Source organism: Caloenas nicobarica, chromosome 22 (assembly GCF_036013445.1).
Source record: "Caloenas nicobarica isolate bCalNic1 chromosome 22, bCalNic1.hap1, whole genome shotgun sequence".
NCBI lineage: Eukaryota > Metazoa > Chordata > Aves > Columbiformes > Columbidae > Caloenas > Caloenas nicobarica.
Window position 1 is genome coordinate 1,145,175 of NC_088266.1, and position 121,896 is coordinate 1,267,070.

General features: G+C 54.6%; 5 protein-coding genes across 9 annotated transcripts; 1 reads left to right on the plus strand and 4 right to left on the minus strand.

Annotated features, from left to right (window-relative positions):
* Positions 1–9,857: 9,857 nt before the first annotated feature.
* On the minus strand, positions 9,858–13,634 carry LOC135997581 (uncharacterized). The gene is made up of 8 exons (XM_065650284.1): positions 13,568–13,634; positions 13,338–13,455; positions 13,114–13,204; positions 12,686–13,000; positions 12,282–12,500; positions 11,566–12,045; positions 10,198–10,880; positions 9,858–9,984 (listed from the first exon to the last, which is right to left on the minus strand). The coding sequence occupies exons 1-7, from the start codon at positions 13,632–13,634 to the stop codon at positions 10,602–10,604; spliced, it is 1,569 nt and encodes a 522-aa protein (XP_065506356.1). The 3' UTR covers positions 9,858–9,984; positions 10,198–10,601.
* Positions 13,635–48,502: 34,868 nt separating this feature from the next.
* CCDC30 (coiled-coil domain containing 30) lies at positions 48,503–87,637 on the minus strand. Of its 5 annotated transcripts, none has more exons than XM_065649938.1 (26): positions 87,599–87,637; positions 87,349–87,516; positions 86,457–86,577; positions 81,502–81,594; positions 80,232–80,422; positions 75,624–75,713; positions 74,223–74,376; positions 72,062–72,133; positions 71,147–71,262; positions 70,565–70,672; positions 70,052–70,158; positions 69,048–69,240; positions 63,645–63,743; positions 62,601–62,741; positions 59,774–59,931; positions 58,576–58,816; positions 56,709–56,882; positions 56,214–56,423; positions 55,423–55,565; positions 54,713–54,860; positions 53,771–53,892; positions 52,657–52,798; positions 51,256–51,392; positions 51,068–51,173; positions 49,728–49,795; positions 48,503–49,185 (listed from the first exon to the last, which is right to left on the minus strand). In XM_065649938.1, exons 1-26 carry the CDS (start codon positions 87,620–87,622, stop codon positions 48,972–48,974), a joined length of 3,540 nt encoding a protein of 1,179 aa, XP_065506010.1. In that variant the 5' UTR covers positions 87,623–87,637; the 3' UTR covers positions 48,503–48,971. The 5 variants fall into 5 exon arrangements, with proteins under 5 accessions (XP_065506010.1, XP_065506009.1, XP_065506011.1 ...); XM_065649937.1 differs by having other exon boundaries at positions 55,423–55,580; XM_065649939.1 differs by lacking the exon at positions 81,502–81,594 and having other exon boundaries at positions 55,423–55,580.
* A 1,838-nt stretch (positions 87,638–89,475) lies between these two features.
* On the minus strand, positions 89,476–92,680 carry PPCS (phosphopantothenoylcysteine synthetase). The gene is made up of 3 exons (XM_065650229.1): positions 92,523–92,680; positions 91,683–91,786; positions 89,476–90,631 (listed from the first exon to the last, which is right to left on the minus strand). Exons 2-3 carry the CDS (start codon positions 91,773–91,775, stop codon positions 90,308–90,310), a joined length of 417 nt encoding a protein of 138 aa, XP_065506301.1. The 5' UTR covers positions 91,776–91,786; positions 92,523–92,680; the 3' UTR covers positions 89,476–90,307.
* On the plus strand, positions 91,774–107,039 carry ZMYND12 (zinc finger MYND-type containing 12). The gene is made up of 9 exons (XM_065650285.1): positions 91,774–91,788; positions 92,600–93,261; positions 94,890–95,031; positions 99,551–99,722; positions 100,520–100,689; positions 102,935–103,057; positions 103,817–103,937; positions 105,318–105,463; positions 106,781–107,039. The coding sequence occupies exons 1-9, from the start codon at positions 91,774–91,776 to the stop codon at positions 106,898–106,900; spliced, it is 1,671 nt and encodes a 556-aa protein (XP_065506357.1). The 3' UTR covers positions 106,901–107,039.
* Positions 107,040–109,005: 1,966 nt separating this feature from the next.
* On the minus strand, positions 109,006–121,396 carry SLC2A1 (solute carrier family 2 member 1). The gene is made up of 10 exons (XM_065649915.1): positions 121,302–121,396; positions 116,927–117,019; positions 112,862–113,022; positions 112,472–112,712; positions 112,012–112,174; positions 111,739–111,926; positions 111,538–111,642; positions 111,337–111,438; positions 110,887–111,090; positions 109,006–110,688 (listed from the first exon to the last, which is right to left on the minus strand). The coding sequence occupies exons 1-10, from the start codon at positions 121,317–121,319 to the stop codon at positions 110,491–110,493; spliced, it is 1,473 nt and encodes a 490-aa protein (XP_065505987.1). The 5' UTR covers positions 121,320–121,396; the 3' UTR covers positions 109,006–110,490.
* Positions 121,397–121,896: the final 500 nt, after the last annotated feature.

The window sequence follows — 121,896 nt, forward strand, 5'->3', positions numbered from 1 at the left end:
TCCTCCCCAGCTACCTCCTGCTCTTCTGCCGAATGCAGATGAAGTCCGGGATCCCGCTTCCGGTGCAACACTGTCCGAGGTCGACAGTTTGGAAGAAGAATTGTTGGAGTGGTAGAAAGCGGTCATTAAAGCTCGCGAAGGTTCCTTTTCCGTGCCCGTCTGCTGTGCTTTCCCATGGCTGTCCCCTCCTGGGCCCCCCCAGCGCTGGGCTGAGCCGGGGGCAGCTCAACCCCAACACCTACTTTTCAATTAATCTCCCCGCCTTCTCAGTGTCCCTGAGAAGCTGTAACCATGACTTGAGCTCCATTCCTCAAAGCCTGCTTGCCTCCAGCTTCAATTCCAAGATATTTTTTTTCCCATTCTGTCACACTCTTTTGTATCCATGCTAAAATCCAGCATTAAAAATATTTGCTTGGAATTTGTCCTGTTGCTCTCCACTTGTCACACCCATCTCAAAACAATTTTGAGTGATCTTTTACCAAATGATGTCGTCTTCTGCACCCAGATCTTCTCTGCTTGGGCTACTTGGGGGCAAGGACTCCTGAAACTGTGGGGTTTTTTATTTTCAACTTTATTTTTTTCATCCTGAAAGTCTCCTAATGTTTCTCTGCCAAGAAAGGCAACGTGTTTGTGTCCGTGCAGGTGAAGTTCAGCGGTTGTCTGCCACATTTTGGGTCTCCCTGTGGAGAGGGCAGTGGGTGGATGGGGACACCTCCCCAGAACGTCCCCTGTGACACAGGCCATGGTCACCTGCAGCCCCTCTGTGACACGGGCTGCGGTGACGGTGGGACACCCCCTCTTCACCGGGACACCCCAACCCACACGTTCCTTGAGCCGGGGACGAGCCCAAGTGTGGGGCAGCTCTGGCCACCGCCCTGCTCTGCATCAGGAGAAGGTGGTGGCAGTGACAGCAGATCTGGGGCTGTGTGGGGAAGGAGGAGGAGGAGGTCAGCCAGGAGCAGCTGCAGCCATGGAGTGGTTCTCCTCTGCCATCCTCCACGCGCTCTCTCCACGCCTGGCAGAATTCACCAGGAACGGTAAGTGCTGCCAGAAGGTCTGTGCTCAAGGCAGGTCACCTCCTTCTGAAGAACTTTCTAATGACTTGTCATGAGTTTGGCTTCTGTCTGGAAGCACAGCCACTGAGGGGAGGACAGGCTGTGGGCCCGGGGACACCTTCCCACCAGGGATGGGAGGACGTCCTTGAGCAAAACCTTCTCACGTCTTTGAGGACAGACCTTTGTCCCCAGCATGAGAGGTCTTCTCATAGCAGGGCCTGTTGCAATAGGACAAAAGGTGATGGTTTTAAACTAAAGGAGGCAAGATTAAGGCTGGATGTGAGGAAGAAATTGTCGGCCCTGAGGGTGGTGAGAGCCTGGCCCAGGTTGGCCAGAGAGGTGGTGGCTGAACCATCCCTGGAGACATCCCAGGCCAGGCTGGACGGGGCTCTGAGCAACCTGAGCTGGTGCAGATGTCCCTGCTCATGGCAGGGGGGGCACTGGGGAGCTGGGAAGGGCCTTCAATACAAATTATCCTGTGATTCTATGGGGACACAGTTAAAACTCAGCTCTGCAGGGCAGGTCCTGCACAGCTGACTTCAGGGGGAGGATGGTGTGAGGTGACACTGCATCTGCTGGCCTGGCGAGGTGGTGGCTTATTGACTTCAAGCATGGCCGTTGTCCTCTTCTTCCGCAGACGTGGCAAAGATTTGGGACTGTGTGTCAGAGAGCTATCGCCAAGAGCTGCTGCTGAACAAGGTCGGGCTGCCTTCCTCTTCCTCCCTCAGCCCCTGATGTGTCCTGACCCTCCTTGCCCATTGTTCCTCCCCCACCTTTGAAAGCAGAAGAAATGCCCCAGAAGGACCCTGCAGTCGACAGCTTTGCCAGGGAGCAACCTTTGGGTGCATAGAGAGAAAAAGCAAAGCCCTGCGGTAGATGGAGGAGAACCTGGGCCTTCTTTGGAGGCTTCCCCAGCCCTGCTGGAGGGGGAATGGCCAGAGCCTGAGCAGCGTCCAGGGCTCTTCCCAGGCGTTGTCCCTCCTCGGACCTTCTCAGGCTCCAGAAGTGTGTTCTCAGGCTCCGGTGCGTCCTGCTTGTCCTTCGCCTTGCACACCCTGGGAAGAGGAGGGTGGAGAGAAAAGGGAAAGGAACAGTCTCCTCAGAACAGTCTCCTTCTCTGAGACATTCAAACCCGCCTGGACCGACCTGTGTGATCTGCTCTGGTGACCCTGCGTGAGCAGCGCTGGGCTGGGGGATCTGCAGAGTCCTGCAGCCCAACCAGGCTGGGATTCTGTAATCTGGAGGACAAGGCTCTTCTCCAAAGCTTCCCAATGTGCCCCACATGGCCCCTGAGGACCGCAGGGGTGGACAGGCCAGCAGTTCAGATTTAGCGTGTCCAAAGTCTTCATGCCGTTCTCCCATTGGAACAATTTCAACTTATGTTTCTTTCCCACTCCTGTTTGCAGACTGTCAGGCTAACAGGCTTGGGCACCATCTGCCTCAGGGAAGAGGACTTTCGTGATGAGAACAAGGTCTGTTTCAAGGTCCAGAGACCCATGTTCCACCTGGACGAGCCAGTTTGGGTGTGGAACAAGCACCGCTACGGGACCAGCTCATGGCCTGGTAAGAAGAGACCTCCAGACCTGTGCTTCCCCCTTTATCACCACTGAGGTCCCTGCCACCCCTGAAGCCCTGCCAGGGCTCTCTGGGTGTCATGGGTGATGATGGCTCATGGAGAGCAATTTCTTGGAGATGTTCCTGCAAATCCCCCTGCGGTGATGGAGCTGGTGCTCCCCATTAATGACATCCCGTGCCTGGGGCAGGTGAGCACCAGCATTACTGCTGCTCCTGCAGCTGCTGTTGGTTCAGAGGAGCTGGAGCTGGGCTGGCGGCAGAGACGAGGTGGTCAAGGTGCCCCAAGGCCAGGCATGGCTCTGCTGGGCCACCACTGGAGGCCACGGGCAGCAGGGGCTGGGAGCGTGTCTGGAATGGTTCTGCCCCTCACATGTCCCTCTCCTCGGTGACAAAGACAGCCATCTGCTGGGGGACAGGGCACTTGCTGCTGGTGGGGAGTCAGTGGGGTGGGAGGAGGGTTGGTGGGCTCTCAAAGGGCCGTTGTGCTGAAAGGTGATGTGGGTCTGCTTGAAGGGCTGATCAAGTGACTCTGTTGCCGGGCGGTTTCTTGGTAGAGGAGTTAAAAGTTTCGGAGCTGATCTACGCCAAGGCCGCCCTTCGCCTCTGCATGCCCAAGAAAAAGGTCTCGAAGTGCCTCGAGGCCACCATGATAGTCATTGCGTGGGCCTTGACCGAAGGGAAGGACTTCGATGTTGTCTTCAAGAACTTGGGCATCCTGGTGTGCCGAGGAAAGACAGTGATCATGAGGTTCTTTGAAGACCTGCTCCGAGATGTGGACAAGACCGGGGTCCTGGTGAACAATTTTCTCCAGGTGAGTTTCTCCTGTTCTCAGTGCTCCCTCTAGCCGGGTCAAAGCCACGGCCTTGGGCACAGTCCACACTCTGTCTCTGTCCTTGCAGAAGTCGGAGCTGAGACCTCTGATCGTCGCCAGCACGGAAACGTCAGTTTTCCAGATGCCTCCTAAGGGGATCTTTGTGTTCCCACAGTGAGTATCTTTGCTTTTCTCACCATGGACCAATCAAGTGAGCAGATTCTTGGCCCCTCTTTTGTCCAGGTGCCCAGAGGTACCAAGGACCAAGTTACTGGGGCTGGTCTCCTGAAGCTGATGGGAAGTAGCTGTGCCCAAGGAGAGCTTCTCCGTGAAGTCCATGGTTACTCCTCCTTCTTTGGGCAGTTGTCAGGTGCAGTCCCAGGAGAGGACCTGCTTTCCCTTCCCACCCATGTGCGACATGGAAAGGCACTGAGGGACCTTTTTCCATAAAGCTTTGTCTGGTCCTTCCCTTTCCTTCGGGTGAGAATGAAACAGAAAAAAACCCCAAACAAATCAAGCCTAAAGTTTTCACACGGAGTTTGGCGACACGTGTTTCCTAACACTTATTGCCACCTTGTCATGTGTTCTGCTTTTCAGGACTGGAGGATTGACAGCGGCTCAGCTCTTGAGCAGCTCTAGGAGCAGCTTCTCCGTGGGGGCTGCAGGGGACTGTGTTGCCCCTTATTGAAACCACTGGCACCTTCTTTTTTTTTTCAGGTTTGTGTACAAAGATGAGATGTCTGAAAAAGAACTGGCTGCAAAGGCTGCCCAGCGAGGTACCGTAACAACACACCAATGTCACGTAGAGACACAAGTGTGTTCCCCTCATATGACTCCACCTCCCCAACGCCAGATGTTCTCCTAAGTGACCACGTGCCAGCTCAACCCCTTTTCCAGAGGGGGACTCAAGCAAGGAAGCAATGGGGCAGGAGCTGCTCAGGGTGCAGTGTGTCCCTGCAGAAAGGGAGGGCCGGAGAACAATGGTGGCTGAGAAGGGCTGAGACTGTCTGAGGAAGCCAGTCCAAGGGTTGAGGTCCAGGCCAGGAACCAGCAGCACACATGTGCACAGGTGGCACATCTGTCTTGTGGGACATGTCCCCAAGGTGCAGCTGTGACAACCTTCCTGCTCTTGTGCTTCCAGCAGCTCGTCCTGGTGAGCAGCTCCTTCCTCGAGAGCATCTGTCTCCCGGCCGGACAAGTGGCCTTGGTGTCCCTGGAGAAAAAAGGAGAAAAGCAGGGAGGGCAGCAGAGACCATGAGGTGAGACTCTCCAGCCACGCCTGACCAGGGCAGCTCGTGGCCATCTCATCCTGGTTGTAACGTGAGGGTGTTTCCTGGCCCAGACATCCCTCTGGTGCAGAACCATCTTGTGCTGCTGCACGGGGGTTGTCCGTGGGCTGGAGAACAGGCTGGGGTGGTTCTCACACCAGCTCCTGTGCCATGTGTTTGCAGCGACCAGGGGAGCCGAGCAGTGAAACGCAAGGATGTCACAGCAACAGAGTGTCCTGAAGTCAGGCTCCCTCCTCTGGACCCTCAGATGGGACCAGCAGTGGTATGTGGGACATGGGACATAAGAATTGTGTCACGTGTAGGAAAACATGGCTCTGTGGAGAAGGTGTCCTCAAAGACATTGCAGACGTGTTCATCCCATCGCTCCTCCCAGCTCTTTTGGACTAGATGATCTCCAGAGGTCCTTTCCAACCCTAACCATTCTGTGATTCTTCCTTTCCATCCGGTCAATGGCTCCATCTGCTCGCACCACACTTGGCTTCCACGTGGACCATCCTGGCTCCTCAGATTCTGCCCAGGGTCCCTCCGGGGACTCGTCTCCTCCCTGTGGGTTTCCCGGTGCTCTGGGGACCGCAGAGGGTGTGTGGGCCCTGGCTGCTCTGGGGCCACCTTGTCCAGGCACAGCAGAGAGGGGAGACCTGGGCTCAGATGTTCCTCTTCTTCGCACGCAGGCGAGGCGGCCGTCTGAGATACCCGCAGTGCGTTGGCCGGACTTGTCCCTGCGCTTCCCCTGCCCCAGAGGCACCGGGCAGGACAGGGCCAAAGCCCAGCCAGGACGGGAGAGGGGCAAGAGGGACAGGGAGGACATGTCGTGCTACCATCCCTGGGCAGAGCAGCGGAGGACACCGACCCCTTGGCTGGAGACGCCATGGCCAGAGTAAGCGCGCAGCAGGTCCTGGCACAGCCAGAGAGAGTCAAGGGACAGAGACCCTGATCTGCAGGGACAAGGACCTGATTTCCCCGACACGGGCTGATAATGTCCCTGGGCAGCCCCAGCCCGGGCACAGGGGCTGAGTGAGAGAGAAAATTTGTCCCTGATGTTGCAGCCCCCGACCACCACAAGCAAGGCAGGTCCTGCCACACCTGGGTCCGTGCAGATCCTGTCAGGAGTGGAGGATGACTCTGGAGCTCAACAAGCTGTGGACGCCGCTCCCAAAGCAGCTCCTCTGGTGAATATCTCTGAGCACGGGGGTCATTTGCACACAGCAGCTTCTCTCCCTGGCCCAGGCAGCATCTGTGCTGACGGTGGGTGCAGGAGAGCAGCAGGCTCTGGATGAGCCAGACCTGCCCTCCAGCCCCAGGGAGATGTCTTCAGGCAGAACAGGGCAGATGGGGACACCAGTGGGTTCCTCTGGGGTTTAGCTCTGCCTTTCCACCACACAGAGATTGTCCCTTCTCTGCCGGGGCATCCGCATGCAGACACCTTGCCTGGAGGGACGTATCTGTCCCCTCCCAGGTCTCAGCCCCAAGCTGAAGGGCCTGGCCCTGTGGAGCAGAGGGTGTCCCAGAGAGCACAGGAAGCCTCCAGGACCAGACCTGGTGGGCAGAAGGTCTCTGCCCTCCTCTCTGGACCTTCAGCTGAACAGCTTTTGGTTCCCTCCTAGCGAAGCGAAGAAGATGGAGCTCCACGACCCCAGAGGAAAGCACGCAGCCCGTCCAGCAGCACGTGGGCTGTGTGCGCAGCACGGCCGGGTCACACCGCGCAGGCCAGCACCACGGCGCTGAGCAGCGAAGCCTGAAGGGCCCAGCGAAGCCCCATGAGTGGACCTGTCAGGGCCGAGTGAAGGGGAGTTGGTGCTGGAGCTCCCAATCTCGCTCCGGTCCTGCCTCCTCTTCCTCTGCAGCAGAGCACTCGGCAGAGCGCGGTCTTTCCAATACTGCATGTGTTTAGTGCTGGGCTTGGCAGTGTTAGGTTAACAGTCAGACTCATTGATCTTAAAGGTCTTTTCCAACCAAAATGATTCCATGACTCCTCCTGGACATGCCCAATAAAGGCACCGGGGGTCTGTTCCCCGCTGGAGTCCCCAGCCTGCGCCTGGCAGGACGTCCACAGCTGGTGGCCACCCCCTGCGCTGGCCCATCCTCGCGCAAGAGCAGCCAGCGAGCACGGGGGACCTGTCCCCCGCACCCTGGGGGTGACAGACACACGCAGCTCAGCCCCGTCCGGCACAAAGCAGCTCGGGGGGAAGGAGGGGAGCTGCGGGGTGCGGGGAGGAGACAACAGGGGACAGCAGTGGCCAGCATGGTGCAGAGCTGGCCGCGGAGCACATTGGATGAGACTTGAGGAGGAGAACGGAGACAAATACAGATGGCAGCTGGTCACGAGTGGTGTTCGCCAGGGCTCAGTATTATGGCCAGTTCTGTTTAAGCTCTTCATCAATGGGCTGGACGAAGGGATCGAGTGCACCGTCAGTAATTTCACAGCTGACACCCAGCTGGGTGGGAGTGTTGATCTGCTGTAGGCAGGAGGCTCCGCAGAGGGATCTGGCCCGGCTGGGTCGATGGGCTGAGGCCAATTGTCTGAGGTTCAACAAGGCCAAGTGTCGGGTCCTGCACTTGGGTCACAACAACCCCACCAATGCTCCAGGCTCGGGGAAGAGCGGCTGGAAAAGGCCCTGGGGGTGTTGGTGCCAGCGGCTGAACATGAGCCAGCGTGCGCCCAGGTGGCCAAGAGGCCACCAGCATCCTGGCTGGGACCAGCACTGGTGTGGCCAGCAGGCCCAGGGCAGCGACCGTCCTGTGCTGGGCACAGTGAGGCCAAACCGCAAATCCTGGGGGCAGTTTTGGGACCCTCACACCAAGAAAGGCCTTGAGGTGCTGGAGCGAGTTGAGAGGAGGGAACGGAGCTGGTGAGGGGCTGGAGCACAAGGGTGATGGGAGCGGCTGAGGGAGCTGGGGGTTCAGCTGGAGAACAGGAGCTGAGGGGAGACCTTCTGATCTCTGACCTGCCTGAAAGGAGCTTGGAGCCAGGGGGGGTCGGGCTCTGCTCCCCAGGAACAAGCGCCAGGACCAGAGGAAACGGCCTCGAGTTGCGCCAGGGGAGGTTGAGGTTGGATCTGGGGAACAATTTCTTCCCCAAAGGGCTGTGGGGCATTGGAACAGGCTGCCCAGGGCAGTGCTGGAGTCACCATCCCTGGAGGGGTTGGACAGACGGACATGAGGTTCTCAGGACATGGGGCAGTGCCAGGGGTGGGGAACGGTTGGACTCGTTGGTCCAACCCAATGATTTTTCCAACCCAAATGATTCTTCTCTGACGTCAGTGTGCCGGGAGGGACAGAAGTGACCCTGAGCCCCCCGGCAGGGGAGGGGAGGGCACCCGGAGGGGGCTGAAGGGGACGTGCCATGAGCTGCGGGGACAGAAGAGGCTCAGAGCCTCGTCCAGGCTCACAGAGGAGTCATGACGGACACGGTGGGGAATGGGGGGGCTGCGAGTGCTCCCGGAGGGGATCAGAGCTCCTGGCCGTGCCCTCGGGGGGAACCGCGGCCTCCGAGGCCTGAGGGGAAGGCCAAGGGTCTGGGCACTGCTGGCATGCACACGGATTGCACTGGGGGGTCGGAGACACACAACTTGGGGCCGGGGGTGTCCCCAAAGCCACACCCTGGGCTCTGGGGATCACAAAGAGCGCTCTGCTCCGCTCTGGTGAGAACCCCTGCAGGGCTGGTCCGGCTCTGGGTCCTCAGCACAGGACACACATGGACCTGCTGGAGAGGGGCCAGAGGAGCCCCAGAAATGACCCGAGGCTGGACCAGCTCTGCTGGGAGGACAGGCTGGGAGAGTTGGGGGTTCAGCTGGAGAAGAGAAGCTCCGGGGAGACCTTAGTGCGGCCTTTCTGGACTCAAAAGTGGCTGAGAGGAAAGATGGGGACAGACTTTTAAGCAGGGCCTGCTGCAATAGGACAAAAGGTGATGGTTTTATACTACAGGATGGGAAATTCAGGCTGGACGTGAGGTAGAAATTGTCGGCCCTGAGGGTGGTGAGAGCCTGGCCCAGGTTGGGCAGAGAGGTGGTGGCTGAACCATCCCTGGAGACATCCCAGGCCAGGCTGGACGGGGCTCTGAGCAACCTGAGCTGGTGCAGATGTCCCTGCCCATGGCAGGGGGGGCACTGGGGAGCTGGGGAGGGCCCTCCAAACAAACCGTTTGGTGATTCTCTGATTCTGTGCCTGACACGAGGCTGTGGGCAGAGGGAACAGCCCTGCCCGGGCCCTGCAGTCGCTGAGGAACAGCGATGGGAGAACAAGGCAGGATCTGGAGAGACAGAAATCGTCACAAATCTGCAGCAGTGTTTCCTGCCAGTTTAAGAACTGTTCTTGAAAGCATCGCGCTGTGGAGTGAGCAGGGACTACAGCTCCCAGCTTGGTCACTGATCTTCTGGAGGAGCCGCCTCCTTTCCTGGAGTAACTTCTCGTTCTCGGCCGTCACCTGTGCAACCAGCACCTTCCCCTGCGGAGTTTTGCAGAGGGAAATAACACCCAGCGGTTACGCTTCACTCGTCTCTGTCCTCTGTAAACCTCGGAGCGCTTTACCAAAGGGGTGACCCCCAGGCGTGTTCACTCCTAGAACTGATACACTGTGGGATGTAACTTACCCCAAAGAAAAGAGGCTTTTGAGCCACTTCCCAGCACAAAGAGTTCAGAGGGAAAAGAAGCTGCAGCTCAGGGAGTTTCTGAACAGGATCTGAGGGCCGTGCTGGGCACAGCGAGGCCAAACCGCGAATCCTGGGGGCAGTTTTGGGCCCCTGACCTCAGGGCTCCAAATGGCGGCACCAGAGTCACCTCAGGGCTCCAAATGGCAGCCAGAAGGGTTAATAAGCGGAACAAAAATCTTTGAGAACCCCCTGGGCATAATGTAAGAAGACTAGGCCTAATGTTGCCAGACTAGGCCTGCGCAGGGGCCCTGGGCAGCCCCCCCAGAGCCGGGCCGGCCCCTGCGGCCCCACAGCCCCCGGGGGGAGCAGGGCAGCGGGGGCTCCAGGGCCTTTGCTGTCCCCAGCCGCTGCCCCCGGCTCAGCCCAGCGCTGGGGGGGCCCAGGAGGGGACAGCCATGGGAAAGCACAGCAGACGGGCACGGAAAAGGAACCTTCGCGAGCTTTAATGACCGCTTTCTACCACTCCAACAATTCTTCTTCCAAACTGTCGACCTCGGACAGTGTTGCACCGGAAGCGGGATCCCGGACTTCATCTGCATTCGGCAGAAGAGCAGGAGGTAGCTGGGGAGGATCCCCAGCAGATCCAGTTCCACGTTCAGCGGTGACTGGAGAGAAGAAGCAAGAGCCCATGTCAGTTGGGTGCCCACCTAACAGGACGTGCTCTGTGCTCTGCAGGACAAGCCAGGAACGTCTTTCTCCTGGCTCCAGCTGCCCAGGAATTGCACAGACAAGACTTGCACTCTCTGGCACCCCAGCAAAACCCAACCGCAGCCCCTGCCCCGCCTGAGCGCTGCAGAACCACGTCTGGAGCTGCTCACCTGAGCGCGACGGGCTCCCGCTCCGTCCCCGGCTCTGGCCCAGAGTCTTTGCCTCGCGACGGCAGAGTCGCCGATCGCTCAGGTCCTGCAGGCTCCGTGCTCTCTGCGCGTTGGCATCCAGGTCTCTCCTGCTCTGCTCCAGCTGCTCCTCCCTTGGCTGCTCACGGCGGGTCCCACGAAGCGCTGTTGGGGTCTGACCCCCCCCAGCAGTGGCCAAGCCGTGTGGCAGAAGAGCCACCAGCTCTTGCAGCTCCTGGATTGTGGCTTTGAGCTGCAGAGATATTTGGGACTGCAACTCCAGCTGCGCGGAGAGTTCACACACCTGGATGTGGGGAAAACAACATCTGTCTTAGGCAGAGGGGTCTAAAATCTCCGTGAAACCCAATCTGATGTTTGGATGGAGATCACAGCCGTGAAAACCGCTGGAAAACAATTGTAATGATGGTGAAGCTCAGAATGTCCTCACACAAATCTCTGCTGTGCTTGTTCTCAGCAGATTTTCTTCTCTTCCGGTCACTGAAGGAGAAGAACAGCTCCAATCTAGGAACACGTTCACAGACTCTGTGTACCTTGGCCTTGACCTTGTCCAAGTCCTCTTGCAAGTGGGGGTTCCCTTGCTTCAGGCAATCGTCTTGCTGTGGCCCAGCTGCCAGTGACGCTTCTGCCGGCCGTCCCACTTCTCTCTAGGGAAACAAAGTCACCGGGTACAAAGAAAAAGGTGAGAAGGCAAAATGGGCGTTTTTACTTTCAGTTACAGCTTAATCTACCAAAATCTGTTTTCTAAGGTCATTGCAAAGTGGAGAAATCTCATCTGCTATGGCATCTGCTCAGCTGATGATCCCCAGCCATCCTTGGCCAGGGAAGACAACCAAGGAAATGTCGTCTCTTCATGAAGATCTGTTTCCCAGCACGTTCTTCTCAGCAGATGCCGAGACTCTGCCTTCTGGGCTGTTGCTCATTTCTCAACATAGTGCCAAAATCGAACGGGATGTCAAGGCAGGTGCTGTGGTCGGGCTGCAGCCCTTTCTCCAGTGATGGGAGGTGACGGTCCCTACAGCCAACTCTGTGTCTCAACCTTTACGCTGCTCTTCTGCTACACAAACGAAAACCGAGGCATGCCCAAGCCTTTCTGCACACATATGTGTCTATAAGCGTGTCTCAAGGCTTGCCAGAACCTTCCGCAATTCCAGCAAAACCAGGACAAAGAACCAAGCCCGGTGATGGAGTCCCAGGCGCGTGGGTTCTACCCGCTGGTTGTTGGAAGCGCCCGAGAGCCTCGGGAGCTGCTCTCCTCTGGGTCATTCTCGGCCAGCGCTCACCTCACTCCTGTTCTACTATGTCGGCCGGGCACGTGAAGGCGTCACTCACCAGTGGTTCTTGGGCCGCCTTGTTCTGCGCGTCCCCCAGCTGCTGACGGAGCTGAAGGTTTTCACCTTGCAGCTGGGCCACTTGTTCCTGCAGCCCTTCTGCCCTCTGGACGGCATCTTTCCTCTCCTGATCCCGCTGACAGTACAGAGCCTGCCACTCCTGGGACTGCTGCCGGGCCTGGCGTAATTCTTCCGTTGTGCTTCTTAAAGCCACCGTCTTTTTCCCCAGGGCTTTTTTCAGTAGGTTCACTTCTATTTCCAGACGTGTAGCGTTTGTTTTGGCTTGGTTCAGCTCCTCGTCCAAGCGCCCGTTGGCTTCCAGCACCTCAGACACGCGCATGTCCACGTGGAGCCGTTGCTCACAGTCTCTCTGGAACCACCACACGTCGACACTTTCTGATGTGTGACACCTTCCATGGATCCGGCAGAAAGAGGATGGACCCGACCCCGCTGTCGATTCTGGGGCCCTGGCATCTTCTGCCTGTTCAAAGCCAAAGAACACAAAGGGACAGAACTCAGGAGACCAGCTCAAAAGAGGAGAGAGTGGCAGCATTTCGTACTCGCAGCAGAGGAACTGGGACCAACTTGACGTCAGATTATAAAGAGTTTTCAACAACTCTGCGTTAGGCTTTGCTCATGGAAAAGTCAGATTTGGCATCAGCGTGCAATATAGCCCTAGAAGGAAGACTCTGCACCAAAATCCCTGATGTTACTCACCTCCGGCCCAGCGCTGTTGCTCTCGTTGGCGCCTTCTCCCAGCCACAGCTCGTCCCGAACCTGCGGCTGGGGCTCGTTGCCATCGCTGCTCCCGGGGATCAGAGGCGTCACCCGCGCCGTCCTGCGCCGCAGGAACCGCAAGAGCCTTTCCATGGCGCTGCGATGTGCTCTGCTGCGCTGGCCGCTGCCGGGAGCGCTGCCTGCGGGGCCTGGCGGGCGCTGCCAACGGAGGAGCCGACCCGAGGAGCGGCAGGGACGGGCAGCTGCCTGCGGGCTGAGCCACCACCGGCAGCACCGGATCCACCAGCAGCAAACGCCACCAGCACCGGATCCACCTGCACCAACTACAGCAGCACCAGCTCCAACGCCACCAGCTCAGCAGAACCACCAGCAACCACTGGTACAGGGTCCACCAGCAGCACCAGCACCAGCTTCACCTGTACGACCAGCACCAGCTCTACCAGCTCCACTGGGAGCACCTGCACCACCAGCACAACCAGCACCAGCAGCACCAGCTCCACCAGCAACACCAGTACAACCAGCACCAGCTCCACTGGGAGCACCTGCACCACCAGTACAACCAGCACCAGCAGCACCAGCTCCACCAGCTTCACCAGAAGCACCAGCAGCAACAGCTCCACCAGCAGCACCAGTAGCACCAGCTCCACCAGTAGCACCAGCTCCACCAGCAGCACCAGCTCCACCAGCAGCACCAGCTTCTACCAGTATCACCAGCTCCACCAGTATCACCAGCTCCACCAGTAGCACCAGCTCCACCAGCTCCACCAGCGCTGTGTGTGCGGGGCCCGGCCAGCGCCCCAGCTCTAGTGACCGCATTTGCTGACGTCATGGGCGGCTCAGTGACGTCACAGGGCGCTGGGGGGCAGAGGCCGGCGGGGAGGGTCCCCGTGCTCAGCACCTCCCTGCGCACACGGGCCAGACAGGGGGATGTGGGCTCCAGGGTGTCGCTCACAGCCGCTGCTCACGGCTCTTGATGAACCGACAGCAAATGCTGCAGCTCAGGGTGCTGTGAGCTGCACAAACCCCACAGCTCACCTCACACACACGAGGCACAAGTTATTTTCCTTGCGGCCACGGTGCATTTTCAAAGGGGAATTTTCTTTTCCAAGCTCAGACCCTTTGGCCTCCACAGCCTTCAGCCGTACGCCCAGGCCTTTGATGGGGAAAGGAGCTAATGACGCCCCACAGCAATTAGAGGCACAGCACTAGCGAGCGGGGCACAGTTCCCCTGGATTTCTGCAGAGAAACAGGCACAAACCCCCCACGCCTGGGCAGAGGCGGCTCCAGAGCTGTGGACACCAGCAGCGCCCACCTGCTCTGCGGGGCGGCCATCGCAGGCCGGCTGCTCCAAGGGGTCTCCTCTTGGCCATCTTCTGGCTTTTGAGCCACTTCCCAGCACAAAGAGGTCAGAGGGAAAAGAAGCTGCAGCTCAGGGAGTTTCTGAACGGGATCTGAGGGCCGTGCTGGGCACAGCGAGGCCAAACCGCGAATCCTGGGGGCAGTTTTGGGCCCCTGACCTCAGGGCTCCAAATGGCGGCACCAGAGTCACCTCAGGGCTCCAAATGGCGGCACCAGAATCACCTCAGGGCTCCAAATGGCGGCCAGAGGGGTGGCGGGATCACCTCACACCAAGAAAGCCCTTGAGGTGCTGGTAAGAGCAAAAAAATCTTTGAGAAACCCCTGGGCATAATGTAGCAAGACTGGGCATAATGTAACAGAAACCTAACAGAGAAACAACAGCTCCATAGAGACCGGACATGAGGCAAAGCGGGATGTCCTTGGCTTGCAAGCTGGGAAAGAGGATTGTTCCACTAAATGAAGAAAGAGCTGGGTGACTTTTGCCGAGCAGCAGCACAAAGTGACAACGCGCTTGTTCACGAAATCAGGCCAAGGAGCCGACACCGGGGGGGCGCCAGCCGCGAAGAGCACAGGGGATAACTAGAGACCCCTGATGGAGACCCTCGAATACCAAAGAGGGACTGCCAGCAAAGGCTGGGGTTATGTAAATCAGTTATGTTTAGGGCATTAACTAACTGGTAGAGACAAATGAATGTGCACTAGGTGTACGGAATAAATCCCCAGAGGTGCAAATCACGCACACGCTCCGTTAGAGGATCGATCCTCCGAGTGCGCTGTAATAAAAGTGCTGCTTTGGAACACTTTCCAAACTGCGTTAAAGAGTCTTTTTGCCGACTTTTCGGTATCGCAGGGCTGGGGTAACGGTTGGACTCGTTGGTCTTGAGGGGCTTTTCCAACCCAAATGATTCTTCTCTGACCTCAGTGTGCCGGGAGGGACAGAAGGGACCCTGAGCCCCCCGGCAGGGGAGGGGAGGGCACCCGGAGGGGGCTGAAGGGGACGTGCCATGAGCTGCGGGGACAGAAGAGGCTCAGAGCCTCGTCCAGGCTCACAGAGGAGTCGTGACGGACACGGTGGGGAATGGGGGGGCTGCGAGTGCTCCCGGAGGGGATCAGAGCTCCTGGCCGTGCCCTCGGGGGGAACCGCGGCCTCCGAGGCCTGAGGGGAAGGCCAAGGGTCTGGGCACTGCTGGCATGCACACGGATTGCACTGGGGGGTCGGAGACACACAACTTGGGGCCGGGGGTGTCCCCAAAGCCACACCCTGGGCTCTGGGGATCACAAAGAGCGCTCTGCTCCGCTCTGGTGAGAACCCCTGCAGGGCTGGTCCGGCTCTGGGTCCTCAGCACAGGACACACATGGACCTGCTGGAGAGGGGCCAGAGGAGCCCCAGAAATGACCCGAGGCTGGACCAGCTCTGCTGGGAGGACAGGCTGGGAGAGTTGGGGGTTCAGCTGGAGAAGAGAAGCTCCGGGGAGACCTTAGTGCGGCCTTTCTGGACTCAAAAGTGGCTGAGAGGAAAGATGGGGACAGACTTTTAAGCAGGGCCTGCTGCAATAGGACAAAAGGTGATGGTTTTATACTACAGGATGGGAAATTCAGGCTGGACGTGAGGTAGAAATTGTCGGCCCTGAGGGTGGTGAGAGCCTGGCCCAGGTTGGGCAGAGAGGTGGTGGCTGAACCATCCCTGGAGACATCCCAGGCCAGGCTGGACGGGGCTCTGAGCAACCTGAGCTGGTGCAGATGTCCCTGCTCATGGCAGGGGGGGCACTGGGGAGCTGGGGAGGTCCCTCCAAACAAACCGTTTGGTGATTCTCTGATTCTGTGCCTGACACGAGGCTGTGGGCAGAGGGAACAGCCCTGCCCGGGCCCTGCAGTCGCTGAGGAACAGCGATGGGAGAACAAGGCAGGATCTGGAGAGACAGAAATCGTCACAAATCTGCAGCAGTGTTTCCTGCCAGTTTAAGAACTGTTCTTGAAAGCATCGCGCTGTGGAGTGAGCAGGGACTACGGCTCCCAGCTTGGTCACTGATCTTCTGGAGGAGCCGCCTCCTTTCCTGGAGTAACTTCTCGTTCTCGGCCGTCACCTGTGCAACCAGCACCTTCCCCTGCGGAGTTTTGCAGAGGGAAATAACACCCAGCGGTTACGCTTCACTCGTCTCTGTCCTCTGTAAACCTCGGAGCGCTTTACCAAAGGGGTGACCCCCAAGCGTGTTCACTCCTAGAACTGATACACTGTGGGATGTAACTTACCCCAAAGAAAAGAGGCTTTTGAGCCGCTTCCCAGCACAAAGAGTTCAGAGGGAAAAGAAGCTGCAGCTCAGGGAGTTTCTGAACGGGATCTGAGGGCCGTGCTGGGCACAGCGAGGCCAAACCGCGAATCCTGGGGGCAGTTTTGGGCCCCTGACCTCAGGGCTCCAAATGGCGGCACCAGAGTCACCTCAGGGCTCCAAATGGCAGCCAGAAGGGTTAATAAGCGGAACAAAAATCTTTGAGAACCCCCTGGGCATAATGTAAGAAGACTAGGCCTAATGTTGCCAGACTAGGCCTGCGCAGGGGCCCTGGGCAGCCCCCCCAGAGCCGGGCCGGCCCCTGCGGCCCCACAGCCCCCGGGGGGAGCAGGGCAGCGGGGGCTCCAGGGCCTTTGCTGTCCCCAGCCGCTGCCCCCGGCTCAGCCCAGCGCTGGGGGGGCCCAGGAGGGGACAGCCATGGGAAAGCACAGCAGACGGGCACGGAAAAGGAACCTTCGCGAGCTTTAATGACCGCTTTCTACCACTCCAACAATTCTTCTTCCAAACTGTCGACCTCGGACAGTGTTGCACCGGAAGCGGGATCCCGGACTTCATCTGCATTCGGCAGAAGAGCAGGAGGTAGCTGGGGAGGATCCCCAGCAGATCCAGTTCCACGTTCAGCGGTGACTGGAGAGAAGAAGCAAGAGCCCATGTCAGTTGGGTGCCCACCTAACAGGACGTGCTCTGTGCTCTGCAGGACAAGCCAGGAACGTCTTTCTCCTGGCTCCAGCTGCCCAGGAATTGCACAGACAAGACTTGCACTCTCTGGCACCCCAGCAAAACCCAACCGCAGGCCCTGCCCCGCCTGAGCGCTGCAGAACCACGTCTGGAGCTGCTCACCTGAGCGCGACGGGCTCCCGCTCCGTCCCCGGCTCTGGCCCAGAGTCTTTGCCTCGCGACGGCAGAGTCGCCGATCGCTCAGGTCCTGCAGGCTCCGTGCTCTCTGCGCGTTGGCATCCAGGTCTCTCCTGCTCTGCTCCAGCTGCTCCTCCCTTGGCTGCTCACGGCGGGTCCCACGAAGCGCTGTTGGGGTCTGACCCCCCCCAGCAGTGGCCAAGCCGTGTGGCAGAAGAGCCACCAGCTCTTGCAGCTCCTGGATTGTGGCTTTGAGCTGCAGAGATATTTGGGACTGCAACTCCAGCTGCGCGGAGAGTTCACACACCTGGATGTGGGGAAAACAACATCTGTCTTAGGCAGAGGGGTCTAAAATCTCCGTGAAACCCAGTCTGATGTTTGGATGGAGATCACAGCCGTGAAAACCGCTGGAAAACAATTGTAATGATGTTGAAGCTCAGAATGTCCTCACACAAATCTCTGCTGTGCTTGTTCTCAGCAGATTTTCTTCTCTTCCGGTCACTGAAGGAGAAGAACAGCTCCAATCTAGGAACACGTTCACAGACTCTGTGTACCTTGGCCTTGACCTTGTCCAAGTCCTCTTGCAAGTGGGGGTTCCCTTGCTTCAGGCAACTGTCTTGCTGTGGCCCAGCTGCCAGTGACGCTTCTGCCGGCCGTCCCACTTCTCTCTAGGGAAACAAAGTCACCGGGTACAAAGAAAAAGGTGAGAAGGCAAAATGGGCGTTTTTACTTTCAGTTACAGGTTAATCTACCAAAATCTGTTTTCTAAGGTCATTGCAAAGTGGAGAAATCTCATCTGCTACGGCGTCTGCTCAGCTGATGATCCCCAGCCATCCTTGGCCAGGGAAGACAACCAAGGAAATGTCATCTCTTCATGAAGATCTGTTTCCCAGCACGTTCTTCTCAGCAGATGCCGAGACTCTGCCTTCTGGGCTGTTGCTCATTTCTTAACATAATGCTAAAATCGAACGGGATGTCAAGGCAGGTGCTGTGGTTGGGCTGCAGCCCTTTCTCCAGCGATGGGAGGTGACGGTCCCTACAGCCAACTCTGTGTCTCAACCTTTACGCTGCTCTTCTGCTACACAAACGAAAACCGAGGCATGCCCAAGCCTTTCTGCACACGTATGTGTCTATAAGCGTGTCTCAAGGCTTGCCAGAACCTTCCGCAATTCCAGCAAAACCAGGACAAAGAACCAAGCCCGGTGATGGAGTCCCAGGCGCGTGGGTTCTACCCGCTGGTTGTTGGAAGCGCCCGAGAGCCTCGGGAGCTGCTCTCCTCTGGGTCATTCTCGGCCAGCGCTCACCTCACTCCTGTTCTACTATGTCGGCCGGGCACGTGAAGGCGTCACTCACCAGTGGTTCTTGGGCCGCCTTGTTCTGCGCGTCCCCCAGCTGCTGACGGAGCTGAAGGTTTTCACCTTGCAGCTGGGCCACTTGTTCCTGCAGCCCTTCTGCCCTCTGGACGGCATCTTTCCTCTCCTGATCCCGCTGACAGTACAGAGCCTGCCACTCCTGGGACTGCTGCCGGGCCTGGCGTAATTCTTCCGTTGTGCTTCTTAAAGCCACCGTCTTTTTCCCCAGGGCTTTTTTCAGTAGGTTCACTTCTATTTCCAGACGTGTAGCGTTTGTTTTGGCTTGGTTCAGCTCCTCGTCCAAGCGCCCGTTGGCTTCCAGCACCTCAGACACGCGCATGTCCACGTGGAGCCGTTGCTCACAGTCTCTCTGGAACCACCACACGTCGACACTTTCTGATGTGTGACACCTTCCATGGATCCGGCAGAAAGAGGATGGACCCGACCCCGCTGTCGATTCTGGGGCCCTGGCATCTTCTGCCTGTTCAAAGCCAAAGAACACAAAGGGACAGAACTCAGGAGACCAGCTCAAAAGAGGAGAGAGTGGCAGCATTTCGTACTCGCAGCAGAGGAACTGGGACCAACTTGACGTCAGATTATAAAGAGTTTTCAACAACTCTGCGTTAGGCTTTGCTCATGGAAAAGTCAGATTTGGCATCAGCGTGCAATATAGCCCTAGAAGGAAGACTCTGCACCAAAATCCCTGATGTTACTCACCTCCGGCCCAGCGCTGTTGCTCTCGTTGGCGCCTTCTCCCAGCCACAGCTCGTCCCGAACCTGCGGCTGGGGCTCGTTGCCATCGCTGCTCCCGGGGATCAGAGGCGTCACCCGCGCCGTCCTGCGCCGCAGGAACCGCAAGAGCCTTTCCATGGCGCTGCGATGTGCTCTGCTGCGCTGGCCGCTGCCGGGAGCGCTGCCTGCGGGGCCTGGCAGGCGCTGCCAACGGAGGAGCCGACCCGAGGAGCGGCAGGGACGGGCAGCTGCCTGCGGGCTGAGCCACCACCGGCAGCACCGGATCCACCAGCAGCAAACGCCACCAGCACCGGATCCACCTGCACCAACTACAGCAGCACCAGCTCCAACGCCACCAGCTCAGCAGAACCACCAGCAACCACTGGTACAGGGTCCACCAGCAGCACCAGCACCAGCAGCACCAGCACCAGCAGATCCACCAGCAACCACTGGTACAGGGTCCACCAGCAGCACCAGCACCAGCTTCACCTGTACAACCAGCACCAGCTCTACCAGCTCCACTGGGAGCACCTGCACCACCAGCACAACCAGCACCAGCAGCACCAGCTCCACCAGCAACACCAGTACAACCAGCACCAGCAGCACCAGCTCCACCAGCTTCACCAGAAGCACCAGCAGCAACAGCTCCACCAGCAGCACCAGTAGCACCAGCTCCACCAGTAGCACCAGCTCCACCAGCAGCACCAGCTCCACCAGCAGCACCAGCTTCTACCAGTATCACCAGCTCCACCAGTATCACCAGCTCCACCAGTAGCACCAGCTCCACCAGCTCCACCAGCGCTGTGTGTGCGGGGCCCGGCCAGCGCCCCAGCTCTAGTGACCGCATTTGCTGACGTCATGGGCGGCTCAGTGACGTCACAGGGCGCTGGGGGGCAGAGGCCGGCGGGGAGGGTCCCCGTGCTCAGCACCTCCCTGCGCACACGGGCCAGACAGGGGGATGTGGGCTCCAGGGTGTCGCTCACAGCCGCTGCTCACGGCTCTTGATGAACCGACAGCAAATGCTGCAGCTCAGGGTGCTGTGAGCTGCACAAACCCCACAGCTCACCTCACACACACGAGGCACAAGTTATTTTCCTTGCGGCCACGGTGCATTTTCAAAGGGGAATTTTCTTTTCCAAGCTCAGACCCTTTGGCCTCCACAGCCTTCAGCCGTACGCCCAGGCCTTTGATGGGGAAAGGAGCTAATGACGCCCCACAGCAATTAGAGGCACAGCACTAGCGAGCGGGGCACAGTTCCCCTGGATTTCTGCAGAGAAACAGGCACAAACCCCCCACGCCTGGGCAGAGGCGGCTCCAGAGCTGTGGACACCAGCAGCGCCCACCTGCTCTGCGGGGCGGCCATCGCAGGCCGGCTGCTCCAAGGGGTCTCCTCTTGGCCATCTTCTGGCTTTTGAGCCACTTCCCAGCACAAAGAGGTCAGAGGGAAAAGAAGCTGCAGCTCAGGGAGTTTCTGAACGGGATCTGAGGGCCGTGCTGGGCACAGCGAGGCCAAACCGCGAATCCTGGGGGCAGTTTTGGGCCCCTGACCTCAGGGCTCCAAATGGCGGCACCAGAATCACCTCAGGGCTCCAAATGGCGGCACCAGAGTCACCTCAGGGCTCCAAATGGCGGCCAGAGGGGTGGCGGGATCACCTCACACCAAGAAAGCCCTTGAGGTGCTGGTAAGAGCAAAAAAATCTTTGAGAAACCCCTGGGCATAATGTAGCAAGACTGGGCATAATGTAACAGAAACCTAACAGAGAAACAACAGCTCCATAGAGACCGGACATGAGGCAAAGCGGGATGTCCTTGGCTTGCAAGCTGGGAAAGAGGATTGTTCCACTAAATGAAGAAAGAGCTGGGTGACTTTTGCCGAGCAGCAGCACAAAGTGACAACGCGCTTGTTCACGAAATCAGGCCAAGGAGCCGACACCGGGGGGGCGCCAGCCGCGAAGAGCACAGGGGATAACTAGAGACCCCTGATGGAGACCCTCGAATACCAAAGAGGGACTGCCAGCAAAGGCTGGGGTTATGTAAATCAGTTATGTTTAGGGCATTAACTAACTGGTAGAGACAAATGAATGTGCACTAGGTGTACGGAATAAATCCCCAGAGGTGCAAATCACGCACACGCTCCGTTAGAGGATCGATCCTCCGAGTGCGCTGTAATAAAAGTGCTGCTTTGGAACACTTTCCAAACTGCGTTAAAGAGTCTTTTTGCCGACTTTTCGGTATCGCAGGGCTGGGGTAACGGTTGGACTCGTTGGTCTTGAGGGGGTTTTCCAACCCAAATGATTCTTCTCTGACGTCAGTGTGCCGGGAGGGACAGAAGGGACCCTGAGCCCCCCGGCAGGGGAGGGGAGGGCACCCGGAGGGGGCTGAAGGGGACGTGCCATGAGCTGCGGGGACAGAAGAGGCTCAGAGCCTCGTCCAGGCTCACAGAGGAGTCGTGACGGACACGGTGGGGAATGGGGGGGCTGCGAGTGCTCCCGGAGGGGATCAGAGCTCCTGGCCGTGCCCTCGGGGGGAACCGCGGCCTCCGAGGCCTGAGGGGAAGGCCAAGGGTCTGGGCACTGCTGGGATGCACACGGATTGCACTGGGGGGTCGGAGACACACAACTTGGGGCCGGGGGTGTCCCCAAAGCCACACCCTGGGCTCTGGGGATCACAAAGAGCGCTCTGCTCCGCTCTGGTGAGAACCCCTGCAGGGCTGGTCCGGCTCTGGGTCCTCAGCACAGGACACACATGGACCTGCTGGAGAGGGGCCAGAGGAGCCCCAGAAATGACCCGAGGCTGGACCAGCTCTGCTGGGAGGACAGGCTGGGAGAGTTGGGGGTTCAGCTGGAGAAGAGAAGCTCCGGGGAGACCTTAGTGCGGCCTTTCTGGACTCAAAAGTGGCTGAGAGGAAAGATGGGGACAGACTTTTAAGCAGGGCCTGCTGCAATAGGACAAAAGGTGATGGTTTTATACTACAGGATGGGAAATTCAGGCTGGACGTGAGGTAGAAATTGTCGGCCCTGAGGGTGGTGAGAGCCTGGCCCAGGTTGGGCAGAGAGGTGGTGGCTGAACCATCCCTGGAGACATCCCAGGCCAGGCTGGACGGGGCTCTGAGCAACCTGAGCTGGTGCAGATGTCCCTGCTCATGGCAGGGGGGGCACTGGGGAGCTGGGGAGGTCCCTCCAAACAAACCGTTTGGTGATTCTCTGATTCTGTGCCTGACACGAGGCTGTGGGCAGAGGGAACAGCCCTGCCCGGGCCCTGCAGTCGCTGAGGAACAGCGATGGGAGAACAAGGCAGGATCTGGAGAGACAGAAATCGTCACAAATCTGCAGCAGTGTTTCCTGCCAGTTTAAGAACTGTTCTTGAAAGCATCGCGCTGTGGAGTGAGCAGGGACTACAGCTCCCAGCTTGGTCACTGATCTTCTGGAGGAGCCGCCTCCTTTCCTGGAGTAACTTCTCGTTCTCGGCCGTCACCTGTGCAACCAGCACCTTCCCCTGCGGAGTTTTGCAGAGGGAAATAACACCCAGCGGTTACGCTTCACTCGTCTCTGTCCTCTGTAAACCTCGGAGCGCTTTACCAAAGGGGTGACCCCCAAGCGTGTTCACTCCTAGAACTGATACACTGTGGGATGTAACTTACCCCAAAGAAAAGAGGCTTTTGAGCCACTTCCCAGCACAAAGAGGTCAGAGGGAAAAGAAGCTGCAGCTCAGGGAGTTTCTGAACGGGATCTGAGGGCCGTGCTGGGCACAGCGAGGCCAAACCGCGAATCCTGGGGGCAGTTTTGGGCCCCTGACCTCAGGGCTCCAAATGGCGGCACCAGAGTCACCTCAGGGCTCCAAATGGCGGCACCAGAGTCACCTCAGGGCTCCAAATGGCGGCACCAGAATCACCTCAGGGCTCTAAATGGCAGCCAGAAGGGTTAATAAGCGGAACAAAAATCTTTGAGAACCCCCTGGGCATAATGTAAGAAGACTAGGCCTAATGTTGCCAGACTAGGCCTGCGCAGGGGCCCTGGGCAGCCCCCCCAGAGCCGGGCCGGCCCCTGCGGCCCCACAGCCCCCGGGGGGAGCAGGGCAGCGGGGGCTCCAGGGCCTTTGCTGTCCCCAGCCGCTGCCCCCGGCTCAGCCCAGCGCTGGGGGGGCCCAGGAGGGGACAGCCATGGGAAAGCACAGCAGACGGGCACGGAAAAGGAACCTTCGCGAGCTTTAATGACCGCTTTCTACCACTCCAACAATTCTTCTTCCAAACTGTCGACCTCGGACAGTGTTGCACCGGAAGCGGGATCCCGGACTTCATCTGCATTCGGCAGAAGAGCAGGAGGTAGCTGGGGAGGATCCCCAGCAGATCCAGTTCCACGTTCAGCGGTGACTGGAGAGAAGAAGCAAGAGCCCATGTCAGTTGGGTGCCCACCTAACAGGACGTGCTCTGTGCTCTGCAGGACAAGCCAGGAACGTCTTTCTCCTGGCTCCAGCTGCCCAGGAATTGCACAGACAAGACTTGCACTCTCTGGCACCCCAGCAAAACCCAACCGCAGCCCCTGCCCCGCCTGAGCGCTGCAGAACCACGTCTGGAGCTGCTCACCTGAGCGCGACGGGCTCCCGCTCCGTCCCCAGCTCTGGCCCAGAGTCTTTGCCTCGCGACGGCAGAGTCGCCGATCGCTCAGGTCCTGCAGGCTCCGTGCTCTCTGCGCGTTGGCATCCAGGTCTCTCCTGCTCTGCTCCAGCTGCTCCTCCCTTGGCTGCTCACGGCGGGTCCCACGAAGCGCTGTTGGGGTCTGACCCCCCCCAGCAGTGGCCAAGCCGTGTGGCAGAAGAGCCACCAGCTCTTGCAGCTCCTGGATTGTGGCTTTGAGCTGCAGAGATATTTGGGACTGCAACTCCAGCTGCGCGGAGAGTTCACACACCTGGATGTGGGGAAAACAACATCTGTCTTAGGCAGAGGGGTCTAAAATCTCCGTGAAACCCAATCTGATGTTTGGATGGAGATCACAGCCGTGAAAACCGCTGGAAAACAATTGTAATGATGGTGAAGCTCAGAATGTCCTCACACAAATCTCTGCTGTGCTTGTTCTCAGCAGATTTTCTTCTCTTCCGGTCACTGAAGGAGAAGAACAGCTCCAATCTAGGAACACGTTCACAGACTCTGTGTACCTTGGCCTTGACCTTGTCCAAGTCCTCTTGCAAGTGGGGGTTCCCTTGCTTCAGGCAACTGTCTTGCTGTGGCCCAGCTGCCAGTGACGCTTCTGCCGGCCGTCCCACTTCTCTCTAGGGAAACAAAGTCACCGGGTACAAAGAAAAAGGTGAGAAGGCAAAATGGGCGTTTTTACTTTCAGTTACAGGTTAATCTACCAAAATCTGTTTTCTAAGGTCATTGCAAAGTGGAGAAATCTCATCTGCTACGGCGTCTGCTCAGCTGATGATCCCCAGCCATCCTTGGCCAGGGAAGACAACCAAGGAAATGTCATCTCTTCATGAAGATCTGTTTCCCAGCACGTTCTTCTCAGCAGATGCCGAGACTCTGCCTTCTGGGCTGTTGCTCATTTCTTAACATAATGCTAAAATCGAACGGGATGTCAAGGCAGGTGCTGTGGTTGGGCTGCAGCCCTTTCTCCAGCGATGGGAGGTGACGGTCCCTACAGCCAACTCTGTGTCTCAACCTTTACGCTGCTCTTCTGCTACACAAACGAAAACCGAGGCATGCCCAAGCCTTTCTGCACACGTATGTGTCTATAAGCGTGTCTCAAGGCTTGCCAGAACCTTCCGCAATTCCAGCAAAACCAGGACAAAGAACCAAGCCCGGTGATGGAGTCCCAGGCGCGTGGGTTCTACCCGCTGGTTGTTGGAAGCGCCCGAGAGCCTCGGGAGCTGCTCTCCTCTGGGTCATTCTCGGCCAGCGCTCACCTCACTCCTGTTCTACTATGTCGGCCGGGCACGTGAAGGCGTCACTCACCAGTGGTTCTTGGGCCGCCTTGTTCTGCGCGTCCCCCAGCTGCTGACGGAGCTGAAGGTTTTCACCTTGCAGCTGGGCCACTTGTTCCTGCAGCCCTTCTGCCCTCTGGACGGCATCTTTCCTCTCCTGATCCCGCTGACAGTACAGAGCCTGCCACTCCTGGGACTGCTGCCGGGCCTGGCGTAATTCTTCCGTTGTGCTTCTTAAAGCCACCGTCTTTTTCCCCAGGGCTTTTTTCAGTAGGTTCACTTCTATTTCCAGACGTGTAGCGTTTGTTTTGGCTTGGTTCAGCTCCTCGTCCAAGCGCCCGTTGGCTTCCAGCACCTCAGACACGCGCATGTCCACGTGGAGCCGTTGCTCACAGTCTCTCTGGAACCACCACACGTCGACACTTTCTGATGTGTGACACCTTCCATGGATCCGGCAGAAAGAGGATGGACCCGACCCCGCTGTCGATTCTGGGGCCCTGGCATCTTCTGCCTGTTCAAAGCCAAAGAACACAAAGGGACAGAACTCAGGAGACCAGCTCAAAAGAGGAGAGAGTGGCAGCATTTCGTACTCGCAGCAGAGGAACTGGGACCAACTTGACGTCAGATTATAAAGAGTTTTCAACAACTCTGCGTTAGGCTTTGCTCATGGAAAAGTCAGATTTGGCATCAGCGTGCAATATAGCCCTAGAAGGAAGACTCTGCACCAAAATCCCTGATGTTACTCACCTCCGGCCCAGCGCTGTTGCTCTCGTTGGCGCCTTCTCCCAGCCACAGCTCGTCCCGAACCTGCGGCTGGGGCTCGTTGCCATCGCTGCTCCCGGGGATCAGAGGCGTCACCCGCGCCGTCCTGCGCCGCAGGAACCGCAAGAGCCTTTCCATGGCGCTGCGATGTGCTCTGCTGCGCTGGCCGCTGCCGGGAGCGCTGCCTGCGGGGCCTGGCGGGCGCTGCCAACGGAGGAGCCGACCCGAGGAGCGGCAGGGACGGGCAGCTGCCTGCGGGCTGAGCCACCACCGGCAGCACCGGATCCACCAGCAGCAAACGCCACCAGCACCGGATCCACCTGCACCAACTACAGCAGCACCAGCTCCAACGCCACCAGCTCAGCAGAACCACCAGCAACCACTGGTACAGGGTCCACCAGCAGCACCAGCACCAGCTTCACCTGTACGACCAGCACCAGCTCTACCAGCTCCACTGGGAGCACCTGCACCACCAGCACAACCAGCACCAGCAGCACCAGCTCCACCAGCAACACCAGTACAACCAGCACCAGCTCCACTGGGAGCACCTGCACCACCAGTACAACCAGCACCAGCAGCACCAGCTCCACCAGCTTCACCAGAAGCACCAGCAGCAACAGCTCCACCAGCAGCACCAGTAGCACCAGCTCCACCAGTAGCACCAGCTCCACCAGCAGCACCAGCTCCACCAGCAGCACCAGCTTCTACCAGTATCACCAGCTCCACCAGTATCACCAGCTCCACCAGTAGCACCAGCTCCACCAGCTCCACCAGCGCTGTGTGTGCGGGGCCCGGCCAGCGCCCCAGCTCTAGTGACCGCATTTGCTGACGTCATGGGCGGCTCAGTGACGTCACAGGGCGCTGGGGGGCAGAGGCCGGCGGGGAGGGTCCCCGTGCTCAGCACCTCCCTGCGCACACGGGCCAGACAGGGGGATGTGGGCTCCAGGGTGTCGCTCACAGCCGCTGCTCACGGCTCTTGATGAACCGACAGCAAATGCTGCAGCTCAGGGTGCTGTGAGCTGCACAAACCCCACAGCTCACCTCACACACACGAGGCACAAGTTATTTTCCTTGCGGCCACGGTGCATTTTCAAAGGGGAATTTTCTTTTCCAAGCTCAGACCCTTTGGCCTCCACAGCCTTCAGCCGTACGCCCAGGCCTTTGATGGGGAAAGGAGCTAATGACGCCCCACAGCAATTAGAGGCACAGCACTAGCGAGCGGGGCACAGTTCCCCTGGATTTCTGCAGAGAAACAGGCACAAACCCCCCACGCCTGGGCAGAGGCGGCTCCAGAGCTGTGGACACCAGCAGCGCCCACCTGCTCTGCGGGGCGGCCATCGCAGGCCGGCTGCTCCAAGGGGTCTCCTCTTGGCCATCTTCTGGCTTTTGAGCCACTTCCCAGCACAAAGAGGTCAGAGGGAAAAGAAGCTGCAGCTCAGGGAGTTTCTGAACGGGATCTGAGGGCCGTGCTGGGCACAGCGAGGCCAAACCGCGAATCCTGGGGGCAGTTTTGGGCCCCTGACCTCAGGGCTCCAAATGGCGGCACCAGAGTCACCTCAGGGCTCCAAATGGCGGCACCAGAATCACCTCAGGGCTCCAAATGGCGGCCAGAGGGGTGGCGGGATCACCTCACACCAAGAAAGCCCTTGAGGTGCTGGTAAGAGCAAAAAAATCTTTGAGAAACCCCTGGGCATAATGTAGCAAGACTGGGCATAATGTAACAGAAACCTAACAGAGAAACAACAGCTCCATAGAGACCGGACATGAGGCAAAGCGGGATGTCCTTGGCTTGCAAGCTGGGAAAGAGGATTGTTCCACTAAATGAAGAAAGAGCTGGGTGACTTTTGCCGAGCAGCAGCACAAAGTGACAACGCGCTTGTTCACGAAATCAGGCCAAGGAGCCGACACCGGGGGGGCGCCAGCCGCGAAGAGCACAGGGGATAACTAGAGACCCCTGATGGAGACCCTCGAATACCAAAGAGGGACTGCCAGCAAAGGCTGGGGTTATGTAAATCAGTTATGTTTAGGGCATTAACTAACTGGTAGAGACAAATGAATGTGCACTAGGTGTACGGAATAAATCCCCAGAGGTGCAAATCACGCACACGCTCCGTTAGAGGATCGATCCTCCGAGTGCGCTGTAATAAAAGTGCTGCTTTGGAACACTTTCCAAACTGCGTTAAAGAGTCTTTTTGCCGACTTTTCGGTATCGCAGGGCTGGGGTAACGGTTGGACTCGTTGGTCTTGAGGGGCTTTTCCAACCCAAATGATTCTTCTCTGACGTCAGTGTGCCGGGAGGGACAGAAGGGACCCTGAGCCCCCCGGCAGGGGAGGGGAGGGCACCCGGAGGGGGCTGAAGGGGACGTGCCATGAGCTGCGGGGACAGAAGAGGCTCAGAGCCTCGTCCAGGCTCACAGAGGAGTCGTGACGGACACGGTGGGGAATGGGGGGGCTGCGAGTGCTCCCGGAGGGGATCAGAGCTCCTGGCCGTGCCCTCGGGGGGAACCGCGGCCTCCGAGGCCTGAGGGGAAGGCCAAGGGTCTGGGCACTGCTGGGATGCACACGGATTGCACTGGGGGGTCGGAGACACACAACTTGGGGCCGGGGGTGTCCCCAAAGCCACACCCTGGGGTCTGGGGATCACAAAGAGCGCTCTGCTCCGCTCTGGTGAGAACCCCTGCAGGGCTGGTCCGGCTCTGGGTCCTCAGCACAGGACACACATGGACCTGCTGGAGAGGGGCCAGAGGAGCCCCAGAAATGACCCGAGGCTGGACCAGCTCTGCTGGGAGGACAGGCTGGGAGAGTTGGGGGTTCAGCTGGAGAAGAGAAGCTCCGGGGAGACCTTAGTGCGGCCTTTCTGGACTCAAAAGTGGCTGAGAGGAAAGATGGGGACAGACTTTTAAGCAGGGCCTGCTGCAATAGGACAAAAGGTGATGGTTTTATACTACAGGATGGGAAATTCAGGCTGGACGTGAGGTAGAAATTGTCGGCCCTGAGGGTGGTGAGAGCCTGGCCCAGGTTGGGCAGAGAGGTGGTGGCTGAACCATCCCTGGAGACATCCCAGGCCAGGCTGGACGGGGCTCTGAGCAACCTGAGCTGGTGCAGATGTCCCTGCTCATGGCAGGGGGGGCACTGGGGAGCTGGGGAGGTCCCTCCAAACAAACCGTTTGGTGATTCTCTGATTCTGTGCCTGACACGAGGCTGTGGGCAGAGGGAACAGCCCTGCCCGGGCCCTGCAGTCGCTGAGGAACAGCGATGGGAGAACAAGGCAGGATCTGGAGAGACAGAAATCGTCACAAATCTGCAGCAGTGTTTCCTGCCAGTTTAAGAACTGTTCTTGAAAGCATCGCGCTGTGGAGTGAGCAGGGACTACAGCTCCCAGCTTGGTCACTGATCTTCTGGAGGAGCCGCCTCCTTTCCTGGAGTAACTTCTCGTTCTCGGCCGTCACCTGTGCAACCAGCACCTTCCCCTGCGGAGTTTTGCAGAGGGAAATAACACCCAGCGGTTACGCTTCACTCGTCTCTGTCCTCTGTAAACCTCGGAGCGCTTTACCAAAGGGGTGACCCCCAAGCGTGTTCACTCCTAGAACTGATACACTGTGGGATGTAACTTACCCCAAAGAAAAGAGGCTTTTGAGCCGCTTCCCAGCACAAAGAGTTCAGAGGGAAAAGAAGCTGCAGCTCAGGGAGTTTCTGAACGGGATCTGAGGGCCGTGCTGGGCACAGCGAGGCCAAACCGCGAATCCTGGGGGCAGTTTTGGGCCCCTGACCTCAGGGCTCCAAATGGCGGCACCAGAGTCACCTCAGGGCTCCAAATGGCAGCCAGAAGGGTTAATAAGCGGAACAAAAATCTTTGAGAACCCCCTGGGCATAATGTAAGAAGACTAGGCCTAATGTTGCCAGACTAGGCCTGCGCAGGGGCCCTGGGCAGCCCCCCCAGAGCCGGGCCGGCCCCTGCGGCCCCACAGCCCCCGGGGGGAGCAGGGCAGCGGGGGCTCCAGGGCCTTTGCTGTCCCCAGCCGCTGCCCCCGGCTCAGCCCAGCGCTGGGGGGGCCCAGGAGGGGACAGCCATGGGAAAGCACAGCAGACGGGCACGGAAAAGGAACCTTCGCGAGCTTTAATGACCGCTTTCTACCACTCCAACAATTCTTCTTCCAAACTGTCGACCTCGGACAGTGTTGCACCGGAAGCGGGATCCCGGACTTCATCTGCATTCGGCAGAAGAGCAGGAGGTAGCTGGGGAGGATCCCCAGCAGATCCAGTTCCACGTTCAGCGGTGACTGGAGAGAAGAAGCAAGAGCCCATGTCAGTTGGGTGCCCACCTAACAGGACGTGCTCTGTGCTCTGCAGGACAAGCCAGGAACGTCTTTCTCCTGGCTCCAGCTGCCCAGGAATTGCACAGACAAGACTTGCACTCTCTGGCACCCCAGCAAAACCCAACCGCAGGCCCTGCCCCGCCTGAGCGCTGCAGAACCACGTCTGGAGCTGCTCACCTGAGCGCGACGGGCTCCCGCTCCGTCCCCGGCTCTGGCCCAGAGTCTTTGCCTCGCGACGGCAGAGTCGCCGATCGCTCAGGTCCTGCAGGCTCCGTGCTCTCTGCGCGTTGGCATCCAGGTCTCTCCTGCTCTGCTCCAGCTGCTCCTCCCTTGGCTGCTCACGGCGGGTCCCACGAAGCGCTGTTGGGGTCTGACCCCCCCCAGCAGTGGCCAAGCCGTGTGGCAGAAGAGCCACCAGCTCTTGCAGCTCCTGGATTGTGGCTTTGAGCTGCAGAGATATTTGGGACTGCAACTCCAGCTGCGCGGAGAGTTCACACACCTGGATGTGGGGAAAACAACATCTGTCTTAGGCAGAGGGGTCTAAAATCTCCGTGAAACCCAGTCTGATGTTTGGATGGAGATCACAGCCGTGAAAACCGCTGGAAAACAATTGTAATGATGTTGAAGCTCAGAATGTCCTCACACAAATCTCTGCTGTGCTTGTTCTCAGCAGATTTTCTTCTCTTCCGGTCACTGAAGGAGAAGAACAGCTCCAATCTAGGAACACGTTCACAGACTCTGTGTACCTTGGCCTTGACCTTGTCCAAGTCCTCTTGCAAGTGGGGGTTCCCTTGCTTCAGGCAACTGTCTTGCTGTGGCCCAGCTGCCAGTGACGCTTCTGCCGGCCGTCCCACTTCTCTCTAGGGAAACAAAGTCACCGGGTACAAAGAAAAAGGTGAGAAGGCAAAATGGGCGTTTTTACTTTCAGTTACAGGTTAATCTACCAAAATCTGTTTTCTAAGGTCATTGCAAAGTGGAGAAATCTCATCTGCTACGGCGTCTGCTCAGCTGATGATCCCCAGCCATCCTTGGCCAGGGAAGACAACCAAGGAAATGTCATCTCTTCATGAAGATCTGTTTCCCAGCACGTTCTTCTCAGCAGATGCCGAGACTCTGCCTTCTGGGCTGTTGCTCATTTCTTAACATAATGCTAAAATCGAACGGGATGTCAAGGCAGGTGCTGTGGTTGGGCTGCAGCCCTTTCTCCAGTGATGGGAGGTGACAGTCCCTACAGCCAACTCTGTGTCTCAACCTTTACGCTGCTCTTCTGCTACACAAACGAAAACCGAGGCATGCCCAAGCCTTTCTGCACACGTATGTGTCTATAAGCGTGTCTCAAGGCTTGCCAGAACCTTCCGCAATTCCAGCAAAACCAGGACAAAGAACCAAGCCCGGTGATGGAGTCCCAGGCACGTGGGTTCTACCCGCTGGTTGTTGGAAGCGCCCGAGAGCCTCGGGAGCTGCTCTCCTCTGGGTCATTCTCGGCCAGCGCTCACCTCACTCCTGTTCTACTATGTCGGCCGGGCACGTGAAGGCGTCACTCACCAGTGGTTCTTGGGCCGCCTTGTTCTGCGCGTCCCCCAGCTGCTGACGGAGCTGAAGGTTTTCACCTTGCAGCTGGGCCACTTGTTCCTGCAGCCCTTCTGCCCTCTGGACGGCATCTTTCCTCTCCTGATCCCGCTGACAGTACAGAGCCTGCCACTCCTGGGACTGCTGCCGGGCCTGGCGTAATTCTTCCGTTGTGCTTCTTAAAGCCACCGTCTTTTTCCCCAGGGCTTTTTTCAGTAGGTTCACTTCTATTTCCAGACGTGTAGCGTTTGTTTTGGCTTGGTTCAGCTCCTCGTCCAAGCGCCCGTTGGCTTCCAGCACCTCAGACACGCGCATGTCCACGTGGAGCCGTTGCTCACAGTCTCTCTGGAACCACCACACGTCGACACTTTCTGATGTGTGACACCTTCCATGGATCCGGCAGAAAGAGGATGGACCCGACCCCGCTGTCGATTCTGGGGCCCTGGCATCTTCTGCCTGTTCAAAGCCAAAGAACACAAAGGGACAGAACTCAGGAGACCAGCTCAAAAGAGGAGAGAGTGGCAGCATTTCGTACTCGCAGCAGAGGAACTGGGACCAACTTGACGTCAGATTATAAAGAGTTTTCAACAACTCTGCGTTAGGCTTTGCTCATGGAAAAGTCAGATTTGGCATCAGCGTGCAATATAGCCCTAGAAGGAAGACTCTGCACCAAAATCCCTGATGTTACTCACCTCCGGCCCAGCGCTGTTGCTCTCGTTGGCGCCTTCTCCCAGCCACAGCTCGTCCCGAACCTGCGGCTGGGGCTCGTTGCCATCGCTGCTCCCGGGGATCAGAGGCGTCACCCGCGCCGTCCTGCGCCGCAGGAACCGCAAGAGCCTTTCCATGGCGCTGCGATGTGCTCTGCTGCGCTGGCCGCTGCCGGGAGCGCTGCCTGCGGGGCCTGGCAGGCGCTGCCAACGGAGGAGCCGACCCGAGGAGCGGCAGGGACGGGCAGCTGCCTGCGGGCTGAGCCACCACCGGCAGCACCGGATCCACCAGCAGCAAACGCCACCAGCACCGGATCCACCTGCACCAACTACAGCAGCACCAGCTCCAACGCCACCAGCTCAGCAGAACCACCAGCAACCACTGGTACAGGGTCCACCAGCAGCACCAGCACCAGCAGCACCAGCACCAGCAGATCCACCAGCAACCACTGGTACAGGGTCCACCAGCAGCACCAGCACCAGCTTCACCTGTACAACCAGCACCAGCTCTACCAGCTCCACTGGGAGCACCTGCACCACCAGCACAACCAGCACCAGCAGCACCAGCTCCACCAGCAACACCAGTACAACCAGCACCAGCAGCACCAGCTCCACCAGCTTCACCAGAAGCACCAGCAGCAACAGCTCCACCAGCAGCACCAGTAGCACCAGCTCCACCAGTAGCACCAGCTCCACCAGCAGCACCAGCTCCACCAGCAGCACCAGCTTCTACCAGTATCACCAGCTCCACCAGTATCACCAGCTCCACCAGTAGCACCAGCTCCACCAGCTCCACCAGCGCTGTGTGTGCGGGGCCCGGCCAGCGCCCCAGCTCTAGTGACCGCATTTGCTGACGTCATGGGCGGCTCAGTGACGTCACAGGGCGCTGGGGGGCAGAGGCCGGCGGGGAGGGTCCCCGTGCTCAGCACCTCCCTGCGCACACGGGCCAGACAGGGGGATGTGGGCTCCAGGGTGTCGCTCACAGCCGCTGCTCACGGCTCTTGATGAACCGACAGCAAATGCTGCAGCTCAGGGTGCTGTGAGCTGCACAAACCCCACAGCTCACCTCACACACACGAGGCACAAGTTATTTTCCTTGCGGCCACGGTGCATTTTCAAAGGGGAATTTTCTTTTCCAAGCTCAGACCCTTTGGCCTCCACAGCCTTCAGCCGTACGCCCAGGCCTTTGATGGGGAAAGGAGCTAATGACGCCCCACAGCAATTAGAGGCACAGCACTAGCGAGCGGGGCACAGTTCCCCTGGATTTCTGCAGAGAAACAGGCACAAACCCCCCACGCCTGGGCACAGGCGGCTCCAGAGCTGTGGACACCAGCAGCGCCCACCTGCTCTGCGGGGCGGCCATCGCAGGCCGGCTGCTCCAAGGGGTCTCCTCTTGGCCATCTTCTGGCTTTTGAGCCACTTCCCAGCACAAAGAGGTCAGAGGGAAAAGAAGCTGCAGCTCAGGGAGTTTCTGAACGGGATCTGAGGGCCGTGCTGGGCACAGCGAGGCCAAACCGCGAATCCTGGGGGCAGTTTTGGGCCCCTGACCTCAGGGCTCCAAATGGCGGCACCAGAATCACCTCAGGGCTCCAAATGGCGGCACCAGAGTCACCTCAGGGCTCCAAATGGCGGCCAGAGGGGTGGCGGGATCACCTCACACCAAGAAAGCCCTTGAGGTGCTGGTAAGAGCAAAAAAATCTTTGAGAAACCCCTGGGCATAATGTAGCAAGACTGGGCATAATGTAACAGAAACCTAACAGAGAAACAACAGCTCCATAGAGACCGGACATGAGGCAAAGCGGGATGTCCTTGGCTTGCAAGCTGGGAAAGAGGATTGTTCCACTAAATGAAGAAAGAGCTGGGTGACTTTTGCCGAGCAGCAGCACAAAGTGACAACGCGCTTGTTCACGAAATCAGGCCAAGGAGCCGACACCGGGGGGGCGCCAGCCGCGAAGAGCACAGGGGATAACTAGAGACCCCTGATGGAGACCCTCGAATACCAAAGAGGGACTGCCAGCAAAGGCTGGGGTTATGTAAATCAGTTATGTTTAGGGCATTAACTAACTGGTAGAGACAAATGAATGTGCACTAGGTGTACGGAATAAATCCCCAGAGGTGCAAATCACGCACACGCTCCGTTAGAGGATCGATCCTCCGAGTGCGCTGTAATAAAAGTGCTGCTTTGGAACACTTTCCAAACTGCGTTAAAGAGTCTTTTTGCCGACTTTTCGGTATCGCAGGGCTGGGGTAACGGTTGGACTCGTTGGTCTTGAGGGGGTTTTCCAACCCAAATGATTCTTCTCTGACGTCAGTGTGCCGGGAGGGACAGAAGGGACCCTGAGCCCCCCGGCAGGGGAGGGGAGGGCACCCGGAGGGGGCTGAAGGGGACGTGCCATGAGCTGCGGGGACAGAAGAGGCTCAGAGCCTCGTCCAGGCTCACAGAGGAGTCGTGACGGACACGGTGGGGAATGGGGGGGCTGCGAGTGCTCCCGGAGGGGATCAGAGCTCCTGGCCGTGCCCTCGGGGGGAACCGCGGCCTCCGAGGCCTGAGGGGAAGGCCAAGGGTCTGGGCACTGCTGGGATGCACACGGATTGCACTGGGGGGTCGGAGACACACAACTTGGGGCCGGGGGTGTCCCCAAAGCCACACCCTGGGCTCTGGGGATCACAAAGAGCGCTCTGCTCCGCTCTGGTGAGAACCCCTGCAGGGCTGGTCCGGCTCTGGGTCCTCAGCACAGGACACACATGGACCTGCTGGAGAGGGGCCAGAGGAGCCCCAGAAATGACCCGAGGCTGGACCAGCTCTGCTGGGAGGACAGGCTGGGAGAGTTGGGGGTTCAGCTGGAGAAGAGAAGCTCCGGGGAGACCTTAGTGCGGCCTTTCTGGACTCAAAAGTGGCTGAGAGGAAAGATGGGGACAGACTTTTAAGCAGGGCCTGCTGCAATAGGGCAAAAGGTGATGGTTTTATACTACAGGATGGGAAATTCAGGCTGGACGTGAGGTAGAAATTGTCGGCCCTGAGGGTGGTGAGAGCCTGGCCCAGGTTGGGCAGAGAGGTGGTGGCTGAACCATCCCTGGAGACATCCCAGGCCAGGCTGGACGGGGCTCTGAGCAACCTGAGCTGGTGCAGATGTCCCTGCTCATGGCAGGGGGGGCACTGGGGAGCTGGGGAGGTCCCTCCAAACAAACCGTTTGGTGATTCTCTGATTCTGTGCCTGACACGAGGCTGTGGGCAGAGGGAACAGCCCTGCCCGGGCCCTGCAGTCGCTGAGGAACAGCGATGGGAGAACAAGGCAGGATCTGGAGAGACAGAAATCGTCACAAATCTGCAGCAGTGTTTCCTGCCAGTTTAAGAACTGTTCTTGAAAGCATCGCGCTGTGGAGTGAGCAGGGACTACAGCTCCCAGCTTGGTCACTGATCTTCTGGAGGAGCCGCCTCCTTTCCTGGAGTAACTTCTCGTTCTCGGCCGTCACCTGTGCAACCAGCACCTTCCCCTGCGGAGTTTTGCAGAGGGAAATAACACCCAGCGGTTACGCTTCACTCGTCTCTGTCCTCTGTAAACCTCGGAGCGCTTTACCAAAGGGGTGACCCCCAAGCGTGTTCACTCCTAGAACTGATACACTGTGGGATGTAACTTACCCCAAAGAAAAGAGGCTTTTGAGCCACTTCCCAGCACAAAGAGGTCAGAGGGAAAAGAAGCTGCAGCTCAGGGAGTTTCTGAACGGGATCTGAGGGCCGTGCTGGGCACAGCGAGGCCAAACCGCGAATCCTGGGGGCAGTTTTGGGCCCCTGACCTCAGGGCTCCAAATGGCGGCACCAGAGTCACCTCAGGGCTCCAAATGGCGGCACCAGAGTCACCTCAGGGCTCCAAATGGCGGCACCAGAATCACCTCAGGGCTCTAAATGGCAGCCAGAAGGGTTAATAAGCGGAACAAAAATCTTTGAGAACCCCCTGGGCATAATGTAAGAAGACTAGGCCTAATGTTGCCAGACTAGGCCTGCGCAGGGGCCCTGGGCAGCCCCCCCAGAGCCGGGCCGGCCCCTGCGGCCCCACAGCCCCCGGGGGGAGCAGGGCAGCGGGGGCTCCAGGGCCTTTGCTGTCCCCAGCCGCTGCCCCCGGCTCAGCCCAGCGCTGGGGGGGCCCAGGAGGGGACAGCCATGGGAAAGCACAGCAGACGGGCACGGAAAAGGAACCTTCGCGAGCTTTAATGACCGCTTTCTACCACTCCAACAATTCTTCTTCCAAACTGTCGACCTCGGACAGTGTTGCACCGGAAGCGGGATCCCGGACTTCATCTGCATTCGGCAGAAGAGCAGGAGGTAGCTGGGGAGGATCCCCAGCAGATCCAGTTCCACGTTCAGCGGTGACTGGAGAGAAGAAGCAAGAGCCCATGTCAGTTGGGTGCCCACCTAACAGGACGTGCTCTGTGCTCTGCAGGACAAGCCAGGAACGTCTTTCTCCTGGCTCCAGCTGCCCAGGAATTGCACAGACAAGACTTGCACTCTCTGGCACCCCAGCAAAACCCAACCGCAGCCCCTGCCCCGCCTGAGCGCTGCAGAACCACGTCTGGAGCTGCTCACCTGAGCGCGACGGGCTCCCGCTCCGTCCCCAGCTCTGGCCCAGAGTCTTTGCCTCGCGACGGCAGAGTCGCCGATCGCTCAGGTCCTGCAGGCTCCGTGCTCTCTGCGCGTTGGCATCCAGGTCTCTCCTGCTCTGCTCCAGCTGCTCCTCCCTTGGCTGCTCACGGCGGGTCCCACGAAGCGCTGTTGGGGTCTGACCCCCCCCAGCAGTGGCCAAGCCGTGTGGCAGAAGAGCCACCAGCTCTTGCAGCTCCTGGATTGTGGCTTTGAGCTGCAGAGATATTTGGGACTGCAACTCCAGCTGCGCGGAGAGTTCACACACCTGGATGTGGGGAAAACAACATCTGTCTTAGGCAGAGGGGTCTAAAATCTCCGTGAAACCCAATCTGATGTTTGGATGGAGATCACAGCCGTGAAAACCGCTGGAAAACAATTGTAATGATGGTGAAGCTCAGAATGTCCTCACACAAATCTCTGCTGTGCTTGTTCTCAGCAGATTTTCTTCTCTTCCGGTCACTGAAGGAGAAGAACAGCTCCAATCTAGGAACACGTTCACAGACTCTGTGTACCTTGGCCTTGACCTTGTCCAAGTCCTCTTGCAAGTGGGGGTTCCCTTGCTTCAGGCAACTGTCTTGCTGTGGCCCAGCTGCCAGTGACGCTTCTGCCGGCCGTCCCACTTCTCTCTAGGGAAACAAAGTCACCGGGTACAAAGAAAAAGGTGAGAAGGCAAAATGGGCGTTTTTACTTTCAGTTACAGGTTAATCTACCAAAATCTGTTTTCTAAGGTCATTGCAAAGTGGAGAAATCTCATCTGCTACGGCGTCTGCTCAGCTGATGATCCCCAGCCATCCTTGGCCAGGGAAGACAACCAAGGAAATGTCATCTCTTCATGAAGATCTGTTTCCCAGCACGTTCTTCTCAGCAGATGCCGAGACTCTGCCTTCTGGGCTGTTGCTCATTTCTTAACATAATGCTAAAATCGAACGGGATGTCAAGGCAGGTGCTGTGGTTGGGCTGCAGCCCTTTCTCCAGTGATGGGAGGTGACAGTCCCTACAGCCAACTCTGTGTCTCAACCTTTACGCTGCTCTTCTGCTACACAAACGAAAACCGAGGCATGCCCAAGCCTTTCTGCACACGTATGTGTCTATAAGCGTGTCTCAAGGCTTGCCAGAACCTTCCGCAATTCCAGCAAAACCAGGACAAAGAACCAAGCCCGGTGATGGAGTCCCAGGCGCGTGGGTTCTACCCGCTGGTTGTTGGAAGCGCCCGAGAGCCTCGGGAGCTGCTCTCCTCTGGGTCATTCTCGGCCAGCGCTCACCTCACTCCTGTTCTACTATGTCGGCCGGGCACGTGAAGGCGTCACTCACCAGTGGTTCTTGGGCCGCCTTGTTCTGCGCGTCCCCCAGCTGCTGACGGAGCTGAAGGTTTTCACCTTGCAGCTGGGCCACTTGTTCCTGCAGCCCTTCTGCCCTCTGGACGGCATCTTTCCTCTCCTGATCCCGCTGACAGTACAGAGCCTGCCACTCCTGGGACTGCTGCCGGGCCTGGCGTAATTCTTCCGTTGTGCTTCTTAAAGCCACCGTCTTTTTCCCCAGGGCTTTTTTCAGTAGGTTCACTTCTATTTCCAGACGTGTAGCGTTTGTTTTGGCTTGGTTCAGCTCCTCGTCCAAGCGCCCGTTGGCTTCCAGCACCTCAGACACGCGCATGTCCACGTGGAGCCGTTGCTCACAGTCTCTCTGGAACCACCACACGTCGACACTTTCTGATGTGTGACACCTTCCATGGATCCGGCAGAAAGAGGATGGACCCGACCCCGCTGTCGATTCTGGGGCCCTGGCATCTTCTGCCTGTTCAAAGCCAAAGAACACAAAGGGACAGAACTCAGGAGACCAGCTCAAAAGAGGAGAGAGTGGCAGCATTTCGTACTCGCAGCAGAGGAACTGGGACCAACTTGACGTCAGATTATAAAGAGTTTTCAACAACTCTGCGTTAGGCTTTGCTCATGGAAAAGTCAGATTTGGCATCAGCGTGCAATATAGCCCTAGAAGGAAGACTCTGCACCAAAATCCCTGATGTTACTCACCTCCGGCCCAGCGCTGTTGCTCTCGTTGGCGCCTTCTCCCAGCCACAGCTCGTCCCGAACCTGCGGCTGGGGCTCGTTGCCATCGCTGCTCCCGGGGATCAGAGGCGTCACCCGCGCCGTCCTGCGCCGCAGGAACCGCAAGAGCCTTTCCATGGCGCTGCGATGTGCTCTGCTGCGCTGGCCGCTGCCGGGAGCGCTGCCTGCGGGGCCTGGCAGGCGCTGCCAACGGAGGAGCCGACCCGAGGAGCGGCAGGGACGGGCAGCTGCCTGCGGGCTGAGCCACCACCGGCAGCACCGGATCCACCAGCAGCAAACGCCACCAGCACCGGATCCACCTGCACCAACTACAGCAGCACCAGCTCCAACGCCACCAGCTCAGCAGAACCACCAGCAACCACTGGTACAGGGTCCACCAGCAGCACCAGCACCAGCAGCACCAGCACCAGCAGATCCACCAGCAACCACTGGTACAGGGTCCACCAGCAGCACCAGCACCAGCTTCACCTGTACAACCAGCACCAGCTCTACCAGCTCCACTGGGAGCACCTGCACCACCAGCACAACCAGCACCAGCAGCACCAGCTCCACCAGCAACACCAGTACAACCAGCACCAGCAGCACCAGCTCCACCAGCTTCACCAGAAGCACCAGCAGCAACAGCTCCACCAGCAGCACCAGTAGCACCAGCTCCACCAGTAGCACCAGCTCCACCAGCAGCACCAGCTCCACCAGCAGCACCAGCTTCTACCAGTATCACCAGCTCCACCAGTATCACCAGCTCCACCAGTAGCACCAGCTCCACCAGCTCCACCAGCGCTGTGTGTGCGGGGCCCGGCCAGCGCCCCAGCTCTAGTGACCGCATTTGCTGACGTCATGGGCGGCTCAGTGACGTCACAGGGCGCTGGGGGGCAGAGGCCGGCGGGGAGGGTCCCCGTGCTCAGCACCTCCCTGCGCACACGGGCCAGACAGGGGGATGTGGGCTCCAGGGTGTCGCTCACAGCCGCTGCTCACGGCTCTTGATGAACCGACAGCAAATGCTGCAGCTCAGGGTGCTGTGAGCTGCACAAACCCCACAGCTCACCTCACACACACGAGGCACAAGTTATTTTCCTTGCGGCCACGGTGCATTTTCAAAGGGGAATTTTCTTTTCCAAGCTCAGACCCTTTGGCCTCCACAGCCTTCAGCCGTACGCCCAGGCCTTTGATGGGGAAAGGAGCTAATGACGCCCCACAGCAATTAGAGGCACAGCACTAGCGAGCGGGGCACAGTTCCCCTGGATTTCTGCAGAGAAACAGGCACAAACCCCCCACGCCTGGGCAGAGGCGGCTCCAGAGCTGTGGACACCAGCAGCGCCCACCTGCTCTGCGGGGCGGCCATCGCAGGCCGGCTGCTCCAAGGGGTCTCCTCTTGGCCATCTTCTGGCTTTTGAGCCACTTCCCAGCACAAAGAGGTCAGAGGGAAAAGAAGCTGCAGCTCAGGGAGTTTCTGAACGGGATCTGAGGGCCGTGCTGGGCACAGCGAGGCCAAACCGCGAATCCTGGGGGCAGTTTTGGGCCCCTGACCTCAGGGCTCCAAATGGCGGCACCAGAATCACCTCAGGGCTCCAAATGGCGGCACCAGAGTCACCTCAGGGCTCCAAATGGCGGCCAGAGGGGTGGCGGGATCACCTCACACCAAGAAAGCCCTTGAGGTGCTGGTAAGAGCAAAAAAATCTTTGAGAAACCCCTGGGCATAATGTAGCAAGACTGGGCATAATGTAACAGAAACCTAACAGAGAAACAACAGCTCCATAGAGACCGGACATGAGGCAAAGCGGGATGTCCTTGGCTTGCAAGCTGGGAAAGAGGATTGTTCCACTAAATGAAGAAAGAGCTGGGTGACTTTTGCCGAGCAGCAGCACAAAGTGACAACGCGCTTGTTCACGAAATCAGGCCAAGGAGCCGACACCGGGGGGGCGCCAGCCGCGAAGAGCACAGGGGATAACTAGAGACCCCTGATGGAGACCCTCGAATACCAAAGAGGGACTGCCAGCAAAGGCTGGGGTTATGTAAATCAGTTATGTTTAGGGCATTAACTAACTGGTAGAGACAAATGAATGTGCACTAGGTGTACGGAATAAATCCCCAGAGGTGCAAATCACGCACACGCTCCGTTAGAGGATCGATCCTCCGAGTGCGCTGTAATAAAAGTGCTGCTTTGGAACACTTTCCAAACTGCGTTAAAGAGTCTTTTTGCCGACTTTTCGGTATCGCAGGGCTGGGGTAACGGTTGGACTCGTTGGTCTTGAGGGGGTTTTCCAACCCAAATGATTCTTCTCTGACGTCAGTGTGCCGGGAGGGACAGAAGGGACCCTGAGCCCCCCGGCAGGGGAGGGGAGGGCACCCGGAGGGGGCTGAAGGGGACGTGCCATGAGCTGCGGGGACAGAAGAGGCTCAGAGCCTCGTCCAGGCTCACAGAGGAGTCGTGACGGACACGGTGGGGAATGGGGGGGCTGCGAGTGCTCCCGGAGGGGATCAGAGCTCCTGGCCGTGCCCTCGGGGGGAACCGCGGCCTCCGAGGCCTGAGGGGAAGGCCAAGGGTCTGGGCACTGCTGGGATGCACACGGATTGCACTGGGGGGTCGGAGACACACAACTTGGGGCCGGGGGTGTCCCCAAAGCCACACCCTGGGCTCTGGGGATCACAAAGAGCGCTCTGCTCCGCTCTGGTGAGAACCCCTGCAGGGCTGGTCCGGCTCTGGGTCCTCAGCACAGGACACACATGGACCTGCTGGAGAGGGGCCAGAGGAGCCCCAGAAATGACCCGAGGCTGGACCAGCTCTGCTGGGAGGACAGGCTGGGAGAGTTGGGGGTTCAGCTGGAGAAGAGAAGCTCCGGGGAGACCTTAGTGCGGCCTTTCTGGACTCAAAAGTGGCTGAGAGGAAAGATGGGGACAGACTTTTAAGCAGGGCCTGCTGCAATAGGACAAAAGGTGATGGTTTTATACTACAGGATGGGAAATTCAGGCTGGACGTGAGGTAGAAATTGTCGGCCCTGAGGGTGGTGAGAGCCTGGCCCAGGTTGGGCAGAGAGGTGGTGGCTGAACCATCCCTGGAGACATCCCAGGCCAGGCTGGACGGGGCTCTGAGCAACCTGAGCTGGTGCAGATGTCCCTGCTCATGGCAGGGGGGGCACTGGGGAGCTGGGGAGGTCCCTCCAAACAAACCGTTTGGTGATTCTCTGATTCTGTGCCTGACACGAGGCTGTGGGCAGAGGGAACAGCCCTGCCCGGGCCCTGCAGTCGCTGAGGAACAGCGATGGGAGAACAAGGCAGGATCTGGAGAGACAGAAATCGTCACAAATCTGCAGCAGTGTTTCCTGCCAGTTTAAGAACTGTTCTTGAAAGCATCGCGCTGTGGAGTGAGCAGGGACTACAGCTCCCAGCTTGGTCACTGATCTTCTGGAGGAGCCGCCTCCTTTCCTGGAGTAACTTCTCGTTCTCGGCCGTCACCTGTGCAACCAGCACCTTCCCCTGCGGAGTTTTGCAGAGGGAAATAACACCCAGCGGTTACGCTTCACTCGTCTCTGTCCTCTGTAAACCTCGGAGCGCTTTACCAAAGGGGTGACCCCCAAGCGTGTTCACTCCTAGAACTGATACACTGTGGGATGTAACTTACCCCAAAGAAAAGAGGCTTTTGAGCCGCTTCCCAGCACAAAGAGTTCAGAGGGAAAAGAAGCTGCAGCTCAGGGAGTTTCTGAACGGGATCTGAGGGCCGTGCTGGGCACAGCGAGGCCAAACCGCGAATCCTGGGGGCAGTTTTGGGCCCCTGACCTCAGGGCTCCAAATGGCGGCACCAGAGTCACCTCAGGGCTCCAAATGGCGGCACCAGAGTCACCTCAGGGCTCCAAATGGCGGCACCAGAATCACCTCAGGGCTCTAAATGGCAGCCAGAAGGGTTAATAAGCGGAACAAAAATCTTTGAGAACCCCCTGGGCATAATGTAAGAAGACTAGGCCTAATGTTGCCAGACTAGGCCTGCGCAGGGGCCCTGGGCAGCCCCCCCAGAGCCGGGCCGGCCCCTGCGGCCCCACAGCCCCCGGGGGGAGCAGGGCAGCGGGGGCTCCAGGGCCTTTGCTGTCCCCAGCCGCTGCCCCCGGCTCAGCCCAGCGCTGGGGGGGCCCAGGAGGGGACAGCCATGGGAAAGCACAGCAGACGGGCACGGAAAAGGAACCTTCGCGAGCTTTAATGACCGCTTTCTACCACTCCAACAATTCTTCTTCCAAACTGTCGACCTCGGACAGTGTTGCACCGGAAGCGGGATCCCGGACTTCATCTGCATTCGGCAGAAGAGCAGGAGGTAGCTGGGGAGGATCCCCAGCAGATCCAGTTCCACGTTCAGCGGTGACTGGAGAGAAGAAGCAAGAGCCCATGTCAGTTGGGTGCCCACCTAACAGGACGTGCTCTGTGCTCTGCAGGACAAGCCAGGAACGTCTTTCTCCTGGCTCCAGCTGCCCAGGAATTGCACAGACAAGACTTGCACTCTCTGGCACCCCAGCAAAACCCAACCGCAGGCCCTGCCCCGCCTGAGCGCTGCAGAACCACGTCTGGAGCTGCTCACCTGAGCGCGACGGGCTCCCGCTCCGTCCCCGGCTCTGGCCCAGAGTCTTTGCCTCGCGACGGCAGAGTCGCCGATCGCTCAGGTCCTGCAGGCTCCGTGCTCTCTGCGCGTTGGCATCCAGGTCTCTCCTGCTCTGCTCCAGCTGCTCCTCCCTTGGCTGCTCACGGCGGGTCCCACGAAGCGCTGTTGGGGTCTGACCCCCCCCAGCAGTGGCCAAGCCGTGTGGCAGAAGAGCCACCAGCTCTTGCAGCTCCTGGATTGTGGCTTTGAGCTGCAGAGATATTTGGGACTGCAACTCCAGCTGCGCGGAGAGTTCACACACCTGGATGTGGGGAAAACAACATCTGTCTTAGGCAGAGGGGTCTAAAATCTCCGTGAAACCCAATCTGATGTTTGGATGGAGATCACAGCCGTGAAAACCGCTGGAAAACAATTGTAATGATGGTGAAGCTCAGAATGTCCTCACACAAATCTCTGCTGTGCTTGTTCTCAGCAGATTTTCTTCTCTTCCGGTCACTGAAGGAGAAGAACAGCTCCAATCTAGGAACACGTTCACAGACTCTGTGTACCTTGGCCTTGACCTTGTCCAAGTCCTCTTGCAAGTGGGGGTTCCCTTGCTTCAGGCAACTGTCTTGCTGTGGCCCAGCTGCCAGTGACGCTTCTGCCGGCCGTCCCACTTCTCTCTAGGGAAACAAAGTCACCGGGTACAAAGAAAAAGGTGAGAAGGCAAAATGGGCGTTTTTACTTTCAGTTACAGGTTAATCTACCAAAATCTGTTTTCTAAGGTCATTGCAAAGTGGAGAAATCTCATCTGCTACGGCGTCTGCTCAGCTGATGATCCCCAGCCATCCTTGGCCAGGGAAGACAACCAAGGAAATGTCATCTCTTCATGAAGATCTGTTTCCCAGCACGTTCTTCTCAGCAGATGCCGAGACTCTGCCTTCTGGGCTGTTGCTCATTTCTTAACATAATGCTAAAATCGAACGGGATGTCAAGGCAGGTGCTGTGGTTGGGCTGCAGCCCTTTCTCCAGCGATGGGAGGTGACGGTCCCTACAGCCAACTCTGTGTCTCAACCTTTACGCTGCTCTTCTGCTACACAAACGAAAACCGAGGCATGCCCAAGCCTTTCTGCACACGTATGTGTCTATAAGCGTGTCTCAAGGCTTGCCAGAACCTTCCGCAATTCCAGCAAAACCAGGACAAAGAACCAAGCCCGGTGATGGAGTCCCAGGCGCGTGGGTTCTACCCGCTGGTTGTTGGAAGCGCCCGAGAGCCTCGGGAGCTGCTCTCCTCTGGGTCATTCTCGGCCAGCGCTCACCTCACTCCTGTTCTACTATGTCGGCCGGGCACGTGAAGGCGTCACTCACCAGTGGTTCTTGGGCCGCCTTGTTCTGCGCGTCCCCCAGCTGCTGACGGAGCTGAAGGTTTTCACCTTGCAGCTGGGCCACTTGTTCCTGCAGCCCTTCTGCCCTCTGGACGGCATCTTTCCTCTCCTGATCCCGCTGACAGTACAGAGCCTGCCACTCCTGGGACTGCTGCCGGGCCTGGCGTAATTCTTCCGTTGTGCTTCTTAAAGCCACCGTCTTTTTCCCCAGGGCTTTTTTCAGTAGGTTCACTTCTATTTCCAGACGTGTAGCGTTTGTTTTGGCTTGGTTCAGCTCCTCGTCCAAGCGCCCGTTGGCTTCCAGCACCTCAGACACGCGCATGTCCACGTGGAGCCGTTGCTCACAGTCTCTCTGGAACCACCACACGTCGACACTTTCTGATGTGTGACACCTTCCATGGATCCGGCAGAAAGAGGATGGACCCGACCCCGCTGTCGATTCTGGGGCCCTGGCATCTTCTGCCTGTTCAAAGCCAAAGAACACAAAGGGACAGAACTCAGGAGACCAGCTCAAAAGAGGAGAGAGCGGCAGCATTTCGTACTCGCAGCAGAGGAACTGGGACCAACTTGACGTCAGATTATAAAGAGTTTTCTACAAGTCTGCGTTAGGCTTTGCTCATGGAAAAGTCAGATTTAGCATCAGCGTGCAATATAGCCCTAGAAGGAAGACTCTGCACCAAAATCCCTGATGTTACTCACCTCCGGCCCAGCGCTGTTGCTCTCGTTGGCGCCTTCTCCCAGCCACAGCTCGTCCCGAACCTGCGGCTGGGGCTCATTGCCATCGCTGCTCCCGGGGATCAGAGGCGTCACCCGCGCCGTCCTGCGCCGCAGGAACCGCAAGAGCCTTTCCATGGCGCTGCGATGTGCTCTGCTGCGCTGGCCGCTGCCGGGAGCGCTGCCTGCGGGGCCTGGCGGGCGCTGCCAACGGAGGAGCCGACCCGAGGAGCGGCAGGGACGGGCAGCTGCCTGCGGGCTGAGCCACCACCGGCAGCACCGGATCCACCAGCAGCAAACGCCACCAGCACCGGATCCACCTGCACCAACTACAGCAGCACCAGCTCCAACGCCACCAGCTCAGCAGAACCACCAGCAACCACTGGTACAGGGTCCACCAGCAGCACCAGCACCAGCTTCACCTGTACGACCAGCACCAGCTCTACCAGCTCCACTGGGAGCACCTGCACCACCAGTACAACCAGCACCAGCAGCACAAGCTCCACCAGCTTCACCAGAAGCACCAGCAGCAACAGCTCCACCAGTAGCACCAGTTCCACCAGTAGCACCAGTAGGACCAGCTCCACCAGTATCACCAGCTCCACCAGCAGCACCAGCTCCACCAGCAGCACCAGCTTCTACCAGTATCACCAGCTCCACCAGTAGCACCAGCTCCACCAGCTCCACCAGCGCTGTGTGTGCGGGGCCCGGCCAGCGCCCCAGCTCTAGTGACCGCATTTGCTGACGTCATGGGCGGCTCAGTGACGTCATAAGGCGCTGGGGGGCAGAGGCCGGCGGGGAGGGTCCCCGTGCTCAGCACCTCCCTGCGCACACGGGCCAGACAGGGGGATGTGGGCTCCAGGGTGTCGCTCACAGCCGCTGCTCACGGCTCTTGATGAACCGACAGCAAATGCTGCAGCTCAAGGTGCTGTGAGCTGCACAAACCCCACAGCTGCTCCGAGAGCCCCGTAAAACGCTCCATGGCAGCGGCTTTTCCTGCACTGTAAAATACCTGGGAGACTCAACCCAACGCTCGGATCAGCTCAGAGCTGGAATCCTGCTCTGGCTGTTTCAGCCCAGGAAGCTGCTGGGTTTGGAAAGCCAGCAAGTGTCACAGCCCTTGGTGCCCCGGCCGTGTCCAGCCCCAGGCAGAGCCCCCGGGGACCCCCTGGCATGGGGACATTAGGCTGTGGGCAGAGGGGACAGAGGGGACAGAGGGGACAGAGGGGATAGGGGCCGGGCAGGGCCGGCTCTGGCCAAGGCGGCTCCTGGCAGCACCACAGCCAGGGCTGGACACCCTCTGCCCTGGTTGTGCCCCCCAGGGGGGACCTGTGGGATGTCCCCACACACTTCTAGGTTCTTTTGGGGTGACAGCCCCTCTCAATGTTCCTGTCACTGCCGTTTGGCTATTTTGCCGTGGACGCTGGTGACACTTTTGCAGCGTCCCTGCTGCTCCCATGTGTCTTTTTGGGGCATCCTGAACCCCTTGGTTCCCTTCCTGGGGGTTCCCAATGCCCTTCGCACTACTTTTGGGGTGCCCTGGACTCCTCCATGTACCTTTAGGGGCAACCTGGTGACCATGAAGTGCCTTTGGGACAGCCCGGACCACTCTGTGTTCCTTCTGGTGTACCCGCAGCCCCTGGGTGTGTCTTTCCTTGCACCCCAAGGTGCTCTGGGGGCTTCATAAAATCAGCAAACGGTTTGGGTGGAAGGGACCTTCCCTGTCCCCCCAGTGTCCCCCCTGCCATGAGCAGGGACATCTGCACCAGCTCAGGTTGCTCAGAGCCCCGTCCAGCCCGGCCTGGGATGTCTCCAGGGATGGTTCAGCCACCACCTCTCTGGCCAACCTGGGACAGAGTGGCAGTTGCACTTCCACCCCCGCCACCCTGAGAACTGGTGTGGCAGTTGCACATCCCCCTCTCAGAACCGGGGCCTTCAATGGGGCAGTTAACGGCTCTTTGTGGAGACCCAGAGTCGGTGGGCAGGGTCCTCAGCAGAGGAGGGGCCAAGAGCACCCACAGCCCAGAGAAGCCGAGAAGCTTCTCAAATGCCCACAGTCAGGGGGTGGGGGCGTAGAGAAGCCGAGAAGCTTCTGGAATGTCCACAGCCAGATCTGAGCAGACTATAAATGGGGTTCCCGCCGAAGACCCCCTTTGTGTGGTCTCCTCGGAGCTGCGGGTCTGCCGTGCTGCCAGAGTCCCTCCCCTTAGATGGAGAAGCCATCTAAGGTAACCTCCTGGGATGGGGAGCGCCTCACCTCCCTCCCTGTGTGGGTGAGTGATAAATTACTGAATATATACTTTAATAAGTCCTTGCCGAGACAGGCAAGTGTTAATGTCCTCGCTGAGACAGGCAAGTGTGAAGTCCTTGCTGGAACAAGCAAGTGTTTATCTCTTATGGGCAAAACAGGGCAGAGAGGGCTCTGGTTTGTTTTCTTGTGAGTGCACGTGCGCACGCTGTGGATCCTCATTATTCTTATTTCGCTGCACCCCAAGTAATCTCCTAACCTAATATCCAAACCTGTATCTTATGTTATCGGAGTGCTAACTAATTGTATAAACCCCGTTTCTAATTGGTTTACTTGCAGTACTTTTCTGGCCAGAATAAAGTTTGGTTTGGACGTTGTCGTCCACCTAAACTTATTTTGGGGTGCTTCTGTGACAGCCAGGCTCTCACCACCCTTAGAGCCAAATGGTGCAGATCTCCCCCGCTTTCTCCTGCTCCTATTTCCTTGTTCTCTCTACCTCCCTTCATCTCCCCCTGGTCCCTTTCCCATCCAGCTCTCACAGCCCTTCCTTACCCCCATCTTCCTTCTCCACACCTTCTCATCCTCCCCTCAGTGCTCAGGTGCCCCCATTCCCCTCCCAGGCTTGCACAGAAGGGGTAAGATCCTGCAAAACGGGGAAAAACCAGCGTCTGAGCACAGATCAAGGGGAACAGAGAAAAGCGAGCAGGTGGCAGAAGGGAAGTTACCCGAGTTTTATTTACAAAGTTTGTAGCGTCAGACTGGACGAGGAACTGGGCTTCAGGGGAAGATCCGCTTCACCCCACCCCTCTGCCACTTCACAGAGCTGATCCGCAAACTCCAGCCCGCGGGTGGGTCTGGGAGCACTCGTGGAGTCACAGAATGTCCTGAACTGGAAGGGACCCACCTGGATCATCGAGTCCAGCTCCTGGATAAACCCAAAATCCACACCATGTGTCTGAGGACATTGCCCAGTCTCTTCTTGAACACTGTCAGGCTTGGGGCTGTGACACCTCCCTAGGGAGCCTGTTCCAGAGCTCCTCTTGCAGTTGGGCAAGTTGAAAACAAGCTGTTGAATAATTCCGTCGCAATGTATCACAGAAATCACTAGATCTGTCCATTTGGCAATTCTGCCCCTGCAGTCCTTGCCACCGCAGGGCAAGAGGAGCCCCAAGCCTTGCAGTCCACCTGATATTCTACAAATCAGAAGTTCTCGGAGCTGATGCTGTGACTCTCCTCCTGCAGCTGGGAGGCTGTGGTGTCTCCAGGCGAAGCTACATTTAAATACCCGATCTCAGAAGGCTGAGAGGGGGATAAGCAAATGGATGAGTCTTGGCTTTCAGCTTCTCCATCAGGCTTCATGTCTGGCGTGGCCTTCGGGGTGCCGAGGGCGTCTGGCGGTTCTCGCGACGAGCAGCTGGAAACAAATTTCCTCCCTTCAGTCATTCTGCAAACTTTATGTGACCCTGCGCAGCCCCAGCGCTCCTGCCAGCAGCTCCGCCAGGCCGCGCGGGGCGACGCTCAGCGCTTCGCTCCTGGACTAACGCTCCGATACTTTTCCTCCAGCCGAGTCGCTGACACCCTCGTCTACCCCAGCACCTCCTCCCACTTGCGACTCTCCTCCAAAACCCCTGGGCACCAAGCTGATTTCTAAACCCCTGACATAGTTTGAAAATGTCACTTCTCCATTCCATTATTTTCAGAGTCTTTTTAATACCATTTTCCCTACAATTTGACCCAAACAGGCGGGGTGAGCTCCACGGCACCCGGAGGCTGTAAGCAAACCCCTCTGCCTTCCCCTTGCCTGTTCTGGCACCATTGTCCTATAATTTGACCACCCAAAAATGTAAAAAGAAGACCCTTGGAGGTGAAGACACAGGGTGGAGCAGCCAAAAGGCTCAACTTGTCCCCCACCACACGCAGAGGCATTTCCTGCCTCCTCCTTTTACCCCACGGTACCTGGCACGGGGAGGTGGCAACACCTTACTCTGTCGTTGGCGTTCGGGGAAGTCAACACTCTTGGAGTCCTGGGAGGAGCAAGAGAGACCATCAGAGGAAATTCTGCGTGTCAGACCCCAAATTCAACACACAGCCCTGGTTTACACGGTGCCCCCAGCTCCACCCACAGTTCTCCCCAAGAACTCCAGCCCCACAGGGGTGATCATCATCGATTCGTCCTTTGGGTCTGAATTTAAACTTTGAAAATAAAAGACCTATCTAGCCCAGGTGAAACAAAGAGAAAGAAATAAAATAAAGCAGAACACACAAACAGGCCTCAAACAGCACCTTCACCCTTAACAGCTCATTTCCAGCTTTGGTTGGTTCCCTCCAAATTTCAAAATGTACAAATAAACTTCCAAATGCACCTGTTTTCTTTGAAGAGCTGCTGAAACACAACTTTTGACTTTTCCTGGATTTTTCTCCATTTCTCCCCCAGAGTTCTTCATTAACTTGGTCAATCCACAGCTGGATTTTTAGGTAAGGCATAGCTTCATTTAGTTCAATTTAGTCGATATTATCAGTCAGCTTGATCTGAGGTTTTTTCATTGACATGAGTAACATTCCCAAAAACACCGCTCTGGGTTATTTCTCCTAATTTTCAAGCTAATTTAGAAACTAAGGTCTTTTAACCACTCTAAATCTGCAAAGGAGCCAAAGTGAAATTTCTGTCCTTGTGAAAAAGGAGAGAATCACGGAACAGTTTGTGTTGCAGGGCCCTCCCCAGCTCCCCCAGTGCCCCCCCTGCCATGAGCAGGGACATCTGCACCAGCTCAGGTCGCTCAGAGCCCCGTCCAGCCTGGCCTGGGATGTCTCCAGGGATGCTTCATCCACCACCTCTCTGGGAACCTGGGCCAGGCTCTCACCACCTTCAGGGCCAAGAATTTCTACCCCACGTCACCCCTCCTTTAATTTAAACCATCACCCCTTTTCCTGTCGTAACAAAGGTTCTCATGGCACAGCAGCTCGGAGATGGAGCAGCGTGACAAGCGTATTGAGCTTCCAGCTCCCCACAAAGTCCCTCCTCACCTACAAAACCGTCACAATGTGTATGGTGCCCCTTCCTTCCCATCCGAAGGGTCAATTCATCTCCTGTCCAGCACCCTCAGCTGCAGCCCCAAACACCCACCCTCGTTCAAGGAGCATCTGGGCGACGCTCTTGGTCACACGGTTCGGTCTGAGGAGTCCTGTGAGGAGCAGGACTCGATGACCCCCCCGGGTCACTTCGACCGTGACACGTTCCCTGACTCATGGGCAGGAACAGCAGCTCCTGCCCGTCTGCCGAGCCCTCCCCGCCTCACCTCCGCGTTGGGAGCCCGGCTGCTCCTCGGCGCGTGCTGCCCGTGGCCGCAGAGCTGGAGTTTGCCCTCGTGCAGCCGCACGTTCTCCTCGTCCGGGAGCTTCACTCTGAGCACGTCACACACACAAAGGCACAAGTTATTTTCCTTCCAGGCACAGTGCATTTTCAAAGGGGACCAGCAGTGCCCACCTGCTCTGCGGGGCGGCCATCGCAGACCGGCTGCTCCAAGGGGTCTCCTCTTGGTCACTGATCTTCTGGAGGAGCCGCCTCCTTTCCTGGAGTAACTTCTCGTTCTCGGCCGTCACCTGTGCAACCAGCACCTTCCCCTGCGGAGTTTTGCAGAGGGAAATAACACCCAGCGGTTACGCTTCACTCGTCTCTGTCCTCTGTAAACCTCGGAGCGCTTTACCAAAGGGGTGACCCCCAAGCGTGTTCACTCCTAGAACTGATACACTGTGGGATGTAACTTACCCCAAAGAAAAGAGGCTTTTGAGCCGCTTCCCAGCACGAAGAGTTCAGAGGGAAAAGAAGCTGCAGCTCAGGGAGTTTCTGAACGGGATCTCAGGGCCGTGCTGGGCACAGCGAGGCCAAACCGCGAATCCTGGGGGCAGTTTTGGGCCCCTGACCTCAGGGCTCCAAATGGCGGCACCAGAGTCACCTCAGGGCTCCAAATGGCGGCACCAGAGTCACCTCAGGGCTCCAAATGGCGGCACCAGAATCACCTCAGGGCTCCAAATGGCGGCACCAGAATCACCTCAGGGCTCAACATGGCGGGCAGAGGGGTGGCGGGATCACCTCACACCAAGAAAGGCCTTGAGGTGCTGGAGCGAGTTGAGAGAAGGGAACGGAGCTGGTGAGGGGCTGGAGCACAAGGGTGATGGCAGCGGCTGAGGGAGCTGGGGGTTCAGCTGGAGAACAGGAGCTGAGGGGAGACCTTCTGATCTCTGACCTGCCTGAAAGGAGCTTGGAGCCAGGGGTGTCGGGCTCTGCTCCCCAGGAACAAGCGCCAGGACCAGAGGAAACGGCCTCAAGTTGCGCCAGGGGAGGTTGAGGTTGGATCTGGGGAACAATTTCTTCCCCCAAGGGCTGTGGGGCATTGGAACAGGCTGCCCAGGGCAGTGCTGGAGTCACCATCCCTGGAGGGGTTGGACAGACGGACATGAGGTTCTCAGGACATGGGGCAGTGCCAGGGCTGGGGAACGGTTGGACTCGATGAGCTTGAGGGGCTTTTCCAACCAAAATAACTCTGTGATTCTACGAAATGGGTTCCCCCAAGGGCAAACTTGAGCCAGGAATTTCCCTTTGGGTTTCTGTCCCTACGCGGACACGTCGGTGTCCCTGGGCACTGCCGGCTTGTCCCCAAGCAGCGTCAGCCCCACGCACGGAGCAGGAGCAGCGCGTCAGGCAGCGCTCCCCATGCTCCGACCGGCTGTTTCACAGTGTGATCCCCTTGCCTGCAAACCTGCTGTTCCCACACCTCATCTCCTTTTTGCCTGAATTGCATTTCTTTTTGGAAGAGGCATGCTCTCACAAACACACTGCAGCTGCTCCCTGCCTTCCCTGGCAGAGGCCCTTGGTGTGTTCTCTCACCTTTTCCACTTGCAGCTTTGACTCGCTGAGCTCCTTTTCAAGCTGCTTAATTCTGCTGTCCCTTTGTTTCACCTCGTGGATAAAGGTCTCCTTGGCTCGGCGGATCTTGTCTTTGTGGCGGAGCTGCATTTCGTTGTATTTCCTGAGGAGGCAGAGAGACAAACATCAGGCTGGGAAATGCTTTTGTGTTTTGGGCCAAGAGCAAGGCGGGAGATGTCCTGTATTCATTCAGGCTTTTCAAAGCCTGAACTGAGAACCTCAGCCATCCCCCAGCTCCTTCTGGCTGTGCAGTGAAGGCAGAACGAACATACCGACGTTCCCAGCTGCGTCTTTCCACCGATTCGTTTGGGGTTTATTTTTGTTGCAAAGCTTCTGTTAAGTGTCAACCAAATGGAAACTGATTGAGGGAAAGGGACCCAAAGCTATTCCTAAAACTGAGTCCCGGCTTTACAAATCCTTGTGCTCGCCCCTCTCAGCTCTTTATACCAAACTGAGTTAAAAATTTATCAAAACTGGAAGTAATGGGGAATAGGTAAGTGTGGGCAAGCAGTTTATTTGGGTGGGGATGCAGGTAGTTAAGAGGAAGTACTTTGGTATGAGGAGAAAAAAGGCAGAAAAAGATTAATCCTTAAAAACAAGGGTCAGGCAAGCAGGTGGCAGAAAGGGCTTGTTCAGAGCTGTGACACAGGGGTTAAACATTTGTTACTGCTGAGACTTGTGATCGTTGCTCTTCCCCTCAAACTTGTTCTGGTTTATTTTTACCCAGTTGGGATAGAAAGGAAAAGGATGTCACACCCAGGGAAATCTCTACCATATAAGAGATACCTGCCCAGGTTTGCTCAGAACTCACGTCAAAAAGGCTATTTGTGCTGCAAATGAGATCAAAAGTGCTCCGGGGAGGAACCAGCGGCTCCGTGGAGCATCTGCCAGCGCTGGACCCGGAGCAGCAGCACACGGGCTGAGGCAGATCTCTCCGTGCTAAAGCCTCAAACGGGAGGGACAAGAAAGGCCACGGAACAGCCAAATCCAGTGTCACTGCCAGGCACACAAAGAGAAGTTCCTGGGTTGATTTTTGGGGGTCTACACATCCCCTGCCTGCTGCTGCAGTCGTTACCTGACATACAGATCCTTCTGGTTCAGGAGACGAACTCCTTCCTCATAAAGGGCTTTGTTTTCCTCCTTCAGCAGTGAAAGTTGCTCTGAAAGCTGCTGGTTCTCCTTCTGACACTGGAAGTGCTGGAAAACATCTATTTTTTATTTGTGTGCACGTCCTCAGCTGTCGGGGTCCCTTCGCCTCCTTTCGCTCTGGTCTCCAAAGCTGCTCTGTCATCAATCCCAGTGGTTCCCACTATAGATCACATCCCTCTGCCCCCCAAGGCCACCGCCTCCTCCCCTTACAGAAGGGGGAATGTGGATTTCTGTGCTGCTGGGGGCTCCAACTGGGCAGAGAGAGGTAACGCATCCTCCCAGACAACAGCCCCCGCCAAAATTTTCCTGCAAAAAGCTCCATGTTGGGCAAGAAAAGAGGAAGGGGGAGGGAAAGAAGCCATCAAGCTCCTTCTGTGCCCTCGGAGCCGCGTCCCCAGGAATCCTACACAAGATGTGATGGTGCTTTTCTTCCAGCTCCTGTTTAAATCAGTGGGATCTGCAAGTGCTCAGCACCTGCCTGGATGCGACCCCGTAGGTCAAGAGGAAACGGCCTCAAGTTGCACCAGGGGAGGTTGAGGTTGGATCTGGGGAACAATTTCTTCCCCAAAGGGCTGTGGGGCATTGGAACAGGCTGCCCAGGGCAGTGCTGGAGTCACCATCCCTGGAGGGGTTGGACAGATGGACATGAGGTTCTCAGGACATGGGGCAGTGCCAGGGGTGGGGAACAGTTGGACTTGATGATCTTGAGGGGCTTTTCCAACCAAAATGACTCAGTGATTCCATGATTTCAGCAGTTCCCAGGTACAGATTTCACACTGGGATGGTCCCATTTCCCCCTAGAGCTCAGTGTTCTGCTCTGGAGCCACCGGCACAGCATCCCGTGGGTGATGAGGACCCTGCAGCTCACCTCGCTCGGGGCAGGTTTCGTCTCATCTTCCAGGACGTGCACAGTCTTGGCCTGCAGCTCCACGTGCATCTTGGCCAGCGACGCCTCCGTCTCCCGCGAATGCTGGAGCTGCTGCTGCAGCTCCTCCACCTGCTGCTCCAGGAGCTTCCTAAAAGCAGGTGGGTGGGACAGTGAGACACGGGGATGGACATCAGCCTGTGCTGTGTCACCGTGACTGCGTGGCTGGCTGTGATCTAAAAACATTGTGCTGCACCTGCCCCGGGCAATGCTGAGGGTAGAAAGAAATCCCTATATCCTGGTTGTCCCCATGTCCAGTGGCACACGAAAGGACACACGGTGTATCTGGGATCATCCATCCCAGCTTGTGGCATCCAAAGGGTAAAGCAAATCACGGGGCTGGCAGGAGGGACCTGTTGCAAGAGGACAAGGGGTGATGGTTTTAAACTAAAGGAGGGAGATTCAGGACACACATGAGGAAGAAATTGTTGCCCCTGAGGGTGGTGAGAGCCTGGCCCAGGTATCCAGAGAGGTGGTGGATGAACCATCCCTGGAGACATCCCAGGCCAGGCTGGACGGGGCTCTGAGCAACCTGAGCTGGTGCAGATGTCCCTGCTCATGGCAGGGGGGACACTGGGGGAGCTGGGAAGGTCCCGTCAACCCAAATTGTTCTGTGATTCTATGCAGCACAGGCCTTACCCAGCTCCAGGTACCTTTTCAGCTGCTCCTCGTGAAGTTCTTGCTGCACACGAGCTTCATTTTCTCGGGCCTCCTTCAATTCCTCCTCCAGGAGCTTCTTGTCTGAAACATGGGCCTCTGCCAGCAGGAGCTGGTGCTGGGAATCTTTTAGCTTTTGCTGGAGTTTGGAAATCTCGGATTAAAATGGGACACGGATTAAACTTTCTGAATTTATAGGCCAGTATCTGAATCCAAGGGACTCAGATCCCTTTGATGCCTCAGTACCTGCGTGATGGGAATGGAATTTTTGCTTCCCTCTACTCAAAAGTGCTTTTGCATGTCTTGGTGTCAAAGTCCATGTAAAGTAAAACCTTTCCAACAGCTACCAGATGCTGTTGTCAGGAATTAGCAACAATCCTTTTCTGCACCTAATTTGATCCTGCACGCTACAAAACCAAATCCAACAATTCATGCAGAAACGATGCCACGGAAAACACAAGCGTTTGCAATTTACTGCAAACAGCAGCGAATCTCCTGGGTGATGACGGGACCTGGGCTCCCTGCGCCTGCCAGCGCTGCCACCAGGATTTTCAGATAATGAGCTTTAGAGACAGGAGCTGAGCCATCAGATTGGGCTTCTCTTGTCTTGATTACGCTCTCACTAACAACAGACGTTTTTCCTAAAATATTTAGCCACATGGTCTCTAGCAAAATGGACTGCAGGGAACCGATTCAGGAGTTGCTGGTGCATCTTTTGTGCAACTACAGTTGCACAAAACCACTAAAAACGTATCTCCAGGGACCTTAGCTCACCCTGCCGAGTTACCTTTTTTTGTGCTTCGCGTACTTTGGATTTCTCCTGCGCAAGTTTCTCTTGCAGACTGCTCTGCAGTTTATCAGCCTGGGAGCACCTCAGGAGCTCTTGTTCGAGTTCTTTGACCTTCTGCTGGCTTTTTTCCCACTGGGCTGAGAGTGAGGAGCACGTTTCCGTGGTGTCCGAGAGTTTTGCCCGGGCTTGCTTCAGCTCAGCTTTGACCTGAGTTTCAAAAGAAAAAAAATCCGAGTTCGCACTTTGATATCTATCATCTGAAATGTCTTGATTAGGAAAGGGGCAACGGGATCACTGGGCAGTGAATAACAGAAATACAGGGAGCAAGTACAGCAGGTTTTATTTGAAGGCAGCGTGATTTCCAGGGAGCTGTGGCAGAGCACACTCGAAAGTACTGTACAAATGTAAACGAGGTCCAATCTGTTAAAACCAGCACATCAGACCTTCCGCAGCTTGGAAAACGATGTGACGCTCTCCCTGCTCTGTCCCTACCTTGCTGCATTCCTGTTGGAGCAAGAGGTTTTGCTTTTGTAAGTCGACGTTCTTCTCCCGTTCGTATCTCAGCTCCCTCTCGGCCGAGCTGCACAAGTTCTGAACGCGCCGCAAGTCCTGCCGCAGCTGCTGCATTTTGTCCTCCTGCTGCTGGAACCTCTCGTCGGACGGACTCTGCGGGAACAGCAAAACAACACAGGTTACACGGAAATTAACTGCAAGGAAAGACAAAGATCGGTAGTTAAGAAAGGTAGAGGTGCGCCAGTAGGATTTAAGGGCATTTAAGTAGGAAATGGATAAAAAGCAGGCAGCATTTCGTCTGCCCTCACACTACGTCCTGCTCCCTGCCCTGTCCATCCCCCCAGAGAAGCCGACACAACTCTTGAGGTTGAGGAAGAAGATGCAATAACCTGGATGAGGGAACAAACCCCTCTTCAAACTGACCTGTCCAACCAAAGCAAAACCACCTCGGTTGCCTGTAATTCTTGTGGCACCGTCTCGCTGAGGCACCCAAGGGCGGCACCTCCAGCCCAGCGGCAGCCGGGACGGAGCAAGTCCTGGACGCGGCACAGGAACAGACACACTGGCACAACCCGACAGCAGCCTGGACACCGCGAGCTGGCCACTGACAGCCTGTGGTGGCTTCCAGAAAATAACTGAGTTCCGCGTTATCTCGATCCGAACATTTGACTGAGTTTCACAGAGATTTTTGACCGCTCTGCCCAAGGCAGACTCTTTTTCCCTGCGTACAGGTGTGTGAAGCCTCCACGCAGATGCTGATGAAGTCCCAAAAATCTCTGCAGCTTGGAGCTACAAATCAGAAGCTTCTCATGTTTGACGTATCAAAATGCTTCTTCCCAGCTTCAGCCACCTGTCGATCTGCATTCCAGCCTCAGCCTCTGTTCTCAGGAGCAGGTGAAATGCACTGAAGATCGAGCTTCTCGGATAAATCCCCAGATAAATTCCCAAACTAGGAATTACTGATCCAGCACTGTGGGATCTGGCAATGTCATTTGTCCTCCAGATCAGTTCAGGTTTGTGTTTTGTCCTTGAGATCATTTCAGTTTTGTGGTGTTTTTCCCCCACCTGCTTCCATCGGGATCCTTTTCATCATCCCCTCTACAACCTGTACCTCGCTGACAGACGTTTGTATCTGCTCTAACTGCGCTGATTTGCCTCCTCTTGCTATCAGTACAACTCTGATCCTCTCCTCTCCACCTCCTCTTCTCTCTTCCAAACTCTTGTATATTATCTTTGATCCTCCTCAGACTCCCTGTCCCAGGTACCTCCATTATTTCTTCCCCCTCTGGCAGTTGTAGCTGCTCTTCCCTTTCTTTTTTATATCACACGGTAAGAAAGGTGAGAAAATTGCATTTCAAAGACAGCTAAACCTGGCGATAAACAGGGGACTTGCCGTTCAGTTTATTCAAGTTCCCACTACGTCCAAAAACACAACGGAAGGAAACAGCCTCCAGTTGTGCCAGGGGAGGTTGAGGTTGGATCTGGGGAACAATTTCTTCCCCAAAGGGCTGTGGGGCATTGGAACAGGCTGCCCAGGGCAGTGCTGGAGTCACCGTCCCTGGAGGGGTTGGACAGACGGACATGAGGTTCTCAGGACATGGGGCAGTGCCAGGGCTGGGGAACGGTTGGACTCGATGAGCTTGAGGGGCTTTTCCAACCAAAATGATTCTATGAAATTATGACATTCACACTTTCCAAACATGTTCCTCAAGGAAACCAGTCAGTCTCATCTCCCCACTGTGTGCTAACACTGCGGTACTGGTTTCCAGTCTGCTTTAATTAGGTTTTGCCATTAAATTAGGGAAAAAAAAAAAAAGCACAGTGCAGATGGCAAAGCTGCCCATACCTGTTTAACGTTCCCATCTAAACTGCCTGCAGAGCTCTGCGACACGAGACACCTGGTCTCTCTCTGCACCGTGCCTTGATTCATCCTCCAAGTCTCTTCTCTGTTGCCCGGCTCCCAGGTAGTCAGGAGATCATGTTTTAGCCGGGCAATTTCTTCCAGTAACAACTGTTTTTCTTCATTGCTCTCTTTTAGCTGCTTTTCTAGCTCCTCCCTCTTCTTGTTGCTTTCCAGTAATTCAGAACTTGAAGGAGAAATAGTAAAGGAGAGAGATAACTACACATATCCAAGGGAAACCACCAAAGTCCAGCGAAATGCTCAAGGCAACGCTCAACTGTCTTGGGAGGCTCCAAAGGGGATTTAATCCTGGGTCTAGCAGTTCTGGGCAAGGGTCATTCTCTCCTGGACACTGACCCATAAAAAAACACATGTCCAAAGGGTCAGCTCATGGTTATTCATGCGTAGGTGAAGCTCTGAAGGAAACGCTCGCACGGGGCCCGGGAGCTGCTCTGCGCCCAAAAGCATTTGCTGTACATAAGTACAGGCTCAGGTCTGACTTATCTAAACCCAAACTATATGTCTCTATAAGCTAATCTACCCGTCTTACCCTGGTTTGGCTTTATTCATACCTGGTTACCCAGGTAACTGAGCTGGCTGTAACTCGCCTGGAATTAATCCAAGCTTTTCCTTACTTAGAGCCTGAGCACGGATGCTCCAGCTCCAAATGGGAATTGATCTACTGAAAAAAGGAGAGTCGGGGGTCCTGCAAGAGCTTTATTTACAACCCCGACAGCCGCTGACACCCGCCCTCCAACAACTGAAACCCACGGCAGGACGTGTTTCAGCAGCAGCCGGTCCCAGGAGCCCGAGCCCACGACGGGAGATTTTTGGGACCGTTTTAGTCCAAAAGCTCCGAGCGAAGCAGCCTCCTCCCTAAGGACAGATCTCGGTTGTACCCTTCAGAATCTGGAACAGCGGCAGAAAAAAAATAAAGGTTTCCTGCCGACCGATCGTGATGACACTAAGGGAAATGCTTATTGACCAAAATCTCTACAAAGAGACGATGACCCCATAATGAAGACACGAAGCCGCTGTGCCCGTTTTTGCCACAAGCAGCACTACAGGGATTTTTAAAAGACTAAAAAAAATAAGTCAGCAAAGATAAGGAGCAGAAAGTACCACAGGCCTTGTTCAGGTTTACCAGAGCAGTTCTTGTTCATCCCTCAAGTGTTTGATCTGTTCTTCCAAAAACAATGCTTTAGCCATCTGCTCTTCACACATCCTCTCCTCTATATGCAGATCTTCATGTTTCTGCTCGAGTTCGTTAATCTGTTCTTTTTCTTGAAGGAGGTCAGAGACCTGTAAGGTCAGAAAACATCACGACTTTGATTTTTCTTTGGTCTCATGGAAACCTTTTGAGCAGTCTATGCAATCTGGGGAATCCAGCGAGACACGGCTTGTGATCCTGCAGCTAAATTATTGGAGTTCTTCACCCTTGAAGATTCACGTGCAAGTCCTTTTTTTTCTGCATGGGAAGCAGCTGGTGTAAACCATCATCAAATCCCACTTCTTTATTTGATTTCATCCTTCTGGTGCCCATCTGTAGTTCTCAGGGATTTCTGTGCCATATTTGTCTACAAAACCAGCAACTCTTGGAAAAAACGGGAAGACTACAAGGTCTGTAATCAGCTGTCTCACACGGAGCATCCTCCACCCAAGTCAAACAAAAGAACTTCCTACGGGGGCTGCTCCCCACTCTCAACGTCACCTAATGCCTTAAACACCTGGAAACAGACCCAAAACCTGAGCCATGGAGAGAAGATGCCAAGGAAACAAAAGGGGCAAGAAAGGAAGGCATGAGGAGCCCAAATCCTTCAAAGAAAAACTGCTATGAAGCCCACTAAATGCTAGCAATGACTTTTATTCCTAAACCTTTTGAATCAGTAGCTCTGCCTGAGTTTATGCTAGCACTAATAGTTCAATTCCAGGTCTTCTCATCTACCCCCAGATGAATTTATATTTGAGTAACACAAAAGCAGCTTGTGTCTGCATCAGACACCAGAACAACGGGGATTTCTTTACATTTCTCGCCTCTGTATCTAACGAAGCGTTATCTTTTTGTACCTTCTCATGGGATACATTAATGAGATCCCCTCTTGCTGATGTGCTCTGGAGACTCAGGAAGTTATTACAATGGTTTGTAAAGTCTGATTTTGAGTCAGGCAATGCCTGGTGAGGAAACAACAAGAGCTCGAGGATGTAATACGCCCTTAACTACAAGCTCAGAAAAATCTTTCTCCTCTCAAATGTCCAAAAAGCTCATAAAGACATGAAGAGCGTTCCAAGCAAACGCAAAGAGCTCTCCGCATGGCATCAGTTTTAAAATTAGCATTATAATTTACAAGAACAATACTATTTGATTTACTCGTATGCGTTGGACATCGTGACAAACTCAACGCTGAACAAGCTCAGAGCTTGACCTCCACATGCGTATCACCCACGAGAGCCCAATGGTTTAACGCCAAGGGAACTTCCAGCACTTTTGGTAAACGATCCGTCCCAGTCCAGCTGCTCCAGCCAAAGGGAACGAGCCCGTTTGTGAAGTCAGGAATCCCAAACACACGCAGACTCCTCTATTTTATAACAAAGACTCTTACAGTCCAGCGCAGGCCACTGGGTTGCACCTTGGAATCCCTTTGATGGAAGAACCATCCTCTCCTTCGGCCAAACCAACTGGTGGCTGAACTACAACCAAACTGCCAGGACCGCGTGGTTTTGACTAAAAGGTCCCTGGATTACGAGTAGATTGAATTATTGGGATGCAGAGGTTAAAGAACGACTTTTGCCATTTTTCCCATCGTCCCCCAAATCAGATAATCCCTTTGTATGTGTCACAGACTGACCCAGCCCCTTCCTAAACCGCTCTTTAGCAAGGCCTGGTCTGCGTCCCCAGCTCTCACAATGTGAATTTGTCGCCTCGCTGCCCAGGTCCTGTCCTCTAGATGCCACTGTTCCCCCAGTCAGACTCTCGTCTGTGTGCGGTTGCTCCAACAGTTCAGGACTTTCATTGTTTTTTACTTACGTTCGAGGAAATGACATGACTCAGAGCTGGTTGAAGGCCTTTCAGAGTGCTAAAAAAGGGGGTTTGTAACCGATGTAAACCCCCCTCCTTTGCCAGTCGTGCTCAGGTCCCCTTGCCTGCCCCACTCAGGCTGTAGAACTGGAGCTTTCCTAAATTTTTAGCCTCGTTTTCAGCCCCTCTCCTGCTTCTGCTCTTGTACAATTTTGTCGGCATCATGAGCTCTGTCCTCTAAGGCCCAACTGGGAAACAAGCACTAGCGACTTTCCCAGCAGAGATAAACACACCAAAAGTGATAAACCCACCACAAGTCCTCCTAATTTACTTCGAGCAAAGTATACTGAGGTCCTTTGGGCACGTAAAAAGTCATGGAGACTTCTGTGACTCTGAGGTGTCACTCTGAGGTGTTCTGACTTCTCATCATGCCATATTCTCGTATAAGAAAGAGACTGTTAATATTAAAAGGGACCCACGTTAAACAGATTCAGAATTAACCAGTTGATTGACCTCGGAAAAGCTGCTAACAGGGAACCACGATGTTGCTCTGCAGCGATGTCTTGGCTCAAATCTACAAGCACCATGTCACAGTGTGACACAGAGAGATGAGGGTCACGGTCACGAGCCTCATGGTGACAAATAACTCTGCAATAAAGACCCAAATCCAAAAACTTCCACTCTGCCCTCTATAGAAGGAGGCTTTGGCTACAAACTTTGAATTACTGGTTAGTAATTAGATTCACCGAAAGGAAAAATAAATTCCGAGGTTAAAGACTGTTCCACGAAAGCAGATGGATTTAAAACCATCTCCTGAAGAACGTTTGAACCGGTTGGACTAGAGAAATGTGTCAAGCAAAGCCAAGCAATGCACTCGGCGGGCAACTGGGGACATTTGATGGAGTCAAAGGGAGTTGCCTCCTCCAGGGAGTCCCACGGCAGCAGCTGGACGTACCTGGCTGCCCAACACCTTCTTCTCGGCCTTCAGATCTTCTCGTAACAGTTCAAGCTCAGATGCAAGTTGCTTTCTCCGTTCTCTCCGTTCCCCCAGCTGACTTCCCAACTTTTCTATAGTTTCTTGACAACTTTCCAGCATCTGGAACAAGCAAAAGTAAGAATCACTTCTACAGCATCATTTATTCTAGCAAAAGATAAACAAATTGCAGAAAGTGTGTCTTCTAGAACACAAGGATAGGAAAAAAGGTTCTCAGCAGTTGCCAGCAGGATTTCTGCACATTACACCCAGGGCTGGCTGGACATCTCTGAAAGGCTGGAGCCTCCACCTGCCCCAAGACACCTTGGGAAGCTCCTCTCCCACATGTCATAAGCTCTGTCTGGCTCATACACCTGGCAGATCCAATTGTCTGGCTGGCTGGTAACAAATCCACAGCAAATTCAGCCCAAAACCAGCTGTGAAACAACAGCCTGGAGCACAAGTGTGATGGGAGCGGCTGAGGGAGCTGGGGATGTAGCAAGTGACACGACAAGAGGAAACGGCCTCAAGTTGCGCCAGGGGAGCTTGAGGTTGGATCTGGGGAACAATTTCTTCCCCAAAGGGCTGTGGGGCATTGGAACAGGCTGCCCAGGGCAGTGCTGGAGTCACCATCCCTGGAGGGGTTGGACAGACGGACATGAGGATCTCAGGACATGGGGCAGTGCCAGGGCTGGGGAACAGTTGGACTCAATGATCTTTTCCAGCCAAAATTAATTCTGTGATTCTGTAAACCCTTCGCCCTCACCAGGGAGTCAACAAGCTCCGCAGTGCTGAAGGCAAAATGATCTCATAAGAGAGATGAGTTACCAGGGAGGTAATATTGGCACGTTCGCTGCTTTCCTCCAAAGCACCCATCTGTCCTGCGTGAGCTGATGGGCTGCAAATTCTCAGAGGATGGTGACAAAGAGCATCCATCCACAGGAGATGTTCATTTAATATGTTTCTAAATGAAACAATTTAGCTCCCAAGGAAAACACTATTTATTTCCCAAGGAAAACCTCTTACCTCCTGCATCTCTTGTGCTCCAGCCGGTGCCTGCTCTTCCCCACTCATCTCACTTTTGTTCTTCGGCACTTCCAGCAACTCTGTTTCCAAACTTGTGATCTTAACAAAGACAAACCACACATTAAAATCAAAACAGTACTCATGACTAGTACTAAATGCAGAATTACAACTAAATTGCTCCCTGTGCAGCTATTAGAGAATAGGCCCCACGTTTGGAAACGAGGAGCAGGAGAGGACGTGGTCGGCCACCAGCTCACATCTTTCATCCCGCTGCTTCAAAAGGGGAACGTGTCGTCCAAGGCCACGTCAGAAAAATGAAAGGACCCTGCTCCAAAAAAAGGAGAGAAATGACCAGGACGTGTGGTTAAAATTCAAGGCCTCTGCAGGTTGTGGGCAGATGTTGGACCCAGTCCCACCAGGACTCGTCCTGGTCCCTCCACCACCCAAAGGAGGTTGTCACTCCCTCCTGCAAGGCTCTGAGGACCCTCGGCTTGAGCCAGAGAAACGCCGACCTCTGGACTTCTCCTGGCAGAAGAGAGTTTGTCTGGACAAGTGCTCACTCTGCATTTGCACCATCCCCTTGTCAGGCATCTCGTGGGAACGATTATTAGTCCCGCGGTTTTAAAGGGCTGAAAGGAGCCCGTTGCAGCCCAGCTTGTCCTCCCCGTCACAGTTCCTTTTGCAAAACCCGAGTCTTGGTACTGGCAGCCCCGCTCTGCTCCGCTGCCAGTGCAGTGTTCTGCAGCCTTTCCTTTCAGCTCCTGATGCTCGGAATAAAGTTTGTGCTGGTTTTCTTGTTTCTAAACCACCGAGTTGGCCTCCCCAGTGCCCAAGCTGGGACACTAGAAGGAGATGAAGTGGCCAAGAGGCCGATGGAACCTGGGGTGTGTGAGGAGCAGTGTGAGCAGCAGGTCAGGGAGGTTGTTCCTCCCCTCTGCTCTGCCCTGGGGAGGCCCCATCTGCAGAACTGGGGCCAGTTCTGGGCTCCCCAGTTTAAGAAGGACAAGGAATTACTGGAGAGAGTCCAGCGAGAGCTACAAAGCTGCGGAGGGGTCTGGAGCATCTTTGTGCTGAGGAGAGACTGAGAGAGCTGGGGCTGTTGAGCTGGAGCAGAGAAGCTGAGAGGGATCTGATCAATGGGATCAATATCTCAGGGGGGGTGTCAGAGGATGGAGCAGACTCTGTTCAGTGGTGCCCAACGCCAGGGTGAGGGGCAACGGGCACAGACTGAAACACAGGAGGGTCCATGTGAACATGAGGAGAAACTTCTTTGCTGGGAGGTGCCAGAGCCTGGACCAGGATGCCCAGAGCGGGTGTGGAGTCTCCTTCTCTGAGACATTCAAACCCGCCTGGACCGACCTGTGTGATCTGCTCTGGTGACCCTGCGTGAGCAGCGCTGGGCTGGGGGATCTGCAGAGTCCTGCAACCCAACCAGCCTGGGGTTCTGTGCAGTTCAGCTGCAGATGAAATCCAGCTTCAGCCACACGCAGCACACACGGTACCACACGAGCAGCATCCATTGCTCCACTCATACAGACAAGCGTCTGGTGAAGCACAGAAGGTGTCTGACACCTTTCCCACCCTCCTTCGCACTTATTCAACGATCACTTCCCTTTCCTTTCCAAGGGGCAGCCCAAGCCGTGCCAAGTCTGCCAACCCCAGGCCATTTAAAGTGGCTACAAAGCCGCATGTTGAAGATCGGGAGCTTTGGTTTCTCTGACAGGCGTCAGGCACAACACGGCTCTTGAGGCTCCCAGCAGGGAACAATCTCTAACACCAAGAAAAGCTGCTGGGATGCTGTTTTAAGACAGATTGTGTTACCCAGCCTCAGTGCTAAACACAAATCGGTGGTGTGAAACACCCAGGCCTCTTAGAGAAGAGCCAGAGGGCAATAAACCTCCCTCCTCTTGCATGACTAGATGGTAATTTGGGGTTCAACAGGACATTAGAGCTGTGGAAGGGATCTCAGAAGCACAATAAATCTCCTCTTCTCACCCCCAGCCAACCTTTGGTCATTAAGTTGAGACCCAGCTATGCGCTTCCATCATTTTGCTTATTTTCCCTCCAAGCCACTAACTTCTAAGCATTTAAATTGCGCTTGTATGTCCCGTGCCAACGGCAGAACAATACTCACATTGTCTCCTGGCGTCCCGGTTCTGAGTCAGTGGCCTCATCAGCCAAGGTTTTTGTACGTGTGCCAAAGCAGAACAGAATTCCAAGTCCCTCTCCCACGGGGCAGCCTGGCAAACACCCAGCAGCGCCGCTTCCTCCGGGCTCCAGCACACCCACCTCCGCGCGCTCCTTCCCTCCTCACCTCCACGGCACCCAAAACCCCCCGGAGATGCGGGGTGCAGCTCTGCACCCCTCCCTCTGAGCCGATGCTGATACAACCAAGGGTTAACCCACTTCCTCCTCCATCCCGCGATCTGCCTGTCTCTCCCGCCTGCCTCTTTTCTGCCTCTTTTTCAGTGGCAGCGGCTGCCAAGCTCATGCCAGCCGAAAAGCCTCGCGTCTCCCCGGCTACTCGCTGCTCCCCGCCTCGTTCCCAGGGATCTGTTTAACACCGCGCTGAGCGAAGAAGGGATTTCTCCAAACTGGAAACGCGTCCTGTTTGATTTGTGTTGTGTTGTGTTTATTCTGCTTCGGTGAGAAAGTGGGAAACGTTTTAGTGTGTGCTGAACAAACCCTGACCCAAACAAAAGCACGGTTGTGGTGGACGGAGCCTTTGCCATTCCCATCGCAGAGCCCGCCCTTGGCTCCTCAGCTACACACTCAGAAACACGATGTCTGCTGGCATTCCTCATTAAGATATTTGAATGTGTCTCCAGGCTGTTTCGCTGTATTTAGAGACTTTTCCCTCACAGCCGGAGGCTACTGACAAGTAATTCATCTTTTCTTCCTGGCTACTTCAGCGTCCACCTGGGAGACGCCTTCACGCTCGTGTTATCTCCTCCACCGTGTCTGAACACAACAGCGAGTGCATGGACGTGTCTGAGCACCGCTCACCGCTGATGGAAACCTCCATGTGCCCTTGCTTCTCACCGCAGAAACTCATGGTCCTCACGGACCGGTCCTGCTGCCCGGCAACCTGGGACCGCGATCGCCGCAGAGAACATCTCGTAACCACAGACGGGAGAGGGCAAGGCAGCCCAAGGAAGGAAGAGATTCGGCCAGGCAGCAGGGCTTGAATCATAGAATCATTTCGGTTGGAAGAGACCCCCAGGATCATCAAGTCCAACTATAACTTAACCTGACTCTAGCACTGTCCCTGAGAACCTCATCTCCACATCTGTCCAACCCCTCCAGGGATGGTGACTCCACCATTGCCCTGGGCAGCCTGTTCCAATGCCCAAAAGCCCTTTCCAGGAACAATTTTTTCCTAATATCCAATCTAAATCCCCCTTGGCGCAACGTGAGGCCATTTTCTCTCGTCCTGTCATTTGTTACTTGGGAGAAGAGATCAACATCCTCAGCTGACCTTCCTAGGGAAAAGCCCACCTACCCATCTAGCAAGATCAACTCCTGGCTCCTCTGCTCTCTCTGGTTATCAATTCTCCAGCTGCCCCACCTGTGAGGGATCACGTACCTGGGAGCGACCCTGCAAATGGTATTTTTTCCTGGGGGCAAACAGCCACCAACAGGTCAGTAAGCACAGATGCTCCTGACGGAGCCACCTCCGAGGGACAGAGTCCACCCAGTAAATCGAGGCTAAAGAGGCTGAAAAGGTTCAGCAACAACTTAATCTTTGCTCAAAACGTGGACAGAGATGGCTCTGCAGATGTTGCAAGGAGAGCTCTAATATTGTCATGTTCTGGTAAACCAGATAACCAACATGGTGCTTCAGCTCTGCCATTTCCCAGAGGTTGCCTGTCACATGCAAATGCGTGGAAATAACAAAGACTTTCTACCAACCCCCTAAAGTCAAAGGATGACCTGAGCGGATTTGTCCTATTAACAGGAAAACATCCAGGTTGCTCTGGGATGAGGGTGCCCAAAATCAAGTAGGACACGGGTTAGGAAGAGACTGGCGAGGTCACATCTTGATCTGGATTGTGAGGAGCTTCTCCAGACAGATCAGTTTATCACGGCTCTTCAAACAGATGTGTCCAGCTGTGCCCACCCCACTCAGCAGCAGATGCTGCACCAAGACAGAGCACATGATGAGACTCCCCGTCCCCTCAAATTCCGTATTTTCAGCAGGGATGTCCCCAGAACCTGGTCCCCCACACCCAGAAGTGCCTCCGTGTTCGACACACGGGCTGACAGGTCCCCAAGATGTTGGGGAAAAGCCACAAGTGCAATCTTTTGTCACCAGCACGCTTAACTGGCGACCTTTCCTGGGACCATGGAGCATCAGTGTCCCACACTGACCATGTCCACATTGGACGGGTCTGGAGAGGAGTTATGGATTCGAGTCAAAGCCTGGACTTCTGTCACGGGTGCCAGGCTAAGGGACAACTCGTGGGCTTCAGGAAAACCTCTTGCCCCTCTGCTGAGCCACAGGAGGACTTGGGGCTTCCTGGAACTTGCTCTTCAGTAGGAACCGCAGGCAGAGGAAACAACCATAGAACCATAGAATCATTTTGGTTGGAAAGGCCCCTCAAGATCATCCAGTCCAACCGTTCCCCAGCCCTGGCACTGCCCCATGTCCTGAGAACCTCATCTCCATCTGTCCAACCCCTCCAGGGATGGTGACTCCAGCACTGCCCTGGGCGGCCTGTTCCAGTGCCCCATAGCCCTTTGTGGAAGAAATTGTTCCTCATGTCCAATCAAAACCTCCCCCAGCACACAGAATCACAGAAACATTTTGGTTGGAAAAGACCTTTAAGATCATCGAGTCCAACCATTAACCTGACGCAACGTGGAAAGGCAGTTCCTGCAGCAGACCAACGCCGAAGCCCGTCAGGAGCACTGATGCCATCTGGACAACATCTCAGGGGAAATAAGAGCTCCTAAGCTACAAAAGCTCCAGAGAAAAAAGATGCAATTTGAAATGGAACCAAAAAAAGGCTTTGCTTCAGCTCAGCCAAGCAGCTGAGGGTGCAGAGCCCACACGTATGGAAACGCTGCCTGGTCTCGCTCCTGCGGGTGCAGGAGGCAAGTTTGCCGGTCAGCTCTGCTGTCCCAAGCACCACAGAGGGAGGACAGGAGCTGGAAACCACAATGCTGCTGTGACACTGCGTGGATCTGCACCTCCGAGCAAGCGTCATTTACTCACTGATGGAATTTTTTCCTTCTTTTCCCCTCTTTTCTGCAACTGGCAGATTTTCCTAGTAGTATTTCTTGTCAAAGCAGCGTGGAGGTTTAGGTCAAACATCATTTTATCCTACTAATCATTATGCAGAGGGAAAAGCAGCTAGAATTAAACAAAACCAAACCATATTCCCTCCATTCCTTACTTACCTTCCAGTGAAGTGCCTCCACCTCACTCTCCAGCTGTTTCTTCTCCTGCTTGGTTCCGATTTGCATCTCTCCCAGAATCGACTCCGGCTCTTCACTGCGCCCAACCAAACCCTCGTGCTCCTGCTCCAGTTTCTGCAGCTTGTGAAGGAGCTGGGAGTTCCTGCCCTCAATGTTTTCAATCACCTCTCGGCACCTACGCACCAAAACCCAACGTGTGTGAGAGCACAGACACACATCCAAACCTCTCGCCTCTGGTGAGGAAAAGCCAACGTGTTTTTCACTACAGAATATTTCTGTCCTGCTGATTTTGAGTCTCGCAAGCAGATGACCTGTGCCTGCTCATATTTACATGACGATTCATGGGAATTATTAGTGACAGGCTCTGCACAAGGAATGACGAGGGTCCAAGGAGAGAACTGGTCAGGGCATGAGGATGTTAAGGGCAGAGACAATGGGAAATTCATCTGCATGAGGCAGGGGAACATGTTTGGGCATTTGAAGAGAAAAGGGGTCAGAAGGAGGGAACAGGCCTTTCCTCCTTGGACCTGCCAAAGAGGCTCAGCAGCTTCCTGAGCAGGGCCAAGGAGAAGGAAGCTTGGACTTCCCTTAAAAATGACAGTTTACACATTTATAAATCTGAAAGTCAAGTGGTTTGGTACAGCAACCAAATCCAGAGAAATATTCCTAGCAACAAAACTGTTCTTAAAACAACACTTTTGTCTGCAGAGAACCACAAAACCCCAAGCCTGTTCTTGTAGAAAAGCAACAAACTGGCGAAAGTTCCAGAAAACAGCTCGAATTCTTGATACCAAAGGCTAAAGATCCACTCAGGACTCCATCAGCTCCAAACTGTCTGGCTGAGGAGCAGAGGAACAAAGTTGGTACCCAAGAATATTCTAAAGAACCCAGTCCTTGCACTCTGCAAGACAGAATACCAGCAACCAGAGCGCCAGACATCCGCCGTGGAAATACAACAGGTGAAGAAGGATTTCTCCGTTTCTCACCTTTTATGAAGTGTTTCACTGCTCTGGTATCTGTCTTCTTGATCTGAGCCAGCTTTGCCTGAAACGTGGTCTCCTTCAACCCTCCCCTCATCCTTCGCGCCCTGGGACTGAAGAAGGAATGAAAAGTGAGTTCATAATTAAGAGTGAAATCTTTGCACAATGTGATTCCAAAGCCACCCGAGTCTCTCAAAAATGAATGGGAGAGCTAGAAAACATGAGCTACATCTGCAGTAAATAATCCACCAGTCACAGGAGTAGAATCCCCCAAGACCCATAATAAAACAAAGGTGCTAGTGGGTATTAGCTTACGCCAACAGACGTGCTCTACACACAGGGTATTCATCATGCCCAGCATAAATAACACATCCCACTCGCAGAGGATGCACTCACATGTACATACAAGAACACAAGTGTTTCTGCACTACAAGCCGTGCATCTTCGTTTATGGCATGGGGCTGAAATGCAGAGTGGGGCCTGTTTGCTCAATTTGCAAACAAAAAGCCTTGTGAATACCTGCAGCGAGCACGCGGAGACTTCGTCAGCCTCGGCTGGCGCAGACAATGGCAGCCCTTGCTTCTCACCCTTCTGATACTCGCAGATCTCCTCTTTTAGCTGTTCAACCTGCAAAGGGAAAACATCCACTTTTAATTTTGGTGAACATTCGTTTTGCTGCCTTAGAGAATTAAGATTCCCCTCAAACTTAGAATCACAGAATCATTTTGGTTGGAAAAGACCTTTAAGATGATCGAGTCCAACTGTTCCCCAGCCCTGGCACTGCCCCATGTTCTGAGAACCTCATGTCCGTCTGTCCAACCCCTCCAGGGATGGTGACTCCAGCACTGCCCTGGGCAGCCTGTTCCAATGCCCCACAGCCCTTTGGGGAAGAAATTGTTCCCCAGATCCAACCTCAACCTCCCCTGGCGCAACTTGAGGCCGTTTCCTCTGCTCCTGGCACTTGTTCCTGGGGAGCAGAGCCCGACCCCCCCTGGCTCCAAGCTCCTTTCAGGCAGTTCAGAGATCAGAAGGTCTCCCCTCAGCTCCTGTTCTCCTCGGTGCCACGTCCGACCACAAGATCCAGCCGCAGACGGCACTCACCAGATCCAGGAAGGCTTTTCTCTCCAAGTCCAGCGTTTGGACCCGAGCTCGCAGCGCCAGGATCTCCTTGTCCAGTTTGCTGTTGTGCTCCATGGCCTCCAGCAGCTCAGCCCTGTCTGCACAGAGGAGAACAAACCGGTCACCAACCCCGGTCCCGACCGTGACCTCCATCAACCACAGAAAACGTTTCACCTCAGATATACAGCTATGGGTTTCACAAACAACTAGGGTAAGCTTCGAAAAACCCAAACAACCGTACTTCCTATTTTCATCATAAAAATCATTATTTTCTACAAGCAGAAACACAATCACAATTAACATATCAGCGCTGTGCTAGCGTTAATATTTATGAAATGGCCAGTAGAGTAAAAATTACAGTTGTGGTAAACAACCCTTCAAGCCAGAATCAATAAACACATGCAACCATAGCATCGCTTAATGCAGGCTATCTAGTATTTCAGGAGCAAGAAATAGGAAAAAATGTTTGTATTAGGAGCACACGGACAGAAACGGGTCCCAGTATGCCCTGGTATCCTAATAAAAACTAGGGAGAAAACAGTTTTCCCTACGGAAAAGGAGAACAAAGATTTTTGCCTTTTCAGCTTAGCACTGGGCACAGGAAATTTCAGCTTAAATGTGACTTTTATTCAGGCAAAAATAAAAACATACCTTCTTTCTTGGTCCCAATCTGGAATAAAAAAGAACCCCACCACAACAAAAAACAGCCACCACAACCCCAAGCCCCTGTTTCAAACATGGATTTTGATACTGGATTTTCAGTCTTGTAATTTAAAATAAAAGGCAAAGAACACCTTCTACTAAAGTGGGGGGTTTTTTGCTGAAAAGCCTGTTTATCACTACAAAAAACCTCGATAAAATTCTGGATCTTCCCTGCTTGTGAATAGCGTCACTTACCGCTCTCTGTCCGTTCACTCAGTCCCTGTTCCCCGCTCTCAGGCGCTCGCAAGGCTGGACACGAGGCAAATTCTGCAAGAATAAGAAAGAGATAGTTTTGCTGTGACAGCCCGTCAGCACGCAACTCAACATTTTTAATGCACTTTGTTAAATACAGAGTTGAAGGCAAACTAAAGAAAAAAAAATGAAGGCAGCAGACAGCTCAGCACACAATTTAGAATCTCTAATCACTGAAAACCCGATAACGGGATACAAACCAGCCACGAGCAATCTTTTCCTTTCTCTTCAATGCAAGTTAGCGCTGAACCAAAATACACCGTTTAAGTGGAGTTTTATTAAAGATCAGAGATTTCATTTTAGGTTTTTGTTGGAAAATTGATTTATTTCTGGAGCGGTTGGCTCTGAAGCTCATCAGGAGGAGCAGACATGCAGAGACACATCATCAGGGAATCCACTAACACTAGTTTTGCACACTAATACACGCAGTGTAATAAACCACACACACATAATGAGTATTAAACCCTTACTCACAGTTTGGAAAGCCTTACATTCATACTTAAGAAGGTTCTAAAAGACAGATTTCCCCAGGCAGGCTACGATCCACTGAGAGGAGTCACACGGTGCAGCCCGTCCGTGATCTGCAGAAGCGGCGCGGCCGGGATTCTGCAGCCCTAGGGACGCGCGTGTATCGATCGACACACAAAGCAGCTGCCCGCAGAGCGCTGGTTCCCCTGCCTCGGGTTAACAGGCTGCAAACAGCGGGTTTGGAGGCTGGTGAGAGGGTTTAGCTAGGCCTGAGTGGCGGGGCTGAGCTGCGAGGGCAGTGTCGGGACCTGCGGTTCACACAGAAACCCGGTCCCGTGAAGCGAGTCGGTCTCTACAGAGGCACACGGGGCAGGAATGCGTCATCCCGTCACATTTTGATTTCTCCGCTGAAATTCTACATTACAGATTTGGGGGCAATGTCAGTAATCAAGGAGGCTGAGGGGAGACCTTCTCACTCTCGGCAACTGCCCGAAAGGAGGTTGGAGCATGGAGGGTGTTGGTCTCTTCTCTCAAGTAGCAAGTGATAGGACCAGAGGAAACGGCCTCAAGTTGCGCCAGGGGAGGTTGAGGTTGGATTTAGGAACAATTTCTTCCCCAAAGGGCTGTGGGGCATTGGAACAGGCTGCCCAGGGCAGTGCTGGAGTCACCATCCCTGGAGGGGTTTAAAAGGCGTTTAGACGAGGTTCTCAGGGACATGGGTTAGTGCTGGAGGTAGGTTAGGTTATGGTTGGACTCGATGATCCTGAGGGTCTCTTCCATCCGAAATGATTCTATGATTCTAATCCAGAGAAAATGTGAGCGGGAACCAGGGTTTTGCTGGGGACATCTCCTGTAGGAGGTGGCGGTGAAGGACCCAGCTTCAGGGACCACGCCGACAGGAGCTTCATCAAGTAGCTTGATTTCCCTCCAGAAAACTTGTGTAATTTTACAGTTGGTATTTTTTAAAACTGTGATGCTTAAGGGCTGTTCAACAACAGGGATTTCAATAAGGAGGTTAAGCAAATATTAGCAGTGATAAGAATCTAACCAGTCACTTCAAGAGGGCTGATAAGCTCTGGTTAAGAGCACTTGCGAACGGCTCCTAATGAGGCAGCAGCCCAAGCTGGGCACCACTGAACAGAGTCTGCTCCATCCTCTGACACCCCCCCTGAGATATTGATCCCATTGATCAGATCCCTCTCAGCTTCTCTTCTCCAGCTCAACAGCCCCAGCTCTCTCAGTCTCTCCTCAGCACAAAGACGCTCCAGACCCCTCAGCATCTTTGTAGCTCTCGCTGGACTCTCTCCAGTAATTCCTTGTCCTTCTTAAACTGGGGAGCCTGGAATTGAAAGTCATAGAATCACAAAATCATAGAATAGTTGGGTTGGAAGGGGCCCTCAAAGGTCATCTAGTCCAACCCTTTGCAATGTGTCATCAGTCAAGACTCAGAATTAGCTGATTAGTGCCTGTTACCAACTGCATTCAGACCTCCTGGGTACCAGGCGAACACCTGGCACTGATTTTTCCCCATTACAAGCAGAGAGGACACAGGACGGGCTGCGTCCAGCTCCCCTGGGCGAGGTGTCCAAGGCTTGGCCTAACCAGTAATTCGGAGTGGCCCAAGAGCAGAGCTCACCTCTCTCGCTCTGCTCCTTTCTTTGCGCATCCAGCTCATCCAACAACCTCCGGATCTCTTCCTGGGCCACCAGCAGCCTCCGTGCGGCCTCATCCAGATCTCGTTCGCATCTTGCACGTGGTGCTTGTTCCCTCTCCAGCTCTTCCCTGTAGGACTGAAGCACAAGAAACGAGATAACCCTCCCGCTGAGGTGACCAGCTGGGTCCCCGCTCCGCGCTACTCCTGACCCACCAGAACAAGGTGGCAACACCAACAGAAGGTGGGTGAGCTCGGGGAAGCCGCTGCAGAGGCAGAAAACAGACATGCAGTGGATAACCCTCCTCACCACGGCCATGTGCCAAAAAGCCGGTGCTGAACAGCGTACCGGGGCCGTTTCCCTACATAAGGCTCTGGTTCCCCCTCCCTGAGACAATGCCATTGATTAAGGTACATTTTCAAACATAATATCTGACTGTTTCCCAGGTTGAGGTCCCCACCATATCCTGTATTCGTTCCAAGGACAAGGCGATTCTGCGCGTTCGTGGCCCCGCGGCTGTTGGGAGAGATGAGCAAGCTCCTCGTTTGATACCTGTATTTCTAATTATTAGACTGTATTTTAAGGAATTATAGAACTCATAGTTTGGGAGAATATTAAGGTAGCAACCTTTAAAGACCAACCAACCCTGTAACCATAGGATCTTTGTATAAGCAGACCTTGTAACCATAGAATCTTTTTACTTATTAATCATACTCTATTCTTACAATTGACATAGATTTACAACATATTCTTTTAAAACAGGTAACTGAGAAACATGCAAATGGTAACTGAGAAGTAACTGAGAAACATGCGAATGTTGCTTAGCATTGCTTAAAAGATGGCTTGTGTTAGAATAGGTGTGGAGTATGTTAATGGTTGTCAAGAATCGTAATGAATATGTAATTTTTCTGTCAATATAAGACACGTATGACCAACTGGTTGGCAGCGGAGCTATGGAGGGACACCCCCGGTCCAGCCCCGGTGCTGAATGGGAAATGCTACTTTTAAAACCTTAAAACGTGGTTTTAAGAGTGTGTTACTTCGCTGATTTTACAGTATCAGTCCAGACTCTTTTCCCACTGACCTGCAGTTCTGCAGAAAAGTCATTTTAGGTGATATAAAAAGAGACGTTTCTCTCTCTGACAGATCATTAAAGGCAGGTGGGTGCTTACGGGCCAGCCCTGACCCAAAGCTGCTGAGATGTTCACCCCGCTCTCACACGTAGCACCAGGCTGATGTGGTTACACAGCCTGAAGTTCAGAGCTCACTCCCATCCCGTCAGCTCAAAACAATAAAAAACCTGACGGTGTGCTCAAGAACTGACCCGCAGGTTGAAATCTCAGTTGTGTGCCATCTCACCAGCATGAAAACGTAAAATGTGTTACCTTGCTCGTTGTCTCTCCAGTAAGCTGCGGGGATCCCGGCTGTTGTGGGAGTCCGTCTTCTAACGTCTGATGAATGGGATCAAACTCATCCTTGCACAGAAAGAGATTTTAATAAATTAACACCAGCAGAAAGCAGAGCTACAAAGCTGCGGAGGGGTCTGGAGCATCTTTGTGCTGAGGAGAGACTGAGAGAGCTGGGGCTGTTGAGCTGGAGCAGAGAAGCTGAGAGGGATCTGATCAATGGGATCAATATCTCAGGGGGGGTGTCAGAGGATGGAGCAGACTCTGTTCAGTGGTGCCCAACGCCAGGGTGAGGGGCAACGGGCACAGACTGAAACACAGGAGGGTCCATGTGAACATGAGGAGAAACTTCTTTGCTGGGAGGTGCCAGAGCCTGGACCAGGCTGCCCAGAGCGGGTGTGGAGTCTCCTTCTCTGAGACATTCAAACCCGCCTGGACCGACCTGTGTGATCTGCTCTGGTGACCCTGCGTGAGCAGCGCTGGCCTGGGGGATCTGCAGAGGTCCTGCAACCCAACCATCCCATCATTCTGTCAGCTATCCCTCGACTCCAGCATGTAGGATTTTCAGTTTCAACACATCTTGATTAAAAGGGGTTTTGTAATCGCACCTTGTATTTGAAGAGAACGTTTCAACCGGAGTTACCCCAAATCCCTGTGCCAATCCCTCCTTTGTCTCAGCTTGCACTGGACACTCTGTGGGTTCACTATTTTAAACCCCTGTGGTCTCCTCAGTGTCCTCCTCTTATAGCCTCTGGGCTCCGCTTTCCCCAGAAAACTGTATTGGTGCTGAACACACTTGACTCGCTTTATCCAAGTGACACTCAGTTGCTTTCCTCTCTTTTGAGCTGTTTATGGAGTTACCAGATTCCTGCTCCCCTGCACACATCAAATATTTGCTAACGCTCAGGAGGTTGGGTGTCATTAATATTTTGCACCTTGAGTGTGCTGGTACGTGCCCTGCCCTCTACCAGAACACATTTCCCCGAATATATATTGGAGACGACTTCACAAAGATGCACATTTGCATCCCAGCGTTTTGCATGAGCGAGGACACATCCAAAAAAATCACTTATGCTTGAGCAGCCCAGCTAAAAGCTGCATTCATTTCTGTAACAGAAAGGAACGTATCTGGACCTCCAGTCTAAGAGTAAAACAAGTACGTAACAGGTCATTTGAGAATAAGAAAGGCTACACGTTCCAGTAAGCAGAGTAACAAGAGCAATTAGCCCATTAACCTGTAACACTGCTGTGACCCTAATGATTCCGTAAAACAAGTGTGATGCTACCCAAACAATGGAGTGCTCAATCAACGGTTTCTAGTTCACAAGCAGGGACAGCAATGACATCATCGGGGAGAAAAGAAAGTCTGCTTTAGACAAGCTGTTTTCCTGGAAAATAGATCTCCAATCTATCTTTCACCTGGTTTTAAAAATACAGAAAAAAGTGCCCAGTATAAGAACTGCAGAGAAATTATGTTTGATTAGCAACAAGGAGCATTAAGTTTATAAAGTGTTCCGGTCATGCAAGAATACATTTTGCTTTAATGTCATTCCTGTAAAAAGCTGCATGAAAACTGGGTAAAACCCAGGTATTCACAGACCTGTCTACCAGGGGACTCTGGCACCAAATACCAGGAGGAATTCAAGTAGACTCCACATTGTTCTTCACACAGGGCCTGTATGATCTCCACGTCCAAGACTTTGCCTCGGCTCTGCCTTTCACCCAGTAGTCAAGACTAGCCTTGCCACAGAAACATGTTTGTTACAGGATCATTAGAAAGAACGGTCCTGAGATGGGACCGCTAGGAGAAGCTGCCAGCGCAAACGCTGTATGTTACAAAAGAAATCTGAACGTACAACTGCTGGAGATCTTTTTCATGAGGTCTGCAGCCAGGGGGAGAGGGCGTTCAGCAGGAAGAAATAAAAAGAAATAAAAAGGAAAACGAGCAGAAGGAGAAGGCAGGAGCCCTGACCCCTATTCACAGCCGTGCTCCTTGTGTGCTCGCTCTCCTGACTCCAGTAACTCGCTTTCTGCACTGCCGGGCAGCTCATCTCCAACACGGAGTGGATGGTCATTCCCTCGGGGGGAGAACAATGCAAGTTGAAATCATCTGAAGGGATCTATGGGAGTAACCTGCACTTACATAGAATCACAGAAGGTTTGGGTTGCAGGGCCCTTCCCAGCTCCCCCAGTGCCCCCCCTGCCATGAGCAGGGACATCTGCACCAGCTCAGGTTGCTCAGAGCCCCGTCCAGCCTGGCCTGGGATGTCTCCAGGGATGCTTCATCCACCACCTCTCTGGGCAACCTGGGCCAGTTCTCTACCACCTTCACCACAAAAAATATCTCCTTAGTCTAAATCTCCCATCCTTTAGTTTAAAACCATCACCCCTTGTCCTATCACAACTAAAAAGTCTGTCCCCATCTTTCCCATGGGCCCCTTTTAAGTCCAGAAAGGCCACACTAAGGTCTCCCTGGAGCTTCTCTTCTCCAGCTGAACCCCCAACTCTCCCAGCCTGTCCTCCCAGCAGAGCTGGTCCAGCCTCGGGTCATTTCTGGGGCTCCTCTGGCCCCTCTCCAGCAGGTCCATGTGTGTCCTGTGCTGAGGACCCAGAGCTGGACACTGTCCTAGGTTGGGTGCTCTGCCCAAGAGCGGGTGACAACACATCAGGGCAGTTTCTCTGCCTCACGGCAAACAGATTCTTTGACTCCAAAGTGGATATTTACATCTGAAGGTGTTATTGTACCAGGGATGAATCCTGAAGGACACCCACCCCTACAATAGTTGGGCGGTCTGGGACTCTCCAGCCAGAAAGGGATGCTCCCAAGGTTGATAAAACCCCAAGAGGCACAGAAAAGGCAGAGAAAAAGACAAGTGTTCACTGCCTCTTAATGCAAGAGCTGCAGAGCGCCAAACGACACCAGGAGATGGTAGGTTGAAAGAAAGGAACTTCACGCGACGGTAGCTGAACTGTGAAAGTCCTCACTACATGTTGAGGATATTAAGAAAACTGCACAGGTTTAACAAGCAACCAAACTCATGGAAGACAAAAATGAATCAAGGACTACCAGACATGGGCAGCACCGCAGGCTCAGAGCCCACACGCTGCTGGAGGCAAGGGGAGCATTTCTCACGAATTATCACGATATATTTGCCCTCCTACAACACCGTCTTCTGAGGGTTTGCGTTTGGCTTCTGGTCAGACGGTGCAACACGGCCCAAACTGTGGGTTGGACTGGATGATCTCCAGAGGTCCCTTCCAACCCCAACTGTTCTGGGATGCTGCGAAACCAAGCCGAGCCTCCCCCAAAAAAATTACCAAGGAGCTTTTCAACTCCAAGCCCGTTTTCTCAGAATGCAAAACTAGAAACTTGAAAGTGCAAAGTTCAAGGAAGATAAGACAGGAAGGACATGGTCTGCCTGCAAATCTTCCACCTGCTTATGTCCCAGCCAGCTCCAGCGTGCAGCCTGGAACCTTCTGTGCTCAGCTCACCTGCAGGTCCGCGGGCAGCAGCGATCCCTCTCCCTCGAGGTGCAGAAACGGCCTGGCCGCTTCTGAAGTGGCAGGAGATTGGGAAAAAGATGAAAAAATACTTAACGCTCTGTATCACAAATACCACAGGCTTAAAGAGGCTCTAGACCCAGCCCCATGTGGCAGTTTTTATGCTCCTGTACATACGACAGCTGTTGCTGTCGGAAGTTATGGATAGCAGTGAGCACAGAAACGCGGGAGAAACGGCCACAAGGACCAGGAGCTCCTGGGCTCCAGTTCCATGAAATCACCATATCAAGGAGCAGGTGGAAATGGGTGGCCTTGGTGAGAGCGAGATGTCCCCAGCCGAGGTCATCGCTCACAAACTGTCCCTCCAACACGCAGCAGCTGCTGCTGCTCCTCCACCATTTGTCAATGCTCTTCAACAACCTCGAAAAGCAAAAATTCAAAACGTGGATGGTCACCCTGGAGGTGTTTCAAAGGCGTTTAGATGAGGTTCTCAGGGACATGGTTTAGTGCTTGAGTTAGGTTAGGTTATGATCGGACTTGATGATCCCGAGGGTCTCTTCCAACTGAAACAATTCTATGATTCTATGATCTTGAACCTGCCAATCATCAGGTCACGCTGTGAAATTTATTTCCCAAGCTCAGTTTGTAAGCAGAGGTTTGCTTAATGTCCAGCCTCTGGCTCAGCAGCTACGAGACAAGGGAAGAGTTTTAACCGCACCTTGAGTGTAGGGAAGGTTTTTTCTTTAAGGATTTTCAGGAGAACTCAGTCATCTCACATTAAATACTGGATCATCGGGAAATCTGGATTAGTAGAAGGTCATTATTACCCAATGAAGACCCTCGGACCAACCACACCACAAACTCTTCAACATTCGCTCTGTTAAAATTAACCCCGTTCGCTATCCCTACGCAAGACGCAGGAGCAAACCAAGTGTAAATACACAAGTGTGAGAACTAACAAAGAAATCAACTTCAGCGTTAAGAATCCACAACGTTCTCATAGATAGGAGAAACACCTTTACTTAAATCGATATCTCAAAGACGCCCTTTTCCCGGCGCGCTGGCGCTGGGCCGGAGCAGCGGTACCTGGAGCTGTGCCGCACACAGCCCGTCTGCGCGGCCGCGCGGGTTCAGCTGCTCCTCTGCCACCTCCAGCTTCTCCAGCAGCGCCGTCCTTTCCACCAGCAAATACGCGATCTGTTCGCTGGCATTGCTGCGAGCTAGTTCGGACAAGCCTTCCTGCTCCAGCATCTCCTCGACCTCCTCCAGCTGCGCTTCTGCAAGACAAGGTTCGCTGTGAGCAGAGGAAGAAACAAAACGTGATTTTTTGCAGACCCGCGTCCCAGCTGCTCTAAACACTCCCCGCTGCCATAGCCCCATTTCTCCTGGAGCCCGGCAGCTCCTCAAGTCTCCTCTCCTGCTTCCCACCTCCCTCGGTGCCTCCCACCCCTTGTTCTTACCGATTATCTCAGCCCTGTTCCCACTGTCCTGATATTTCTGATCTGTCCCGATGCTTCTGCTCGCACAACCCCATCTGCCAAGCAAGCAATAGGATCTGCTGCACCTAGACTGAATTTTCCTGCCTTGCTCTAAGTGGAGGAGTCATTACAACCATTTTACGCCCCCCAGCAGCTAAATTTCACCAACCTGGTTATCCCCAGCCCCTTTTACCCCTTAATACAGTGTGGAGGAAATTAAACAACAGGTTTAAAAGGAATTGAGAGAAACCAGACAGACAGGCGATCACATAAACATTTGCTTTGGAAACTCATGTAGGACTAAAGGGGCAAAAAAATCCTTTTAGAATTAAACTGTCAATTCTTCACCCTTATATCCCAAAATTATAACCAGACTCTGTACTAGGAGAAACTTCAAGGTTCAACGGCCTCCAAGGCAGAGAGATGAGAAAGACATTTGGTTTATGGCTGAGCAGCGATGTGTTTGTGCAACAAACAGTTGTTAAAAAGAGACCCTCGTTTGCATGGTTGGAAATTAATAAATTTCCAGGAGAAAACGAGGAAACTTGTCTCCCGCGTGGTCAGGGCAGCGACGCCTGCGCTGGAAACTAAGGAAGGGCTTTCAAAACCTCCCTATGTAATTCATATTAAAAAGAAAACCAACAAATCCTGCTCCAAATTTCCAGCCTGAACTAAGATCACAGAGGCTGCCAAGTGCTGCAGGATGAGGATCGGGGGGAGTTGTGGGGTTTGTGTGGAGCAAGGAGGGATATTCACCCTCCTCGGTGCTCAGGGTGCTGGAGTGGGACATGTGAGGTTCAGCAGGGCAAATATTCCTCTTACTCTCACATGGGACACACACAGAGCTCTGGACGAGTCTGCTCCGCATTTCCACACACCGGATTTCGCAGGGGACCCAGCGCAACCGCGTCCCAAGGCTCCAATCGATCGCATGTTTCCACTCTGCATTTCGCAGCCAGCTCCGGCCGGCCCTATGGATGGAAAACACCCCGCGGTTTCCCCTTTGCCTTCCCCCGCGGTCACAAATTACCGCATGTTCGATGCAGAGATCAAACGCGGCCGATTCGCAGCTTTCCTGTGTGAATATGAAGTGAAATATTGTGATCTGCAGTTTAAAAATAGCCGCCCCTTGCTCCCTGTGCATTTTGAAGAGCCCACGTCTCACACTCAACTGAAAATCCCCCTTGCCGTCAACTTGCCTTGCAGATTCCTCCCAGTTTTGCCCAATCTCATTTAAAATAAGCTGAAAACTGCTCTGCTTTACGGCCAGAAACAGGACAACCGGTCCCTTTTGGACCAACGCTCTGCTCTCACGTGGTGGCTCCGATATCGACAGTTCCTCCTGCAAATATTTCCCCTACGCCCAACTGCAACACGATATTAGACGTTATATTTTGGGGTAACAGGACATAGACGTTTTCCACAGGCTGATGAGGAAGAAAGATTTGGGAGGATGAGGGGAATCTGCCAGAGCACAGATCACCTGCCTGTAAAAGTTCACGAATTAACGAGTATCTCAAACACCTTCCCCACCAGGTCCAACACGTCGTGTTTCAGGAGAGCAAACACCTCGCACATTCAACATTATTCCACTGCGCCGACGTGCTCCCACGACCACTCACCTCCTGCACCACCTCTGATTCTTCGGAAGCGAGTTTTATATTTGCAAAGGTGTTTTACCCCAGGGAGTTTCTCAGAAATAAGCATTTCACTGCTATCCTCACCCACCACAGAAGCTGCAACCTCTCAGCCACGCGGGGCACGTTTAAGCAGTACAGCTGTTATAATAAATAAGATCAGCCTACGACTACTTATTCTTTTCGTGTCACTTTTTAAACAAACTGAGGCAAGCCCACAACAGCGCTGCGTTTTACTGCCGTTACATTTGTGTTTCAGAACGGCTTTTGGCAACGCAGCGTATGCGTGATCGACCTGCCCTCCGAAAACACGGCGGCACGTTGGACGAGAACTGTCGGGAACGGACCGTGAACCGCCCTGAGGAACGGAAAAATGTCACTGGGGGCAGAGGAACCAAATGAGGTGAAGCTCAGATCAATCACCCAACATGAACCCAGCGGCGGCCGCTCCCTGCGAGCCCGTTTCGGGCGAGGAGTAAAAGTGTCAGGAGAAAACGTGCTTTTTATCATCAAAAGCAGCTTTTAGCAGATGGAATTGCTCACAGTGATCCTCACAACAAGCAGAGCTCCTAGTTTGTTTGGCTGCTTTTGGAAGAGGGAATGTGCTGAGCGCCGAGGGCCCAGCCAAGGGATCTCCTGCATAACCCAAGGGATCTCCTGCGTCACCCAAGCCTTTCCCTTCCCAATTTCTCAGCTCCCCAAATCTGGGACTCCAGGCTGTCGCCACAAGAAGACCACGACAGATCCCGCACCCTCCATAGCTCAGGGCTCTCCTCTGTGCCTTGAACTCGGCTGCCCTTTCCCATCCGAACTCGTCATTTGCTGATGGCACCAAACTGGGCAGAGTGGCTGACACTGGAAGGCCGTGCTGCCACCCAGAGACCTGGGCAGGCTGGAGAGTTGGGCGGGGAGAAATTTAACGCAATATAACAAGGGCAAGTGTAGAGTCTTGCATCGAGGCCAAAAAAACCAAAATTTGTTCCCCTGGGGTCACCATTTTGAGCACTGAGGTGATTTTGGTGCCGCCATTTTGAGCCCTGAGGTGATTCTGGGGCCGCCATTTGGAGCCCTGAGGTGATTCTGGTGCCGCCATTTGGAGGCAGCTCGGGGGTCACTCCCTTGTTCTCCTGCCCCTCTGCTCTGCCCTGGGGAGACCTCGTCTGGAATATCGTGTCCAGTTCTGGGCCCCTCAGGTCCAGCAGGACAGGGAACTGCTGGAGAGAGTCCAGCGCAGCCACGAAGATGCTGCAGGGAGTGGAGCATCTCCCGTGTGAGGAAAGGCTGAGGAGCTGGGGCTCTGAGCTGGAGAAGAGGAGACTGAGGGCTGACTCGTTCATGGGGATCAATATGGAAAGGGGGAGTGTCAGGAGGATGGAGCCAGGCTCCTCTGGGTGACAACCAGTGATAGGACAAGGGGCAATGGGTGCAAACTGGAACACAGGAGGTTCCACTTAAAGATGAGAGGAAACTTCTTCCCGGTGAGGGTGCCAGAGCCTGGCCCAGGCTGCCCAGGGAGGTTGTGGAGTCTCCTTCTCTGCAGACATTCCAACCCGCCTGGACTGACCTGTGTGATCTGCTCTGGTGACCCCTCGTTAGCAGCGCTGGGGGATCTACAGAGGGCCCCTCCAATCCCTGACATTCCGGGGCTCTGTGATCCTCCCACAAGCTCCTGCCACCACCCTCTGTTCTTGCCCTGCCCACGTTTTTGCTTTAAAATCCCACTAGACCGGGCTCTGCCTTTCCACAAGGCCTGATCCTCAGTATCAACTTGTCCCTCACAGGACAACCAGTTGCCCTGCAAAAATAATCAGAGTAAGACCCAGAGGACAATCAGCTTCTAGTTCAAGACCTTCAGCCTTGTCCTACAACCCAAGGGGCTCAGGAGGTGCCTCTGGGTTGGTTTGCACAACTTCTGATGAAAAGCAGCACCCAGGGAATAAACCCAGCGATGCGGCATCAAATCCCACAGCAGAGGTGACGTTAGAGACCCCGAGCGGGCAAAGACCTGACGGAAAGAAGCTGTTGAGAAAGTGCAGCAGCGAAAGCACAAGCACATCCACACTGCTTTGAGTCAGTCCAGAAATTCTGTCACAACAGATTTTTCTGAAAGTATTTTCACACTTCCACATCTGGAGGGAACGGCGCTTCTTCTAAAAACACTTATTCATTTTGCACCCAATTTTGGGGCCAGTTCTTACTCTGTTCAGAGTGGGTTCTGCACCAGGGACCACAGCTGTGCATCGGTGCTCAAACCACTTTTAAGCCATACCTCTTTCTTTAATACCACCCTTCTAACAGTCACATAGTCCCCATAAGATATACAGTATATCTGGATTTTTTTGGCATTTATGGTGGGAGCACATTAAGACCAGAAGCTGTGAGGAAGGCAATGACAGCGGAGTCTCACTAGACAGAAACAGCACATGCCTGTGGCTGGATCCCTCAAACCAGAAACTGAACAACATTGAAACAGTCACATCAAAACCCTCTAAATCCTCAAAAGTGCACGGAAAAACTTAACCCTGTGACCTGAACCCAGTGCTGCAGTATCTATGCAAGCAAACTGCAACGTGGCTCTGAGATTAACTGCTGGGACGGGACCAGCAGGACCAGGCTGCTGAGACCAAACAGGGCAACGGATTGACCATGGGATGTCTGTCGGTCAGAGACGTACCCCACGGTGGGGGTAAGTACCTGCTGGGTGGGGTTTGGGGGTTTTGTTTTGTGACCTGCGAAGCAAAAGGCCAGTCCCTCACGAAAATGATCTACAAGCATCCCCAAAAAAACCCAAAAAAAGAGCTGGCATCCCTCGCTGCTGAGGGCAGCGTGGCAGAAGGCAGAGCTCCATCCACTGCCCACGTCACTGAATTACCAACATGTGTCACAGGACCGCAGCTAATGCCATCAACAAGGCAAGAATAAGGCTTAAAAACCATCATCTGGCAGCGAAATCCCAAAAGAAACTCCTCCAGAAGCTGCACAGAAACACCGCGGAACCACAAAACCCGCCAGGGTAATGGACACGGGTCTCTGTTTCCATTCCAGTGCTAATCATTGCTCAACGGCCACAAGGACCCTTCAAAAAAATGGGAAAAAGTCCAAAAGAGCTGAGCGACTACAAGGAAATAAATGCAAAACCAGCGTTCGGGGACACTTCTGTCATTTGCCTGCCACCTCGTGGGGAAGAGAAGAACCACGAATAAAATTTTCCGCCCCAGCCACGCTCCTGACGACTCATGGGGCATTTAAACCCTCGCATACCGGCATTTTCAACACTAAACGATGGCTCTATGTGCCCAGAGGGACGAGATTTTCAGGCAGTGCATAAACGCAACCACCCCTGAAAAGTCTCTCCAGCAGATGTGCTCCCTGAAAGGCGCAGGCTGGCAAAAACTGAACTCAAAACTGCAATTAATTTCCCAAAACTGCCCCAAATAAAGCGTGCGTGATGAAGAAAGTGTCCGAGCTGTGCTGTGGCCCCCAGTTCTACCTTAGGCCCAGGATAACACCACGAAAGGAGGAGTTAATAATAACAATGTGCTATTTGCAGTACTCAAAGCCCAAGAGAAGACTGAAGAAAATCAAGAACAAAACTCAGCAAAATATATTTGCCCTTTCTGGAAGTGATTCCAGGGTTTGAGAAGAAAGCGAATCATTTGAAGTGAAATATAAGTGAAATATTTCTTCTAAACAGAATGGCTATACTACAATAAGCGCACAGGATAGGTTTTGAATCACCATCGCAAACCTGCCACCGTCCTTCACGGCCGTTTTAAAAAACGTGGGCTTCGTCTAACCCAAAGGCGATGGCAAATTCACCAACCTCAGTGGGAACACAGCTCGACACTCAGTTACCCGAGGAGTCACTGCCAGATAATTTAGAGTTGGAAAACAAACAGCACCATCAATTCTGTTCTTCAAACAGCCTCTGAAGACACTTAGTGCAACAACAGAGTGAGAAACAGCCTGGATTTGGCGAAGAAAGGCAGTAAAATCAGACAAGAACCTCTACATCAATTACAAATCAGCTCTGGTATTGCGCTAACACTCCTGCCGGCCTCGCAAACAACACAGCACACACGCTGCTCGGCAGAACTCGCTGCTGATCTCAAAGCAGCTTTAGGCAGCGGTGCTGGGAGAGCCGCACACCTGCCCGTGACCGCGCGTCCTCGGCCCGTGTTTGGGGACAGATTTACCCTGCTGCAGCCGCAGCTGCGCCAGCTCCAGCCTCAGCTGCTCGTTTTCTTTTTCATATTCGGTGGTCAGAGCGTCGCGTTCCTCCGTCAGGTGACGGACGTGACCCACGTAGCTTTCCACCTGGAAATAAAGAGAATATTGCTATAAGCAAGTGTGTTTACTGATGCCTGGCCTGTGAGTTGTTGGTGCAAATAGCTCTCCGTCCTCCGATATTTACGGGATAACATCAAACATCTGTAGGGGACAACTTCTTCATGCCTTTGTAACACCTGGGGATGTTAAAAACTTGACTTAAGGGTCTGGAAAGTGGGATGGGAGGGGAGACTCTCAGCACCTGCTCTGTGGGAGGTGCTCGGTTCACCGGGTGCTTTTGGGTGCCCCAGCGTGAGGAACCAGGCTGTACATCAGGAGTTCATAAGATCATTTTGGTTGGAAGAGACTCCCAAGAGTCCAACCGTTCCCCAGCCCTGGCACTGCCCCATGTCCTGAGAACCTCATGTCCGTCTGTCCAGCCCCTCCAGGGATGGTGACTCCAGCACTGCCCTGGGCAGCCTGTTCCAATGCCCCACAGCCCTTTGGGGAAGAAATTGTTCCCCAGATCCAACCTCAACCTCCCCTGGCGCAACTTGAGGCCGTTTCCTCTGGTCCTGGCGCTTGTTCCTGGGGAGCAGAGCCCGACCCCCCCTGGCTCCAAGCTCCTTTCAGGCAGGTCAGAGATCAGAAGCTCTCCCCTCAGCTCCTGTTCTCCAGCTGAACCCCCCGGGAGTTCTGGGGGGGCAAACAGCTTTTCCCTGTGAGCACCCGCGAACCTGCAGCTGCACAAAGCGGGGGAAACGGGCATGTTCGGGTTCAGAACCGAAAGGGTGTCCCTGCCCGCTCTCCCGCCCTCACGTCTCTCATCTCCTCCGCCCGCCGCCGCTCCAGCTCTCCCAGCCGGGTCTCTGCGCGGCGCAGCAGCCGCCAGGCCAGGCCCAGCTGCTCCTCGGCCGGGGCGGCGGGGTCGGCGCCCTCCGCCCGCAGCCAGCGCCGGACGGTCTCTGGTGGTACCGGGGCTTCCGCCTGCGGGGGGAACCGAGAGGAGGCGTGAGCGACGGGGACCCACCGAACCGACCCCCCCACCCCGCCAGGCCCGGGCACCCACCGGGGCGGCGGCGGCCGCCTCCATGCGGCGCGGGGCTGGCCCCGCCCCCGGCGCCATGGCAACGGGGACCCGAGCGCCCCGCCTCTCCGGGAGATAGACCACGCCCCTCCGCGCCCAGGCCACGCCCCTCCGCGCCCAGGCCACGCCCCTCCCGGCAGAGCAGCGGTCGCCGCAGTGATCGCCCCTCTGCCGCAGGTGACCGGGAAGGAGAAACGTCCCGGTCCGGGCCATAAAACCGGTGGCATTTTGGCCTTGGTCCTCACCCGAGTGTCCTGTAGGTCAGCGCTTCAACAAAACACCTGCTGAAACGCTCCCGCCTGCACCAAGAACTAAGCAAAAGTGGCTGAAGGTTTTTCTGATTTTCCTCCAAAGCCCGAGCGAAGCTGCTGCAGATGAAGCGATTCCCCGAGGTCAGACAAGAAAGTACCCGAAGTCAAAATGGAGAAACTGCAAGGTCAAGTGGGTTTGTCCTGCAGAACTGTCAGCACTGTGCAAGAGGGTGAGAGCCTGGCCCAGGTTGGCCAGAGAGGTGGTAGATGAACCATCCCTGGAGACATCCCAGGCCAGGCTGGACGGGGCTCTGAGCAACCTGAGCTGGCGCAGATGTCCCTGCTCATGGCAGGGGGGCTCTGGGGGAGCTGGGGAGGGCCCTCCAAACAAACTGTTCTGTGATTCTATAGTAGAGAAAGAAACAGCCCCAGCCCCGAAGCAGAGACGCTGCAGCACCCAGCGAGCACCTTCACTGAGCAGAGTCTGGGAGTCTCCAAACACAACGTACGGATGGTCCTGGACCTTCAAGCGCCGCTTCCTACTTACAGGACCACAACCGTCCCCGGAAAAGAAGGGCTGGTGCCAGGCGGTGGTGGGACAGGAGCTCTCCAGGCCCTGGTTCAACCTCCTGCTCACCACAGGACCATCACCCACACAGGACCAGGGCGGCTGCGGCTTGGTCTGAGCTTTGGAAGGCTTCCCAGCCTGCAGACACAACGCAGGACAGCCCAGGGCTGTGCCCTCTGACCCCCGCAGCGTCCCAGACAGGAGGTCCTCAAGTTTTCTCCTCAAAAAGTTGAGATTATTTCTCTCCTTGACAATCACCTGTCACAGAAAGGCCAGAACGCGCCAAAGACGGTGTTTGCTGCGCTTCTCCCACCCTTGTCCTAACGCTCCTGCAAGGATACATTCAATTTACACGTGTTTAATATTCTCATCCTTGCTTGGAAGTGCAAGACCCAAAAGAAAGCCAACAGGAAGCCCCAAACCAGCACGACCAATGCTCCCGTCGATCCCATACTGGGAGATGAAGAGACGCAGCTCTTGGAGGGCAGGGACCACGTGCTGGACATCCCACCACCTTCTCCTTTCCCAGCCGCACATCTGCAGGGACACTGCCCACCTCTGTGGACGGTCACCACTCCAGTTCTCCCTCCACCCATGTAGAAATTATTAATTTTTCTCCTGATTCAGTTACCATCTGGACCTCAGCCCTCCCAACTCATCCAGACCATTTCTCCCATCACTAAACGCATCCTCCCCGCACACTGTGACGACCCTTCAGCGTTCTTCCTGGCCCACTAAGTCCATCCCCACCCTCTTTCTCCTGCTTTTCTGGGTTTCTTTTCCTCATTTTATGAGCACACCTGACGTTCAGGCGATCAGTGTCATTACAAAACCACTGTTGTCTTCTCCAATGCTCGGTGGTTTTAAGCAGAGCACGATCTCACCTCCAGAGAGGCTTTAAAAGCGTGAGAACTGTGTTCTTGTGCGTCACCGTCTTTCTTTACAGGCTTCAGTGAACCGATTTCAAAGAAAATCATGCAAACAGAGACACAATGGTCAGCGGTAAAGCCACAGTGAAGTTTGTTTTTTTTTTTACCACAGAATCGCACGCTTTGCTTCTCGCTTCAGGTCTAGAAGTTGGGATTTGGAGAAAAGCAGGAACGTCGCGGTTCTAACTGCACCCAAACAGCCGCGAGGCCGCTCTCCTGGCAGAGCCGGCCACCGCTGCCACCTCCCGCCGTCCCCTCCTCCAACCTCGTGTCCCCAGGCCACGCTCAGCCCCCACTCGTGCCCTGTGTCACACGTCTCCTCGGCCTCGAACCCCCCAGCAACCTACTGAAAACCTTGGTGAAACCGCTGCTTTAGGGACAACGCTACAGTACCTATTTCTGAACCGCGTTTCTAGTGGAACTCTCGCCGCGCAGGCCCACAGGGTCTCAACGGACGTTCTCTCTGAAGTTGTCACCACCTTGTTCTCCTTCATCCTTTGCCGCACTTGTTTCATCGTCCACTTTCAATACCAGCTCGGTCACTCCAGCGATAAAACCTTATTTTCTGCAAAGCACCGCTCCTTCCAGCCAACATTTCAAGAAGAAACTTTGAAGAGGCAGATTCAGGAAAATCTTTTATATATAGACATATATATCATTTCACCACCACCCAATTCTCCCAGAAATAAATCAATATATCATTTCCTTCTCTAGACATCCTAATAAATATCATCCTTTGGAATGTTTTCATTTCAGTGTATTTTTCTTTTTTCAAAGCAATCAACAGTAATCATTACCAAGCTGTAGAAACGTGACACGGATTTGGACGGCAGCCGTTCCCACAGCGTTTCGCTGCGGATTGTTTTATTTACCTGCGACAGAATCACTCCAGTTCCGCTCCCTCTCTAGCACAATTTCACCGGGTTCATTCAGAGCCGCTCCCTCAGACTTTCTTCTCTATAAACGCGGTATGTTGGCCCTGAAGGTAACTCACTATTTTTTCCTCTATTTCCATGCCCTGCGCTATTTCCTCCTCCGAAAGCGCTAACGGGGTCTGCGAGTCTTTGGTTACAATAATGACCGAGGTTCTCCGCGACTCCAGGATATTTGCTACCACCACCTGGTGACGATATTTCTCCAGTGCCTGCCGCGATTTATCGATTAAGATCAAAGGATCCGTCTCCAGTTTAAAGGAAATAACAAACGCCTCCGGGGCCCATTCTTTGACGAGAGGAGACAACATTTTTGGCACCATCTTCATCGTGATCTACGTTGAGGAAAGACAGCAGAGAAAAGTGTCAGTAAAAACATTTATGACGTATTTTAATGAGAGATGGGGGTGGTGCCAGGGAAGTTTCAGCTTCACTTTGTATTATATTTACACTGGGCCGTCTTCCAAGGCAGTGTTTGGTCATATCTCACCAAACAAGGTTAAAATGTCACTGGCATGCACTGTTAAATTTAATTATCAGACTGGTATTAACAAGAAGCATGGTGTTCTTAAGCAATGACATAGGCCCACAGTAACTGCATAAACATTTTGTTATCTAAGAGCTAAAACCCACTCTGGGAATACAAATGTAAGCAGAGGAAGGTTTAAAAAAAAAGATTTATAACTGCAGAAGTCTGAGTTTTCAGCTCTCCAAAATCCAGGTAGCTTATCAGATCTCAACCCTCCTTTTTAGCAACAATTTATGGCACAGGAGGCACAAATATGCCAAAACATGGGGAAAAAAGTTCTCCAGCTTCCTGACCTCTGGGTCCGTCACTGAGAATTGGGCCTGGTCTCATTTTTTCTACACTAAGGATGAAGAATTAGGCCTCCCAACTTGTTAAAAGCTAATTAAACTAAACAAATTTGGGATCTGTTATACGCAGAGCTCTAGATCCACCTGCTCCCAGAGCTGAAAGGGGCCTGGGCACCAGAGACACATGTTAAATCTTTGGGCTGTCGGCAGCGTTAAGCACAAAAAAGGCACCACCAGTGGTTGGACCAGCTTATCTTAAGGGTCTCTCCCAACCAAAACAATTCCATAATTCTAAGAATTCTAATTTCGTCCTCTGAGACCCACCAGCCGCTCACCTCTGCCTTATGAGCATTTACAGCTTTAAAGGGATATTTCCGTGGGATTCTGCTCCTGTGGAAATTCGCCCTCCCCATTTTCACTGCAAACACAGATTTTTTCTTTTGGCCAATGAGCCGTTGCTTTGCAACCATTCCCGAGTCTTGTTGGCAGCGGTGACTGGGATGCTGGGACAGGCAGATGCCAGGGGAGGAGGTGGGGGGGACAGAGGGGACATGCCCGGGGGTCCCTCACCTGCAGGGGCCCCTCCGAGGACTGGATCTTGTGCTCCGGCATCTCCGAGGCGGGGATGTAGAAATCTGACACAGCGGCCGCCAGGTAAAACATGACGCTGGAGCCTGTGAGAGACACCCCTGCGGTCACCCAGCGCTGCTGGCCCGTTCCAACAGCGGGTCCCCTCACCCCAGGGACTGGTTGAGCCACCAACCCCCCACATCAACTAAGGGAGCCCAGGATCCCCTCAGAGACCCCCCGTCACCTACTGACACTGTCCTGAGTGGGGCAGCACTGATCCCACACCCCAGGTCCCCTCGGACACATTGTCACCCACCGCAGCCACCTCGACCCCTATGCCCAAGTCCCCAGGGATGACCCAGCCCCTAATTCCAGGGTGCCGGAGCCCCCATGGGCCCCCTGGCCACCTGGTCCCCCCATGCCAGAATCCCAGAGTCATAGAATCTCAGAATCATTTCGGTTGGAAAAGCCCCTCAAGCTCATCGAGTCCAACCGTTCCCCAGCCCTGGCACTGCCCCATGTCCTGAGAACCTCATGTCCGTCTGTCCAACCCCTCCAGGGCTGGTGACTCCAGCACTGCCCTGGGCAGCCTGTTCCAATGCCCCACAGCCCTTTGGGGAAGAAGTTGTTCCCCAGATCCAACCTCAACCTCCCCTGGCGCAACTTGAGGCCGTTTCCTCTGGTCCCTGGGGCCACCCTGTCCCCTCACCCCAGCTCCCCAGAGGGGTCACCCCATCTCCCGCGCAATAGGGACCCACCCCCTAGGGCCGCCCCTTTCTCCTCACACCCGGGCTCCCCCCGGGGCCGCCCTGTCCCCTCACACCAGGTCCCCGGTGCCACCTTGTCCCGTCACGGCAGAACCTCAGGGTCCCCGGGGCCACTTTGTTCCCTCACATTCGCGCTCCCCCCGTACCGAGGGGCGCCAGGGCGCGGGCGGCGGCCCGCAGCAGCGCCAGGTACTCCGCCAGCCCGGTGAACTCGATGGCCAGCAGCGCCCCCGCCTCGGTAGCCCGCCGGTAGTCGCGGAGAGCGGGCAGCAGGGCGGGCAGAGCGGCGGGGTCGGCGGCCACGCCGGGGGGCGGCCCGGGGGTGAGGCGGAGGGCGTCGAGCAGGGCGGGCCCGTGCGGCGGGAGGGCCCTGGCCCAGGGGAAGGCGGAGCGGGCGCGGTGCAGGAAGCACACCGCGTACCCCGCCGCCACCAGCCGCTCCGCCGAGGCGGCCCCGCGCCGCCCGCTGCTGAAGTTCTCCAGGAAGCGCACGGCGCGCGCCTCCAGCGGCACCTGCGTCCCGCCCGACGTCACCAGCGCCACGCGCCGCCCGCGCGCCGCCTGCCCCGCCGCCCAGGCCCGCACGCGCTCCTCCGCCGCCGCCGCCGCGGCCCCGCCGGCCTCCGCCATGCTCGCCCCGCCTACTTCCGCCGGAAGCGCGCGGCCACACCCACCAACCCCGCGTCTTCCCCGCCCTTGCGGAAGTGTCGCCTTGGCAACGCGTGGGGCGCGCTGGAGGGGCCCGGGCGGTGCGAGCTGTGCGGGGCCGCGGCCCGAGTGTGCTGCGCCCGCTGCCGCCTCACCTTCTACTGGTGAGAGCGCCGCCCGCGCCGGGGACAGCCTGGGGGGAAGAGACGGGGCGCGGGGCTCGGGGATCGGGGCCGGGGTGAGCCCCGGGAGCGGGCCTGGGGCACAGGGACAGGGCGAGAGGGCGAGAGGTAACCTCATCGGGGTGCTCCTGCGCTGGCAGCGGGATTGGACTGGGTGAGCTTTCGAGGTCCCTTCTGATCCCTGACATTCTATGAGAGGAAGGGGCAGAGCCGGCGTGAGGCTCAGGGCACCGGGAGAAGTGTGAAGACAACGCCCAGGAGGCAGGAACAGAGCCGGTGTGAGGCTCAGGGCACGGGGAGAAGGGTCAGGATGAGGCATCGCAGGGAGGAACAGGCTCGGGGCACGGGGAGAAGGGTCAGGATGGGGCTTGGGAGGCAGGAACAGGCTCAGGGCATGGGGAGAAGGGTCAGGATGAGGCTTGGGAGGCAGGAACAGGCTCAGGACACAAGAGCAAGCCCAGGGCAAGAGCTGAGAGACAGGGACAAAGCCTGGGACGTGGTGTGGGGCACGGGGACAGCGCAAGAGGCAGGGACTGGCCTCAGGACAAGGCTCAGTGCATGGGCAGAAGGGTCAGGAGGCAGTGCCAGGCCTAGGACGCGAGGCCAGGGCGAGAATCTTAGAGTCATTCCAGTTGGAAGAGACCCTCAGGATCATCACGTCCAACCATAACCTAACCTGACTCCAGCACTAAACCATGTCCCTGAGAACCTTGTCTAAATGCCTTTTAAACCCTTCCAGGGACGGTGACTCCAGCACTGCCCTGGGCAGCCTGTTCCAATGCCCCACAGCCCTTTGGGGAAGAAATTGTTCCCCAGATCCAACCTCAACCTCCCCTGGCGCAACTTGAGGCCGTAAGAGCTTAGGGACTAAGCCTGGGATGCAGTCTGGGACAGGGTGAGAGGCAGGGACTGACCCTGGGATGAGGATCAGGACACAGGGACAAGTCCCAGGATGCAGCTTAGGACAGAGGGATAAAGAGGGACAGTGACAAGGTGCAGGACCAGGCTCAGCAGGCTGGGCAGCGGGATCTGGAGACTTCCAAGGTGCCCACATCAAGAGAGAGCAGTGCAGAGACCTTTCTAGGTGTTTACACAAATATCTTCACTTACACAGTGTCCTTAGTGAAGTCGTATGTTAAGTATATAATCCATCAGTTTCACAACTTTTACCTGGGGTTTGCTTGGCTTTCGTTTTTTGGGTTTTTTTTAATATACTGCAATGTTGTAAGCGAAGAATTTGCTCAAACTGAGCTATCATAGAATCAGAGAATGCCCTGAGTTGGAAGGACCCACAAGGATCATCGAGTCCAACTCCTGTCCCTGCACAGGACAACCCCACAGGTCACACCGTGTGTCTGAGGGCGTTTTGTAATAGGAGTTTTATGAGTGATTTAAGTCAAGTTTTAACATACAGAACCATGTTGACTCAGCAGGACAGCGCTGCACTCCCGTTTGGGAATATCAAATGTCTATTATATATATTCTGTGAGCAGCTGGTGGCCGTTGTGGGCAATTTTTGTGGTGAATGTCCAGAAGACACAACAGGCAATAATCTTTCCTTCTGTCATTTCCAAGCAAACAAAAATACCATTCTTCTCTTATTTTGCTAGCGATGTAGACCATCAAAAAGCCGACTGGGTGAGCATCCACAAGCGAATATGCCAGCTGCTGATCCCCATCCGCTCGCCCCTCCCTTTTCTCCTTTCCGAAAAAGAAAGAAAACACGGCGCAGAACAGCTGGCGAAGAGGCAGGTACGTACAAGAAAAACCGACACCGCTTCAAAGGACTGCCAGTGAAATTTAATTAGAGCTTTTCTTCCTATATTTTGGTGTACGTAGGGCTGGGAGGGCATCTCGTTGGTTGGTCAGTGCTTAGTTGCGGAGCTTTAATTTGGTTTTTCTTTAAGTAAAAAGTCTTTAATAAGGGGAGTGGGAGCATCCTCTCTCCGATTCGATGAGCCTCTTGCCTTTTTCGCAGCCCTTGCTCCATGTCCAGAACTTCCTCAGGCAGCGGCGACCTCGGATCTCCCACCTTGCAGGGTCATTAGTCCCTCTTGCATCTCATCTCGCTGATGAGAGGGATTCCCCTTTTTCAAAGCAGGGGGGGGCAAAGAAATAAAGTCCCCTCCCTTTGTTTCCCTGGCCAATTTTCAACGCCCTTTCCCACTAAATACCGTCTTTTATCTCAGCATTTTGGCCTCGTGGGTGGTGCAGATGTGCGGCTCCTTTCCAGCCCCGGTGGTTTTCAACTCTTTTTTGTGTTGTTTTGTTTACGGGGTGGCAGGATCTGCTTTTCCACCATGTTGATATAATAAAATAACCCACCCAAATACATCTGCTCCTTAAAAATCTTGCCCAGAAAAATAAATTACCCTTCTATCGTTGCATAACTCCTAATTGCAGAATAATAGGACGACAGAACGGCTGAAGGTGCCACTGAGGAGAACATCATTAATCTTCTGGATTTTACGTCGTGTACTATTTTTCAGGTTGTTTCTGGGCCAGGTGCTGGTGCTTTGGTGACGGGTTTGTTGCAGTGACATTTATTGGGACAAAAGTCCTGCTGGGTGAGAGCTGGTGAGAGGCGTTAGGCAGCAGATTCCATGAGGGTTTGCAGGAATTGGACACTCGCAGCCCAGTTTAATTTTGAAAATCCCATCAGTCTGAAAATCACCCGCAAGATCGTTAGCCAAAGTCCGAAGAAGGTCTGTCAGAAGTGCAAGGAAAAATGCAAAAGCTCCTTTATCCCAGATTATGTTGAAGTTGATCTTTTATAAAGTCTGCAAAGAAGAAAAAAATTAAAATTTGTCTTATTAGGGCTAGTAGCCGGGTTTTTGCATTCTTAACTGCTTGAAGCTTTTCCACTTTTGAACACCGATGTTGAAAGCATCTGGTGTTGCATCACTGATTTTATAGCAACTAAATTTACAGTTTAAACACTACGAAGACCACGTGACTGCCAGCTCAAGAAGTGCTCCTTGATTAGCTGGAAGCCAATAATTGGATTTTAGTGGGTTCCAGGGGAGGCAGCAGGAGGACGGGGCTGGTGGACACTCGCTCCCCTTGGTAGGAGTGCACGGCAACTGCAAACCCAAAACTTGAGCTTGTAAAAGTCGTAGAGAGCAGACTCCAAATTTTTTTCGAAGTAGAGATTTTTATGGGACCTCTAACAACCCTGTTACATCTGTTCTCTGACCTTTGTCTCCAGACTATTTCAATAAAATACATTCAGGGAACGGTGTGTGCAGGGACACGTTGTCTTCTCAGCGAAGAATGGGGTGAAAGAGGAAAGACACCTCATTACCTGCAATTTCTCATAGCGTGATGGGGCGTCGGGCTCTGCTCCCCAGGAACAAGCGCCAGGACCAGAGGAAACGGCCTCGAGTTGCGCCAGGGGAGGTTGAGGTTGGATCTGGGGAACAATTTCTTCCCCAAAGGGCTGTGGGGCATTGGAACAGGCTGCCCAGGGCAGTGCTGGAGTCACCATCCCTGGAGGGGTTGGACAGACGGACATGAGGTTCTCAGGACATGGGGCAGTGCCAGGGGTGGGTTATGGTTGCACTCTTGACCTTGAGGGGCTTTTCCAACCAAAATGATTCTGTGATTCTACGCTAGCCCACAGACAAAGCCTGGCTTACGTACAGCAAGGCGTAGGGCGGACAGCGTTGGGCCCAGACTGGCTGACAGGTTTTGGAAGAGCAGCGTGGAGATCATCAGTTTATTTACAGCTCCGTCTTGGTGGCTTCATCACGTTCCTATTCACAGAGCCCGCAAAAATGCTTTCAAAAAGGCCTTTGAGCTCAAGAAAAAGATGCGTCGTCTCGTGATGATCAGAGAAAAATTACATCTGCTCAAGCCTGCCCATAGGGTTATTATTTTTTGGCCATTTCTACTGTAATTCACAAACTCCTGCGCGGTGTTTGTTTAGAAAACACAGCCCTGGAGCCTCAGTCATGCCCCGGGAAAGCTGCTGCGCGTCCAAACACCCTGCGGCACGAAGCCGAGGTTATGAGCTTCGCGCTCGTCCGTGCTCCAAAGCTTTGTTGATAGAAATCTGCTCTTGTCAACAGCGCCGGGAGTGCTGCCTGCGGCCGCTGCCTCCGACCTGACCCGGCTCCAAGTTTCTGTTTGCAGAACGGCCTCACCTGCCCGCGGGACGTCAGCTCCGCCGGCTGCGGGGCAGGAGCCGCGGCCGCCGCGTCCTGCGGCACCGACCAGCGCCGTCGGCAGCCGGTTTCCCCTCACGCTGCCTGGAAACCACCCTTCCTCCTTAAATCCTCATTTCTCCGAGCGCTCCGTCGCTTTTGGTGCCCGGGAGTGAGTAAATGAAGGTGGAACCGAACCCCAAGTGTGTTCCCGACCCACTCGGAGCAGAGCTGAGGGTCCTCGGCCGCCCCAAACCCCAACTGCGTGGGGGCATCTTCAGAGGAACCTCTGTAATTGCAACACACATGAAAAGAGCGCAAAGTGCGCGTGGCCGGGGGCCTGCGGCTACGGGCGAGATGAAAAACGGCGCAGGGCCAAAGCGAACGATCCCCCCGAGGCTTGGAACTCGGCCGGCTTAAATATTCAGCGCTGCAGGGTTTCTCTTGTCTCCTGCGCTTTCTTCTCCTGGGAGCCGTGCAAGAGTCGAACCCTCAGCTTCTCCTGGCTGCAGATGTTGAGAGATAACTGACATCACGGGAAAGACGCGACGATCCTATCGACGAGGAGTTAAAAAAGAACATTCCTGATCTCCAGCACCTCCCCAGATGACAATCAGCTCGATACCCACGGCCCAAAGCTGGTTGTGACGGAGACAGAGCGACGGGGCCAGCCTGATAAATAACAGCGTTTATTCCTGATAAATAACAGTTTGTTGCTCCTTGCCCCGAGCACGTGCTGATTGTCTCCTGGGCACCACCAGCTCCCCGGACCCGGGTTGGTTTTGGTGGGTCTCAATCTGCTGGTAGGTCAGGGGCTGAGCGTTGTGTTTTGCAGCTCCGGGCAGGGTGCTGTCACCCCGGGGTGCGTCCTCATCCAGAAAATGTCCCTTTGTCTCCGGCAGGATCTCCAGCAAACACTCACAGGTTCTCCTGGAGCTTCCTGGTCTCTAAGCTCTTCCTTCTGCCTCTCTCTGAGCACTTAACGCGCAGCAAAATGCCAAATCCTGACCTCCGAAAGCGCTGGGATTTGTTTTTTCTGCCCTCTGCCCAGTCACAGCTGTAAACCAGGAGGCAGCAAGGAGGTAAATGGGTATTTTCATCCGAACGGAGAGATATTTTTTGGGCTGGAGAATGGATCAGATGCTGCACGGGGTGAAAACACCAAATGCGTGGAGTGCCACACGTTGGATATAATCAACATCCATTCATTGAAGGATGAATCTATTCTATAGTATCTTTCCTGTAGTTCCTGCCAGGATCTGGGGATGAGAGTGAGGGAATTGTAGTGAGTCTGTAATTCAGTCCATTGAAGAATTTTCTGATTAATATCAGCATTCAGTCTGAAGTTTATGTACAGTATGAAATTGCACGTTGAAAAACATAATCTCTTTTTCTGGATTTTGCGGGCTTTTCCCCAAGTTCTTCCTGCTGGTGACTCCTTTTCCATGACTTACATTTGTAATTTCTTTCTGAAACTTCATCTCAAAAAAGTTATTGTTTTATGATTTACTTTCTTACTACCCACAAACCAGGTTTATGAAGCAGCAAAAAGCCGCAAGCAACTATACGTACGGGAAACCTTATGGATCCTGCCAACAAGCAGCAACCCCGCAGATGCTGCTCGACCACCAGACCCGACTCGGGTGATGGATACAGAGGAATACTCTGATTTTTACTGGCTTTCCAGACTCTGCGCCCAAACCGTGCGACCCAGGAGCGGGCGCGTTGGCTGGAGCGGTGCCGCTGGCACGGCTCGGCAAACCCCGCGCTCCGCTGCCGCTGAGTCACCGGCGGCACCGGCAGCGCCGCCCTCGTCTGATCTGCTCCACGGTCTTGTGATGAGCAATTTCTGCGCTTCACAGCTTTTGTTGCCGCGGCCTTATTAAGCCCTTTCTCGTAGGCGGAAAGGATTCTTCGTCTCACAAGGCGCCGCGTGATGCCCAGAGCTGAAGCAGGAATGGAAGCCAGACTCAAACACGACACTTTTAAATTCCATCCATTAATTACAGACACAAATGTTACGCTCACTGCTTTACAGTTTGCAAACTCGAACGTAAAAAGACACCGTGTGTTTTATTCCTCCTCATCCTTTGCCCGCTCTGTCCCTTTACTGTATTTCCCTGCAGAAATACATTATGGATGTCGCCTCCAGCACAGCCCAGGAGTTTATTTTGGCTGGAAAGCACAAAGAAGCGATTCCGGCCGCTTTCCACGCGCTGCGTTTCGGCACCGACGTGTTCGGCTCCCGTTCCCCGCAGCTGGTCCCGGCTTATCTGCTCTTGGCCGAGGCCTGCACGGGTAAGTATTGTCTAAATAGCAACGCTGGCAAGGGCAAGACCTCCCCGGGGTCAGGTTTCTGGTTTCCTTTTGCCAGCTCGCCGTTCAACATCGCGCCTCAAGGGCATTTCAGAGAGAAGTCGCGCACACCCCCCCGCTCCGCTTTCCGTGCGGGTTTGGGGAAAAGAATTGCTCATCAGTGATGAGATCGGTGAAATGTTTCCTCCGTTTCTACCGTTCCCACAAGAGGAGCTGTATGAAAATCTCTGCCTCACCTCTGGGGCTTTGTACGACTCTCCGAAGTGTTAAATTCCCGAGGGGGGTTGGTTGCGCTTTTATCTCGGGGAACCAAAACCATTTCTGAGACCCTGGCAGCGGAGGAACGCTCCGTCCATTCACAAACCCACGCTCCGCCTGCAACGGAGCTTTTCCTTATCGACTGAGCTTTATAAAAAATGCTTTATAAAAAAATCCCAAATGAGGGCCCTGCCTGGGGGAGCCGCTCTCCTCCGCGGGGACGTAAAGGACGGACAAACGGCCGTAAATCATTGCACACACAATGCTGGCACAACCGAGCTGTCCCCGGGGTTGCCGTAACCGGCGTGGCGAAAAAAAACAATCCCATGAGTAATTCTCGTGTGATAATACCCGAGCCATTAGCGGCTGCCTGTTTTGAACACGTGTTTCAGAGAAATGGAATGCGGGACGCAGCTTCTGGCTTCTCGCGTAGGGAACGCAAAGGGCAGGCGGGCGGTGTTCTCTGGATTTCGACATGAAAACTTGCTTTTTATGCCGGTCGTCTCTCCGTGCGTTTGCAGGCGTTGGCGACCTCTCGCAGGCCGCCAGGTCCCTGTCGCAGGCGGAGCGGATCGTGCCGACGGCGCCGGGCTGCAGCGTCGCCCTCCAGTCGCGGCTGCAGCGCGGGCTGGGGCTGCTCCGCGTCGCCCAGGGGAGCTTGGAGCAGGCCCTGTATCACCTGGCCAGCGACGTAAGGCACACCAAAACACCGAAACACCGTTCCGCCTTCCACGTTTCTTTCAATTCTTCTTTCAGTTTTTCTCTCCATTTCCTTTCCATTTTCTCTCCGTTTCCTTTCCATTTCCTTTCCATTTCCTTTCCATTTTTATTTCCATTTTTCTTTCCGTTTCCTTTCCATTTTCTTTCCATTTCCTCTCCATTTCCTTTCCATTTTTATTTCCATTTTTCTTTCCGTTTCCTTTCCATTTTCTTTCCATTTTCTTTCCATTTCCTCTCCATTTCCTTTCCATTTCCTTTCCATTTTTATTTCCATTTTTCTTTCCATTTCCTTTCCATTTTTCTCGCCATTTCCTTTCCATTTTCTCTCAATTTCTTTTCCATTTTCTTTCCATTTTTATTTCCTTTTTTCTTTCAATGTTATTTCCATTTCCTTTCCATTTCCTTTCCATTTCCTTTCCATTTTCCTTTCCATTTCCTTTCCTTTTTTCTCTCCATTTCCCTTCCATTTTCCTTTCCATTTTCTTTCCATTTTTCTTTCTATTTCCTTTCAATTTTTTTTCCATTTCCTTTCCTTTTCTTTCCATTCTATAATTCTTCCTTCCCTACCACATCCAGATGGATACGGAAACCCCAGCAGGAACATTTATAATTCAGATTTTAGGTACCGAGAGGGTTCATGTTACAAACACCCGAACTGCGTTACCCACGTTGCATTTTACCGGTTATTCCCTCAAAGTGACCCAGACCTTGTTCTACTGCGTCTGCTTATAAATTTATTTATCCACTTGGTCACCGCCCTGAGATGAACAGACATTCCCACCCAAACGGGAATATTTGCTTTTTATTCACCAGATAAATTACTTTATATTTTAGCTCTCATTTTCCTCAACGCTGCTCTGTTAGACAGCAGTCCTCTGTCAGCCGTCATTTAAAAAATACCCGATTTAACTATTTAAACGTCGGGTTCAACAGCGTTTTCCCCAACCGGACGTTTTTAGCCCCAGAGCGGTGTGTCGGGCTGGCCGTGCCGTTCCGAGGATGCTTTGCCCGTCATTCGATCCCCCAAAGGCCGACGAATTCCACCGCATCCTATTTACGTCCCGCGCCGACTAAATTTATCCGGCGCGGAGTGATGAATCCCCACCAGCGTCGAATTTGATAGCGCCTTTGTGTGGGTGCAAACGATGACACACGGCTGAGAACTAAACCCTTTCTGTTCTAACATATATCATACACGCAACGCTGCCTTTGCTCAGCCCGCAAACCTTTTTGGCAAACACTCCCCGCGCTGCCGCTGTTTATTTAAGCACCTTGAATCCGGCGCGTGAAAAAGGTAATTTTTTTTTTTTTTTTTTCTTTCTAATCGCCCGTTACGTCAGAGCAGCCCCGGCCTGAACTTTGGCTGCGTGTCCGGGATCTGCTGAGAGTCACACGCCGGCTCAGAATAGCCGGAATGCGCCACGTCCTTCCCACCCCCGGGAATGCGGCACCGGCAGCGGGGAAGGGACGGGGGACACGGCGGTTGGACCGTGCGACGTGCGGGGTATAAAACCCAAAATCCAGCTTTTTAGTACCACATTTTACAGTCGTCGTCAGGTTTAAACACTATACCTTGTTTCCCCGAAAATAAGACAGGGTCTTATGTTAATTTTTGCTCCAAACATGCATTAGGGCTTATTTTCAGGGGATGTCTTATTTTTCCATGAACGACAATCTACGTTTCTTCTGGAACAAAAAATCAACATTCATTCCAACACAGTCATGTCGTCTCATTCTGTAACATCAGAACTCTCCAAACCCTGAATTCCATCATTCATTTCTTGTGATTATTTCCCTTTTCCATATACAACAATCTACATTTATTCATGAACAATAGATCAACATTTATCCCAACACAGTCACGTCATCATCTTCTGGAATATCATCATAACTCTCCAAACCCAGTTGTCCTGCTGCATTCTATTGCCAATTAATTTTACTTTTTTTACATGTGTAGCTGCTTGGACACTATTTGAATTGATTTTTTTTTAATGAACTGTAACTAGGGCTTATTTTTTGAGTAGGGCTTATATTTCGAACATCCTGAAAAATCGTGCTAGGGCTTATTTTCGGGGTAGGTCTTATTTTTGTGGAAACACGGTACTTACACCAAAAAAAAAATGAATACTTGCAATATTATTAATCCGTAATAAAAAATTTCCCAGGTTGAAATGACCATTAAACTTCGACTTTTTTTTTTTTAATCTTAATTTCAGATTTACCTCGCTAGTTCCACATTTGGCCCAAAATCCCTGGAGGCCGCTGCAGGGTATTTCCACATGGCAAACGTTTTCTTTCGCCAGAACAAAATGGACATCGCCAACTCGCTCTACGCCAAGGTTGGTAAAGCCAAAGGTCCTCCTCTATATATATATAATTTCTCAAGTTTTTTCTGGGCTTTTTCTGACGTTTTTCCCATTTTTGGCTGCTTTTAATACGACGGCGACGACGCCAAGTGCCGACGTTGCCTTTTGGGATCAATCTCAAAGAGCCTTTTCGTAATTATTTCTCGGAGTTAAAACCAGGAGAGAGAAATTCGGCACTCGGTTAAAAATGGTTATTCAAATTATCTTCAATTTGGGCAGCCAAACCTTGTTAAAAAACCACTTTTTTTTACCAAATACCCCACACCAGAGGTTACAAAGAGTCACCGAGGAGTTTCTGTAGCTGGGGACGTGTGGCCGAGCAGCCGGGGGTACAAACGAGCCACGTAACATTTACGCTGAGAACCAATGAAAAATCACCAGATAAACGATTGTCAGAACAGAAGGGAAGTAACAATCAGCTAATTGCTCTAATAACTGGAAAAAAAAGTGCATTTTCAGTTGTTTAGCCAGATTTTCTGTGGAAACGGGGCTTTGGCGGCTGCAGCCTGCCTCCATTCCCCTCGCAAACCTCAGCCCGATCCGCTTTTGCTTGACAATTTCGGGAGATTTGCTGGAGTTCGACAAAAATTCCTGATCGGCCGGGAGACGCGCGGTCGGGTGGTGCGACACGCCGCCCGGTACCCGCCGGGCGCCGCGGTAGCGCCGGGCGCGTCGTCTATAGAGCGAGTTGCTAAGTCCCGCGGGTTCGATGACCCCCGTGCTCCCCGGCAGGTAACGTCGCTCTGGCGCGACCGTCTCCTGAGCGCCGTGCGAGCGCAGGAGCGCGTTCTGAGCCCGCGGGCCAAGACGTCGCCGTTCGCCGAGGACGAGGACGGCGGCGAGCGCCGGCTGAGTGAGCGCCCGCGCGGGTCGCGTTCGCCGCATCGGCTTCCGCGTGGCGTTTCCGTTTGGTCGAGTGATGCGCAGCAAATTGCGCTGGATGCAACCACCGAGGCCGCTGCGGGAATGAGGGTGTTCAAGTGCCCTTTTTGTTCACGTTCCGCCCTTGGCGGTGACGGCAACAATATAAAATTTTGCCCCTGGGGATCCGATTCCACTTCAACATCCTCATTTCTCCGCAGCTCCTTTGGCTCCGTTCAGTTCTCGGAAAGTGACGTTCCGTCCCAGCGAGGCGGGTTTTCAGCTCTGTCTCCTGCAGCAGTAGGACACGCGGGATTAGCGCGCGCTGCTAATTGGACGCGTTAATCTGGAGAACGCGCTCGGGAATCTCTCCCTGGGGCTTAAAGGTGCATAAAGCGTTGGGAAACACACCGGGGTGCGTGGGGCTGGAGCCGCACCAGACCCCGCTCCGCTCCTCTCTTCTCTCTTTTCTTCTTCTTCTTCTTCTTCTTCTTCTTCTTCTTCCTTTCTTCTTTTCTCTTTTCATCTTTTTTCTTTTCTTCTTCTTCTCTTTCTTCTTCTTCTTCTTCTTCCTTTCTTCTTTTCTTCTTCTTATTTCTTTTCATCTTCTTCTTTCTTTTCTTCTTCTTCTCTTCCTCTTTTCTTCTTTTTTTCTTGTTTTGTTCTTTTTTTCTTCCCTCTTCTTTTCTTCTACTTTTCTTCTTTCCTCTTCTTCTTTTCTTCTTTCCTCTTCTTCTTTTTCTTCTTTCCTCTTCTTCTTTCCTCTTCTTCTTTTCTTCTTTCCTCTTCTTTCCTCTTCTTTCCTTCCTCTTCTCTTCTCTTCTCTTCTCTTCTCTTCTCTTCTCTTCTCTTCTCTTCTCTTCTCTTCTCTTCTCTTCTCTTCTCTTCTCTTCTCTTCTTCTCCTCTCTCTTGTCTCCTTCTCCTCTCTCTTGTCTCCTTCTCCTTCTCCTTCTCCTCTTCTCTTCTCCTTTTCTTTTTCTTCTCTCCTCTCTACCATCTGTGCTAATAAGAACATTGTCAGAGGTGACAAACGTTTCTGTAAATCCCTTTACCTGCCGGCGTCTCCATCCGGCAGGAACCACCCCAAGCCAGGGCGCCCGATACCATCTTGGGTTCTGACAGGAGGAGGAAAGTTGCTCTTTCCAGGCAGCTGTTATGACTCCACATCCTTACTAGAGCCTAATCAACACAATTACTGACGGGATGAAAAGTTATCTGATAACGGGTACGGGATCTGCGTGGAGCGGGGAGACCGCGCTGCTGCTTGGAGCAGAAACGCTTTGATGTCTGGAGGAGATAACGGGACGGTTTGGAATACATTATCTCGCACACGTACGTACGCCCGACACGATGATTTCGCTCTCGCCGCAGCTGAAGCCCAGCGAGCAGAAGGGACGCGAGTGCTGAGCGCGGTGCTGGAAATGAGAACACAGGCAGCGAAGCCGGAGCTCGGGGAGACGGCCCGTGTGCTGCACGCCCTGGCCATGCTGCACTACCTGGGGCTGGACCTGCCCACGGTGAGTTCCGCGCGGCAGGAGGGGCCGGGGCTCCCCGGCTGTGCCCGCGGTCACCGCGGCGCCGGGGCAGCGGGGACGGAGCTGCCGCGGGACCCGCGCGACACGCGGCTCCGTCCGCGCTCCCGTAAACCCGCTGGGGCTGGTTTGGGCTGCGCCGCCGCCCGCAGCAGGTCCCGTCCTTACCCACGTTTTCGGGGTTCGTCCTTGTCTGGGATCCCGTGTCACTGCCCGGCACAAGCTGCATCCAGACATCGGGTTGGATCTCGCGCAGCGAGACGTGGCCTCGCGTGTCTCCACAGAATCACAGCATGTCAGGGGTTGGAAGGGACCTCGAAAGCTCATCCAGTCCAACCCCCCCCTGGAGCAGGAACACCCAGAGGAGGTTACACAGAAGGTGTCCAGGCGGGTTGCAATGTCTGCAGAGAAGGAGACTCCACAACCTCCCTGGGCAGCCTGGGCCAGGCTCTGGCACCCTCACCAGGAAGAAGTTTCCTCTCATCTTTAAGTGGAACCTCCTGTGTTCCAGTTTGCACCCACTGCCCCTTGTCCTATCACTGGTTGTCACCCAGAGGAGCCTGGCTCCATCCTCCTGACACCTTTGCTCCTGGAGTCGCCGCGATGTTCACGTGGGTTCCCTCTGTAGGACCCTTTAATTCAGTTTTGAATTTGCACCCCTGCATTTTTATGGCTAAAAATTCCCGAAGCGACTGCAAAATTCAGAGCGCCCGATTCTCTGCCTGAAAAATAATTGATGTTGAGGAATTGCTGAGCAGGAACCAGCTGGAAATCAGGCGCCTTTGTTCCAGCCCGGCGCTCGAGAGCCCGAGTTCCTTCTGCCCGTGTTCTGGAGGGTGAAAACACAAATTACTGATGGTCCCTTCATTGTGGCAGAAGAAGCCATAATGATGAGAGTCAGCGTTTGGAAGACACAAAGAAACAAATTCCAATTAGGAAAAAAAAGACGCAGCTTTCTAATTGTGAGAATATCTAATCCCTGGAAGAGCCACCAAGGGATTTAGTTCAGATGGAGTCACTGCAGCTGGTTTTCCCCGCAGTGGCTTTGGGAGCGTTGGGATGAGCTGCCGTGTGGGACGGGAGGTGACGATCCAGGGTCGGTAAACGCCTGTGCCTGCACCGCCGGTCCTGGCGGCAGCTTTGCTGCTCCCGCAAAGCAGCTCGTCCAGGTCACCCTCGGTGCGCGGATGGACCCGGATCCGCTCCTGTGCAGCCTCTGCAGGGGTTTGAACCCCCCTCGAGGAAAAAAACCCAAATTCCTGACCTTTGTCTTTTGTCTTTGTTTTTTCTGCTTCGTTCCAGGCTGGCGAGATGGGGATGGAAGCCTTTAAGCTGGTGAAACAACTGCCCCAACAAGAGTCTTTAGAATCCATCGCTCGTTTGTTAACGCTGATTAAATCCACGCCTTCCCACACGAAATGAAGAGCTGTTGCTGTCGTTGCTGGGGTTTGGCTGGTCAGCGGCTGGAAAACAAACCGTGTTACGAGCCGTAGGGCCTTCCCGCCGCTGCGTCCGTCCGGATGTGTCCCCTTCTGTCCCAAGGTGTTTGAAAATTAAACGTTGTGGAGTGAGTTCATTGTCACGTGCTGCTCAACCTCTGTCGACCGTTACGGGATAACAGCGTGAGGGTGGGAAACGAAAGCACAACGACACACGATGCATAAATCATTATCTCGTCATTATCTAATGATTTATGAATAAGCAAACAGCCTCTTGTGTCCTCACATTGTCCAGAAGCTGAGAGCAGCTGTGATGTATTTGGTACCGGTTTCCTCAATTTGCTTTTCAGTTTGACCAGGGAGGGACACAGGGAAGGTCGTCACAGTGGACCTGAGGTGGGGGGTCGTCACCTGCTCCCCAGGACCTGGCCGGGCTGGCTCAGGTGTGGCACATCTGCAGGGCCTGTCTGTCCCCAAATCTATGTTCTTTTTGCTGAGCTTTAAAGGAATCCGGTGGCTCTGGGCACCGAGGGACTCGCTTGTTCCTCTTGTGGAAGAAATTGCATCCGGGAGGGTCCAGGACAAGGGCACGAGGGACCGGACATGGTCCCGATGTACATGGTGTCACACGCGGGTGACTCTGCCGGGAGCTCCCACCCCAAAGCCGACGCGGTTTCCTCGCGGTTGGGCACTCGCCAGCGCGTGGGCATCCCGAAAACCGTGACACCAGCCTCAGGAGGAGAATGTCCCCATGTCACCAGGCACTTCTGCCCACGGACCTCCCCTGAGCACCCCAACCTGCAGCCACCCCGACGAGAACAGGGAACGTGTCACCCTTGGCGTGAGGGGACATTGGGGAAGGGCTGGAGGGGACAGGCCGGGGTCTGCGCCCTGAGCTGGGGTCACACAGCGGAGCGTGTGACAGCCCCGCACAGCTGGGAACGAGGCCCAGGGAACCTGGCCCTGCCGCGAAGGGCTGAGTTCAGCTGAGCTTTAAGCCTGCGATTAAGTCTCATTTACTTCAGGAGGATTTACGAACGCGTTTAATTGCCTTGCTGTGTTGGGACGGAGTCAAGTGCGCTTTGTAAATGCTTCGTCAAGCCGGGTCCTGAGCAATTAGAAGGGATTGATGCTGCGGGGAGAGGGAAAAACATCCGCTCCCCCACGGTTCATTATGGGGGGCAGGATGGTGCTGGTTGAGGAGCACGAGGGGCTTCCCCAGGTTTGGGGGACAGGGCAGAGAGACCCCAGAATCCTCCTCCGGGAGGTGCTGGGAGACACCCCCACCCCAGCAGGTCCCTCTGGGGCTTCACTGACCACCCCGGTGGGGGATTTGGGTCACGGGGATTTGGCGCCAGGGGCTCGGTGGTGACTAATCCCTGGGGATGCTGCGCGGGCTGAGCTGCCTGACACCGGCACGGCGGCTCCGTGTCGCCGCTCAACGCCACGAAACACGGCATGCAAATCAACTTTGCACAGGGCTGAGCATCCCCCGGAGCGGGGACAGGCAGGGGCTGGGGAAGGAAACGTTTGCACAGGTGATGGGAAGAACCCTGGGCAAATAAAGAACGTTTTTTTGGAGCTTGGAAAGATTTTTACAGGAGTTATTTCCTGTGAGACGCTGCAACAGCCGTTTCCAGAGTGTGCACTTCAGGGCAAAGAGACATTGCAACAAATAGAAAAAGCCTGAAGTGAAGTGACCAAGATCTGCGTTTCTTTGCCCGATAGTGTTCAGACTTGCAGCTCTTGGCGCCTTCTCAGGTCGAGGGGAAAGAAAAAATTCAGCAAGAAGCAGCAACTTCCTCCCCGCCTCGCTCGGGTGCTCGGGCAGGAGGCAAGAGCTCCGTCCCGAAGCTGCTCCACGTCCAGCTGGGAACGAGTTTTGGGGACCAGGGATGAGGGCAAGGGGATGCAGCAGGTCCCGGCTCCATCCTGGCACCCCCAGGGTCCCACCTGGGGCCCCTCAGGACAATTGACACCCAGTTGGGTCCCAGCGGGCCCCGGTGAGGGGTCCAGCACCGGGAGGATGAGGAGACGAAGGTTCCACCCGCTCAGCCCAAATAAAGGCACCGGAGGCAGCGGCTGGGTCGCTGCACATTCTCCTTTATTGTCAGCACATCACACACCTTCCTCCCTTCCCTTGGCACTTATGTATTTTACCCCCCCCACCACGCACGCTCGGTGGGTGCCGCGCCGCGCGGAGATGCCAGGAGTTTATCACAGGTTATTTTTATATATAGATTTTTTCTTTTTCTCCCCTACCTTTATTTTCTTTCAAGTGTGGTCAAGTGATCACAATCACTTCCAAACCAAGACAAATAAATTAAAAAAAAAAAAATACTATTTAAAAAAACCACCTGTGGCTTCGGGAATGTGCCAGTAGCTCCCACACCAGCTGCACGCAGGGAGAGGGGATTTTTTTTTTCTTTTTCTTAGGTTTTGTTTGAAAAGGACCGTATTTTTTCTTTTTTTTCTTGTTTTTTTGTTTTTTGTTTTTTTAATATACTACAGCCTGAAATTCAGTGCAATAGGTACAACTACAGTGCAGGTAATGAACTATACAAAACTCGTCCTAACCATGTACAAGCTTTTCTGGAGTCTCTAGAGCCTCTACCCTCTGTACCTTGTGTGTACATTATACAGTGTGAATATACTCCGAGAATATTTACAGTACGTTGCTCGTCAAATCACAAACGCTATAACTTAAATGTCTACTATTAACAACCATTGAACAAAAATATATATAATATAAATATCTTCCAGTCTATACACAGAGCAGGAAACGGGATTTGTCCGCGTGATGGTGGGTTTTGGTGAGTCCGGGGCCGGGGGGGTGGGTGTCGTGGGCGGGTGTCGCGTGCGGCGGCTGGTTCGTTCTGCCGGCGCTTCGGCGTCGGGCAAATATTGCCGAGATTAAACCAAAAATAAAACCAGAGGGAGCAAAGGAGAGACGCCCCCCTCTGCTCTTCCCTTCCCAGATCAGACCCGGGAGACAAGAAGCCGCCGGTGGAGACAACGCTCAGCGACCTGCGGCGGGATCCCGACCTCCGGAAATCCCCGTCCGCAAACACACCAGGGCCGTGATTAATGCGACTGCTTTAAAAAATAACTCCTTGGTCTTTTTTTGTAAAAAAAATACTTGTTTAGTCAATTTACTTGATTTTTCTACGATTAGATCGTTAAAAAAAAAGTTTCCAGCTTTAAAAACTTGCGCTACGTGATTTCTGGTTAAATAACCTATCGCGTCGTTAAAAAAAGGAGCTGCCCTCCCGCTGGCGGAGGCTGTGTGGTCAGGTTTTAAAATGTCTATTGCCTTTGAAATCCTGGACGCGAAACCAGCTAAAAAAAAAAGAACCAACCCAATTGTTTCTAGCAGGAAAAAAACCAATAATAATAAAATCGGTCAGTCTGTCCCCGATAAACCAGTGAGAGAGTCTGGAAATGATACGTGGGGCCAAGAGCCGCACCCCCCCCCCCCAGCTCCCTCCTTCCCGGTTTCTGTACAAAGCGTTTTAAAAAATCACCCCAAGGAACTCAGGAGAGAAGGTGGGCGGGTGGGCGGGGCCAGGCGGGTTAGACCTGCGAGTCGGCGCCCAAGCTGTGGAATTCGTCCGGGGTTTTGTCGCTCTGGCTCGCTCCCCCCTGACGGAAACCAGAGGCGATCTCGTCGAAGGTCCGACCCCTGGTCTCCGGCACCTTGAAGTAGGTGAAGACGAAGAAGAAGACGAGCAGCACCGTGAAGATGATGAAGACGTAGGAGCCGCAGAGTTGCTGGGGAGAGAAGGGGAGGGAGGGGTGAGCACGTGGATGGTGCGTGATGAACAACAGACCACAGCTTGTCCCCTCTTGGTGACCAGGACCTGGTTTCTCCTTCCTCCTCCCCAGATCCTGCCCCCACGTCCCTTCCCTGGGGACATTCGCCCCCCTCAGCCCCCCCAGTCCTGGTTTTGGGGCTCAGGGGGTGATTACCGCGATGTACTGGAAGCCCATGCCCACGATGAAGTTGGAGGTCCAGTTGGAGAGCCCGGCCACGGCGAAGGCGGCGGGACGGGGGCCTTGGCTGAAGAGTTCCGCCACAATGAACCATGGGATAGGGCCTGGGCCGATCTCAAAGAAGGCCACGAAGCCGAAGATGGCCACAATGCTGAGGTAGGACATCCAGGGCATTTGGTCCTAGGCCGAGGGAGGGAGAGAAGGTTGGTTTGGGGACGGGGGACGAAGCCTCTGGCCACCCTTGATGAGGAGACTTAAGCCCAGACCTGGCCGAGGAGCCAGGAGGTTTCTCCAGCTCCACAACTGGATTTCTGGGAGCTCATGAGCAGTGAGGAACACTCGGCCACCACCCCAGGGAGGACGACCCTTCCTCCTCTCCAACCAGCCCGCAGGACCTCCCCCAGCCCCCGGTGTCCCACCGCTCACCAGCAGCGTCAGGGCGATGGTCATGAGCACCGCGCACCCCGCCATCCCCGCCAGGCCGATGAGGTGCAGGGTCCTGCGCCCGGCTCGCTCCACCACGAACAGCTGTTGGATGGACACAGGCGGCCGTCAGCACGGCCCCAGCCCGGAGGACAGTCCCCTTCTCGCACCGACACGCCGAGAGCTCGCTGGGCCAAAACTCACCGACACGACGGTGAACGCCGTGTTCACCACACCGGAGCCGATGGTGGCGTAGACGGGCTGCTCCACGCCAGACTTCTCAAAGATGCTGGTGGAGTAGTAGAAGACCTGCAAAGGGATGTGCCATGAGGGGAGGAGTCGGGTCCTTCAGCACAACCGCGTGAAACACGTGAGCCCACGGCATCTGGCTCCCCCAAAACTCACCGCGTTGATCCCCGAGAGCTGCTGGGACAGCTGCAGGATGATGGCGATGAGGATGGGCTGGCGATACATGGGGGAACGGAAGAGCTCCATGATGGTGACCTTCTTCTCCCTCATCATTTGCCGGCTCTCCTCCTTCATCTCCTGGAGGTCGCTGCTGACATCGGTCGTGCCCCGCAGCTTCTTGAGGACTAAGGGGAAGGGGGGACGTGGGGTCAGGACCCGGCAAGGACCCTCCTGCGCGGTGGGACAAGCTCGGGGACAGGAGCCACTCACCGCTCTTGGCTTTGTTCTCCTCGTTGCGGTTGATGAGGAGGAAGCGGGGGCTCTCGGGGGCGAAGGGCAGGATGATGCACTGCAGCAGGGCGGGGATGAAGATGAAGCCCAGGAGCAGTGGCCAGAGCAAGTCGTTACCCATGATCAAGTCCAAACCGAAAACCTGAGGACAAGAGAGGGGTTGAGACTTTCCCAGCCCAAGCCGGACTCAACTCTGCTGCTCATGGCTGCGCTACAGGCTCGGACACCCATCAGAGGGACAGCTGTGTGGCTTCCAGGTGGCCAACAGGTGACACTCTGTGCTCCTGAGGAGCTCCAGGTCCATCCCTCCAGCCCCAGCCCCTTCCGAACGGCCAAGGGGACCCAGAGTGCTGACCCACCCCCTGCAGACCCCCACGGGCATCAGCACTAAAGGTGGGGAACCACCTCCCTTTCCCCAAGCCGGTTCTCCAGCACTTACTTGCGCGATGAGGATGCCCAAGACGATGCCAAGCTGGTGGAAGGTCCCCAGGGCGCCTCGCAGCGCGGTGGGTGACACCTCACCCACGTACATGGGCACGAAACCGGTGGTGAGGCCGGAGTAGAGGCCGATGATGAAGCGGCCGAGGATGAGCATCTCGAAGGAGAAAGCCATCTTGGAGAAACCCATGAGGATGGCGGATATGAAGGCGAGGATGTTGGACATCAGCATGGAGTTGCGCCTGGGGAGGGAAGGGAGGACAGTGAGGAGGAGCAGGGGTGTCAGGAGAACCCAAACACCAGCTCTCGGCAGGAGGGATGTGTCCCTGGGACACTGGGGTGAGATGAGGGGCACAACCCCCCGTCAGGGTCCAGCACGCTTGCTGCTCACCGTCCGAAGCGGTTGACGAAGAGCCCCACGGAGAAGGATCCAATCATGCCCCCGACGGAGAAGATAGCGACGGAGAGGGACCAGAGCGTGGTGAGGGTGGCCGGGCTGATGGCCTCATTGTACCGGTACAGCCAGGTACGGTTGTAGAAGTCCTCAATCACCTGCGCAAGACGGGGGAGAAACGAAGCCGTGGGTTCAATAAACCATCTTCATTTCACCTGTGCCATCAGTGCTACAAGTTGCCTGGCCCCGTGGCTCACAGGACGATGTGTCACAGAGCCGCTGGGCGGGTGGCTCAGCTCCAGCCGAGGGAGGAAACCTGCTGGGATGCGCCGGGGAAATGCAGCCAGACGGGTTCTGGTCGTGCCGAGAGCAGCTCGGCGTTGCCAAAATACCTCATGCGCCTCCCGGGGCAGCCGTGGGGAGGTCACGCTCCTCCCCGGGGCACGGGAGGCAGGAGGGACAACCCTGTCCCTGGAGGAGAAACAACACGAGGGGGAGATGGCAGAGACACTGGAGGAAGGTGAGGAAGACAGTGGGGTCTCCCCTGGGAGTGGACAAGATCAATTCCCACCCCGCAGACACTCCCTTGAGCTTAATTTCTAGGGTTTTTTTCTGCAATATTTCCGTAACACAACACTTCTGCTATAAATCTGCGATACTGCAATGCTAACATCTAAGGCGCTTGTTTTTAATCATCGTCTTCACAGAACACTCTGTTTTATATACTTCACATATATTTTTTTCATTTATTTTTGAAGCCAGACCACTGCTGAAAGCCTCAAGTGAGTTATTTAAGGGTCACCCACACCCAACCCAACGCCTGCCCAGCCCCGGCGGGACGAGCAAAGATTTCGTGTGGGGAGGGCAAGGTGCTGCCGGACACCAGCGGCTCAGGGACCTCACTGCTCCAAAGGGTTTTGCACACACTCAGCTCCTGATCAAGTATTTCCACAATTCCGGTTCATTTTCTAGTCTTCCCATCGCTTCACACACGACCGAGAGCCCCTGGCAGAGGCACCACAAGAAATACACCTCGTGCTTCACTAAAAATGTCAATAATGTCATTTTTTTTTTAAACGTTTCTTTTACAAAGCCTCTAAATGATTAAGATTTCAATATTTAACTGATTCCGTTTGCCTCTTGTGTCACCTGGAGGTTTTGATGCTTTGGGGGCTTTTCCCTTTTCTTAACATCACCAAACTAAATAATTTATATCATTATTTGGAGAACGCAGGCCTGGCTCAGGCTCCCAGAAGGGGTAAGCGGGTCCCTGCTCACACCCCACCAAACCTGGCGCTGCTCCGAATTCCTCCCCACCTTCCCCGAAACCTCCAGCTCTCTCCCCTTGAAGCAGAAAACAATTAACCCAAGTGACAGCGGATGCCCCAGCGCTGGGTGAGTTACGCTGGGCTGGGCTTTGGCTTCACAAAAAATAACACCCAAATACCCCCATCCTGGCCCCAAAAAGGACCAATTGAAAAACCCACCATGAGTTGGTTGTCAGGAAGAGATGAAAATTATGAGTTTGAAGTGAGAGGCATGAAAATAATGTGTGTTTACCAAAAGATGGGGGTTTTTTTCCCCTCTCGCCCTCATTTCACTTCAGCTGAGTGTTTCCCACCAGTCCTTGCTCAGTTTCAGGCCATCCCCTCCCCACATCCTACTTGCAGACACCCCACAGACACCGAGCTGCTGTTTGGGCCGCGGGCAGGACTGCACCGGGGCCACAAACCCACGCTTGGCCGCCTGCGCCTCAGCAAGAGCCTTTCTGCACTGCTGCGAACGCTGCTGCGCCTGCGCTGCGGGAGCCGGGGGAACCGTGTGTCCCCATCCTGCACCCCTGTAACAATCCTGCACCCCAACACATCCCTGAAAGGGGCTGGAGGAGCCCCAGAAATGACCCAAGGCTGGAACAGCTCTGCTGGGTGGACAGGCTGAGAGAGTTGGGGTATTCAGCTGGAGAAGAGAAGCTCCGGGGAAACCTTAGTGTGGCCTTTCTGGACTTAAAAGGGGCCCATAACAAAGATGGGGACAGACTTTTTAGTTGTGATAGGACAAGGGGTGATGGTTTTAAACTAAAAAAGGGTGGATTTAGACAAAGGACCACCCCGAGGGTGGTGAGAGCCTGGCCCAGGTTCCCAGAGAGGTGGTGGCTGAACCATCCCTGGAGACATCCCAGGCCAGGCTGGACGGGGCTCTGAGCAACCTGAGCTGGTGCAGATGTCCCTGCTCATGGCAGGGGGGGCACTGGGGAGCTGGGGAGGTCCCTTCAACACAAACCCTTCTGTGATTCTGTGATCCCCATCCCACCCAGGCTCCGTGATGGTTCCCCAACCTGCATCCCACTCCAAATCCTGCACCCCAATTTACCCCAGTGCACCCTCAACCCACACCCTGACACATTCCCATCCAACCCTGTGCACCAACACAACCCAAGACCAACACAGCTCCATCCCACACCCCAACGCACCCACAATCCAACTCCAATGCACCCCGATCTTGCACCCCCATCCCCCACTCCAATGCATCCCCAGCCTTAAAGTTGGGATGACCCTCGTGCCCAGAGCATCCTGCTACTCAGACCAGCACCTATCCTGTGTTTTCTCGTGCCCCCCGAGACAGAGCACCCCAAATCCTTTCGCCCATTAGTTCGGCACCCCAAATGCAACGTCACTCGCTGGGTGACTCGCCCCTAAATCACACAACCCATCCCCGGCCTGAGCCCAAGGGCTTCATCCTAAAACACACAAGGGAAACTGAAGCAACACCCATTGCCGGGAGATCCCGCTTTCCCAGGGGTCTGCAGGAACGGAGGGAAGAGAGGATGGAGAAATCCCTTCAGTCGCAGGGAACAACGCACATCCTCGGGGCGCGGGGGCCGGGCCGCGATGTGGGGTGGTAATTACAGAGCGTCTGCTCCCCATGGGGCTGGAGCTCAGGGGAAAACAAGGGTGGATGCCAAAAAGCAGCTCCTCAGCGCATTTCCAGGGATTTCGCACCTCAACGCTGCTTCTAAAGCTGCTCCCACCGCGCGGCTCCGAGGGAGGATGCTCGTGTCCCCAGTGCCCGTGGGTCCGGGGTCAGTTTTTAGCAGCGCGATGTGTTCAGCAGATGGACGCGGGCACCGTGTGGGTGGGTGCGAGCACCAAGGGTGCTGGACGGGACTCGCAGCCTCCAGCCACGTGACATCCCACTCGGGTCACTCGCCACGATTAAATACAACTTAATACAGTACCACAAATAAAGGTAATTTGTGTCTTTTTTACTCTTTCCACACTGATGAGGGTCTGGGGAGTTTTTGTGCTGGGTCTTCTCTCCCACAAGGAGTTTTTGCGACGCTCAAGATGAGATTTTGCAGCCCATTGGCTGGTAATGCGATTAATAATCTTGCAGCGTGAATCCTGCCTTGGTGGGTTTAATTGTTTGGGATGGTGCAGCAGAGGCTATGACGATGCTCGGGGGCCCCGCTCTGTCCTTCAACAACTTGAGCTTTACCCAGGGCATGCTGCAAGTGCCACATGGGATTTCCAAGCTTTTAACACCTCAAAAGGCCACGTAATTTGGCCAAAGTCAAGTCTTCCAAGGCTCCCACATACCTGCCAGTGGCTGGGGGGTCCTGGCACCGGGGCAGGAGCAGGAGCACATGCCTCCTGCTCTCCATCCTGCTCTCCAGCCTCCTCTCCAGCCTGCCTCCCATCCTGCCCCCGATGCTCTGGGAAGCGAAGCTCCCATCGGAGCAGCCACGCTGCCTCTTCCAAATGACTCAAATCCTAATTAACTCTCAGACTTTCGCTAAAGGCCGAGGTTAAAAGCTAGGCCGGTCCCACCCGGCGAGCATCCTGCCTGCGTTCCTGGGATTTTTCCCGGCAAAAACGATAGGCGAGGAGGAAACTAATTCTCCTGGGAAAGCGAGAGCTGCACAACTCCCCGGTAAATCCCATTACAGCAATAAGCTGCCTAGCGGGATGTACTATTTTCGCCAAGCTGGCAGTGGCTGGGGGTTTGGTTTTGGTATGGGGGGGTGAAATTTTGCTATGGTGAGGCCGTTCGGCACATGCTCACCTTTTGCGGGGCGTTGATGACGCCGGTGTTGTAGCCGAACTGTAAGGAACCCAGCACCGCTCCTCCCACAGCGAGCATCAGGCGAGCCGTCATCTGCAGGAAATGCGGGAAAAAAACAAAAAACAGGGGTTAAACTTGGGGTACCCCCTCAGAGAGGTCCCCCCGTGCTTCTCCCCGGGGAGTTGCGAGAGGAGCAGGGATGCTCGTAAGGTTGTGAGCGTGAATATGCAGAGTAAGAGAGAAAACTTGCTTTTTTCATGGCATCCACAGGGGTTAGGGAAAATGAAATAACTAAAAAAAATATTCTTTTGGGCTTAAAAAAAATACTGTTTGGGGATTCCAGGAATTTTTTGCTACTGGAGCAGGGCGGGAGGTTTTATTTGGGCTCGCAGGGTCCCCTCCGAGGGCTCCACGTGACACCCGGGCGACACGCCAGCGCCAGATGCTTTTGGGGACGCCGCGGTGACGCCGCCGGCCGGCCGAACATCGTCCCAGCACCGGCGCAAGGATGGCCCAGATAGCCACCGCTAACAAAGTTTTTGCACCGGAGCCTAATTAACAGTCGCTAAGCAAAATCCCGGGTATTTGGCAAACCCTTGGGCCGCCTCCTCTTCCTCCCGCTTAAGCGGGAGCGACAATCAGAGCCTTGTTTGGGAGCGGGGTCAGGGCAGGCCAGCGCTCGGGCCACCTTCGTTAACAGCCCAATTATCCCAGGCAGGAGATTTTCCCAGCGCTCAGCTCCGAGAACCAGGGTCCGACATTCCCGGTTAATCAGCTTTGGGATGACCCACGTGAAATTTATAAGCCCCTTAATTTTTGGGGGGGTTCTCTCTGTTTATTCCGGGTACTGGCACACGGCCCCACCCCAGGGATTAATATTCCCGATTAATATTCCCAAGGGATTGGCACTGGTCAGACCCCACCCAACCAAAACCCCTCAATCGGGAGGGCTAATTGCACAGCACATGCAAGAAAAATCGATATTTCCTTATTTAAGAAGCATTTTCTTATTTTTTTAAATAAATAGTGCAAATAAATATAAATAAGTGCTGCTCGCTGACCTCGCCACCTCCCCCTGCGTTAAAGTTTCCAGGGAAAAAGCAACAGGGAATAAAGCCAGGCCTGTTAATGAAGCTCATTAATTAGACTTGGCCCCAACACAAGTAATCAGGGAGGTTTTGGCACTTGGGTTTTGTTCGGCACGTCCGAATAAACCCACCCTGAGAAGAAAATGTCCCACTTGAGAGGGCAAAAACAGGCTGGAAAGTCAGAAAAAACATGGAAAAAGCCCCAAAAAAATCTGAAATTTTGACTCTGGCCTCATCCATCCGCCTGCTGCTCCGAAAAATTGCACTGGGTGACACCGGCAAGGCCGAAGTCGACCTGTGCTTCAAGAAAAGTTGTTTAAAAAGTGGGGTTTTTTGGGCGTTGGGATTTTTGTTTCTTCGTGCGGTTTGGGGGTGATTCATTCCTTGGTTTTTGGGGGAGCAACGTTGAGTTTGCTGGGCCAGGCGGCCCATCCCAGGAGCGCGACGGGCACTCCCCCACGTAGGGGGTGAGTCAGGGTGGCATCACCCGGCATGACCGTTGCAGGTAGAGACACCAACCCTAACCACCACCCCCTCTGAGAATTAAATCCAATCCCTTTTGCGGTTTTAACCTCTTAAAAAAAAAAAAAAAACACACACTAAAAATTCATTTTTAACCTTCAACAAAACAAAAATTTCAAAGTTTTTAAGGTTTAGGGAAAATAAATGGTGTTTTTATTGCGGTGCGGCAGCTGGAAGGGGGGAGGCATGGGGTTGGGGAAGGTTGATGGTGTTTTTGGACGCAGCTCCTCCTGCTCGCTCCAGCTTCCCGGCTCCAAACACGTTTCTCGGCCCGACCCGCAGCCTTTCGGCTGTAACCTTGCCATTAAAGGAAAGGCTTAAGATGGCGAGTTCGGGGCGGGGGGGAAAATAATAAAAAGTTTATTTTTAAAGGCAGCACGTGGCATTTGGTGGGATTTATTTAACTGCTTGTAGAAAACAACTTCGAGAGTTTAGGAGGAAAAAAAAAAAAAGAAAAAAACTACTTCCCTTTCTTGCTTTTGTGCAATAGACTTATTTACAGCCTGGATATACCCAGCACTTGTTGGGTTTTTTTCTCTACTAACTCCTATGCCTTTGAGGAAGGTGAGTGTAGCACTTGTAATTTTAACAAATTCAGAGGGGTTTTTGCTGCTTCCTGCTTCCTTCAGCACTCAAACACGGAAGCCGGGACGCTCGGAGATGTTGAGCCCACGGGGTGACAGCGGCCTCCCCCAAACCAGGCTGCGTTTGGCTTTATAACTCTTTATGTTTTAGTTTTTTACTTTTTTTCCCCCCAGCACAGAAGGATTTCAGGACGCTGCCCGCCTCACGGAACAAGGAAATGAATAATCCCTTGAAAAAAAATAAAAATAGGAATATTTTTTAGAAGTGTCCCAGGAGAGAATTTCAGGAAAATGCTACACTTAACAACAGCCCATCAAAATCAGCTTTTAACGAGGCTTTAACGAGCATCCCAGCGTCCCATTTTGGGATGGACGTGGCAGGGGGGGAAAGCAGGCAGGGGGTGCAACCTCGCAGCATCTTGCACGTTCACTTGCACATTCACTTGCATGCTCGTGCGCGGAGTGAAGGCGACCGGCCCAGCCGCGGCCAGGATAACGCTGGAAAATCTTACGCACCCGCCGCCGGCCGCGTCAAACCTGCTCCCAAACCCACAGCTCGACGCATTTCGCAGCCAAAAAGGGGAGTAAAAGCTGAGATTTTGGGGTGTTATCAGAGCTGAGGAGAACCGGCAGGGAGGGGAAACAGTCAGAGCCGCGTGATTTGATTTTATTTATATAGGGTTTTTTTCCCCTGAAAGGTCAGCTGGGGACGGCGCCACGATCCCTCCAAGTTTTGCAATCGGAAGAGCGTTTCCGACAAACCCTGGAGACGTTTTGTACGCCGAGGGCCAGAGCAGCCCAGCTCCGCGGGCAGAAAAGCAGCTCCCGCTTTCATAATATTAAGTTTAAGGGCAGAGGGGCAAGCCCGTCCCCTGCCTCGCAGCACCTCCTCGCCAGCCGCTTCAATAAAAATCCCATTTTTTCCCTTGCAAAACGCACTCCGGATTGAGGCATCACCCATCAGAGTGCAGCGAATCGCTCCTGCAATTAATTACCTTGAAAAAAAATTAATCATTTCTAACCCAGATGCCTCTAATGGAGCGGTTATTAAGGACGGAAAAGCCGAGGGAACGCGGCTCCGGCTCCATTTCGGTAGCTGGGAGTCCAGCGCATCAGATTTCTTGCGTTACGAGCGCAAATTTCTTTTTAATGCCTTCCCTCACCCCCATGGCCGCGCTGCCGGCAGTCACGTTCCCAGCCTCAAGGAAAAAAAGGCTTAAAAAGAGATAATATTTAAATATAATTTTTTTTTAAAAAAATAGTTTTCCTAGTGATGCAAAGTTAGGGCGGGGGGGGAAGAGGCGATTTGCTAAGGAGAGAAATAAGAGGAGGCTTTAATTGGAATAAAATTATTATTTTTGGTTCTTTGCGCTGCCACAGAGTGAATTTTTTTATTTCCTTCCCAGGAAAAAAAATAAATAAAGAAAAAAGAAACTACATACTTTAATATATCCCAAAACACCCCCAGAAGGGAACATTTTTGGGGGGGTCGGGACAAGCGAACCCCGGGGTCTAATGTTAACGACCCCGCTGTAATTAACTCACCTTCCTCATTTGGGGCCTGACGTCGTGTCGCTTTAACCCACCTTTAATGTTATAAAACAATTTATTTGGGGTAGGTCCGAGGCTGCCAGCGGCTGAGGGAGTTGATGTTATTTAATAATTGAGGGTTTTTTGGGGGGGAAATGGATGGAATCGGGTCAAAGCCGACGCTGGGAGGTGACCCGGGGTCACCGGGGGGTCCCTGGGGTGTCCCCCCAGTGTCACCCCAAAACTCGGCACTTTTAGGGCCTTGTCACCTCTTCTGCGACCCCCAAAACGGGGCCAAAAGTGCCTTTTTTGGCTCTTCCCTTTGCGTTTTCTCACCTGAAGGAGTTCGTTTCGGGCTTTTTTTAACGCCCAAACTCCTTCCCAGCTGCACTCTGTAGCGCGGGTTGGGCTGTTCTGGGGCGTTTCGCCTTGTTTCTGAAGTAAATTTTTTTTTTTTTAAATGTTTATTTTGCCTCACGGCGCCCACACGCGGGCCCCCCCCGTGTCCCCGGCGCGGGCGGCGTGAGGAGGCCGAACCGAGCCCGGTTCCCCCGCAACCCGCCCCCCCCCCTCCCCAAAACCGGATCGCCCGTGGCCGACCGTCGCCTCGGCGGTTGTGTAAGGCGCGGCGGGGGGAGCGGGGTTTCTCACCTTGCTGCCGGTGTCCATGGCGGCCCCGGGGAGGCGGCGGCGGCGGCGCTGACGGGCCCGGGCCGGGGGGCGCGGCGGGAGCGGCGCGCGGGGAGCGGAGCGGCGGCGCGCGGCCCCGGCGGGGGCATTGAAGCGGCTTAAGAGCGCGGGCGAGCAGGGGGCGCGCGGCGGCGCGGGGCGGCGGCGCCCATTGGGTGGTGAGCGGGAGGGGGCGGGGCCAGGCGGGGAGTGGTGGGGGGGGAAGGGGGCGGGGCGAGGAGGGGAGGAGGAGGGGGCGGGGCCAGGAGGGGCGTGCGCGGGGGTGTGGGCGCGCGCGGGGCGGGAGCGGGGGAGCGCGTGCGGGGCCGCACGTGGCCGGCGGGGGGGGGGGTGCGTGAGTGCGCGTGAGTGTGAAAATGAGCGTGTGACAATGTGAGTGTGACAGTGAGTGTGTGACAGTGTGAAAATGAGTGTGTGACAATGTGAGTGTGTGACAGTGAGTGTGTGACAGTGAGTGTGAAAATGAGCGTGTGACAATGTGAGTGTGACAGTGAGTGTGTGACAGTGAGTGTGTGACAGTGAGTGTGAAAATGAGCGTGTGACAGTGAGTGTGTGA

Bases quoted from the DNA above. Each gene is read 5' to 3' on its own strand.
- SLC2A1 (XM_065649915.1), bottom strand. The intron at 113,023-116,926 runs GTGAGCATGTGC...CGTCTTGCGCAG, and splicing joins TCATCAACGCCCCGCAAAAG to GTGATTGAGGACTTCTACAA. The intron at 112,175-112,471 runs GTAAGTGCTGGA...TCTTGTCCTCAG, and splicing joins TGGGCATCCTCATCGCGCAA to GTTTTCGGTTTGGACTTGAT.
- LOC135997581 (XM_065650284.1), bottom strand. From the start codon at position 13,634: ATGGCCGCCCCGCAGAGCAGGTGGGCGCTGCTGGTGTCCACAGCTCTG. The intron at 13,456-13,567 runs GTGGGGGGTTTG...TCCCCATCAAAG, and splicing joins GGAGCCGCCTCTGCCCAGGC to GCCTGGGCGTACGGCTGAAG. The intron at 13,205-13,337 runs GTGAGCTGTGGG...CCGTGTGCGCAG, and splicing joins TTGTGCCTCGTGTGTGTGAG to GGAGGTGCTGAGCACGGGGA.
- CCDC30 (XM_065649937.1), bottom strand. From the start codon at position 87,622: ATGGAGGCGGCCGCCGCCGCCCCG. The intron at 74,377-75,623 runs GTAACACATTTT...CTTGTGCTTCAG, and splicing joins CTGGAGAGACAACGAGCAAG to TCCTACAGGGAAGAGCTGGA. The intron at 59,932-62,600 runs GTACGTCCAGCT...CTGACCTTACAG, and splicing joins AGAAGGTGTTGGGCAGCCAG to GTCTCTGACCTCCTTCAAGA.
- PPCS (XM_065650229.1), bottom strand. From the start codon at position 91,775: ATGTTTTACCTGGCGGCCGCTGTGTCAGATTTCTACATCCCCGCCTCG. The intron at 90,632-91,682 runs GTGAGGGACCCC...TCCTCAACGTAG, and splicing joins CCTCGGAGGGGCCCCTGCAG to ATCACGATGAAGATGGTGCC.
- ZMYND12 (XM_065650285.1), top strand. The intron at 103,938-105,317 runs GTGAGCGCCCGC...CTCTCGCCGCAG, and splicing joins CGGCGGCGAGCGCCGGCTGA to CTGAAGCCCAGCGAGCAGAA. The intron at 105,464-106,780 runs GTGAGTTCCGCG...GCTTCGTTCCAG, and splicing joins TGGGGCTGGACCTGCCCACG to GCTGGCGAGATGGGGATGGA.